This window comes from Aulonocara stuartgranti, assembly GCF_965226115.1.
Source record: "Aulonocara stuartgranti genome assembly, chromosome: 16".
NCBI classification, from domain to species: Eukaryota; Metazoa; Chordata; class Actinopteri; order Cichliformes; family Cichlidae; genus Aulonocara; species Aulonocara stuartgranti.
In genome coordinates, this window is record NC_138952.1 from 36,997,513 (window position 1) to 37,141,691 (window position 144,179).

The following is a 144,179-nucleotide window of genomic DNA, read 5'->3' on the forward strand; positions in this document are numbered from 1 at the left end:
ATACAGCACGTCAGAGTCACACTGCTAGCGATCGAAGATAGATGTAAATTAGACAAGCTGAACGCATTCTGTACTGTACAGGAGACACGGCACGAGACTGACAACGGCCTACAGCCGATCGGGACGCAGAACACATCGCGCTGATTAAAAAAAAAAAAAAGAGCTTAACAGACAGTTAAGTACAGACTGCAGCTCTGTGCCAAGAATTGATTTTATTACCGGAGCATAAGAGTCGATTTTGTAGTGTTAGTAGTATTACTTCATGTATTTTTTATGATGGCATTTAAATGTTTAATATTCTATGTACTCCTGGCAGCCTGAGATGAGCTGTGCAGGGTGCACCCAGTGACAGCTGGAACAGGCCCCATGACCCTCAGCTGGACAGGCCTTTAAAGAAATGGATAAATAGTCTGACAGACATAAAGGGTCAATCACCCTGTGAGCCAGATGACATCAGAGACACGTCTCACATGCTGATTTGGTGACAGTAAGTACTGTGGGTTTATCCTTGCTCTTAACACTTATCAGGTTATCTTCATGTTCTCCGGTTAGCTCTAATCCTGCCTTTTTGCAGTAATGTGCTACAGTTATATGGGTGAAGTGTGTTGGACTGGTGGAGGAAAGAAAGTGGTATCCTTGTTAGGTCTTGAATAGCAGCAGAGACATTATATGAGAGAGACACACCACATTAAGAAATCTGACCTGAAACTGATGAGATGGTTTTGGATCAGCACAGACGGTAGTAGATGTCCAACTTCCTGTCAGGATCTGGAGGTTTGACTGGAAAGTTCCATCAGGCACCTGAGTTCCTTGGTCTCCACCCCTGGGCGGAGCCATCATCCCTCCTGCAGTCCTGCACACCTGAGGCTGATTCTGTGTAATCAGGTTGAGGTTAAGCAATACGAAGGACCTCACCTGCCTGCCCTCCAGCCACCACTCACCACACAGGTCAGCCAGCCTTTGCCACTACTCACCTGGATCCTCACCGCCTCTCCCTCAAAGCCGAGTTCACCCCGACTATCCACGCACCCGCTCCGTCCCCGTCACTACCTGCCAATCCCCCGTTCAGCCCACTGACCCACGGCCACATCATTAGCAACACTTTGCCATGAATTCACCTGTTGACCTAATAAACAAACACTGTAAAACGTACGAGCCGTCTCTGTTGTGGTTATCTGCGTTTGAGTTTAGCTATCGGCCTGTGGCCATTGTGACAGTACAAACTGGCCAGACACTGTGGACTCAGCAGACCCAGTAGAGGCTGTGATTGCTAAGCAAGTGGCCATTGTGGGCACACATGAACAGGGTTTACAAGCTCTCAGAGCGCAGTGTCAGTCATTATATGCCACCCAAGAAAATTTTTTAGCCTCCTTACAGGAGATCCGGGCAGTGCTTCCAGCTGTGCAAGCCCCGTCAGCCACTCCGGCCACAACGGTCAACCCCCAGGCGGCATACCTCACCGTCCATCCTCTTCCAACCTGCTCTTATGATGATTTCCTGGGTGAGTTCAAAAGGACCTTTGCTCACGCGGTGGCCAAAGGCAGTGCGGAGGAGAGGTTGTTGGGACTCCAGAGCGTTGCTGAATTTATCGTTGATTTTCGCACAGCAGCAGCCGAGGCTAAATGGCCAGATCGTGCACTTCAAAGCATCTTTCGCTGTGCGTTAAGCGAGGACTTAAAGGATCAGTTAAGCTCCCGCGATGAACCAAGATCATTTGAGAACCTGGTTTCCCTCTCCCTAAGAATTGACAATCGTTTAAGGGAGAGAGAAGCAGAGAAGAAGCCCTCTGCGCGTAAGCACACTATCGCTTCTGCCTCCACCACTTTCGGCAACAACATCCGCCGGCGGTCCCGCAAATATGGATCCTACACCGGGGCCCATGTAAATCGGCCGCTCGCATCTCACTGCTGAGGAAAAAGAGCGACGTCGCCGCTCCGGTGCATGCTTTTACTGCGGCGCGCTTGATCACATGTTGGCTCAATGTACAGTGCGGCCAAAAGGTTTCGCCCGCCGGTAGATTCGGGGATACAGGTGGGCAGATCCATGTGCAGTGCTAAACCCTGTCTAGTGTTACCAGTCACGTTATGTTTTGGCCACGTTTCTCACTCCCTTCACGCTTTAGTCGATTCAGGGGCTGAACAGAATTTAACTGATGCCGCACTCGCAGAACGCCTCCACTTGCCACTCGAGGCAGTAGATCCTCCAATCCTCCTCTAAACAACCACGTGTTTTCTCAGATTACTCACCAAGCTGGTCCAGTTACTCTTCTCACCTCGGTTAATCACAGAGAAACCCTTACACTGTTCGCCTTCACCTCCCCGGATTCACCACTCATTTTAGGTTACCCCTCCAGAAACACAATCCCCATATAGACTGGTTAGGGAATAAAGTTGTGAGTTGGAGTTTGTTCTGTCGTGCCCACTGTCTCGTGTCTGCCGCCTGGAACCATGACGGAGAACGTCTCCCACATCGACACTCCAGACCTTACCTCTGTTCCTCTCGAGCATCACGACCTCCAAGAGGTGTTTAGTAAAGACAAAGCACCTTCACTTCCACCACACACCATATGACTGTGCCACTGACCTGGAGCTCCACTTCCCTCCCGCCGTCTGTTCAACATTTCCAAGCCAAAAGAGAGGCGATGGAGAAATACCTTCATAATTCTCTGGCAGCAGGAATTATCCGGCCTTCATCCTCTCCTGTAGGCGCGGGTTTCTTCTTTGTGGCTACGAAAGACAAAACCATCCAATGTATTGACTATAGAGGTCTCAACACCATCACCGTCAAAAACAAATACCCCCTGCCACTCATCAGCGCTGCCTTCGAGCCCCTTCAGGGGGCCACAATTTTCACTAAACTGGATCTCTGCAATGCTTACCATTTGGTCCGCATCAGAGAGGGTGACGAATGGAAAACAGCTTTCAACACCCCGCTAGGCCATTTTGAATACCTCGTCATGCCCTTTGGGTTAACCAACGCTCCAGCCGTGTTCCAGAGTTTAGTCAATGATGTGCTATGGGACTTTCTAAACCGCTTTGTCTACGTCTGCCTAGATGACATCCTAATCTTTTCCCCAGTGTTGATCCAACTCGACCTCAATAAGCCATTTATTGTAGAAGTAGACGCATCAGACATCGGTGTAGGAGCTGTCGTCTCCCAACGCACAGGCCCAGGAGCTAAACTACAGCCGTGTGCGTTCTTTTCACGGAGGCTGTCGCCAGCTGAACGTAACTACGATGTTGGGGACAGAGAACCATCAAACTTGCTCTGGAAGTAATAAAAAAACACTGTAAAACGTACGAGCCGTCTCTGTTGGGGTTATCTGCGTTTGAGTCCAGTTTAGCTCTCGGCCTGTGGCCATTGTGACACTACCAATACAATAAGCTTTTAAAACCTTATTATGTGCAGAATGAGCAAACCTTTAGATCAGCTGCAGGGCCGCGCTGAGATGTTTGAAGGGGTGGTGCTCAAAGTTAACAAGGGCCACCTAGAACCAGGCTGAATGACAACAACCCACATTCATAAAGAATCTAGTATTTCAGAAACAGTCTGTGTGCATGGATCTGTGTCCGGTTTGAAACACACAGTTTGCTGTGGCCAACGAAGACAGATGACCCACATATTTGTAAAAGAAAATGTGCTTCTACCTGATTGGTCAAAAACTGTTTAGAAGAGCTGCGGTTTAGACTTCAGCCCCCTTATTGGCACTCTCCTTCTCCTCCATCGGGTGCAGCTTCACCTAGGGATGGGCACACACAAACACACACACACGCACGCGCACACACACACACACACACACACACACTTCTCCCTGACCTGTTATCCAGTTTCATGCGTAGCAGCTCTCTGTGAGAGCTACTGTTTCTTGACCTTGCTGGTTCACTGCTGCAGTCCTGCACACAGCCTTCCACAAACAAGCCTCGGTCGTGGGAATCTGTAACTTTTCTTCTTTTTATTTGGAGAGCTCAGTATACAATTAACCATTAACGTGATCTAAAATTTCACTACAGTCGGTACCATTTGCCAGCACAGGTTTTGTAAACCAAACTTTTCTAGTCCTCACAAATCACATCATACTATATCATCATCATCATCATGTGGGGACAATGCAAAGCAAATGTAGTTTTACCTGATGGGTGCAATGTTGCTGCCGCTGCTGATGGTGCTGGAGGGCAGGGCTGTGCTGATCTCAGACTGGAGACATTAAGGAGTCCACAGGAGAGATGGGAGCTGATTAAACAAGTGTTATGAGATAATAATAAAATGCAAAGACTGGTGACAGAACTTGGAACCATAAGGAAACAAAACTGTGGGAACTAAACTCTGCCTGTGAATCACTCTTTGCCTCATCGATCACTCTCCACTTGCTGTCCATCTGAGAACAAAGCACACTTTACTATTGCATTAATCTGACAATGACAGACAATGTTATAGAAGCAGAACATTGTGTTTATTATTGTTTTTATACTTGAACACCTCTGCAATGCAACACCTGGTACAGCTGTTATTGTGACCTGAGCTCTTTGTAATCCAGCTGCTGAGGGATCCTCACACAGCGCCTTCTGTCACGGTTTCCTCCTCCTTTCCTTACAGGGCAAGTCTGGACAATGTTGTATCATGAGTAATAATTTAAAAATCTATATACATAAAAACACACAAACACGCACACAGTGACATCATTTTATAGCTTGCCCAGTATGCTGTATATACTGTGGCCACAAGTTTACATCATAGTGCTGATCCAGAATCCTTCCTTTATTATTTATTCCCAGTGCTTTAATAATAAAGTAATAATTTGTTTGACTATCCACTGTGCAGGCAAAACGCTTATTAAATGTTTAAACTGTAGACATAATATAACTTTGCTGCTGTAAAATCAGCATTTTGTCATATTTGAAATATAAATCTGATATAATCTGTTTCTTAATGCATTTTCTTTAAAATACAGTGTGTGAGTTTTTTAAAATATCATAATTATAATAACTGTAATTATGTGGATATGCATATTAGATAAATATAAGCCCTGCATAAAGGCAGGAAAAGCCCTGACTGTTGTCACGGGCCGGGTGAATGGCAGTATTTAGAGCTACGTGGCTCCTCCTTTGGGCGGAGCCAACCTCACTTCCTCCCTGGAGCTGCACCTGGAGCACAGTATGATTCTGTGTAAATAATCATTCTGTACAATACGATAATTTTTCATTCTACAACTGTTTAAAACCTGCATAGTTCATATTTCTGTGTAGTTTTCATATTTACATCCTGTTCATAGCCTGTACATACTTATAGTTAAAGCATATTCATAACATACTTCATGCCGTGTACATTATAACATACCATAATAGACCCATTTCTGTAATATACTCACATATCTATATTATTGCTAATATATATTTGTAATATTTCTATATCATGGCTAAAGCACTTCTGGAGGGATGCAAACTGCATTTCGTTGCCCTGTACCTGTGCATGTGCAATGACAATAAAGTTGAATTCCATTTTATTCTATTACCGTGGCTGTATTTAAGAGCAGATCGTCTGCTGACTAGCATCAGTTCTTGGCTCATTCATGTCACTTTGTTGCTCTGAGTTTGCACTTACCTTGTTGTCTCTCATTTTCACTCTTCTCCACGGACGATATCCACTAACCGCTCGCAGTAACCCACAGCCTGGCTGCTGGTCTCACTTGCCACCATCGCTGCCTCAGTTCCAGCACAGACTCCAACTTCTCGCCTGCCTGCCTGTCTCCCTGCCTCCCTGCCTTCTCACCCGGACCTCTGGATTGGATCATTTTGGATCACTCAAGCGGACCTCCACAGCTTTCCTCATGACTCACAGTACCATGTGTTTAGCTCTAATGTTGATAACTATTGTTGCTATGTATATATGTATATAGACATATGTATATAGATTCTGATACAAGCCAGATCCTTTTATTTAGCAAAATTGTGATTAATGGTTAAAAAATATTGCTGAGGGGCACAGACAGGACTGAAAAATAAAAGGACACTTGGTGCACCCAAGAGGAAAGGAGCAGGTGCACTTTGACCCCTGATTACTTACACATATGTAGAAACAAATTAAATTGAGGTTTGAAGGAATTCAGACTAAAGCACATGAAAGAGCACTTGACCAACAAAGCACATGTCTGTTTTTATTATTATGTCCAAGAGCAACTTGAGTGGCAACATCATGCTAAGCTTCACTGAGTCTGGACTGGTTTTATATTTGCTCCCCTACTATGTTCAATCACAGGCTCAGGGGAGGGAACTGACTCTCTTCTCTGCCTAGACATGATGGATGCAATCAGTCCTGATCATCAATCAGTCATACTGCAACCTTTACAGAAAAAAGCATGAAATAAACAAATGCTTATGGAGAGCCAGAGGGACAAATACTCAAACATCAAAGAACTGCTGATTCAAATCTTTCCGCAAGAAAGAAAAAATATGTCTGAAATCCTATTGTGTAGTCCTCCTCATTTAAAAACATACATATTGTATAGTCTTGCCAAATATGAATCTGTCCAACTCAATAAAAAAGGTGAGGATAAATAATAATAAACATCTGGTGTTTTCAAATCTGTTCACGGGTTCTGTAACCACAGTGCTCTGGTATCCTGACAACATTGAATTGGTCCAAACCTACAGTATACCAAAGATGTGTGATGTTTTCTGACATGTGTGACACAAGGCCATCTCGTCAGTTCTAACCACATCAGGTTGTGCTGTAACCAAACCACAGGGTCCATAATTCATTATTATCAGGAAGTTCTATAAACTCCCTGAAAAGCCTTCAGTTAATCCAAAATGCTGCAGCAAGAGTCCTGACAGGGACTAGAAAGAGAGAGCAGATTTCTCCTGTTTTGGCTTCCTGTTAAATCCAGAATTCAAAATCCTGCTCCTCACATACAAGGTCTTAAATAATCAGGCCCCATCTTATCTTAATGACCTTGTAGTACCATATCACCCTATTAGAGGGGTGATATGGTACATTTTAACCTCAAGACTTATTCGGCTTTTAGTCCGGCTTTATCCAGGTGGTGGTAGGAATTATGGATGTCAGCTACCTCCTCTATTTGCCGGTGGTACATACTGTGCAGGGGCCTGTCCTTCCATGGTGGTTTCTCCTCTTCTTTCTCTTTCTTGGGTTTCTGCTGCCTGAGGTATTCACTGAGCACTAGATCCTGTACTTGATGGTGATCTTGCCCATCCCTTTCTGTGTCCCACTCATGTATTGAGCCATGTGCCTGTTTATCATCTGAAGCCTCCCTTACTTATGCTGCTATAAATGGTAAATGGCCTGATTTATATAGCGCTTTACATATCCAGTCATCCACCCATTCACACACAATAGGTGTAGGCTTCTGGTGGATGCCCATGATGCACTGGCTGTTTCTTCTTCACTCACTATGTATTAACAGACCTCTCTGCGTTGAATCATACCTGTTATTAACCTCTGTCTCTCTTCCACAGCATGTCTTCATCCTGTCTTCCTTCTCTCACCCCAACCAATCACAGCAGATGGCCCCGCCTCCCTGAGCCTGGTTCTGCCGGTTTCTTCCTGTTAAAAGGGAGTTTTTCCTTCCCACTGTCGCCAAAGTGCTGCTCATAGGGGGGCATATGATTGGTGGGGTTTTCTCTGTATGTATTATTGTAGGGTCTGCCTTACAATATAAAGCACCTCGAGGCGACTGTTGCTGTGATTTGGCGCTCTGTAAATAAAACTGAATTGAACTAAAACAAGGACACACACTCGTCTCAAATGTGTCTGCTGTATTTGAAGGACAGAAATCAGTATCCAAGTCTGACTGTCACCTTGGAAAAAAGGTCATTTTGTGCTTTATAAACTCTTGATGCTTCAAATATTACAACACAGCAGCTAACAGGCAGTTTGGTCTCATTCATACACCTGTCACATGAGGATCCCGTGTCCACACTGTTGAACTCTGTGGGTTTGCTTAGGTTAATTCACATTGTGTGAACAAATTTAGACAGCAAGAAACAAACAAAATGTAAATGAAAACAAAAACTAAGAGTGCTGTTCTTCAGTGAACTGTTCTTTCAAATAGAAACATTTGCTCTCTAATGTTGCTGAGGCCTTTCCATTACACCTCCAGCATCAAGAGAATCTGTGACGTGTACAACCTGAACACATCAGACTTTTTCTATAATTGTAATGAGTACATAAAAGAGTGGGAGGATGAAAATTCCCCGGGGGACACAAAATAACCAAAATGTTTACTAACGCTCTCTATTATTGAAGGCTAATTTGTGTGACTATTTAAAAGAAGCCAAAACCATTCAGGGGAAAAGTGAAAAGCAAAGACATGTTAAGCAAGACAAAAATATGGTCAGTGATACAACAGGAAATGAAAACATTGTTCGAGTAGTTTTGCACAAAACAATTGTAGAAATGTCCTTCAGATACGGGATGTTTAACCCAAACATTTATACTACAGTTATTCTAAAGACGAGTCTATCAACAAAGAGCAAAACTGTTTTTCTACCAGGCAGCAGACAGGTTTATGTCCAAGTGTGGGAACGGACTTGCTTTCCCTTTACTGGGCATGTGAAGGAACTGCAGTTTCTGGGTTTTTTATTTTGGTCTCATTGATATTCTGAGAGCTACACTACATCCTACAGACCTCAGTGTGTAGAGAGCTGAATGGTTTCCATGGCTGAGCTGCATCCCACCACTGGTACACCAGTACACGACCACTGGACTCTAGAGCAGTGAAGATGTGTTCTCTGGAGCGAGGAATCACGCGTCTCCATCTGGCAGTCCGACGGACGAGTCTGGGTTTGGTTGCCAGAGTACTTGTCTGAGTGTCTGAGTTAAAAATTGGTGGAAGGGGTGTGGTTGTTTTTCAGGAATTAGGCTTGGCCCCTTAGTTCCACTGAAAGGAACTCTTAATGCTTCAACATACCAAGACATTTTGGATAATTTCCCAACTTTGTGGGAACGGTGGGTTTGGTTTCAACATGACTGTGCACCAGTGCACAAACACGGGCCATAAAGACATGGACGAGTAAGCTCGGTGTGGAAGAACGTGACAGAAGACTTTTAAATAAGCCAAACTTATCAGGCCTTTTCGTCCAACATCAGCGTCTGCCCCAGTCAAGAATTCCCATAAACACACTCCTAAACCTCGTGGGAATCCTTCCCAGAAGAGTTGAAGCTGTTACAGGTGTGAAGGATGGCCGACATCACAGAAACCTATGGATTAAAAACGGGATGTGCCTGTGAAGGCGGACAAGCAAATATTTTTGGCATTATAATGTAAATCACATTATTAGGGGAATTTAAAGCACTGGAGCTGCTTTTTTATTAGAAATCACTGTGTGATGTAAAACCTGCTGAGCAAAACTGTAGCTGAAGGATTAAACATGGATTCTGCTGTGATATTATTCAACAAAAATGAGATAGATAGAAAGATATATAGCATGAAATCACTGTGGGGGACATTTGCACTTTGAGCGAATGGCCTTCACAGACTGCCTCAGCTGCTCACTTAACCAGGAAACTGTGATGGATGTGTTTACGAAGTTTTCTAAGCATCGCCTACATGTAACTCTGCCCATGAACAGCAGACACATTTTCTCTGGCCCTGCAATACTCTATGTTTGGCTCTGCGTACCAATTTCTCCACGCATGTTCCAATACATATGGTACAGGAGGTAATTCAATATTATTTTTCCATGTTATCTATTGTTACAAAAATCTGAATATCTCTGTTATCATTGTAAGAAGGAAATTAAGTGCAGTCCCTGCGGCGTCACCAAAGAAACGCTTCTGTTTCCTCTCTCTGCGCTGCCTTCGTCATCGGCCTCCGGGGATGGTGATCCACGGGGAGTGGGATGTCCTGGTTATTTCCACAGGAATGCTGTGTGAGTAAATGAATTCCACTGTAACACTCCAGTCATGGCAGACATCGATCTCAAGAAGACTGAGCTGCTGCAAATACGTGCGTCGCCAACTTATTCAAAAAGCTCAGCCCTCTCTGTGAATAGCATTGTCTTTTCTTTATTTTTACATCCCATTAACAGAAAATGTGTTTTTAACAACAAACCCACGGTTCATTCTTATTCCTGATTTCTGTACTATTGTCAGTGGTTGCCGTGCGGGTGAGGAAAGGAGGACCCAGACGCCGCAGGTAGGTGAAGGCTGGTGTTTATCATCACGAGCAGGTGAACCAAACATAGGATGGCTGGCTGAACCGAACACACGTACAGAGTGGACCACACTAACATCAACAATGACACGATGCTGAACAGAGATACTGAGGGTTAAATACACTGGCTAATGATGATGATTAGGGACCCCCCCTCCTTTCAAAGGCCGGCACCTGATGGCCGAAAGAAAGAAAAGCTGGACCACGGTGGGACCGAGTCCAAAATGAAACAGTTCAGGAGGGCGGCTGCGTGGCCAGCGGCTGAGGCGAGTGAGCAAGTCCTGGCCGACCACCCAGAAGGCAGTGGCGGCGAGTGAGCAGGTCTGGAGGCCGACCACACCGGCAACAAAGTCCAGTCAGTGGCCTGGAAGGTGGCCGCTGACGCCAAATGCGACGTGGACGAGGAGATGGCGGCAGAGCAGCAGCTGCAGGCGACGGCGGTGATGGAGGAGCAGCTGCAGGGCCAGCAGGTGCGGAAACCTCTGGCTAAGGAGAGGGAGAGCTCACAGCCGGCTCTGAATGCTGTGGCTGCAGGTCAAGGAACTGAACAGGAGGATGAATGAGTGACTGGGCCAGAGACTGGATAGGAGATTGGGCAACAGGCGTTTGAGCTACGGGAGACTGGACTACAGACTGGACTGGCTGGAGGACAGGCGACTGGGGGACAGGAGACTGAGCTACAGATGACTGGAGAAACTGAGGGTTTAAATACACTGGCTAAAATGATGATTAGGGACCGGTGAGGACACAGTGAACATAATAGAACTAATAACACACAGGAAGCAAACATGAAAACAGGAAATGTGAACAGGTGAATAAACTGAACATGAAACAACTGAAAACACTGGGTGAACACCCAGAAACCCCGACAACTATATTAATCCAGTGCTGGTGTAAAACAAATAAACATGTAATAGCAGAGTGATTTTAATGTGAAGCACTTCCTGTTTACTTGCTGTGTTTATTAAGATTTGACTTCTCTTCTGAGAAGAATTGTTAGCATACAAGTCCAAGGTGCTACATTCACCATATTCTAAATATGAACGTTTCATAGTTTCACTGATTAAATGTTTTTAATCAGACTGAGCTCCTCTATTCTCTGAAGTTTTCCAGTTCCAAAGGTCAACACCTTCCTGCTCTTCATTAGAAGTCGAGTTCCGCTATGAGAACCATTTCTTTACCTAATCAAAGGAGCTTGCAAAGGAAAGCGTCTGGACTTCTTTAATTTACTTGAGGACGTTTCACCTCCCATCCGAGAAGCTTCTTCAGTTCTAAGGTCAAATGGTGGAGAGTCCCAGTTGGTTTATGACACCAACTCTCTGCCATCTATAATCCAGTTTTGAGATCCCTTCCCAGACGCCTTAACGCCCACTCACATCCTGGGCCATCTGACCTCAGGAATTCGCATGATAAGGTGGGGCCAGGTTTCACAATGAGCTCACCCGAAACTCTGGCTGATTGGGACCCACACCCAGTTTCACACCTTGGCTCAGGCGATTAGAGGATCATCAGGGGGTCCTTTTGTCCCTCTGTGGGGGGAAACTCCCACTAGGTTTATATCTGGGACTCTCCACCATTTGACCTTAGAACTGAAGAAGCTTCTCGGATGAGAGGTGAAACGTCTTCAAGCAACTTAAAGAAGTCCAGACGCTTTTCTTTGCAAGCTCCTTAGACTACGATGACCTGGATGACTGAGAACCTTCACAGACATACTTCTTTACCTAATGGACAGACGCAGGACACACTTACCTCTGATCAACCGGATGATTTATTGCTGTGTCAGCCAGACATGAATCAGCACCAATATGCAGCTTCACACTCTTCTACTGCGAAGACAGGCATCAATAGCTACAGTGGGGCAAAAAAGTATTTAGTCAGCCACCGATTGTGCAAGTTCCCCCACCTAAAATGATGACAGAGGTCAGTAATTTGCACCAGAGGTACACTTCAACTGTGAGAGACAGAATGTGAAAAAAAAAAATCCATGAATCCACATGGTAGGATTTGTAAAGAATTTATTCATAAATCAGGGTGGAAAATAAGTATTTGGTCAATAACAAAAATACAACTCAATACTTTGTAACATAACCTTTGTTGGCAATAACAGAGGTCAAACGTTTACTATAGGTCTTTACCAGGTTTGCACACACAGTAGCTGGTATTTTGGCCCATTCCTCCATGCAGATCTTCTCGAGAGCAGTGATGTTTTGGGGCTGTCGCCGAGCAACACGGACTTTCAACTCCTGCCACAGATTTTCTATGGGGTTGAGGTCTGGAGACTGGCTAGGCCACTCCAGGACTTTCAAATGCTTCTTACGGAGCCACTCCTTTGTTGCCCGGGCGGTGTGTTTTGGATCATTGTCATGTTGGAAGACCCAGCCTCGTTTCATCTTCAAAGTTCTCACTGATGGAAGGAGGTTTTGGCTCAAAATCTCACGATACATGGCCCCATTCATTCTGTCCTTAACACGGATCAGTCGTCCTGTCCCCTTGGCAGAAAAACAGCCCCATAGCATGATGTTTCCACCCCCATGCTTCACAGTAGGTATGGTGTTCTTGGGATGCAACTCAGTATTCTTCTTCCTCCAAACACCACGAGTTGAGTTTATACCAAAAAGTTCTACTTTGGTGTCATCTGACCACATGACATTCTCCCAATCCTCTGCTGTATCATCCATGTGCTCTCTGGCAAACTTCAGACGGGCCTGGACATGCACTGGCTTCAGCAGCGGAACACGTCTGGCACTGCGGGATTTGATTCCCTGCCGTTGTAGTGTGTTACTGATGGTGACCTTTGTTACTTTGGTCCCAGCTCTCTGCAGGTCATTCACCAGGTCCCCCCGTGTGGTTCTGGGATCTTTGCTCACCGTTCTCATGATCATTTTGACCCCACGGGATGAGATCTTGCGTGGAGCCCCAGATCGAGGGAGATTATCAGTGGTCTTGTATGTCTTCCATTTTCTGATGATTGCTCCCACAGTTGATTTTTTCACACCAAGCTGCTTGCCTATTGTAGATTCACTCTTCCCAGTCTGGTGCAGGTCTACAATACTTTTCCTGGTGTCCTTCGAAAGCTCTTTGGTCTTGGCCATGGCGGAGTTTGGAGTCTGACTGTTTGAGGCTGTGGACAGGTGTCTTTTATACAGATGATGAGTTCAAACAGGTGCCATTCATACAGGTAACGAGTGGGGGACAGAAAAGCTTCTTACAGAAGACGTTACAGGTCTGTGAGAGCCAGAGATTTTCCTTGTTTGAGGTGACCAAATACTTATTTTCCACCCTGATTTACCAATAAATTCTTTACAAATCCTACCATGTGGATTCATGGATTTTTTTTTTCACATTCTATCTCTCACAGTTGAAGTGTACCTCTGGTGCAAATTACTGACCTCTGTCATCATTTTAAGTGGGGGAACTTGCACAATCGGTGGCTGACTAAATACTTTTTTGCCCCACTGTATAAGCCAGACTTTCTGTGCCCACAGTCACCATGTAGTATAAGTATGCATGTATTGATCTCTTTGATTTCCTGTGGATTACACGTTCTTTGGCCAGAAAGGCTGTTTCACCTGTAAGGCCAAAGTCTGGGCTCAGTTTGTCTCCTTGTACGAATCACCAGGATGAGATTTGAACAACTCCAAACACTGACGTGTTTTTAACTGTTTACAGTCTGAACAATAAAAGATTTGTCAGAAAAATCCTTTTTGTTTTTGAAAATGGAGCGTTTAGTGCACCTACTGATGAATTCATTATTTTTGCATTTATTTGCAGTTTGTTTCATTTTTTTGTGGGAAAAATAATCTTGTTAAACAACAGCACCAACAAATGTTTTTGAGCACAAACTTCATTTTAGTCCCATTAAAACGAGGCGACTATTTCAGATAATGATGTTTTAATAAATGCAGACTGTTCCACAAAGTCAGCGCGGAAAAGCTTTGTCAACAGTCCCTCTGGCTTATTTTTAACACTTATTATTTTAATGTAATTGGCACATTAATCATGAAAGTTGTAACTTATCTACAGTGGGTATTGAGATGAGTGACCATAACCTGATGGTTGCTGGGGTGACCAGCTGAAACACTATACTGGAGATACTGGAGATCCATTGTGTAGCTGTAACATGCAATCCCAGCAGCTCTGCTCTCACATGGAGCAGGAGAAGCAGATCTTTGTACTCTTACAGAGGCGGACAGACCTGGTGGAGGGGATGTGGTGAAAGTTCTGGAGCCACTGAAGTAAGCCACACTGCTAATGTCTGCAGAAACGTTCTCAGCTCTGTCCATCATTGCACCTCTGCATGCACACCTGCCGGAGAACATGAGCTGTGTCCCTCAGGACTCTGCAGCGATTAAGGATCAGCCTGAATTTCAGGTATGATTGTGGAACATGTATGTGCTGTGCATGTGTGGAACCGTATGGATGCATACAGCCCAGTGCCCTGTCAACGCTAACTGAGAAAACCACTTCACCCGACCCTCACGCAGACTTTCTGTTTTATTTCTCAGACGTTTTATCTGATTTAGTGCTCAGCTCAGGTAAAAGAATCATTGTGGGTAATGCCATCGGCACGCCATTTAATCTATTATTAGACTCAGTTGGCTTCTCTCAAAATGTAATATAACCCATGCACCACTTTAATCTGGATCATGTTCTGAGATATGCTATAGAAACTGAACATCAAGCAGTATTTCCTGAAAACTCTAACTGATCCCTAATAGCAAGTAAATTTACAATAATAGATTACACAGGAGTGGGGAACACATTACAGTAGAGTTTTTCTGAAAGTCCTGTGACCACGTTTAAGATAAAATCCTCCACTGTTATCTTTTTCAGCGCCCTGTATCAGCATAGCACAATTAATTACCTTCATAGTACTACATCCTCTGTGTGTACGACTCTGGATACTGTAGCTCCTCTAAAAAAGAACACCTCAAATCATAAGCACATAACTTTCTTAAACGTGCACCTTAAAACAGATAACTCATAACCCGGAGAGACAATTGTGTCTTTCTAATTTAGAAGATCTTCATTTAGATTGAAAAATAATTTGTTCTTCTATAAAAAAGAAAAAAACTAAACAAAAAGCCCTCGCAAAGCCAGAACATCTTACTATTCATCACTGATTGAAGAAAATAAGAACAACCCCAGGTTTCTCTTCAGCTCTGTAGCCAGGCTGACAAACAGTCAGAGCTCTGTTGAGCCAACCATCCCTTTAACGTTAACTAGTAATGACTTCATGAACTTCTTCACAAATAAATTTTAATCATTAGAGAAAAAATGACCAGTAATCATCCCACAGATGTAATATTATCTACAGCTACTTTCAGTACCATTGATGTTAAGTTAGACTCTTTTTCTCCAATTGATCTTTCTGAGTTAACTTCAATAATTACTTCCTCCAAACCATCAACGTGTCTTTTAGACCCCATTCCTACAAAACTGCTCAAAGAAGTCCTTCCATTAATTAATGCTTCAATCTCTAATAATCGGCTATGTACCACAGGCCTTCAAGCTGGCTGTAGTTAAACCTTTACTCAAAAAGCATCTCTAGACCCAGCAGTCTTAGCTAATTATAGGCCAATCTCCAACCTTCCTTTATATCAAACATCCTTGAAAGAGTAGTTGTCAAACAGCTAACAGATCATCTGCAGAGGTTTATTTGAAGAGTTTCAGTCAGGTTTCAGAGCTCATCACAGCACAGAAACAGCTTTAGTGAAGGTTACAAATGATCTTCTTATGGCCTCTGACATTAGAGCGATTAGAACATGCTGTAGGTAATACAGGTACTGTGCTCCAGTGGTTTGTATCATATCTATCTAATAGACTCCAGTTTGTGCATGTAAATGGAGAGTCCTCTTCACACACTGAGGTTAATTATGGAGTTCCACAGGGTTCAGTGCTAGGACCAATTCTGTTTACATTATACATGCTTCCCTTAGGCAGCATCATTAGAAGACATAGCATACATTTACACTGCTATGCAGATGACACCCAGCTCTATCTGTCATTACCTTGGCCTCCACTAACTGCTCCCTTGATTGTTTCTTCTTGATTCACATTTTTTTTCACTCACTGTGTGTTTATACATCACTCTGGATTTAATCGTTAGTTATTGTTAATATCTGTCTCTTTTCCACAGTCTGTCTTTGTCCTGTCTTCCTCCCTCAACCCCAACCAATCAAGGCAAAGGTCCGCCCCTCCTTGAGCCTGGCTCTGCTAGATGTTTCTTCCTGTTTAAAGGGAAATATTTCTTCCCACTGGGGGTCATGTAATTGTTGTTGTTTTGTTTTTTTGTAATATTGTAGAGTCCTTAGTGTACAATATAAAGTGCCGTGAGGTGACTGTTGTTGTGGTTTGGTGATATATAAATAAAATTGAATTAAATATGAAAATTATGAAAAACCAGATATTATTATTTCTGTGCTTGTATGGGTGTATATAACTGTGCATGCATGTATATATCCAGTGTAAAAACTGTGATATAAATGTGTCAAATATTTCTTGAAGGTGTAACCTTGAATGACTGTGCATCGTGTCAGCATTAAATGGACTGGTTCTTATATAGCGCTTTTCTACTCATCGGAGCACTTTATACTGCTTGTGCATTCACATCTTTCTAAGTGCTTCATAACTAACATTCACACTCCGATGAATGCATCGGAGAGCAATTTGGGTTTAGTATCTTGCCCAAGGATATTTGGCATGCAGACTGGGGGAAGCCAGGAATCGAACCACCACCTTCGCGATCAGTAGATGACCTGCTCTACCGCCTGAGCTACAGCCACCCCAACACCTTCACTTTAAGGTCTTGCCATTCTTGCCCTAAAAAGTCTGTGTGAACATGTTCTCTCAGCAGATGATGGCAGCAGGTCTGGAGAAAGTGAATGCAACTATCATGAGTTATTGAAGTAGAAAAATAGCTCGCCCCATGTACAGCACCCTGAGACTATCCAGGAACAACAAAGATCCATGAGTACATCAGGAGGGTAGATAACAGCTGATCATATGCTAGTGAATACAGCAGAAACCAGAGAAAGGACAAGTGTAAAAACAGGAAGTAACGTGGACAGAAAGACCCCTGCACAGCATGTACCACTAGCAGATAGAAGAATTTAGATGTAGCAATATCAGGAGGAAGGAACACGAGAACCTGTGGAGGGTTCAGTGCACCTCTTGGAAAACAAGGACTTGGGGCAGTGACCCAAAACTGGATGAGTGATCTGATGTAGCTGTCAGAACATTAGGACACTCCAGCCTGGATTCATAACTCACATCATTTTTTTTCTTTAGTATTAGAATCAGAATAATATATTGACAACACTTCTCTTGACTCAGTCGCACTATCTTCAGCTGTGATGATAAGCATTTTTCCATCAGTGACTGATGACTGATCAGTGTTTTTATTTCTAAGCACTTAGATAAATAGAATTATAAATAAATGAAATATAGGAAAATAAATCATCTATGTAAACAGTGGTTACTACAGTAAGTTATTTAGTGCAGAGAAACTCCTTCACAGCCTCACAGTTAGAAAGCTGTTACAGTGTAAGAAAGATGATAGATTTTACTCTGAGTTTACAATAATGCCCAGTGATCTCAGTCTGACTTTACATTGACAACTGATTAATTATAATAGTCCCACTACATGCAGGAGGTGCTGTAGGGGTCACACACAATGTATACAGTGGGATTTTTGCCAATCGGTCAGAGGGTTGTTTTCTTGCACCTTCAGGTCCGGAAACATGTTCTGACTGCTGTTTGCGCTTATTCACCAAATGACAGGTCAGAGTACCCAGTACTGTGTGGTGTACTCATGGATCCTTCATCTGGTGACGCCATTGTGCTACTGGAAGACTTCAATTCTCACACTGACAACAGCAGGGCAACCTGGAGTGGCGTGACTGGGAGGAACTGCCTGCCCACGAGTGGTGTTCTGCTGGTGGACGCATGTGCAAATAACAGTTTATCCAAAACTGACACCATGTTTGAACACATGGCTGGTGGACGTGGCACCAGGACACCCTAGGTAGCAGGTCGATGATTGATTTTGGAATTGTATCATCGGATCTATGGACCCCAGTCACACCGTTCAAACTACTTCCATCAGGCAGGAGGTTCTGCAGCATCCGGTCCCGAACCAGCAGACTGAGGGACAGCTGTTTCCATCAGGCCACCAGACTGCTGAACACCACTAACACTGCACAGACACTTACTGTCACTTATTGAAACTTATGCACCCCATATTGTTAATAAATGCCATTTTTCTGCACAATATTCATAATGCTGATTTCTGTATATGTTATATATATATATATATATATATATATATATATATATATATATATATATATATATATATATACACACACACACACACACACACACACACACACACACACACACACACACAGATTCGGCATGAGCCCCCGCATCCTCAGGACCTTCTATCACTGTGCCATTGAGAGCATCCTCACTGGATGCATCACCACCTGGTATGGCAACAGCACCGCTTACAACTGCAAAGCTCTTCAGAGAGTAGTGCGGTGCTCTGAACGGATAATTGGAGGTGAGCTTCCCTCCCTCCAAGACATCTACAGGAAGCGGTGCCTGAGGAAAGCGGGGAGGATCATCAAGGACTCCAGTCACCCCAGCCATAAACTGTTCAGACTGCTTCCATCAGGAAGGAGGTTCTGCAGCATCCGGTCCCGAACCAGCAGACTGAGAGACAGCTTCTTCCATCAGGCCATCAGACTGCTGAACACGTCATAGACACCTCAGCTTCACTACTGGAACTTTAACATTATGCACTCCATACTGTACAGTAATGCCACTGTTTTGCACATGTCTCAACTCTGTATATTTTTTATATATTTTATTTATTGTTTACTCTATTTAATTTGCAAAATATGTAGACACACACACACACACACACACACACACACACACACACACACACGCAGAAAAACATATTTAGTATACACATCCAGAAATGCATATACTGTATGCATATATATATATTGTACATATATTTATTAGTTTCAGATGTAGCCATTCTTGTATTTTGCTTGTTTACGTTATTGTATTTTGCACAACTCTGTTGCTTGTGAAGCTCGCACACAAGAATTTCACTCACATGTGCTGTACCAATGTACCTGCACATGTGATGTGACAATAAAAGTGATTTGATTTGATTTGACACACACACACACACACATATATATTTGGTATACATATTTAGTCATGTGCATACATTCTTTATTCTTATAATTCTGATATTTCTTATTCTTACATTTTGCCTTGTTTTTTCATGTTTCTTGTATTTTGCACACCACTGTTGCTTGTGAAGCTTGCACACATATTGATTGGATGTATGTTGTGGATGTTGGGGTGAAGAGAGGTTCTGAGCTGCCAAACCTGATCACCACCTGGTGGTGAGTCAGATCAGGTAGATATATATGCCAGATTATTCACTTCACCGTTCGGTGGTCATATACTGTTTATCAGTAAATGTGCTTTGATGTCAACTGTAGCAATGATCCTCTTCAGAAGAGAAACCCAGTCAGGATTTGTTGAAGAAAAACTGACAGAGTTGGGACTCTTTTCAGAACAGAAACCAACACCTTAAAATATTACAAATTCACCAAACTGAGCTTTTGCCTGATTTGCTTTTTTAAATCCAGCCCTGGTTTAGTGATCTCAAACAACTGTCCAGATAACCATCTAAACTTGGTCTTGGTCCAAGACTGCCCTTTTGAGTCAAAGTACATTTTTAATCAACCCGTTCTCACTCCCAAAGCGTAACATTTTACGCTAGGTGACAAATCGTCACCATATTACGTTTTCGGCTACCCACCACGTTCCTAAATGACGACCTCGGAAAAAAGAGGAAATATGAGAACTGTCTGGACTGAATCTACACATGTTTGCTCTTTTTCTTCAAATCGCTTAGAAACACGCTATTTAACATCATTAAAGTCCTGGTTAAGGTCAGGAATAAGGTTATGGTCAGGGCTAGGGATAAGGTTAGGTTTAGGGCTGGAATACAGGGCTGGAACGTCTACTACCGCGGGAGCGTCATTGCACTGGATTCCAGCCATAGCTCGCCGCGTACCATAAGAACACCGAAGGTCTCCTTTCACGTTCCTCAGGAACGCCGCGGGACGTGACAAAACGTCGACATGTTACGCCTCGGGAGTGAGAACGGGCTGTTTTAATACATGAAAGTATTGCTGGTAATATTTGCAAACAGGTTTGGTTTTTGTCACAGCAGTCCTTTTTTTATATATATCACTGAGGACTAAAACATTTAAAAGTAAAAGTATAAATCCTATGTTGGCATTCAGTCTGTTTCCATGTGCCAAATGGTCTCTTAACAACAAATATCCTATTTCCTTTTTCCGCCTCACTTCCATATTTACTGACATTTTGAAGAAACAGCTTACAGATGGATGCTAAACATGAAGATGTTTCAAACAAAACAGCAAAGAGCACTTTCTTTTTAACGAGTGACTAAACGAAGCCGTAGAAAAATATTGCCAATTGTGGAAACTAGGCCAAAACTTATTGAGCCTCAGAACTTGAGCTATGATAAAGTGTTTCCAAATGACTTGGTTTGTTTTTCTGTTTTTCTGCCTGTGAAATTAACTTGTGATGATAGTGTCATCCAATTACCCACGAAGTTTACAAGCAGGGTATCCCGGCATATTTTTTTAATGAACTGAACTAATAATTAAGACCATTGGCTGTTTGGGTGCTCTGAGCTGGCCGTAATGTCATCCTGGTATCCACAGAGAGACAGTGCCTCTGTAATTAATTTACTACAGCTTCAAAAGGAGTTGTGGATCGGTATGCTTCCTCAGCTCTTTATCCCTCTGTGGGGCTATATCAGTGCAGTTTGTCTTTTCCAAGGAGTTAGTCATGGTTTGAATATGCTTGTCCCTTTGGGGCACATAATCGTCCCCTCTAGCATCATGCCATATACAACTGGAAGCTGTCATTGGATAACACTGGTCCCTCTCCTCTTCCCTGCTGTACATCTAACTTGTCTTTAGCTTATCTGCCTCTGGCAAAGATTGATGGTAAAAAAAAAAAAGAAATAGGGAGCTTTTAAGCTGCATGCTGACACCTTGCATTAGCTTGGTGGAAGAATGTGTTATGATAACGCTCTCCAGTCCAGGACACTATTGTTGGACTGTATGGTTAGACCTTATGTCCAGAATCAATAAAGAAAATTGTGTGTCAAAACCAAGCAAAAGAAAAGTGCTATCTCTAACTTCCTCGCTAAGCAAACGAGAGAAAACTGTGCAAACTGTACAAAACACTAAATCCAAAACCAAGACAAAACCAGGAAAACACAAAGTTAGCCAAAGGTTTGCAGGCCAAGGACAGGATTTGTGCTGTTGCTGTCAGCTGCTGGCAGAGGAAGGATTTCTGGAAGGGTTTTTGAAATGGCCAATGAACCAATCACTAGCTGCCACATCGCAGCCAGCCCAAAATGGCTAACCCTGTCAGACTTTCTGATCCTTACAGAAAAGTGATTCATAACCATACAAGGCACTCTGCTTTATAATAAAATATAACAAGAGCCGTAACAAATACACTACATCCAAATACATGTTAGAAATTCAGGTCTTTGCTGGATTGCTAATGTTCTCAACTGGCAATGAAGCTGACACGTTGGTGGTGGTCAGAGGGCCCGGTGGCGCCAGTGTCCGGCAGCCTCGCCTCTGTCAGTGCGCCCCAGGGCAGCTGTGGCTACAATGTAGCTGCCATCACCAGTGTGTGAATGGGTGAATGACTGGATGTAGTATAAAGCACTTTGGGTGCTATACAAATGCAGGCCATTTACCATTTACGTTGTCAGGATCTAGCGGCCAGATAAATGGAAAATGGCCTGTATTTGTATAGCACCCAAAGTGCTTTATACTACATCCAGTCATCCACACATTCACACACTGGTGATGGCAGCTACATTGTAGCCACAGCTGCCCTGGGGCGCACTGACAGAGGCGATAAAGCAGGAAGAGCTGCGGGTCGAGACCGAGCGCCACCTGGGGAGAACAGCAGAGCTGCTGACAATGCTCCAGGGGTATCCTGATGGCAGGGAAGCGGTGGAGGAGCACCTCGGCAGCTAGAGGTGGGAGACAAGGCATGCGGGAGTCTGCGCCTGCCAGAGGAGGCACGTGGGGGTCCACACCGACCGGAGGAAGAGGAGCCGCTCCGGGAAGGGCTGTTCCAGCCGGGAGTGGTGGAGGAGCCGCTCCAGCCGGGAGCGGCGGAGGTGATGGTGGAGCACCTGTGCGAGGAGACGGAGGTCCCTGGGCCAGGGCAGCCTACACGGCCGGAGTTGGAGGCAGAGAACCTGCTAAGCCGATTCTGCGCACCCAACGTCTGCCCAGCCGCAAGTGAGCAGGAGCTCACGGCCATGCCTGCGGGGCCGTGAGCTTACTACGCGGCCGACCTCCGGACCAGCTTCACCGTCGCCGCTGGATGCGCGGACAGCCACCAGAATGGACGCTTCCCCATCGCTTGGCCAGGTGCTGGGGGCGCCGATGGTTTGGGCCGAGTCTCGCTTCAGTTCGCAGGGGGTCGGGGAGTAGGTTCGGCCGGATGGGTCCCCGGCTTCAATCAGGGGGTGGGGGTATGTGGTGGGGCGTGGTCTGCGGTGCCGTGCGGACGCACCTGCACGGCATCCGCAATCACACCCGCCGTGTTAAAACACGGGGACTCAGGGGTTGTTAGGTGTTGTGGTGGTGTGTTGAATGTTGAATAAAGATGGCTCTGTAAGTGGACACTAGGTGTTAGGTTAAAACAGAAGGGAACCCCTTCTAACGGGAATGGAGGAGCCAAGAAAGTAGAAAATATAAACTCAGGTAGTTAAAACTATAATCTATTTACAAGAAAACATTAAAATACTCTGGCCAGGCAGAAGATGAAGTTAAAAACATCAACAACAATACAGCTAAAATCCAATGGCCTAAGCCTCGAACATTAAGTCCAATAAAAGTCCAAATGGCGCAGAGACCAGCAGCATCACATCGTAGGCAGCATCGTAGGCAGCATCACATCGTCGGCAGCATCACATCGTAGGCAGCATCACATCGTAGGCAGCATCACATCGTAGGCAGCATCGTGGTCGTGTCTGCCTCTGGTGTCGTTCTGGTGCCAACTAAAAAGGCGAGAGGGGCAGCAGCAGTCACCATCCTTTGATTCCGCCGGAGATTCGTCCTACACAGGATTAATCAGGACTTAACCCGGATGGGCAGAGCTCCTAACTCTGCCTGCCACTTTGCTGTGCTTCACATATGTAGCCATGGTCTCGCTGTCCCAGGGACATAAGGCGCCATCCCGGAAGAAAAAACCCTGAGTCGAAGCTCACATCAAGACAATAGCTCCTCGGTTCACAGTAGCATCGCTCTGCTAACATGCTAACAGCACATTTGAGCTACTCACCCCCTCCCTCCTGGCTCACAGCTTCTTCTTCTTCTTCTTCTTCTTGGTTGGCAACCAATGTTAAGGCGCATTACCGCCCCCTGGCTCACAGCTCAGAGGACATTTAGATGAGAAAATATATTTTTGACACATTTAAGGAAAATTAAAATAAACAAAATAAATGTTCCCTTTAGAATTTTTTTTGCTCTATAAAATAGTTGTTTTCTTTTAGAATCATTCATCTCAGCAGTGGGATTTACATGAAAAGAGAAACAAATTAAGTTTGTGTGAAAATGTACATTTTTTGCACTCCCTGGTCGACTGACTCAATGAATCAAATGACTCAAAATCCGATTCACTTTGGTGAGTGACTCATTAAAACTCGATTCAGTAAAAAGAATCCGTGAAACTCTGCGCAGCCGTCGCCAACCCTGGTTACCACGCCATGTCTCTCCTCCTGTTTCTCACGCTCTCTGTCCCTCTTATTGAATAGCTGTGGCGAACCCTGATTGGTCCCAGGTGTGTCAGGTTAATGGTCAGGAGGGGCGGTGGAATGGGCATCCCCCTGGAACAAATCACATATCAAAACAAAAAGCATGCAATAACCCCACAAAAATAAAACACTACACGCTAATAAAAGATAAAAAAATAAAACACAGCGCTACATGCAAGGAAATAAAAACACCAAGTTAAACTTGTCCATTCCACCCTGTGACAGCTCGAAACACAGATCCGTGGTCCCGCCGTGCCTTAATTCCACCACATTTCTCTTAGGCAGATAACGCATTGACCTGAAAACATCTGCATGGCAGCCACAACAGGAAGTGGCTGAATTCTCTAAATATTATTGAAAGATGCTTCACTGATTCCGTCATTACCTCCATAAAGAAACTGAGATATCAAACCAAAGTGCCATAAAAACAAATGATGACACAGATTATGTGAATATTCAAAGTCTTTTTCTTTTCATGCGATAATCTGACAGTGCTTTTAAATCAGCGGACCCCAGCCCCCGGGCCACGGGCCGGTACTGGTCCGTGAGTTGTTTGGTACGAGAGTTGAGGCTCGGGTGTGAAATTCATGGTTTTCGGGGTTTTTATCGTTAGCTTGGTTTCCCCGGGTCTTTTCCCGTGTTGTAGTTGTGTGTCTTATTTTGAAATAAAGATTTACGCGTTATCATAGTGACCAGAGAGCATTAAGGGGCAGAGAGGAGGATGTTGCTGTTTTTTTTGTTGTGTCAGTGTTTAATCTTGTTTCATATATCTTTTATTAGAAGCAAGTATCACAGTTGTTACAGGTTAATAGGACTTATGCCCCCTTTTTCTCTAAATAAATAATAAATAAATAAACTGACGAACAAAAAAGCAAAAACAATCCACCAATCGATGATTTAGATGGTCTCTAAAGTAGACTTCAATCCCGCTGAAGTGGAAAAAAAATAAAATAAATCAGGGTATCAGGGTGAGTACGAATTGTCTGTGCCAGGGGTTCCAGAGCCAGAGCGAACAGGACTAAGAACACATGCCTGACGTGTCCCTCTGCTGAGCTTAAACTCAGTGGATAATGTTGGGTTTGTAAGGATTCTGGCTGTGGGGTTCGTGTAGAGTAATTTTATCCAGGAGATTAAATCTTGTCCCAATTGAAATTTCTCTAAGACAGCAAAGAGATGGGGCCAACATGGGGCATCTAAGCTAAGTATAAGTAGGTCCTGTTGCACCTTAGAGGAGTAAATTATATTAAATAGACGCCTTAGATTATTAAAGGAACTCCTATCTGGTATAAAGCCTGTTTGATCTGAGTGTACCAGTTTGAGTCTACTCGATAGTGTTGTAGCCAGGACTTTTTGATCCGAATTTAATAAAGAGATAGGTCTATATGATCCCACTTCCTCCAAGACTTTACCTTTTTTTGGGAGTACAGTAATAACTGCTTCATTCAATGTTGGTGGTAAGGTGCCCACTTTGTATGCATGGTTGTACAGTTTAAATAGCTATGGAGTAAGTTTGATCTTAAACTGTCTGTAAAATTCATTCCCTAACCCATCTGGGCCTGGACTCCCACCATTTTTAATACACCGACAGATTTAGTAATTTCTTTAGTTGTAATCTCGGCATTCAGGATCTTGTGATCCACCTGATCCAACACAGGGAGGTCGCACTTATCTAAAAAGCCCTGAATATCTTTAGGCCCTGCAGTGGAATGAGAAGTAGAGAGAGATTCATAAAACTGTCTAAAGCAGGGGTGCCCAATCCCGGTCCTCGAGAGCTACCGTCCTGCAGCTTTTAGATGCATCCTTGTTCCCACACACCTGAATCAAATGAATGGCTTGTTATCAGGCCTTTGCCAAACATGATGGCATGCTGTAGAGATCAAACCATTTGATTCAGCTGTGTTGGAGTAGGGATGCATCTAAAAGCTGCAGGACGGTAGCTCTCGAGGACCGGGATTGGGCACCCCTGGTCTAAAGCTATCATTAATGCCTTTATGTGAAGTGACCAGGTTTCCATTGTGTGATCTCATTTTGTGAATCATTCGGTCATTTTCTAACTTCTTTAGCTGTCTAGCTAATAATTTATGCGGCTTGTCTCCAAATTCAAAGTACTTCTGTCTTACAAAGGTGAACGCCATGTTAATGTTGCTCGATAATATTTGATTTAATTTATATTTTAGTGTCGTATTTATCTAAACAGGGAGCCCTTGCATTGTTGGCATCCAAATCATGTATCATTTATTCTAATTTTAACTGTTCCAGTTTATTATTTTTATTCCCTGATATGATATTATTCACCCTCTAATATAGGCTTTAAATGTTTCCCAGAATATATCAGGTGAAATTTCAGCATTATCATTTATATTGAAAGATAAAGAGATCTGAGAGTTTATATACTGTTGACATTTTGAGTCATTCAATAGTTGTGGGTCAAATCTCCAGTTGTACTTTAGTGAAGTTGCCAAGTGCAAAGGAGCAGGTGACAGGACAGTGATCAGAAATAATAATATTGTGACAGGTTACATTACGAACAAAGGGGAGCGTTTTTCCATCTACCAGAAAATAGTCAATCCTTGAATAAACGTTATGTGCAGGACAGTGGAAAGAACACTCTCTGCCTGATGGATTTAAAGTTCTCCACACATCACAGATATTCATATTGTCCATATACGTTCTTATAAAGTTGCTACCTTTACACAGTGTGGTTTTCTGGAGAGGGATTTATCTAAGTAAGGGTCTAACACTAAATTAAAATCACCTCCAATTATTAAATTAGCATTAGGTATATCCGGACTCAAACTAAAACCCTTTTTATAAAACGCCATGGTTAGCCCCATAAACGTTCAGTAGAATAATCGGAGTGGCGTGCAGCTCCCCGTCACTAATACATATCTACCTTTCTTATCAGCTGTAGTGGAGGTGTGCCTGAACGGTATCCTTCTTAGTTACTATAGCTACCCCTCTGCTTTTAGCATCTGCACCTACGTTTATTATGAGCAGTTTCTAAGTTTCAGATGAGTTTCCTGTAAGAAGATAAGAGATTTCAAGCGTGATAACACTTTGCCTCTTTTAACAGGCTTGTTTACAGCTTTAACATTCCACGTACAAAAGGTCACATCCACTTTCTTTTCATTTACATTTACATTGTCGTGCATTCAAATAAGTTATGGCGGCTTAAATCTATTACTCTCCATACTTATACAGTCAGGTTATGGGCCCCAGCCCTGGGGAGGACGTTACTCTCAATGTTGTTGACCAGGAGGACGCTGCTAATGAAGTCACACAATTACACAGTGAATTTGCGTCTATTATTGTATTTACAAAACACCAGAGTTTTTGTCTTGGTCGTATCATTTTCTTTTGTTGTATTTATCCGCAGCATCTTAAAGTCCGTGAAAATATTGTCTGACATTAAACCGGTGCTTGGAGCACAAAAGGTTGGGGAGCGCTGCCTTTAAACTGTTGCTGTGTTAAAATCTGGGTCTTATTTAGCTGCTGCCTTTTCTGGAGAAGAATTCTTTTTAATGGGGCCAAATAAAGATTACAAGCTGTACTTTGAATGTTTAAATGTTTCTTGAAAAGAAACTGGTAGTCCGTTTATGAACGATACTCCTAACACAAGGCGAGAACACAGCGTTGTATCTTTTTCTCTTCTGTAATTTTAAGGATTGAAAAACTTCACGTTCACATTCTTCCCTGAGTAAGACGTGTTGCCAGGTCCATTTTCAGCCCCCTAATTTGGTGTGCCCACCTTCTTACCCTTTTTCATTTCTTTACAAACAGCTGACCGACACAAACCTTTCCACTGAAATCATTCCTGATGAGTCTTCAGTGAACAGTAGGAGATCAGCTGATGGGTGCATCTCTCTGGATTTATTTTCTTAAAGGACATGACTTTCAGATGCTGCTCATCTGCTTTGCCCCGCACCCTTTTTTTTTAGACCAGCCACTTCTTTTTCCTCCATTTTTTCCAGTTTCTTCAAATTTATTTAAGCAGACTTTGCAAACCTGCCGAGGCATGCAGCTTCACAGTGTGTCCTTTTGTTCATCAGCTGTTAGCGAAACACCTTCTTTGCACAAAATTATGATTTTATGCCTGTCAAGCTACGTTATCTTTGGCATTTGTAATAAATTCCACAAAAACAATTTCATTTTTATAACAGGCTGCAGCCATTTAAGCCTGGTTGTTTGCCAAGTTACCATTATGGACACAACACTGGTTAAAGCTTCATGACTGAAGGTTCATTTTTAAAGGTTTCATAGTCTCTGTTATGTGGCTTAACAATAAAGAGCATTTCTCAAACATGTGTCAGGTACACAGGCTAATAACTAAAAAATAAGATTTTCTCACAGTGCTGCATATACACATGTATCTATAAGATAACTACCTCATGGTTTATTCTATTTAATCCAGAGGGAAGTACTAGGTTAGCAGTTAATGCATATAGATGAAAAGAAATAAAAAACAAAAGTAAAAACATGAAGAATAAATATTAAAACAGAATTAGAACGTGCTTTTAGTCTACATGGAAGTTTGGTATGAGATCAGCAAGTACTTATATATGTTACATATGTTTTCAAGCAAGGTATGAAGTAAGCAACTACGAGAAAGAAAAGGGAGACTCAGTGAGCTAAAGCAAATAATTACTAAGTAACAGCGGTGACCTAATGTTCACCATAATGATGACAACAATAGAGTATCCATACTGGACTGGAAGCAGAAAGCTCCATCTGAGACCTTATTATAAGAATAAACCAAACAGAAAATCAGTTTCCATCCAGCTGCCCCACGAGAAAGCTGGAACACAACAAATTAGCTTCACAGCTCAGGTTTGCAGCACATCTTCTCCAACTATTCCTCAAGATTGCTTCAAAATCAGGTAAAAGTAGGCTCCTTGGAAGCAAAACACAAATAAATGAAAGGTGGTTCAAGACTCTTGCTCTACTGTATAACAGAAAAAAACAGGGAACAGCGTTAGATGCATGACATCAAAATCCCTGCAGCCCTTCCAGGAAACACGGGAGGTTATCTTTCTCACAAGCTTCTCAATGAAGAGGTGATGTTGATATTCTTAGATCCTTCCCAGCAGGGGGACAAAAGGTGGCACGTCTATCCAGGAGGTGAAGATACACGAGAAGCATCTACCCAGTGACACACACACACACACACACACACACACACACACACACACACACACACACACACACATATATATAGATAGATAGATAGATAGATAGATAGATAGATAGATAGATAGATAGATAGATAGATGTACCATGTAAGGAGAAAGCTCATGAGGTGTCCAAAATGAAAAGAGTCCATTCTCTGAGGAGCATCACTGTATTTAGCAGAGGCAATGTTTTGATGCACAAAGTTAAAACATTTTCCACAGTTGAGAGGAAAACAGAGAGGGGTGACTAAATGTAGTGCAGAAACGCTGACATCGACGATGTTGGTTAGACAAATTTTAAAGTACAGACCTGTGAAAATAGCAATTCAAGGGAAAAACAGGGTTTGCATTTGTAGGAGCAAAACTGAAAGTAATGATCCATAATACCCACATAAGTGCCTAAAAAGCAGAGCAGCAGTACTTTATTTGAAATGATAGAAAGTAGGAGCATCAATTAGAAATGCATCTGATTCTTCATATTGTAAACTGGGCTTTGAGAACTTGGACCCCAATACAACTAATAGCACAATGTCTTTGTAAAATACAGACGCACAAAGACAAACGAGACAAGAAGCCCTGGTGTCTGTCTACGGGAGGTGGCAGAATCGAGCCACAGTGTCTGACTGATGTCTAAATGAAAGGATCAGTGTCATGATGGAGGGAACAGTCGGTCTCAAAGAACACTTACAGAATGTCCAATAACACGCTGTTTGCTCTTGGGATTGAGAAAAACAGTCAAACGAGACGTAAACTGAGGCGTTTGTAAACTGACATGGTGGAAAAGTGATCCATCTTCATCAGTCTTCCTCCTCAATCTTTAACAGCAGGTCAAGTTTTTGAACTTAAATGTGTAATTTCTTGAATTCTTATACACGATAAATGTACTTTGTTTTTCAAAAATGTATCATCAAAAGCTGTCTTATATATAATCCGGTCGTTCAGTGATGACGTGACGAATCCTACTTCCGGGCCTAAAGTAGTCTGCGTTTAATATGGCTTTTGTGTTGTTAACATGTTTAATGTTTTGTATTTTCTTCTATTTAATCTCAAAAAGCTCCTAAAACAGTCAGTGATCACTGTTGACCTCCCTCTGCTTTTATTACCGCTAATCATTAATTTAAGTTCAGTTTTTAAAACCTTAGGATGTAACTACAGCCCAGCCCATGCAGCAGTATATGAATGACTAACCTCGTATTGTGGATGGATTATCTCAGTCGTTCTCCTGGCTGAAGTTTGGTCCTTTTACAGCATCCTGCCATGCGATTACATTTGTTCCTGACCACCGAGAACACTCACGTTAACTTTTATCGAGTGGAAAAAAAGTTAGCTTGTTTATATTATGCTAACATAGCTGTGTCGCTAGCGGTCACGTAGCACATCATTATATAGCAGCTAGCCCAACTTCAGTAACCCTACAAACGTCACTGCTGTTTAGTTTCCTGTCTTCATTTATGTTGGAAGTGATAACAGAGCTGTACGTTTTAATTTGTTTCCAAAACCCCGCAGTCAGGACATGCTATATTGTATTTAGATAGAAGCTAGCGAGCTAACTCCCTGCTAACTTCTAACTCCGTTTAATGTCATAAATTCCGTTTTCATGGATGCCTGGATGTTAAACTCAATTGTTACACCTGGTAGAGCAGAACGCTGATCATTTTATTAAAGATGAAAGACTTTAGACAGTTTTTCAACTCTCAGTAATGCCACAGTGATCGTTTGATATATGGACCTGCAGCGGAGTTTAGGCCCAGACACGGCTAGTGACGTCAGACTGAACAATCGGATTGTATGTGAGCATCGGCTGTATGAGTATAGCACCTTGGATCATTGTTTTTCTATCCACCCATCATGGATCTAATTGAAGAACTAAATACAAGTATTTAATCAATACCCATACTGCTGTTGCTTCATTTAGTAGAGACACATCTTATATTACTGCATTAGAGCAAAGTTTAGCATATATTACACCCAGCACTGCCCATCAGTTCAGCAGTTTTTTAAAGGTGCACTTGTGTTTGATGTGGAGGGACACATTTAGGCTCTCATTCACGCTCATGTTTGACTCATGAAAACAATTAGAAAAATAAATCTGTTTCTTTTATTCTCCATGCGAGTCTTCATCAGGAAGCTAATTACAGTTATTGAAGTGGTCCCATCAAAAAGAGGCTTTCACTTGTGGTGTTCCACCAATGGCAAGTTTTCATCTATGAGAAGTGAATCATTGCACAAATGCAGCAAAGCCCAGTATATTTGTTGACTTTTCTTCTTCAAAGCAGCTGAAATTAAATTGTGTTACTAATTGGAAAACATAATTTGTCATATTTGTTGATAGGTGAGAAGATCTTTAATATGCCATACCCACATGACTAAACACTGACCCCATGACTAAACACTACCTGGAGTTCCATAATTATAATTCATTACAAGCTTTTTATTAGGTTTGCTGGAGAATGTGAACCCTAACTGCAAACTCAAAGCAGGCAGGGATCAAGTGAGAGTGGACCAAACATGAAATTAACCAGGCAGCAGTAAAAATAACAAAGTATATGACATAACATAGAAATACAAGGGAAGCACTGGGAGCTTGAAGACAGAAGCCAGGGAACAATAACTACAGAAATGAGACACCTGACAAGGAACACAGGAGACGAGAAACTACACACAGCATGGCTAAATCTGATGATGGCACGTGACAAACCAAAGGACATGGCACAAGAACACACTACTAACAAAATAATATGGAGAATTAACTAAACACGGAGAATACAAGGAATGTGCTGAAAGAAGGAAACACAAACAGAACTGAAACATGTAGCTGAAAATACAATAAACAAAACAAACAGAACCAAAGACCCAAACAACAAAACTCGGAGTCAAAGATCCAGGACCGTGACACTTGTGGAGCTGACAACAGTTTTTTAAAATAAACTTTAATACATTTTAATTTTTCCAGGTGTATTCATATCACCTGCGGTTGATGCTGCAGTATGTTCCTGTGATCTAGATTCAGCTTTTGATATAAATGATAATCACTAGCAGTTATTTCAAATAAAACCTTACATCATATGATTACAATTAATACATTTCATGCAAAAACGTTTCCTTAGAAAACATGACTGTTGTAGTAATGAACTGACGAGTAAAGTAAGCAAGGAAATATAACCTAGGTCCTTCAGCTGGGAAGTATCTTAATGTCAGATGTAACTGGACACACTCCTGACACTCTCTTGTAAAATCGATTAACGAGGTCATCAATAATTTAAAAACATTGATTTGCAGCAGCAGCTTTGATACTTGTTAAAGGACTGAGTCGCAGTTCTTTAAACATTTGATGATTTCTCTGATGCACTGTCCATATTGTACAAAATGCCCTCAAATGAAAACATTACAGGAATAAAATGAAGAGCAGTGCTTGCTTGCTACTGTAAAGGATTCATCATGCAGTGGCTTACATCGCAGCCTTAGGGCTTTCCCCATTTGATGCAGGAAAGTGTCAGAAATGGTCCAATTGTGACATCATCATCATGAGAAGCCCTCCAGTTTACATGTGGTGATGGAGATGTAGCCCAGCTAGAAAAAAGAGCAGTGGAAACTCATTTTTGTATGATGTAAATAATGTAGTCATGCCATTCTGGTTTAAATAAAGACGTGTCAAGCTTGCTGTTGACCTTGATCACATGACTTTCTGCATTTGCCAGTGCGTTCATGTCCATATAGCTCCATGTGTTCGGCAAACTGGCGTTACCGAAGCCAAACTGCTGGGAGTTGGACGCGACTCAGAAATCCAAAAAGCTCAGCGGTGAGTAAGGAAAGCTGAAAAAAGTGGTTAGAGGAAAAATATCAGAGGTAGCGGGACGGAAAGTCCATTAGCCGCTAAGCTAACAGCTTTAGTAGAAAAAGGGTTCGTGGCTCAAGAGTTGAGAGTTCGCCTTGTAATCAGAAGCTTGCCGGTTCGAGCCCCGGCTCCGACAGTCTCGGTCGTTGTGTCCTTGGGCAAGACACTTCACCCGTTGCCTACTGGTGGTGGTCAGTGTCCGGCAGCCTCGCCTCTGTCAGTGCGCCCCAGGGTGGCTGTGGCTACAATGTAGCTGCCATCACCAGTGTGTGGATGTGTGTGTGAATGGGTGGATGACTGGATATGTAAAGCTTTGGGGTCCTTAGGGACTAGTGAAGCGGCCATATTTTACAGTTTTTAAAATGGCAGAGACCACGGTCGTTTTATATAAACCGTCCACGGCAATTTTATGTGTATTAAATGTTTTACTAACTGTTTTTACTGGGGTTTGGTGTGTGTGTGTGTGTAGCAGATTGTTGTATTTTTATTTATTTACTTTGAATTCTTTGTAACGTGAGAGCCCGGTGTCATGATCCTGGGTCTGTTGACCCAGCGTTTTGAGTTTTAGTTTATGTAAGCCCTTCAGGTTTCCTAAGTTCATTTGTTATCATGCCTAGGTGTTTCTAGTTCTTATTATTTCCCCCTCGTGTTTCCAACTATGTTAAATCTCCCCTGCTCTTCATGCGTTTCATGTCTGTGTCTTACGTTGTCAAGTTCGGGTTGTCATGTCTATGTCTCATTATGTTTCCTGTTTTATTGTGAAGAGGTCTGGTGTTTCTGTGTTCATCGTGTTCAGTTTTACTCTCCCACTGTGACGTCATTATGTTCATGTGTGCCAGCTGTTTCCCCATGTGTTCCCACTTCCCTCATCATCCTCCTGTGTGTATTTAGTCCGTGTGCTTTCAGTCATTTGTTGTCAGGTCGTCTGCTCACCCATGTCAGTTCACTATGGTTAAGGTTTTTCATGTTTTGTTATTAGTTCACCCAGTTTAGGTTATTGTTTAGTTTTCACCGATGCCCGATTATTTTTACCCTCATTGCTAGCCTCAATAAACGGCTTGTTTTGTTTATCCACACTACGTTTTGGTCTGCGTTTGAGTCCTCCTCTGCAGCACATACGGTCTGCCCCAGCCAGACCGTGACAGTACGACCTGACCAGTATGGACTCAGCAGACCGCGAGCTCTATGAGCGTCGGGAGGCAACCTTCGCCCAAATGGAGGAAGAGCTCCGTTGGAGGCCATGGCGTACCCCCGACTACGAGCGCATTTTCCACGGGACTCGGCTAGCTCTCGGAGGTCCCAAGAGCTGCCGAAAGTCCCCGCCTGTTGCGCTGCCTGCATCCAAGCCTCGCTCGCTTCAGGTGGGAGTCCTCCGTGTGGCTTCAGGCGCTCACGCTCCAGCCTCGGTGTCACCGTTCTGTGCACCAGGGGCTCAGTCGCTCGCTCCGCCAGCTTCCTCTGCTCGAAGGAAGCGGCGTGCCCACCTCCATAAACCGGACAATGCTGAGCACCTCACGGTGGTGAGTGACAATGACTCTTATTCTCACGTCCCGTCTGACTGTAAACATGCGGTTACAGGAAAATCTGTGAACACTTCTACCAGGTCTACAACACTCAGTTCAGGTTTTGTTAAGTCTGGTTCAGTCTTCCCCAAGTCAGCTCACTCTACAACTGTTAACCCAAGGATTTCAAAAACTATTAACACAAGGACTGCTAATACTAAGACTGCAAAACATGAAGTGGACGGCGGGTTCATTTTTGATGGATCTATTTTTGTCGACCCTGAGCCTGCTGTTTCTAAGACTGTTTTTTCTGAGCCTGCTCCTTTTCCTGCTCGTGTTTCTCCTCCCGGGGCAGCTCGGGCCCGGCGTACCTCTGCACCCGTACCAGTTCCTCGGGTGGGGGAGGCTGAGGCCCAGTTGGTCCCCGCTCTGATTTCCAGGCCGGCTGAGGCTCTGTCCCTTTCTGCACCCGTACCAGCTCCTCGGGTGGGAAGGGCAGTTGCCCAGCCGTTGCCGGTGCCTGTTCCGGTCCCCAGGGTGAGGTCAGCCAGGATACAGCCCGTCTCCGCACCCGTACCTACTCCTCGGGTGGGAGTGGCTAGTGTCCGGCATGTGCCTGCACCCGTCCCTGTCTCTACTGAGGGCTCAGGAGAATTCGGTCTGCAATCCACACCGCCATCGCTACTGCATGCCTTTCAGTCATTAGCTCAGTCGTTAGCTCTGTTAGCAGCCCGGTCCGTAGCTTACATTCCTGTGCTTCCGTTAGCCCAGCCCTTAACCCACTGTGCAGCTCAGTCATTTGCTCCATCACCTGCTCAGCCTTCTGTTCAGCCGGTCGTCTCTGCACCTACTGGTCATGCCACGTCAGCTGGAGGGCCCGAGGAGCCCGTCCAGCCTCATGCCACGTCAGCTGGAGGGCCCGAGGAGCCCGTCCAGCCTCATGCCACGTCAGCGTCAGCTGGAGGGCCCGAGGAGCCCGTCCAGCCTCATGCCACGTCAGCGTCAGCTGGAGGGCCCGAGGAGCCCGTCCAGCCTCATGCCACGTCAGCGTCAGCTGGAGGGCCCGAGGAGCCCGTCCAGCCTCATGCCACGTCAGCTGGAGGGCCCGAGGAGCCCGTCCAGCCTCATGCCACGTCAGCTGGAGGGCCCGAGGAGCCCGTCCAGCAGCCTTCCTCATCAGCTGGTGGTTCCGGAGAACCACACCAGCCTCATGCCTCGTCAGCTGGAGGGCCCGAGGGGCCCGTTCAGCCACCCGTCTCCGCTGGAGGGTCCGAGGGGCCCGTTCAGCCACCCGTCTCCGCTGGAGGGTCCAAGGGGCCCGTTCAGCCTCACGCTGCGTCAGCTGGAGGGCCCGAGGAGCCTGTCCAGCCACCACCTGCAGCCGCCTCGTCGTCACCTGGTCCAGCTTCATCCGAGTCTTCATCCTCGCCTGGTCCAGCTTCATCAGAGTCTTCATCCTCGCCTGGTCCAGCTTCAGCCTGTGCTTCGCCTGGTCCAGCTTCATCAGAGTCTTCATCCTCGCCTGGTCCAGCTTCAGCCTGTGCCTCGCCTGGTCCGGCTTCATCCGAGTCTTCGTCCTCGTCTGGTCCGGCCTCTGCTTCTGCTACGCCTGGTCCGGCCTCTGCTTCGGCTACATCGTCTACGCCTGGTCCGGCCTCTGGTCCGTCTGGTCCTGCCTCAGCCTCTGCAGCCCCGTCTGGTCCTGCCTCGTCTGGTCCTGTGCCCACCGGGCCTCGGCCAGTACGCTTGACACTGGAGCACCGCCGCTGCCTTCCGCGCGGCCGGCCACCTGAACTGCTCCGTCTCCTTCGTCGCCGCCGCTGCCTTCCGCGCGGTCGGCCACCTGAACTGCTCCGTCTCCTTCGTCGCCGCCGGTGCCTTCCGCGCGGTCGGCCCCCTGAACTGTTTCCATGTCGTCGCCGCCGTTGCCGTCCGCACGGTCGGCCCCCTGAACTGTTCGGACTCTGGTGCTGCTGCCCTTTGGGTTGGCCCGCTGGACTGATTTCTGGACTGTCCTCTGTGCTTCTGGTGGTAGTTTTTGTTTTGGCCCTCCGTCCTGGACCCCCGCCGCCCACCCGTGGGGGGGCTTTTTGTTTTCATGTCTTTGGGCGTCTGGGATCCGCCCTTAAAGGGGGGGCTCTGTCATGATCCTGGGTCTGTTGACCCAGCGTTTTGAGTTTTAGTTTATGTAAGCCCTTCAGGTTTCCTAAGTTCATTTGTTATCATGCCTAGGTGTTTCTAGTTCTTATTATTTCCCCCTCGTGTTTCCAACTATGTTAAATCTCCCCTGCTCTTCATGCGTTTCATGTCTGTGTCTTACGTTGTCAAGTTCGGGTTGTCATGTCTATGTCTCATTATGTTTCCTGTTTTATTGTGAAGAGGTCTGGTGTTTCTGTGTTCATCGTGTTCAGTTTTACTCTCCCACTGTGACGTCATTATGTTCATGTGTGCCAGCTGTTTCCCCATGTGTTCCCACTTCCCTCATCATCCTCCTGTGTGTATTTAGTCCGTGTGCTTTCAGTCATTTGTTGTCAGGTCGTCTGCTCATCCATGTCTCATCCCCAGGTACCCATGTCAGTTCACTATGGTTAAGGTTTTTCATGTTTTGTTATTAGTTCACCCAGTTTAGGTTATTGTTTAGTTTTCACCGATGCCCGATTATTTTTACCCTCATTGCTAGCCTCAATAAACGGCTTGTTTTGTTTATCCACACTACGTTTTGGTCTGCGTTTGAGTCCTCCTCTGCAACACATACGGTCTGCCCCAGCCAGACCGTGACACCCGGGGGGCTAAAGTGTTACATCTAGGATTTGTTTTTTTGTGAACATTCACAGCCCTTCAAGTTGAAGTAGACAACTGGATACTACAGTGATTTATTTAGTTGTATAACAGAGTTAGTTGAATTAAGATAATGGTTACTCTGGATGTTCTTCTTAATAATAAACCGTAACTAGGGCTACAAGATGGTGATGATAACAGTGAAGAGAAAGTCACCCCAGACACGCTTTAGATCACAAGTGGCACCTACAGGGCATTGAGGCTAAATTAAGCTGGGCAAGTATGTCTATAGTAAAACAGCCAGTCATTTAAACTCTGTAGATAGCAAACAACAAGTTAAATGTTGAAAAAGAAACATTGTATAAGCCAAAACCTCAGACTGCTTTAATTACTCAGTTGCAAAGATGCATAGAACGGAGGTAAGTCCAAAACCAGGAAAAATGTTTCGGTAATATCACCGTCCGCCAATTTATTCTTATAAAATTGGTATTTTTGTGTTACAGGTAAGACGTATAGAAAGGTTTCAGTGAAGTTCTTTATATCTCAATCTGGACTGGAAATGGGGACAAAGAAGTTTACTACATGCTAAATTTCTGCCAAGTGCCCATAAAGCCCCAGGTTGTTCATGCTGCACTTGAAGTTGTCAAACTATTACTGAGTTTGTGGTTTTTAAGGCGGAAGGTTTTTAACGGGGTTAATAAGACAAAGGAACCCAGTCCAAGCCACATGCAGCCTAACACCAGCCTAAAATATGTGTTCATATATTCCTAAAACTATATGCATCTAATATTTGATAGACTTTAAAACACTAGATGCATTACTGGTCCTGTGAATGACTGCAGGGTATTCATAGTGGTACACGGGGTGTTATGGGATCCACAGAGGCCCTCTCTGTGCCTGTAAGTGGATTTTCTATGTGCTCCATTTTTGTGAGGATTGTTTATTGGCAGCACTCACCGTCTCAGCAGTTCCAGCTGTGATAGATGAGCCAGGTGGCACACTCCATCCTCTAGTTGTGCAGAGAAACTCTTATAGAAGCAGAGAGAGAGAATTGCTGCTCTATCATTTCTCATGACCTTACATGCCTGATTATGCTGCTACAGATCCCTGCCTGCTATTACTCAAACAAAGCAGATTCATTTGCATAAATGCACTTAATGATCCAATTTTCTCATCAGCGTATGCTGAAGTATATTTCTTCTAGACGTTATTGACCAAAAGCCCGATCTTTGTGCTGCGCTACACTCGTGCACTAAATACCAACGAATGTGTGTGGAACTGTTAAAGCCCTATCAGAAACAAAATGCCAGCTACAAGATGTGATTAAGATGAAGAACTTGAGAGAGGCGTCTTGGATGACAAAGTGGTTGGGTTTTTGCCGCTGCTGCTGACTGGCTGTCGGCAGGAACCTGGCCTGTGAGATCAGATAACTGTGGGGAGGAGAGAGTGTGCCAATCAACAGCAGCCACAGGCAGCACTTTACTCAGCAAGGCTGTGATACTATAGAAGAGGAGACCGTACAGAGCATAGCAGCAATTCAGCCAGACAATACAGCTCGTCTTATAGAAGATATGCTTGGTAATAATGCTGCTCGCTTCTGTAATATTGGAATGACTCATAGACTGTATATGAACAATGGATGTTGCACAGAAACACAGCACCATATTGTTTGCATGGAAGTTGGACACCTATGACTGCCTTCTTTCATCAAAGAAATCATAATCAAACACAGTTAAATAGTACATGGTTGTTACGAAGCGAAGCGTTTAAGTGCCTCGTAAAAGCTCTTCCTCTGTAAGTGCTTCCTATCTGACATTCACACACAACCATACTCTTGGAGTTAGTATCCTACAGGGATCAAGGCACCAACCTTCCAATTAGTAGGTGGCCTGCTCCACCACCTTTGCTACAGCCACAGTGTTCATTTTCCCTTTGTTGGGTGGCACAGCTCACCTGTGTCTGTGGAAACGTGGACATTAATGGAGGCATGGCATCAACAAGCATCTAATACAATCATGATTTTTAATACAGTTTTTCCTGAATTGCAAATGAACTTTAGTTCAGCCCTAAAACAAACGGTGTCCCATATTTAAATTCTTGTGTTGGGTCATTGGCCCACTATTCATCATGTCCCTCGTGACGTGAGGCGTGAAGTAAAGGTGGTGGTCGTTCCCACTAGAGGTTTTGGGTGAAACCACTGTGAGACCTCACGTTATCATACGACCTATTGCGGTCATGTGATGCACAATATGATTGGAGGTTGAGGCACGTGGGAAGGGCTGCATTGTAGGTGGCTGACAGTTGGTGTTGTAAGCCATCCACTCAATGATGGCTTCCTTTACTCCTCTTTCCAACAGTCTGCGTTCTTGGTCCAAATGTGAACATTGGTATTCTCAAAAGAGTTAGCGGTAACCTTTAGGTGCAGCTGAGTATTGCCCCGTCGGTGTGACTCTTCTATGCCGTGTGTTTCTATAATGGCTGTTTGGTTTTTCAGTGCAGGGCTCTCCTCGGTGGGCTGTACTGCTTGTGTTTGGGAGTTTGTTCCTTTGAATGTCGTGCTGATAAAATATCAGCTGCCCTCAAAGGGCTCAATTCTCACCTTGAAGTTGAAGATGTCCATAACATCTTCATAACACCTACAAAGCACAGTGCTGCTGACACAAAACATAATTCTGTTGCTTACAAAGTCGTATTGGCTGTCAGAAAAAACCATGACAGCTCCTGTCCATGAACCCAAGCTGCTGTATATTTGTGATGATTTCTGTTTACTTTGAAACTGGGTTGAAACTTTGCTCAGCTGTGTAAGAAGCTACACACTTATAAAGTACTGTGCACAAGCCTTGAGCCACCAAGCATTCTTTCATTATTTGGCAGGAAAAAAGGAAACAGGTGAAATGTTTTCCATGTGAGTTTGCTTATTTCTCATGCCTTTGCAACCATACACGGAAAATAAAATCATAATATTTGATTAATCCCTGGGTCTGAGCCACCCAGGGTCCCTGAGCAGTTATGGACTTGAATGAAAATATATATATGTAGTGACTTGCAAAAGTATTCGGCCCCCTTGAACTTTTCCACATTTTGTCACATTACAGCCACAAACATGAATCAATGTTATTGGACTTCCAGGTGAAAGACCAACACAAAGTGGTGCACACGTGAGAAGTGGAACGGAAATCATACATGACTCCAAACATGTTTTACAAATAAATAACTGCAGAGTGGGGTGTGGTAATTATTCAGCCCCCTGAGTCAATACTGTGTAGAACCAGCTTTTGCTGCAGTTCCAGCTGCCAGTCTTTTAGGGTCTGTCTCTACCAGCTACAGACTGAAATCTTTGCCCATTCTTCTTTGCAAAACAGCTCCAGCTCAGTCAGATTAGATGGGCAGCGTTTGTGAACAGCAGTTTTCAGATCTTGCCACAGATTCTGGATTGGATTTAGATCTGGACTTTGACTGGGCCAGTCTAACACATGGATATGTTTTGTTTTAAACCGTTCCATTGTTGCCCGGGCTTTATGTTTAGGGTTGTTGATGCTGGAAGGTGAACCTCCGCCCCAGTCTCAAGTCTTTTGCCGACTCCAAGAGGTTTTCTTCCAAGACTGCCCTGTATTTGGCTCCATCCATCTTCCCATCAACTCTGATCAGCTTCCCTGTCCCTGCTGAAGAGAAGCCCCCCCAGAGCATGATGCTGCCACCACCATATCTGACAGTGGGGATGGTGTGTTCAGAGTGATGTGCAGTGTTAGTTTTCCACCACACATAGCTTTTTGCATTTTGGTCTCATCTGAGCAGAGCAGCTTCTTCCACATGTTTGCTGTGTCCCCACATGGCTTGTGGCAAACTGCAAACGGGACTTCTTCTGGTTTTCTGTTAACAATGGCTTTCTTCTTGCCACCATAAAATGGTAAATTACCATAAAGGCCAACTTTGTGCAGTGCACGACTAATAGTTGTCCTGTGGACAGATTCCCCCACCTGAGCTGTAGATCTCTGCAGCTCGTCCAGAGTCACCATGGGCCTCTTGGCTGCATTTCTGATCAGCGCTCTCCTTGTTCGGCCTGTGAGTTTAGGTGGACGGCCTTGTCTTGGTAGGTTTACAGTTGTGCTGTACTCCTTCCATTTCTGAATGATGGCTTGAACAGTGCTCCGTGGGATGTTCAAGGCTTGGGAAATCTTTGTGTAGCCTAAGCCTGCTTTGAATGTCTCAGTAACTTTATCCCTGACCTGTCTGGTGTGTTCTTTGGACTTCATGGTGTTGTTGCTCCCAATATTCTCTTAGACAACCTCTGAGGCCGTCACAGAGCAGCTGTATCTGTACTGACATTAGATTACACACAGGTGCACTCTGTTTAATCATTAGCACTCATCAGGCAAAGTCTATGTGCAACTGACTGCACTCAGACCAAAGGGGCTGAATAATTATGCACACCCCACTTTGCAGTTATTTATTTGTAAAAATGTTTTGAATCATGTCTGATTTTGGTTCCACTTCTCATGTGTGCACCACTTTGTGTTGGTCTTTCACGTGGAATTGCAATAACATTGATTCATGTTTGTGGCTGTAATGTGACAAAATGTGGGAAAGTTCAAGGGAGCCGAATACTTTTGCAAGACACTGTATTTATGGTATTGCTGCCCCTCATTCTCCCTGCTTGCAGATATATGTGTGTATGTGGGTGTGTGTGTGTGGATGCAGGTGTTTCTGAGAGCACCTGTTTACAGGCACCTTCAGGCCTGGTGAGTGTGGCCCTGGCAGGTGATTGGCCACACCTGAAGACCATGACACACCTGTAGGTGATCAAGCCTCATCGGAGGAGCTACTTGAGAGTGTGGTGGAGCTCTCTCTAGGGATGGGTACCCGTTATGGCACCGGTTCTGACATAAACGGTAGTAACCAGACCGAAAAGCAGCGCACATTTCGGTGCTTTTTTTTCCTGAGATGTCATATACTTTGGATTCCAGCCAATCATTTTACCTTTGCAAGCACAGTAGGCGGGCCCAGGTACGTACGTTCTTTTAGAGCAGAGCTACAGATTAAAAATGCCCAAGGCGAAGCGGTCAAAAGTCTGGCTGTACTTCACAGCAAAAGATGCAAACTCAGCAGCAACAAGTGCTTTAAGCTGATACTGTGATACTGTCAAAGGAGGTAACACCTCAAATCCGATGAAACACCTGGCGACGCATAGCGTTTTTTTAAAAGCCGAGAAATGCGCCGTATTTGATAGCTTGCTGCGAGACCTCACACCGAGCGCATCTACTGCGGGTGTGGTGCCTGTTATCGGACCCGGAGTTTGCAACATCCCCCAAAAACCCGAAGAGGAGAGTCCTGGCCCCTAGCCCTGCCAGTGTAGCAGAAATGATGAGGATGATGATGCAGCAGCAGCCGTTCTTCTCTGCGTGAGGAGCTTAATGTTGTTCGTGTGTAATTTACGTTGAGTAGGCTAACCACGTTATTACATTAATGCATGTAAGGTGAACTAGCAAACATCATCATAGCTACATGCGGCTGTCTTCTTGTTTGATGGCAGATACTCCCTTCACCCTGGCAAAAAGGCTAAAATGACCAAAGAAAAAGTGGAAATCAGTTTCAAAACTACCGGTTTGGTACTGGTATCGGATAAAACCTAAACGATACCCATCTCTAGCTCTCTCCAATGCTGGATCATTGCATGGCTTCATGTTAGTCTCTTGACTAGTTATCCAGTGCAGTCTGCTGCATTGTGGTGTGTCTGACTGCTGCCTCTCTGTTATTTCCCAGGAGAAGCGTGGAGACGAGAGGGCAGGGAGCACGGGGTGCTCAGACACTGAGGAGCGGAGACAGGAACACTAACACTGGGAAGAGGAGACGTCACGGGAGTCGGGAATGCACTGAGGATTTATTGTTATGTTTTTCCATTCACTGTAAATAAATGCACTGCTTATACACAGAGCTCCGCGCCTGGGTCCTCCTTCCTCACATCCCCACGGTTGACCATCGTCAACCGTGACACAAGGACTTGTGTCAGGCTTTGTTTCTCTCCTGTGTTCCACATGTCACGTCTAGTCACCCTTGTCTCTATGTTCATGCATCAGTCCTGCATTTGGGTTCACACCCATCCTGCCACAGCACTCTACATGACCATAGCTGGACTGGCCATTGGGCATACCGGGCATTTGCCCGGTGGGCCGCTGGCGATTTTTTGTTTTTATGGGCCGATGGATTTTCTTTTTTTTTAGGAAGGGTATATATAATGAAAGGTGTTGGATTGGCCAATTGGTCATGATCGAATCTGGGCTGGACCAATTACAGCCGAGGAGGCCGGATGCACCCTCCCCCTTGTTTAGCAATCAAGTGATTTTCGTGCATTGCATGCCGGGAACTCGTGGCAAAACAATCCAAGTACCGCATCAAATGCAAGCATTTCCAGCACCGCAAAACGTTCATTCTCCGGTTCCAATACCTTCTTGTTTTTTCTTTGCCGCACAAAAAAGGAATATACAAAACAAAAGGAGAACAATGCCAGTCCGTACAAAGACAGACTCGACGAAAAGACAAAGAAAAGATACGAGGAAAAAATCAAAGGAGTGAAAGGGTCAGACCCTTACGGGCACACAGAGTGGACAAAATACATTAGCGTGCTGCCCAACTTTCACCACGCTCAGATTTATAATCATACGGTTCTTGGAGTGAGTGCATACACTCGTGAAGTTTAGTAACTTCAGGTCACTGCAACAAGCCCAGGTACAGTTTACCGCCGGATGGGTACAGGACCTTGAAATGCACCGTGTAGAACGAAAGACCATCGTACGAACAAAGGTAAGTTTACCAGTCTCACAAATCGTTGTCATAAATACACATTCGTTAACCGTTTATTAATAGGACCTTTGAGCTCAACGGTAATTAATTAGTAGTGGAAATAATTTCTGGTTCGTTACAGAAATGTAGCAGTGACAATAATACTGTATGCTGTAATCGTACTGGACAATTAGTGATACAAAACAACTGTTTTATCCTGTGAATAAAAGTATATGTTTTTGTCAATGTACCATAATAACAGAAGCGAAACACAATATTGTGTCAGGACAATTCACTATTTATGCACAATAAACACAATAAATAAAGGAGCATAGCGCGACAATTTCTGTTCAGCGCCAGACTTGCTTGTAACCTATATCACCAGTTATGTTATGAAAATGACGTATTAACTACTACAAAACTCTGACCTTTGTGGGAATGCTTGGAGCAGACTAACATGTGAGCTGGAGTGTTCTGGGACGTTATATTTGGTATATCCAGACCATCCGTCGCCTCTTACTTCGGAAACATGGCTTAAAAAATTTCTCTTCAACGACGTAATCCGATAAAAAAAAAACGATCTCTTTACCCGTCGGCTTCCCGTGGCTGTCATGCGACCGGCTATTGCAGTTAATAATACAACAGCTTCTTGCCATTTTTGTGTTTCTTTTTATTGCTGTGTAACTGAGTTCAATTGAAAGCCTGCGTGCGCTAGTACCTCTTGCCACGAGTTCCCAGAATCCTTTGCGGTTTTACCCCTGAATGACGTCACATTTATCCTGGTGGGCCGGTCTCTAGTCAAAATGCCCGGGCCGATTTTTTCTCCCAGTCCAGCCTTGTACATGACACATAGATCTCTCTGGTCCTGTGACACACCCACACACAGGATGCCAAAGGAAAAGGTAGGAATAAAGAAAGAACTGACAGATGACAAGGCAGGGTAAGTAGAACTGAACCTAAGCACAAGAGACAGGAAGCTACCAAAATAAAACAGTAAATAACTAACATTGAACATATATGTACCAGAGGTGGAACACAACATTTCTATCTTACAACATCACATATCGAACGAGGGAAAGGTAAAACAGTGACAAACTGTATTTTTAGTATCGGTGCAGTATTCACTGTTCTGAATATCTAAATTAATGTTAATGGTGTAACATGTAAAAGCTTTACAAGATCACATTCAATGTTTATGTTTATGCTTTTCATGTAACATGTGGAAGAACATGGATTGTAAGTAAGGAGTCAAAATACAAAGTGCAAAACTAAACTATTGAGTTCTTCCCAAGCAAATGGAAAAATCATGAATATGATGAAAGACACACTGAAAACCCTACGAGGCTGGTGACTAAAATACTTTTTGGTTCATTTGACATAAACTGAAAAAAGTGATATTGGCTCCTTTTAGATACAGCATATTTTATTTTGGTATATCTTTTTAATTCAAATGAACAATTCCTGTCTACATATATAAGTCGAGTAACTCCAGAATACATTCCCTGCGTTATAATCCAATTAATTTTAGTTAACACATTGAACAGTCACAGCTTGCAAATAGACCAGTCAGTCATTGAAGAACTTGCATCTGCACTGTGTGCATCTAATCCTGTGTATACATCAGTAGGTAAAGGCTGTCCCCTAGCAACATCCTTTAAGCGCAAAAATTTCTACAAGGAACATTTTTTTTTCCAACAATATCTTTATTGCATTTCAAAATTACATACAGAAATTGGAGTACTTCCACAGCAAAGGAAACATCCAGGGCAGCTAAATTATTGTATAACAGTCAATCGCCCTCCCTTGCAAATCAGACACTTATAAGATGTTAGAGAGCAACAGTTAAGTGGAAGTACAAACTATATGACCTGTAAATAATAACTTAGTCAAACAAAGGAAAAGGAAAACACAACCCCCCCCCCAAAAAAAAAAAAAAAAAAAAAAAAAAAAAAAATATATATATATATATAATAACAATAAGCTTCTCTATTTCCAAGGGTTGCTCAACATCAACTCGGTTACACTATTGTGCATGGTTCAAAGTTACAAACTCAAATGTACAATTCACACAGCATTAAAGATCAAGTATAAAAGAGATTAATTTAGGAAACTGCAGAGGACCACCAACATTTACACCCCATCCGCCCCATCCACCATACTGCCAAGATCCATATTTCCCATATATTGCATAAAGGGACCCCAGATGTTTTGAAAAAGTGGTAGTTTCCCCTTGATAATGTAAGTAATTTTTTCCATAGGTAAAGTTGTGGACAATTCCTTAATCCAGTTAATGTATTTTGGTTAACTGGTCTTCCTCCATGAGAGTGCTATGACTCTTTTTGCCAGCAGTAGACATAAGTCCAGGGCGGTAATTACCTTTCTAGACATAAGATGTCCATCAGGATATAACCCTAAAATAAAAAGTTTAGGGTCAAGAGCTAGTTGTGTACCCAATATAATATCCAGAGCTTGTTTAATCTCTTTCCAAAACCGTTGTACTTTATTGCATTGCCAGACACAGTGGAAAAACGTCCCTTTCTCCTCTCCGCACCTGAAACACAAGTCTGGGATATCACCATTATACTTATTAAGCTTTTCTGGAGTCACATACATCCTCATTAGCCAATTATATTGCAATACTTTGAGACGAGTATTGGTAGTTTGTGTTTGTGCTTCAGCACATGCCTCCTCCCAGTCTTCGGAGGATAAGTCCTCCTGTAAATCTTCCCTCCAGGCATTAAGTTTTCCTAAAGAAGATTCAGGGGAACCCTCTACTAACATATTATATAATTTGGAGATTATTCCCTTTCCAAAGTAATCTCTTTTCATTTCTGTTTCCAAAGTGGAAAACGGAGGGATTGACAAACACTGATTTTGAGATGATCTAATAAAGTTTCTCACTTGTAGATATTTAAATCGGTGTTTGCATGGGATATCATACTTGGAAATCAACTCCTCAAATGACATCAAAATCTCACCCTCTGATCCCACGAGATCCCCTATTGTCTTTAAGCCTTTGTCAGCCCACTTCCCAAAACCAGGGTCTGCTCTGCCAGGAGGGAAAAATTGATTACCCCATATTGGGCTAAAGCGTGCGAAAGAGGTGGGTTCACCCAGGTACTTTTTAACCTGATACCAGATCATAATCATATTTCTGACTATAGGATTTTTTGTCTTTTTTTTCAACATTTTGACTTTTGCTGAGTATAGGTACTGGGGAAGGGGGAGAGGTACTGAACTGTTTTCCATATTTGTCCAAGGCGGGGGGGATTTATCTGTAAAATAATACATCATAGTCCTCAATTGGGCTGCCCAATAGTACCAAAGTGGATTGGGACATTTGAGGCCTCCTCTTTCATACGGTAAGTACAAGAGTGATAAACGGAGCCTTGGTCGTCTATCATTCCACAAAAAAGTACAAAAATTGTCTTCAGGTGTGAAAATAAGTTAGCAGGGGGTGACAATGGGATGTTCTGGAACAGGTACAAAAGTTTGGGCATTACGTTTAATTTAAGAACATTAATTCTCGCTATAAGTGACAAGGGCAAGGGCTTCCATCTATCTAGGGATGAGGTGATTGAGTCTACCATAGGGGTGTAGTTAGCTCCAACAATGTCTCTCAAACATGGCACTATCTTAATCCCCAGATAGGTAAAACAGTCTACCATTTTGAATTGGAAAGAATTTCCAGCACCCTCTCTCTCTTCTGAGTTAAGTATCATTAATGAAGATTTTTCTTTGTTCACTTTATATCCTGATATCCGTCCAAATATGTGTAGTAGATCCAACAAGGCTGGGATAGACTCCTTCAGCTTTTCCAAGAAAAGAATAACATCATCTGCAAATAAAGCAATTCTGTATTCCTGTTGGTTTACTGATAGACCAGTTATGCTCTTATGGGACCGCCTTGATACACCTATAACAAAGGAGGAGATATCTATAGCAATAGACCATTTGAAAACAGGTAAAGCCCCAGGCCCAGATGGGCTGCCGACAGAAATTTATAGGGAATGTAAAACTAAACTGCTGTCCCCTCTTTTTGACATGTTTTCGGATTCATTTGAAAAGGGAATCCTTCCGGTCTCATTAAGAGGAGCCCTGATAACTTTATTGCCCAAACCTGGTAAACCGTGCAATAAATGTGGTAACCTAAGACCAATAAGTCTTCTTAATGTGGATCTAAAGATACTTTGCAAAATTTTGGCTCGAAGACTGGAGAGATTTTTACCTGATCTAATTACCTGTGATCAGAATGGGTTTATTGCGGGTAGACAGGGATTTCATAATGTGAGAAGAGTGTTGGATATTCTTCATAGTCAGGAGGGAAAACCGGACACTGCTCTACTATCATTAGATGCCGAAAAGGCCTTTGATAGAGTTGAGTGGCCCTATTTATTTGAAATATTAAAAAGATTTGGCTGTGGGGATAATTTCTGTCGGTGGATTAGACTTTTATATAATGAGCCATATGCTGAAATACTGACAAATGGAATTATATCTAAACCGTTTGAAATTAAACGGGGCTGTAGGCAAGGGTGCCCTTTGTCCCCTTTATTGTTTATTTTAGCAATCGAACCGTTTGCCATTGCGGTGCGGTCCCACAAGGAACATTTTAAAGTTGTAGAGCCTGCAGAGTATGTGTTGGATGTTCCAGTTTTAAAGGTTTTACAGCAGCTTTTCAGTGATTGCCACGTTCTTGCTAAGGTTTTGGATGGTAGTCGCCTAACAGAACAAAGTGGGGAAGAAGTGATTTACAGGTCTTTTAGGGAGGGATTGTTTTGCAAAGAAAGCAGTTTTTTATCAGCAGGTGAATTGCGAGTGTTACTAAATTTGTATATTGACGATTTTGAGATTTGCAATCCACTTGGCACTTCCCGTAAAAAGCACAAAATCTGTGCCATATATTGGACTCTTAGCAATTTACCACCTGCTTGCCATTCATCACTGACTTCCATTTATCTGGCTTTACTCTGCAAGTCTGAGGATGTAAAGACATATGGATATGAAAAGATTCTAGAGCCGTTGTTGAGTGATCCTGTTACTTTGGAAAGTCAAGGGATTTTTATTGCACATCTTGGAGAATTTGTCAGGGGCACAATACAGTGAGTCATAGCAGATCATTTAGGAGCACACAGTATTTCTGGATTTATTGAGAGTTTTTCAGGTGAATACTTTTGCAGATTTTGTGAGGCCAAAAGATCTGATATTCAAGAAACAGAGGTTAGTTCAGGTGTGTTTACTCTGAGAAGCAAAGAGACACATGAAATGCATGTAAGTTCTGCACAGAGTTCTGCAAAACCATGTCACGGTGTTAAAAGACGGTGTGTTTTCTCCGCACATCTCTCCCATTTCAGTGTTAGCAGTGGATATCCTCCAGATATTACACATGACATTTTTGAGGGCATATTACCAGTTGAGTTGGGATACTGCCTGAATATCTTAATTTTGAAAAAATATTTTACACTTGACAGTGAGTCCATTCTGACATTTCCCTACAAATGGGCAGACAAGAGTAATCGCCCTCATGCTATTCCCAGGACTTTCATGCAGAACAAAAGCATTGGAGGAAATGCTCATGAAAACTGGAGTCTCTTACGATTCCTTCCATTGTTGGTGGGAGACTTGGTACCTCCAGATGAAACAGCTTGGCAGGTAATTTTGGACCTAAAGGACATTGTTGAACTAGTTGTTGCACCAGCACACACAGAACAATCAATTGCTTTCCTTAAGTCTCGAGTCTCCGACCACAGATGTAGGTTGAAAGAGCTGTTTCCAGGACTGAAGCTGTTACCAAACATCCTTTTGTGGAGCATTATCCACAGATGATTAAAGTCTTTGGGCCACTTGTTGGCATGTGGACCATGAGGTTCGAGGCAAAGCACAGTTTTTTCAAACAGGTTGTTCGTCACACACAAAATGTGCTACTGTCACTGAAACATCAGTTCATGATGGCATACCACTTGGAGTCTGTCACAGCGGTAACTCTCATGCTCCCTAATACAATTATCTATCCATCCATCCTTTTCAGGGTCGCGGGGGGCGCTGGAGCCTATCCCAGCTGTCATAGGGCGAGAGGCGGGGTACACCCCGGACAGGTCGCCAGTCTGTCGCAGGGCCAACACACAGGGACAGACAACCATTCGCACCTAGTGGCAATTTGGATTATCCAATTAACCTATCCCCACAAGCTGCATGTCTTTGGACGGTGGGAGGGAACCCACGCAAACACGGGGAGAACATGCAAACTCCACACAGAAAGACCCCGGCCTGATGGTGGAATTGGACTCAGGACCTTCTTGCTGTGAGGCAACGGTGCTAACCACCGTGCTACCGTGCTGCCTATAAAATTATAGGCAAAGTATTTTCATTTTTTTTCTCCTAATATCTTTAAAAATCAGATTGAAGAATGGCAGAGCAGCTGAAGCTGAGAGTCATCGTGGCAGATGATGATTTTAGGAGACTTGACGTTCCATCAGGGATGCCGAGAACTTTGACTGATGAGCACAATTCGCCAAGCATTTGGAATTGAAAGAGACTTTCGTATTCAATTCATGGAGCCTGACTTTAACAATGAGTTTATGAACATAATGCAAGACATCCAAGACCGAAGTACAATCAAACGCGTGTACATGGCAAATCTGGATACAAGTGCATCTTTGTCAAAGCAGTATCCCGCATGCTGTCTTGACTCATCTGCAAGTCCAGAAAGTATTCAAAGAAACTCCAGTCTCTCATCGTCTTCTTCCAACTCAGACAGCACCATAATTCTACCACAGTCAGACAGTGAGCTGAGATCATGTGCATGGCCTCGCGAGTTTACTATTCCTCGATTTTCATTCAATGTAGAGGTGCAACTTCAGCGTGGAAATGAGACCTTCAGAGAAACTGGAACTTGGCTCAAGATTACTCCAGGTGTTAAATCTGACATCTTAGAGAAGCTAGCTGAGGCGATTTTTCAGTTTACTGCTTATCCTCAAAATTACCAAATAGATGAAGTTGCAGGGGCACTGATCAAAACATGTCCTTGTCTGCGAGAGCCATCTGCCACAGGTTACTATGGCTGGATGATTAGCCTGAAATATAAGATGGCTAATTACAGGACAAAGATGCGCAACATCGGCTGTCCTGAAGTGACTATAAATGCTTTGAAAAACAAATCCAGTGATGATTGCCTCCCAGCCAAAAATGTTAAGAAACCTAAAAAGGTCAATTTTTGTCCAGCTGGCGAAACGGATGACAGTCTAGAAAACATCAGGGTTGAGCTTTTGACCGGCGTCAGACGAAGAAACAGTGCCTCAGATGTAAGACAGAAGATGTCACGAACATTTTCCTACCGTAGACAAGAGGTGGTGCTGGGGAGTTCAAAGCTAGGTGGCCTGCACTTTTCCAGATTAATGAGGTAAAGGCATGCTTTTGTTGCTGAGTGCTCTTTTCAGTAATTCCTTATGTTATACATTAACTAATCTGGGCCACTTGGATTAAGACGAGTCCAAATACAGGTATAAAGAGGCTGGCATTCATAGTGACTGTGTCGTTAAATTCTTGACCTGTGTACCGTACAGAGTATTTATTTGAGCAGCACTTAACATATGTGTATGAAAAACATAAGTGACATAAAGGGTAGAAACATGAATAAAATTAATTTTTGATTTTTCTTATAAATGCAAAAATATTTGATTATTTAAGTAAGTTTGCACTACATATAGGGCCCAAACTATTTTATAGTGAGTTTGATTATTGAAATGGTTGATTAATCATCTCAATAATTAATAGAGTGAGATTGAGTGTAATCAGATTATCAATTGTGAATGAACCTAAAACCTTTTTTTAGCTATTAGTTTTTAGTTAGCCTCAGATTGTTTAAAGCATGTGCTAAACAGATGTAAATTAAAAATGTGATGTGTGATGAACAGACTTTGTTGCTCATAAGATAAAAAATAAATGGTCAAGTTAAAACCCCTAAGACCTCTCATCTATTGTCATCACCATCATAGCCAACTCCTAAACTGTTTAAGACATCCAGGATAAAAGATAAAAAAAAACTTGTGAAAGTGAAATGAAAAACAGGAATTTAGTTGGTGTGAGTTAAGAGGATGCGGAGCGTAGGGTTAGATGGAGGTGGATCGTTCACTGTGGTGATCCCTGAAGGAAAGAGCCAAGAGAAAGAGGATTAGAGAGCAAACAAATTGAGGTTTGTGTGCATACATGAGTCTTTACGGTACCCACAGAACCTCCGAAGTACAACCACAGATGAGCTTTAACAGCAGGTATCACACGTATTTATAGTCTATGGTCACACATGGGTAATGTTCGTTTCTCAATTCTGTTACAGCTAAATTGTTGGTGTAAATTAAAAAGGTTTCAGAAAGTAGAAAATGAGAGCCTTTCAATTGGGGTACCATATGATACACTAGATACCAGAGTAAATGTACACTGTGTGACCATCAGCAGCTTAGAGTAGAGACAGTCACAATTTTGCAGAGCAATTTCAGAGATGTTTGGGGCTTACATGGCAAGCATGCTTTTAGTTGCACCTCTAAATTTTCTCTGCTCTCTGTTGCTGACGGCAGAGTTCTGCCCCGCTGACCCCACAGGTGAGACACTCCCACCAGTGGACAAAGAGCGCAGGAAAATGTGTTGCCAACCACCTGAAACAGACAAATATCTGCTTTTTAAAACCCTTTAAACCCGTTAAATGGACTGATGCCTTTCATTTCTTCTTTGATTAACAGTAGTAACATCCTTCGTGCACTGTATACTAACCCACATGCTAATCATGCTTTATGAAGTGATGGCAATTGCATTGTAGCATTTAATGAAGAAATAACAAAATAATCATACCAATGATTAAGCACCAGTCTTCTTTTTTTCTCTGTGTGTGTGGTGTGTGTGTGATGCAGGTAAATGCTGAATTCCAGCGTATCACTTCAACTGGAGATGACCTTCGCGGCACAGACAGAATTACACCTCGGCTGATGACAGTTTTCCAGAAGAAGGGCGGTGTTTCTGGGCAGAAACTTGCCCACCACTTGCACATCATGCAAGAGGTAAATGTGAATATTGTAAATTCTATTAGGATTTCTTTTGTCTTAAGCGGCAGGTCACTGGTGAGTCCAATAAGCCATTTTAGGTGACCGGCCAAGCAATCTAAATTTTGAAATTTCATATATAAATTTTATTTACTATGTTTGAACTGACATTATGATAAGATTTACTTATTGCGAATGTCAGACATTGTTTTTTTTCCAAATTGGTTTAATCAGCAACTCTCTTTAAACAGGCTGAAAGTGATGTTAACGTGAAAAGGGAAGCAGTTCTCAGGGCGCTTTGATCTGCCCTGGTGAAGAGGACGGAAGCCTTATTCGGGAGTACTTAGTAAGTCGTTTAAGTCATTGTAAGCAAGTCATCTATACACACGCTTTTTAGATAGATATTTGTGTGTGTGTGTGTGTTACACACACACACAAACGACTAGATTGGAATTTAATTGTAGAGTTAATTGTTTTTTCTTTTACCTTTTTATTAAACGTTTAGGACATTGAAGGAGATGATATCCAGAGAGACCTGAAGAAGCACACCATGGGCATTTATGTCATCAACAGGGAGGATGGACAAAATGGACATTATGATGACATATTTGTTGAAGGGGAGATAGTCATGGACAACATTGGATCTCCGGCCCAAGCTTGTGCATTGATGCTTGGAGTAATCTATGCACTAAACCTAACCTTCCCCAAGGAATTGAGGCACTATTATGAATTCATTCAGAAAGTGTTGATGGGATTGGATGGGGAAAAGCTCTCCCCCAAAGTCCTTGGGCTGAAGAACAAAATTGCTACTGGATAGGAAGATTTCTAAAACCACACATCCAGAGAATGCTGTTATGTAAATTACCGATGACTGGTGCTCTTGTGAATAGGAGTGAAACTCTTGTATAACCATCATTCGTTCTCACGTTCTGTGTTATGTTTTGATTGAACATTTGAAGAGCAACTTTGTAATTATTCAGTTTACCGAAGCAATTTTTCTTTATTCCAGTCCTTGATAGCTGCTGTCCTGCGTATAATCAGTGTTAACTCACCCGATTTAATAAAAACAAAACATGCATGATTACCACACTGCAGCACACTGGTAACACTTTAAAGACTATTAATTGTTTTGAAGCGAGTATGTTAGGTCAGAAAACATTCAGAATCCTCAAGGAAGGACTAGAATGGAAAGACAGTGGTCAATAAGCAGTAAGGAACAGGTTAGTCTGCTCCAAGCATTCCCACAAAGGTCAGTCTTCTGTTGTAGTTATTACGTAATTTATCATAACACAATTGTTGATGTAGGTTACAAGTAAGTCTTATATTGATTTGAATTGAATTCGTTGCTATGCTGCTTTGTTCACTGTGGCTTTGCGGGCTAATGTTTGTTGTGTTTTGTAGGAAAACCGGCCTACAAAATGTAGGAATGTGATCCAGACTGGGCCCCTCTATCAGCCTGGGTCATACTGAGTTTAAAGCTGCTACCACAGCCAGATTTGATCGGTTAAGAGAGAGAGCGAGATCAAAACAGCCATGAATCGTCCGCATATATGTGCCCAAGTGTTGTACTGAAGCAATCAAGTGATGAATAACTGTTTCAGTATGTTGTTTTGCAATGGTTTTTGTTGTTGTTGTTGTTGCATTGTTGATTTGTTTTTCACCAAAGCAGCGAATAAAGCACGATGGATTTTTACAATTTTGCCTCTTTCCTGTAAGATTCTATAATAGAATGAAACAATAATGCCAGTTATAAATAAAGACAATAATTGAATGAATTACGAAACACTCATTTTTTTCTGAGATCTGAAAATGTTGTGTTACACAATGTTGTGTAATACTACAACCTGAAACGACAAATAGATGCGTTGGCCTGTAACAACAGCTGTGAGATGGAATAGTCCAAATCACCAAAGTAAACTGGACCTGGGCTTGTTGCAGGGATCTGAAGTTACTAAACATGTTGTGAGTGTATGCACTCACACTTAGGACCATATGATAATAAATATGTGCGTGATGAAAGTCGGGCAGCAGGCTAACGTCCTTACTCCACTCTATGCTCGTGTGGGTCTGACCCTTTCACTCCTTGATTTTTTCCTCGTACTCTTTTCGTCACGTCTGTCTTCGTACGGAGCTGCCGTGTTCTCCGTCGTTTTGTACATCACTGTTTTTGGGGCAAATAAAATGCAAGTCGGGATTAAAACTGCAGAAGTAATGATTACCGGTGCTGGAAATGCTTGATGCAGTGTTTTGATTTTGCTGCCACTCTGCCACAGTGTCTATATTTGTGGAGCAACACTCGACACTGGTGCTCTGCTACCACTACAAACACAACTTAAGCAGTTGAACTGAAAATATAATGGAACATCTAAAGATCAGTTTGGTAGAGCAGAACATTAACTGTCAATGCTGGATGGAGAAATACAGACAACAGTAAATGCAGACAAAATAAACAGGTACTCTGAAAATTTACTACTCTGCGCTCACACGACCTATCAACTCAAAAGCAATCACTGGCACTGGGAAAAAAACTAAACATTTATCCTATTTGATTTATTTAATGACTTTCAAATTTCTTTGTTAATAGTGCACACAAACTGTAAACCTTAATGCTCAGTACTTAAATACATTATAATAAAGAAATCGTAAAAGATATCAGTCCTTAGTCTGATATAACAGCTGGATTGATTTAGATTCAGAGAAAAGACAATGGAATACAACTTATTAAGTGTCCTTTTCTTCTATCAGTTGTGGTTCTTGTACTAATATTATGCACAAAGTGTAACAAATTGTTTTTGTTCTTTGTCTTTTTGCGTTGTGTTTGCTTTTATGTCTTTTATTTAAAAAATAATAATTTGACTTCAAAATGATAAATTTTCTGCAGTAAAAAAAATCTACATAAACTTTAAAAAGCTTTAAAAACAGTCAACTGAACTTTTTCCTTTAGATTTTTCTTTCTTTTTCTAATAAACATCGTACTAGTAATAATCTTTATTACCAAATATGGTAATAACGATTACCATATTTGACAGGTAATTTCCATATTTGACAGGTAATTTCCTGTCAAATATGGAGGTCCATCCAACTGTCTGTTGTTGTGAGAGGGGGCGGGATTGAAGAGCCATTGAAAAGCCAGAAACACTGGTCATAAGGTGGCTCTGCATTAATCACTGTATCACATTAAGTGTTCTAATTTCCTTCAGATTTTTGTTTCTTCCAAGCGATTTTAGTAAAATGTGAGCAACATATTTCTCAATCAAAGGCACCATTAGCTAACAGTTAATAAACTAACAGCTAACACAGTCACTTCACCAAGTTAGCATACTGTCTGAGTTCACCGCAGCAGCTGAGACAGATTGCTAAGTTAATGATAATGTATTATTCTGATGTGTTTGATATTTTTCCTTTTTTCGATACAATTATAAAGTCTTTCAAATGTAGTTAAGTTAGTTAAGTTGACGAATATTTCAGAACTGATTAAAAATGCCAGGAGTAATTGCTAGATAAGTGACATGAGCTGGTAAAAGAAAAAAGTTAACCTTTAGTGATCTCACCATGTAACTTTTTGAGAGGAATATGCTGCTGTATGTCAGCCTTTTGAAAGTCAGAATTCTTGTTTCAGTCTCTTGCAGCAACATCTAATATTACCAGAAATCAAATGTGCTACCCACTACACTCGATTTGTTCTCACCATAGCAAAGATGCTGGCTGGTCAAAGCTTGGAGTATACCTTACACTTGTATGAACAAATATCATTGTATGGAGAAGTGCCATCAGTACTATTTCATCACAGTTTAATTAAATTTAAAGAGAGGTGCGATGAAAAAGGTGCCTAAGAAGTACAGCAAGCTGGAAACTGCCAAGCAACAACTCACAGCTATGGCCAGCCACTTGAAGAGGTACACCAGAGAGATCGAAGGCAGGAGAATAAACCAGCTGTTCTCCACAGAACCATCCAAGGTGTACTCTCAGTGGCAGGGGAACAATATGAGAACAGCACCACCAAGGCTGGAGACAGAGCAATACTGGAAGAGCATATGGGAGATGGACACAACCCATAACGGCAATGCTCAGGGGCTAGTGGATCTGAGGGCAGACCACAGCGACCTCCACAGGGTCCAATAACCATCACAGTGGCAGAAATCCAAAAAAGGGTCTCCAGTATGAGTTGGACAGCATCAGGCCCTGACATGGTTCATGCCTACTGGCTGAAGAAGCTGACTGCACTCCAGGAGCATCTAGCAGTACAAATGAACCAGGTGCTAGCTGAGAGACACCCAGAATGATGAACTGAAGGACGGACAGACCTGATCGCCAAGGGGTCCCAGAAGGGACCTGTCACGTCCAACTACCAGCCAATAACCTGCCTCAGCACATGGAAGCTTCTGTCCTGCATCATAACAGCCAAGATTCAATTCAATTCAGTTTTATTTATACAGTGCCACATCACAACAACACTCACCTCAAGGTGCTTTATATTGTAAGGTAGAGAGCCAACAATAATACAGTCAGAGAAAAAACCCAACAATCATATGACCCCCTATGAGCAAGCACTTTGGCGACAGTGGGAAGGAAAAACTCCCTTTTAACAGGAAGAAACCTCCGGCAGAACCAGGCTCAGGGAGGGGCGGGGCCATCTGCTGTGATTGGTTGGGGTGAGAGAAGGAAGACAGGATAAAGACATGCTGTGGAAGAGAGACAGAGGTTAATAACAGATATGATTCAATGCAGAGAGGTCTGTTAACACATGTTGAGTGAGAAAGGTGACTGGAAAGGAAGTACTAGGCTGATCAACCTGGAATGGTTACAAGAAGGCCTATGACTCCCCACACCTGGATCCTGGAATGCCTAGACCTATACGAGACCAACAGGACCCTAAGAGCCTTCATCAGGAACTCAATGGGGATGTGGCGTACAACACCAGAGGCCAACTTCAAGCCTTTAGCACAAGTCACCAACAAGTGCGGGATCTACCAAGCAGATGCTCTGTCCCCACTGCTGTTCTGCATAGGCCTGAACCCCCTCAGTGAGATCATTAACAAGACTGGCTACGGATACCGACTACGGAACGGAGCAGTTGTCAGCCACCTCCTGTACATGGAGGACATCAAGCTGTATGCCAAGAGTGAACGAGATTCACTGATCCACACTACCAGGCTATAGCCGATGTCATTGCTGTATACAGCAATGACATCGGGATGTCGTTCGGACTGGAGAAGTGTAGTCGGATGGTAACAAAGAGAGGGAAGGTAGTCAGAACTGAGGGGATTGAACTACCAGAAGGCAACATTGCAGACATAGAGGACAGTTACAAGTACCTCGGGATCCAGCAGGCGAATGGAAACCATGAAGAGGCCGCTAGGAAAGCTGCAACCACCAAGTACCTGCAGAGGGTCAGGCAAGTCCTGAGGAGTCAGCTGAACGGTAAGAACAAGATCCGGGCCATCAACACGTACGCCCTGCCCGTGATCAGGTACCCTGCTGGGGTAATAGGCTGGCCAAAGGAGGAGATAGAAGCCACTGACATAAAGACAAGAAAGCTCCTGACCATGCATGGAGGGTTTCACCCCAAGTCCAGCACCCTGCATACATGGAACGCCATAACCAAGTGGCTGGCATAGTGTACAGAATAATCTGTGCTGAATATGGCACAGATGTTGATGTTGCTTCAGATAAGTCCTGAAGTTAAAATTGGAGATGCCCACTAGGGTGGTGGCAAATGGAATTTCCAGATACAGACAGATAAAATGGTGGTGGCTAACCAACCGGACATAATGGTGGTAGACAAACAGGAAAAGACAGCTGTAGTGATAGATGTAGCGAATGGCAGCAGCATCAGGAAGAAGGAACACAAGAAGCTTGAGAAGTACCAAATACAAGAGACATGGTCCTAAATATAACGTAAGGAATAAAAAACAGGTTTTACTTACCTTGCAGTCCTACAGCATTAGCTATAATATGGGTTTGATTCAAACTGCTTTGTTATAATCCACAGGTTTATCTAATCATGGTTCTACGACGCAAGCCAAAAAGGAGGCAAATGGTCGCTAAACTTAGCAGTCGGTGCCCTACTTCTTCTTTGTCTTTATCCGGGGATGAAAAAAATTGCAGACTGCCAGTAGGCTGCATTTTGCCACCTACTGGCAGCCAGCTCTTTGCAGTCTGTTTCAATTTATGCTTATTACACAAAAACTACCACAGGTGTTTCCAGGTAATAACACACTTTTTAAGTTTGATTGTTTGCATTTAATAACATATTAGTTACCTATTAAAGCTGTTTGGCATTTTGCTGCGCTGTTTCCTGCTTATTGCACAGAAACTACCACAAGTAATTGAGTGGTAGTAACTTAGAAATTACCGCAATTTTACGTGTTTCTACCTTGTTACCCTACTATTACTATTTTATTACTGAGCTGTATTTTCACGTTATTACCCCCAGTTTTGAGGCCCTTACTATCCAATTACATACATTTCAGCAGAATATTACTCAATTGTAACCATTGTTGTTACCATGATATTACTTGGACATTACATGGTTATTACTTTGGTAATTGCATAGCAATAATTTAGAAATTACTACATTATTACACCCTTGTTCACCGTTCTTACTCTACTATTACGCCTTTATTAGAAAGTACTATCCTGTTAGCTGATTCTAATGTTTTTTTAGTCATTTGCTTGGCATGACTTAGCTGCTATCTGTGTTTGTGCATTGCACCCATACAATTCATGGATGCAACTTGTTAAACTCTGGTACTAAAAATTGGGTGTTGACCTACAAGGATAGTTTCCTTCGTATTCATAACTGTATGGTTGTTTGTTTTTTTAATAACTCTGAATACTGGATTTAGGGATGTGGCAACTTTGACTGTTCTTACGACATAGACAGCTGTAGCCAATAGCTGTCATGAATCCACTGAACTGGACTTCTCCATTGGACCTGTGCTGTTTATTCCTTTTGGAGTAAAACTTTGACTAATAGTATGACTTCCTGTGTGGCACAAACTGACTGATTTTATCAGAATGCTGTTTAGCAGTAGCAGACAGCTATGTATGTTGCATAAGCAGTGTATCCCATACGGTAAAAAAATATATTTCAAAATACATTTTGAAATATATTTCAAAATATACAAAAAATGGCCAAAAAATATATGTGCTAAAATACATTTTAAAATATATTTATATATTTAAAATGTATTTTAGCACATATATTTTTTGGCCATTTTTTGTATATTTTGAAATGTATTTCAAAATGTATTTTAAAATACATTTTGAAATATGTTTATGTATTTTGAAATGTTTTTTAGCACATATATTTTTTGGCCATTTTTTGTATATTTTGAAATATATTAATAAAATATATTTCAAAATACAATTTAAATTTATTTAAAATCATTCAAAAAAATATAAATTTAACCCTTCATATATTTCTAAGAAAACACATTCACATGTAACATCTGAAAGAAATCTTTATTTGATGTTTAAAACATACATATAGCATATCAATCAAGCAAGGAATATTCATTTTATAAGTTTATTCTCATTACATACTCAAACATTCTAAAAGAAACACACACACATATACATATATGTGTGTGTGTGTATATATATATATATATATATATATATACACACACACACACACATATGTGTGTGTATGTGTATATGTGTGTGTGATTGTATGAACATAAGTCAGCATACTTAAAATGTAATTTCTTTTCCTTTTCCAGCAGTCTCAGTTCCCCCAGCTTTCACGGCAATCCTCAAAGCCCTTCTGGACACGCTGGGAAACCCCTTCCTTACCGCCACTGTAACAAACAAAAGTCACAGTTCTATTACTTTTATCAGAGTTAAAATAAAAATGTGATTTATGTTAGCTGGCTTCATTTAGCAAACAGATATTTCTGTTTATATAGATACAGATATATTTTACGCATAATTTTACCTCTTTTTTTTCCTAGATGGGAAGTCTATCCAGTTCACATTACAGTAATGCTAACACCCCTTTTGGTCGTCTCTCCTTACCTTCCAGCATTCATAAATCTGTTGACCTTCTTTGTCTGAGACCAACCACTACAATGCATCATCACCTATTTGTATTGGTAACTTACTTTACAACCTATTTTAATGGTTGCAAAGTAAGTTACTTGTGCTGTATGCAATTTTAGATACACAGAAAGTCTTCACTTACTATATATGGCTGTCATAGTGTCCTTATCAAGGGCAGTTCTTCACTCTGCGCCGATGTCCGTTTTGCTCTGTCCTCCTATAAAAAGCATGAACATTTGAGTGTTTGACTAGTTTTAGATTTCCAAAAATTTGATATTTGTACAACTAAACATTTGAACTACAATATATGCTATTGAGCGATACTTTTATGGGTAATTTTTGGTAAAGAAACTGGTGACAGAGTTGTAGGCTTTTTAAAGTACTATTAGCTAACCATTTGAACTGACTTTCAAAGCTGATTACCTTTTAAATTGCTGTGGATCAAAACCTCCAGTGGGAAGGCGGCCATTAGAAGAACACGCACCATTGAACCTGAAAATAACAAAAACAAACAAAAAACAGAACAATATATAGATACGGTTTATATAGGGTAATAAATCTCTTCTGAAGCAATATAGTTCATTTTGGGTGGAAAACAAAACATTCCTCTAAAATATATATACTGACATCAGCAATCAACATCATGATTGTAATTATTTCCTTTTTAGTACATCTACTGCTGTTTGCATGTGTCAAGCACTACGACTGTATCTATGCATATAAATTCACCATATATATCCAGCAAAAATGTTTTGTTATAGTCAAAAGGAAAACAAACAAAGGCATTCAATCAGAGGTGAGAAATTAATTGGGAATATGAATTATAGGTGAACTATTCTTTACCTACTAGCAATCAAGCTTCTTTAACCAAGAAGCTTGAAATATTTGAATGTAAAATAAAATAAATAAATAAATAATAATAAAAATAACATGATGTAATTAAAATGCACAACTTACATTAAGGAAATCTGCATTTGTATCCACAGGCTAAAAGTAAAACAGTAAATGTGTTAGTAATAGTACAGGTATTTGTAAAAAAAAAAAAAAAAAGAGGCAGTAACTGTGACTCTTCTAGTGGGATGCTAAATGCAGAGATTTATATTTACAGTATAATACTGCATGTACGGGTAACTGTGTTGTGAACTGTAACTGAATATTAGAGAATCTCAGAGAAATTAAATGTATTTATTTTTTGAATTTATCAATCATAAAACCGTCTGTTTTGAAGGCCTGTTACGATAGCGACTTTTTGTTGGTCGGTATATTGCCCCATAAACAATTGCGACAAGTTATGTCATTGTCATTTTAAGACCATTTTATGTCTTTGAATGTATAATCATAATATAACACCATAATAATGCAAGATCTACACACTTTCAATTGACAAACCAACATCTAATTCTTAAAGTATTTAGATCATTGAAATTAGGAATCAAAATATTAGATACCTTAAAAACTTGAATAAATAGTAAATTTTCTAACAAATAGAAAACAATGTTATTTAATGTTATTGTTATGTTATCATTATATTTTATTTTTGTAAATATAATGGCGGATAAATTACATCATCAACAATTATTGAGGTCATGTACATGTATTGTGTGTTAAGTCGATATATCGATTATTGTGATAGGCCTACTGTTTTGGTATCATAACGAGCTTGTCAAACATGCATGACCACTAAACAATGTCTAAGCAGTAGTATTGGTCTGAATGACAACAAACATAACTAGTGTTTTGGAAAATCTGTTAGAAAACAGTTATTTCAATAATTATGATTAGCATGTGACACAGACACCGCATAAAAAACTACAACAACAAATACTTACTTTAGGAGGATGGGGGAGGGCAGCATGAGGTTGAGACTTTGACATCTGTAAAAAACAAATTCATGTATTACAAACAAGTCACTTAAAAATACATTAATGTGGCAGACTGTTCCCTGTTCAGATGCAGTGTATAAGTACAATCAGGGCTGTCACAACAATGGGGTGGGGCCAAGTGGCTGCAACCCTAGGTACAATGTGCAGGTATATATAATTACATATAATATATGTGAATAAAGCAAGAATCTGTTTAGGTTAGTCACTGTGCTGACTGATGCTTGCTAGGTTTATATGATTGCAAACTGCACAAAAACAACAACAGCAACAACATTAATGACAATGACAAACAAAATTACTTACATTTATGTAAATCTCACATTAGGAAGATCTGCATTCGATTTCATGGGCTGAAATAAATAGGCAGAAACATTACTGCTAAAAAAATAAAAAACAAAAACTCTAAAAAGCCTAAAAATGACTTAAAAAGCAAGGAAATGTGGAACATTGTAATTAGCGAACATTAATAAAGCATAACTGTTCTTTGTTTCTAACCTTGGTAAGTACTCTGTAGCCAGAAGGAGAGGTAGGATTTCTGTGAAAGCCAAATTAAATGTGAATAGGCTTTGATAGTTATTGAGAAGGCAGAATAATAAGAAAAGGCAAAAGTACGTCACAATATAATTAATTAAGTTACATATTTTGATTACCAAATTATGGAAGCGTGGAGCTACCACCCAGGCAAAAGAAAAATAGAGCTGTATCACGTTATGACGTGAAATGTTTATTGTTCTAACATTATGCTTTTCATGTTTGTATAATATAATATCACGTTATTATAATATACATAATTGTCACGTTCGCACAATATTGTACGGACGTGATAATTATGTACATTTTTCGTACAATGTTGTTCAAACATGTTGTTCAAACATGATAGTATATTGTTAGAACGATAAACTTTTCACGTTATAACGTGATATACTTATATTTCTCTTTTGCCTGGGTGGCAGCTCTACGCTTCCGTTCCAAATACACGAGAATAAAGTAATATTATATGGGAAAAGGCACCTGCTAGCTTGATGATGGAGGCTTCTTAGACTGGCCACCCGCCTTGGCTTCTTGTCGCCACTCCACGAAATAAAGGTCCGTTTCCTCCATGCCGGCTAATTATTCATCCTCATTAAAATCTCGTATATGTTCAGTTGGCAGAATTGAGAATTTTACATCTTCCAACCACTTAATTAACGCGAACATAATCGGCTTGTTTCTTCCCGTCTCCTGTATCCGGCCGTTCCTCTCGCTGTCAGATTTCGCGCCTCAGAGACGTCGTTATTTTTCAAAAAAAAAAAAAAAGAAGAAAGAAAGAAAGAAACAGCAACAACTACTAAAGAGAGTTTTTGCACGTTCATTGCACATTTGTGGGAATGTTTAAATATTTAATTTTTATTAATTACTTTTCATTATATCTTTATTTTTTAAACCACCGTGGCAATGCGCATGCGCATACACTCCTGCACGCAAAGGGCTTTGGAGTTGACGTAATGTCGCAATGCATTGTGGGAGCGCAGCACCATCTTGGCAGGTCACGAATCAAAACAAGATTGCTACGAACCATTCTGAAACGTAGCTCAAAAGAAAATGACGGTATAGAGACAGATTCTGTCCAGATGCAAAGAGACGGTACTTGATTGTTGAAATGTGGACCCGTATGAAATATAGCCGTGGAGTAGAAACCCTGAAGACCAAACCGCTATTGACTTAGCATGATCTACTCTCATACCTTGTCTGTGGAGTCAGAGCATACACGGCGCACCAATTTCGCAATTATAAATCTCTGGAGGCGCACATCCAATTCACCAAGGACTGGGTACAAGATTTGGCTATTTTTAAGCCTCCACGTTGTGAGTACGCCGTCATTCAAGCAAAGGTAAGTCAGCTTGAGTACTGCGAGTAAAATGCGTTTGATTCCCCCCAGCATTCAAATTAGTGCTAGCAAAAATTCATTCGTGAGGGGGAAATTACAGTGAGAACATGTAGAGGCTCTGTTAGAGGGATAACATAGTGAGTTCAGTGCATTGATGTGACATTGTCCTGAAGGATTTAGTTATTCTTTATGGTTAAAGAAATTGCCCAAATTAATTCATATTTATTATAAATAATCCTAATTACACATCTTGCTTCCTTGTTTGTGTCCTGTGTCACTAAAAATACATTCTGTTTTAGTTTTATACATTGATTAATGACCTGCAGAATCTGCTTGTCATATTAGGTGTCCATAGTTGTCACTTAAAGTCGAACTTTATGTTTTCTCCCTCTTGAAAGTGATTACATCCTTGCATTACATACTTTAGGTTCATTTTTTGCTGATAGGTTTCTAAAAAGAAACATGCAGATTTAGAATATAACATGCAGCGTTCTATAGATGGATACATAAAAACACTTTATTTGTTACATTTATGATAAATGGATTTGAAAGTAAATAAAACACATTTGTGTCGGACTTGGCTTATTAAAGTTCTTGTCTTTAAATGAACTTTGTCTGTGTGTGTTTTAGGTCCTGCACTCTTAAAGACTGAATTGCAGCATTGCAGCCACAGGTCATTGTGAGCATCACAGGGAAGGTTGAAGCCGCCCACTGCAGCTGTATGGCTAGAGTCGTGGAGACTTGCAGCCATGTCACTGCTCTTCTGTTTAATGTAGAAGCAACAGTGAGGATCTGTGGCACAAGGACTGTTACAGATGAACCTGCATACTGGGTTTTGCTGGGTAATATGACCAAGATACAGCCAGAGGTTGGCCATAAGATAGACTTCTCCTCTTCAGCTGCCCAAAAAAAAGGTTCTTGATCAAAACATAAACAGACCATTCGTTGTGACAGGTAAAAGAAGCCATCCTCAAAAAAGAAAAGTTCCACCTGCTACTGTGGAGGAGTTGGATCAACTGATGGGACAATATTTTTCCAAGCATAGTTCTGTTCTGAATAACCCATAATGTTTTAATTTAGGGGGCCATGTAAATACTTTGCATTTACTGAATATGTACTTACTAAATACCACTGTTCAAAAGTTGAATAAAGAAACAAAGAAATGTTTGCCTATTTTTAATTAAAAGCACTTTGTCGAACATCACATCAGTTACAATGTAGAAAAAATGTTATGTATAGTTTACAAATGACAAAATGTTCACATAAAATCATGACAGCATTTGTATAATATCACCCACTACTAGCATTCTGTAATTTACTGTCTCTTTTGAAAACTTATCACTACATAAACAGCACAAGACTTAAAAGTATTTAACAAGAGCATTTTTCCCTGGTTTTACTACCACACTGGGGCACATGTTCACCAAAACGCAGCAAACCTTTGCCATCTTATCCAGGAAGGTCACCTTTTTACCCTCACATGGAAGAAGTAATCTGATTGGCATGGTGGTATGTAGCATGTAGTTTGAAGCAGGGATTTCGTAGTGCCCCATGTGTAGTGTTGGAACCCAGTCAGGATTTGTTTCATTCATTTCATAGGCTGGTTTGTTGCAATAATGCCAAATAATTAGCAACTCTATAAATAGAAGGTAGTTCTGCATGTTTGTTCTAAGTTTGTGCTATTGAAAATAAAATTAACAGGCTATAAATAATAATATGAACTTATTTAGAACTTACCTGAATGAAAATACTGGAGCACACCAACAGATATCTGTGGCTGGTAGAGAACTGAATATCAGCTCGTCTCGCAGCTGCTATCCAGGCTAGACGCCTTCTTTTGGTAACATCCAACACATAAGCTCCCTCATGATGTTTCCAGGTGAGGAAACAATGAAAAGAGAGCCTGTTTTCAAGCTTATTCCTTTGTCGGTAGTGCAATCTAACATTACAACCGACCACACAGCAAGCATTTGTTTGGCCTGCTAATATGGCGCCTTGACCAAAAATCCTGGCTACGCCCCATCCCGTAAGATCACGCTCCGGAGCCCTATTAACGTACGGATCTAGAAAGAAGACGCTGCATTTTTAACTCTGAGGGAGATGGAGAATGAGCCTATTTCCAAAACAGTGGAGTGTGTTCCTTTAAGTACTAAATTGTATATATTGTCAAAAACTAAAGTGTACATAGCAGTTGTTGTATCTTGTTTACTGTATCACTGACAGATAATTTCAAAGTCAATGAACGCTACATTATAGTGAGATATTGTGTAATGTGAAATACTGTAAGCAAATGAATAAACAACCTAATTCGTGATAGACCTTTGACTCTGTTTTGTTTGAATCCAACTGTTTTTTGCAGATGTGCATAAAACATGTTACTTTTAGTATTGTTATCATTATCATCATTATTGCACTAAATATATTTTAAATAAAGGATACTTTGATATACATTCTACTGTAAGGTTGGAAATGTATTTTCTTCACCCTAAAATATGTTTTGAAATGTATTTTGGTTTGAAAGAAATATATTTTCAATTTCAAAAATATATTTTTTTGGAGCATCACAAATACAAAATATATTTACCATATATTTGAAATATATTTTGGCCAGGAAAAATGTATTTTTTTACCGTATGGGTATGTATGCTAATTGCTAAACAAGCTTGCTAGCTTGATCCTCTTATCCAATATGGCAGTCTGAATCCAAAAACTAACATGGAGGCTTTAAAAATGTTATTAATTAAATATTAATTAACAGGATGACAAATAACCTACAGGTGGAGCTCAAGCAGGGTGTGAAAAAAAAACAACGGAGGATGTAGAAGCCACGCGATGGCCTAAAATTAAAAATCTGAAAGGAAACAGAAAGCGAAACCAATAATAAAGAACGGGACCACAGGAGCCACAGAAAACAGTAAAAACTTGCTTAATTGCTTGCTTTAACTTCATGTGTGATGTTATTAATGCTCCTTCGACCTGAAATGCTGTGATGACCCTGTTTATATTTACTTTATGTGTCATTGCTGTACAAAATAGCAATTAGAGCGAGGAAGCTGGTGAAAGTGCTTTCAAGAAGAATTCCTGTTGTATGGAAATGTGATTGTTCAAAGCTCTCTGGGAAGTAATTGGAGATGTATACTAGCTGTTGAAGAGGTGTCAATGCAGCGGTCTCTCCAAGGTACGTATGTAATCATCTCACTTCCCAAGAGAAAATACAATGGGTTAGTCTGACGTGTGTGAAAATAGCCAACCAGTCCTCAGGGGAAGATATATTATTCTGAAATTAGCCATTGTTCTCTCCACTGCTGCAGGTGGGATACAGCCATTTTGATTCTTTACACAACTACTTCATTGGCATTTTGTGTCTATAGCTGTGTAGAACATTACAGTAAAACTGTGCACATAATATATGGGAGTGACTTGGATGCTTACATGCTGACGAGCCTGCTGAAAAGAAACTGAATCAGTTAATTGAAGCCTGAAACAGAGACAGTAAATGTGCTAGTGGTGCTTGCAACACAAACAGGTCATGCATTGGCATACAGAAGGGAATAGCTTACATTTTCCTCATCATTTGATAACGGTTTGTGCATTATCGTCTTTGTACCTTTTCAGGTGTGAAAACTGCCAATTTCATAGGCGCTGATCACCCTATACCATTAAAGATGAAAGCTTTTCAACTAAGCACTGATAATAAACTGAATGGTTCTTCCTCTCTTTATTTTGGAGCTTGGACGTTTTCTGGAAACAATTTCAAATGATGATTTTTCTGATCATAGCTCAGTTTTCCACCTCGTCTCACACCATTTTAAATGAATTTTGGCACAGAGAAGATGACGGTGTTTATGGACCAGGCACACATATGACTTCTTGTAAAATTGACCTTTGACCTGCAACTGTGTTCACCAAAAGGTGGTTTCTTTCTTACTCTGATAGAATCACAGAAATGCAATACAGTTGAAGGCCTGACAGTCATGGTCATCAAGTTTTAAATTCCACCAAATCAATAATAACAATGAACTTGTGCCCATTTTTATTTCTGGGAAACTCTGCCTTTAAAGTCGGTCATGTTACTGACTTGTTGCTAGGTAACCTAATTAGTTGCAAAATGTTCTTCTAGCTGTTTCGTTTTAGCACCAATTAATTTTCCATCCTTGTGCCGCCTGTGGCCCAACTTTTTTCAAGCTTTTTGTGCCCATTAAAGTCAAACTGACCTTATTTTTTCCCTTAAATTTATATATTTTTATATATACTTTTATTTTATTAATTATATTGATTTTTTTTCTATCATGAATGAAATATGGGTTTAGGAGCTTTGCAAATCATTGCATTTCCCCCAGGGATCAATAAAGTATTCTGATTCTGATTCTGATTCTGGTTTTATTTACATTTTACATAACATCCCAACCTTGTTGGAAATATGGTTTTATAACCTTCTTAATAAAGGAAAGTTTGTCTCATCTCAAAGGTAGAGAGGGTGTCAGTTCTGAGGCCAAACTGGTTCTACAAAAAAGTGACCTGATGGCTGAAGGCTCTGCCTCACATTTTATTTTGGAAACTCTAGGGAGGGGCCACATTGAGATACCATGGTGGCACGGGAGTAAAGGAAGTAACCTTCTCTCAATTTGACAAATTCAAATTTGATGTTTTGACTGGATCCTGAATCCTCCCTTAGTTATGCTGCAATAGGCTGCTGGGGACATCCCACGATGCACGAGTGTTTCTTCTTCAGTCGCTATGTGCTTATACATCACTCTGCATTTAATCATTAGTTATTAATCTGTGGCTCTTTTCCATAGCTTGTCTTTCTCGCCTCACACCCAGCTGATCACAGCAGAAGTGTGTGAAAAACTAAGTGCACTCTTACTGTTTCCATAGGAGTTGTAACAGTCAGGTGTTGATAATCAAATGCACTTGAATAACTGATCATCAGCAAGTGTGACGACCTCTGTAAAAGAAGTAGTTTTGTAGGTTTGGTGGTGTGAAGCATTCAAATGTGTGTTAACTAACTGCCAATAGGGGAAAGACAGAAGAGTCATCTCAGAGAAGCAACTGTTCCTACCTATCAGAAGGCTTATGAGTCCATATCAAAACAGTTTGAAGTGACTTATTTTATGGTGAGAAAGATTATTCACAAGTGGAAAACATTCATGGTAGCTGCCAGTCTCCCTGAGAATGGACATCCCAGCAGATTTACCCCAAGGTTAGTCCAGAGAAATCTCAAACCTAAAAGCGTCATCTCGGACTCAACAGGCCTCAATTAGTAAGTTCATGTTCAAAAGACACTGCAGCATAGCACACAGCGCCATGTTGCTCGAAATAAAAATCAGCCAATTCCAGGTCCATGTATTATCTGTCGACCATAATGTGCAGACCTCCGTCAGACTGAAATGCTTTGGCAGGACCTTAAAGGAGCTGTGTATTAAATGGATGCCTGCAAACCTGTCTGTGAAAAACAGCGTGCTGAAATGTCATGGTCTTCCAGTTTCCTGTCCTTCTCACCCACTTCTGTCTCTCCTCTTCACATTCTGTCTGTGTGTCCTTCCTCTGCTGACAGTACACCTGAGGTTAACAAACTCACCTGTTGGTAAACAGACGTAATCTGTCTCCTATTTAAGCTGGGAGAATTCCCTCATTCTTGGCTTATGTGTGAAGTTTTCATGCTCGGACTTTTTTCTCTTGTTTGAGTGTTACTGAGAGAGAGCTTCCCCCAGAAAGAAAAGTATCTTTGGATTTGTAAATATTGGAGGCCATGTCCTTCACACATCATTCTGTTGTCATTGTTGCTCTTTAACTACACTTTAAATAAATGCACTGCCACTCAATGATCGCGCACTGCTGGCACGGTCTGCGTTGTGCATATACACTCAACAAAAATATAAACGCAACACCTTTGTTACTGCTCCCATTCCCCATGGGATGGACGTAGAGACCTAAAATTCATTCCAGATACACAATATAACCATCCCTCCCAAACAGTGGTCACAAATCAGTCCAAATGTGTGGTAGTGGGCACATCTGCCATATTGAGATAATCCATCCCACCTCACAGGTGTGCCACATCAGGATGCTGATCTGACATCATGAGTAGTGCACAGGTGTACCTCAGACTGCCCACAACAAAAGGCCACCCTGGAATGTGCAGTTTTGTCTCACAGCAAAATGCCACAGATGCCACAAGCAATGAGGGAGCGTGCAATTGGCATGCTGACAGCAGGAATGTCAACCAGATCTGTCGCCCGTGCTTTGAATGTTCATTTCTCAACCATAAGCCGTCTCCACAGGCGTTTCAGAGAATATGGCAGCACATCCAACCGGCCTCACAACCGCAGACCTCGTGTAACCACACCAGCCCAGGACCTCCACATCCAGCAGGTTCACCTCCAAGATCGTCTGAGACCAGCCACCCAGACAGCTGCTGGAACAATTGGTTTGCACAACCAAACAATTTCTGCACAAACTGTCAGAAACCGTCTCAGGGACGCTCAACTGCATGCCCGTCGTCCTCATCGGGGTCTTGACCTGACTCCAGCTCGTCGCCGTAACAGACTTGTGTGGGCAAATGCTCACATTCGATGGCGTCTGGCACGTTGGAGAGGTGTGCGCTTCACGGATGAATCATGGTTCACATTGTTCAGGGCAGATGGCAGCTGAGAATGTCCCAGTTCTTGCATGGCCAGCATACTCACCGGACATGTCACCCATTGAGCATGTTCGGGATGTGCTTGACCGGCGTATACGACAGCATGTACCAGTTCCCACGAATATCCAACAACCTCGCACAGCCATTGAAGTGGAGTGGACCAACATTCCACAGGCCACAATTGACAATCTGATAGACTCCATGCGACGATGTGTTGCACTGCATGAGGCAAATGGTGGTCACACCAGATACTGACCGGTTCTGGGTCCCCAGACCCCCAATAGCGCAAAAAACTGCACATTCCAGGGTGGCCTTTTGTTGTGGGCAGTCTGAGGTACACCTGTGCACTACTCATGATGTCAGATCAGCATCCTGATGTGGCACACCTGTGAGGTGGGATGGATTATCTCAATATAGCAGATGTGCCCACTACCACACATTTGGACTGATTTGTGACCACTGTTTGGGAGGGATGGTTATATTGTGTATCTGGAATGAATTTTAGGTCTCTACGTCCATCCCATGGGGAATGGGAGCAAAAACAAAGGTGTTGCGTTTTGTCGAGGAGGGAAATTATTTTACTGCTATTGTTAAATAATTGTCATTGCATTAATAATATAATCTGCAGCATGGATATTGCATTCCAAGGTTTAAACAGTGTCTCTTTCAGAAAGACTGAGTTGCAGGCTGACAGGAAGTTGTATGTAGAAAGAAGCAGGAAGTTATTTTGAGCCGCAGGCTAAGACGAGGCTTTAACAATGTAACAGATAGCTTTAAGAAGGCCTTAAGCAGTTATGACTATTTTATACACAATGCATATCTGTGCTTATTAAAGAGTTGGAGCTCGGTCAATTAATTGGGGGTCGGAAGCTTTGTTCGGCGCGATGTTCGGACAATCTATTGTGCAAGTGACTTGGAGCCATAGAAGGAATCGCAATACATGCTTACAAAACACTTATATCAGGTCATTTTATATTAAGGTTTTAGTAGAGGTTCTTGATTAAAACATTTATTTAGTAGAAGACATACACATAGTCTCAGTGAGCTTCTGGTCTGGTAAAAGGTCAGAAGTGCAACAGGTAAATTGAGAAAGAGCATTTGAGGACGAGACACAGACAGTAGGTGAAGAGGTGACACAAAGAGCATGTGAGGTCAACACACACACACACACACACACTTTAAGTTAGATTTATTTAGAGGAGAGGTTAGTTATGTTTGGCTGTAACTGCAAAATTGTCTTGGTAAAAGAGGAACCGTTTCTTGGTGTCTCGGCAAGAAAGAGGAACAAGACAAGAACTGAAAGGTAGACAGGAAGGGCTAGCCATGAAAATAGAAGATGATTTTCTAGGTGAAAAGTCATGATGATGTTGATCTGATCTATGTATAAAATGTGTCTGTGACGCATGAAGGGGCGTCAGTAAACAAACCCTGATGCTATAAAATATCTGTTCATGCTTTGATTAAGTCGAAGACTACTTCCTGTCTGCGTACAGAGTTGTCTTCCCACGCGTGTATACATTAAAATCTTCGTTTGACTTCACCCGGCCGGATCGGTGTGGTTATTCTTCGATCACCTCTTGTACCCTTCCTCAATATTGAATCTTAACATTTGGGGGCTTCGTCCGGTTATTGAGGAGGGAGAGTTGGAGGTTTGGACGGAGAAATCCGGGGTCTTGGGTGGTCTGACGGGCAGACATGAATTCCAGTGGTCTAAGTGAGTGGGCATAAGCCGGCTTATCCAAAAGGTAAGGCACTACCTGTTGAATTATTTCCAAAGTGTGCCAAATTGGACATGATAAAATTTAAGTCTACTCACTGAAGTTACTGGTGGATGTCTGTTTTGATTTTGATGAAAATCTCATGAGTTGAAGCAGTTAGAGTTCTGCTAAGAAGAAATGAAAGTAGTTAAGAGTCTGATAAGAAAAGTTTAAATACTGGGTTGAAGTCCCAAAGAAATTGAGTTAGAGTCTCAAGTAGTTTGGTAGGGAATTGGTTATTGTGTTGGTTAGAGTCCAAATTTGGTCATAAGAGTGGACCTGAGCGGTCATTTTGTGAGTTGGAGTCTCCATTTGACCACTAGGTTGCACCTGCTTCAGTTATACACTTGTTTCGGGTGTTGATTGTTGTTTCAAAGTATTATAAATTATTCTAGAACGGCAGTTCGAGTCTGCTAGGAAGCGCAGAGCCCGGAGGTTACGCTCCCTCCTTGTCGTGGACGCGCGACATTGACCTTTCGGCGAAGAGGGTTAGTTCAGTGTGGTTTAGCTGTGGGGTACAGGGCATCCCGGAATTAAGCTAGGAGTTAGAGTCTCCTTACCGTTTGCAACGGTATCTGCGCTTTTTTGGCCAGCAGAAGTGGTCTTCGGGCGTGTAACTTTAACTTAACACTTCGGGGTAAGCCTTGGCTGTGAAATGCCAAAAATAGAGCTTCAGGCAAAGTTTGGGTTGGTTGACGCTTTTAAATTGAGTTAGGGATTTTAGAAATGAGGCCAGAAACAGTTAAAGTCTTGATACTGGTTAATTGATCGCAAAAAACGGTTATGTTAAATTTGTCGAAATTCGATAGGTGTTAAAAGGTTTAAAATCTGTGCAGTTGTAAATATAAGACGTCTCTGTATTAAAAAAGATCTCTGTGGGTCGAGTCAGCAATGCACTGACTGCCTGCTGCTATTCTTAGATGAAGAGTGTGTGTGCATGCAAATGAGGCAGCTGATGCAGAGCGCATGAGAGGACTATGCTTTCGGTTTTGTGTGTCATTCAGCTCTATAACTATTGTTTGCAAATGTGGATAAATGTCTGCAGTTAAAATGCTGGCTTAGTAAATAACAACATTGTAAATATATGAATGGTGACAGCGTTTCAAAATAGAATATAAGAATTGTTTGTGTTTAAAACCAACGTTTAGGTAAAGAAGATTTAAGGTGGATTTGAAGGCATAAACAAAAAATAAAAGGGTTACAGTCTGCAAGGGTTGTTAATTCATGAGCTGACTGGATGCAGAGTAAGTGGAGTGGTCATCCTGAGAGGATTGAATGATGCTCTAACTCTGTGGTCAAGTCAGACATAGGCTTTAAGCAACCATGAGCCACTAATAAGCGTGACAAATTAATGAGTATGTGTAAATTGAACTTGTTAAATAGCTTTGATAGGAGTAACTCAATGAGCACGCAATAAAGTGGACTTTTTAGGGGCAGTTTATCACTGACACCATAAAAAGCAACTTAATTAGTAGTTCAATAACAAATTGTAAAGATAACCTTGGTTATTTGATAAGAGAGAGAAAATTCAGGTTACATATAGTGAATAAATAAGGAAATGTTAATCTCTGCGTCATTCCACACTGAAATTTCAATTGTAGGGGATCATTTGGAGGTGAATTGTGTAGGACACGGGGAGACAGAAGAATCTCCCCATGAGTTTTCAGTGTGCATAGAAATTGAGGAGGCTGAACTGGAAGCCTGCCTGGGTCGTTGTTTTTGTTTATTTGAGGGTCTGCTGGAAGTTTGTGAAAACGACCACCTTGATATGTGGGAGCCTTCTCGGGCAGCGATTTTTTTGTTAAACCTGTGGCAGGCTGTGCAACATGGAGAAAGCTTTGACATAATGTCATAAAGGTGATTTCTTGGTTTTAGACTTATTAGTACGGGACAAGTTGAGGGACCCTTGAGGGTGTGTTGCTGTAAAGTATATAAGGGACGCGCAGTGCCGTTAATGGGTTTAAAATAAATGAAAAAACACTAATCCGAGGAACTATTGGAGAGGTAAGTATACGGAGGTGAGCGCGTTGCGCATAAGGGTTGCTGGTGTCATATATTAACACTTTGAGGGCGAATAATTTTGATTGAGTGTCAACGCTTGAGAACGCGAGGGCAGCGTCTAAAGTGCTGGGTTAAACTTTGTGTATCACCGAGCAGGGGAAGAGGAGCCAGTGGTTGCGAGAACAGCGAGACGAAGACTGAAACCGAAAGTTAAGCGTGTCTGGGTGACCTAGACCAAGAAGGTGGAGTCGACCAACGCCATTGGAAGAGGTAAGTCTGTGTTTCAGAGAATGGCTGACAGCTCGGGTGCGACACCTAGTAGGAAAAGGGGATGCAAACCTCTGAAGGATCAGCTCGAACAGCTTAAGAAAGCTGTTCGCTTGGCTTCCCCTGGAGTATTAAAATCAGCAGAGAAAGAGTGCCAAGCGATGGAGGTTGGGGTAAGTAAACCTATTACATCCCAACAGAAAGGGCTGGGTGATAAAATACCTCTGAGCTTGGTGTTAAAAACTGAAGGAGAAGTGTATGGACAAATGCATGAGGCCCTACGTGCGTCCATAGAGGCATTAACGGCATTGGAGGTTATAAAGCAGAGAGTAATGCAGGGAGGGCCAGAAGAGGAGAATGAAGACCGTGCGACGTCATCAGAAGAAGAAGACGATGAGGAGGACGAAGATGGAGGAGCTGAACCCCAACCAAGTACAAGCCTAATTTTGAGGAAAAGAAGTGTGAAGAGAGACCAAGCACAGAGACAGCCCATATTTAAGAGCTCAAAGGGGAAAGGAAAGTTGAGGAAGAGTAGAAGAGTGAGTTTTGAACAAGGAGCTCCTGACCCTGGTTTAAGTCTGCCTCTAATAGCAGGTCCAAAGAACGAACCAGTTTATCGCGCCTATAAGGTGAGAGATTTGGAAGCATTGGTTAAACAACTTCCACCAATAACCAAGGGAGAACATTGGGAAGGAGAAGAATTAGCGCTGGGCGACTTTCGCGCTTTGGCCGGACGTTGTATGCTGGGTGGTGGGTTAGCAGATGTAGAGCAGATAGCTCAAACAACCAGATATGCAAATGACCTGAAATATCATGAGGTGCAGAGTGACTTAGCAGATGCAGTCCGGGAGAAGGACCCAACTCCTAACTCTGGAGCCATTCCAAAAATTATTTGGGATCCCAAAAACACACCCAGAGAGTGTTTAGCTAAAGCAAAGGAACAATGGTTGTTAGGAACAGGAATACATCCGGGGAAGGAGGGTGAAAGTAGAGCGTGGTGTCGTTCGGCAGTGCTGGCAGGGCTGCCCAATCAGGTTGCAGTTGACTTGGAAAAGAACCCAGATTTTGCCGTTGCAGACTCGGTGCAGTGGGAGAGACATGTGACCCACAGACTTCAGCAGGAACAGGATTTGACGAACAAACAAAAGAAAGAGTTAGATGAAGCACAGGCGCAGCTGCTTAGGCTGCAGCTGGGTGAGGCTCGCGAAAAATATAATGCGAAGAAAAAAGAACCGAAAGAACTAAATAAGACTATAATGGTGGCAAGGCCTCAGCCCGATCCTGTGCCTGACTGGCCAGATCAGGATCCGGGTCTCTACCCTGATGACCGTTGGCCCGCCAATGCACCAAGGCAGCGTCAACCCGTAGGGAATTGGGGGACCGGTGGACCGCAGAGAGGGCGTGGTGGATCCGTGAGGGGAGGACAAAGGGCTCGGAATCCGGGGAATCCTGGCAGTGTGTCTTGGACTGGCTGTTACAGCTGTGGAGCAGAAGGACACTGGTCCCGAGAATGCCCTGAATCGCAGCGAAATTATCAGAGGCGAGGCTATCAACCCCAGGCACGAGGAGGCCCAAGACAAAGAGTTGCATACAGGGGAGCACATCAAGCTCCAAACCCGAATGCAGCACCAGCCCCCAGTACCCAGTAGCCGACTGGGGCTGGGAGGGGGAGCAATACTGATGGAGCCCGGAGAAACTGAACAGCGTGGGGACGGCAGAACCTATGCTGTCAATGATGATGATCCAGCATTGACACAGCTGGGAAAACAGACTTTGAAGCACCAATATGTGGTGTCCTGACAGGTGCCTGGAAAATCTCATGGGCAGGGACCTGCTTGTGAAACTGGGATCACCTTCAAAGACTCAATATCTAGTCCAGAACTCTGAACAACCCACTGCCGAAATCTACTGGGGGAGGCTAGTGGAAGAAGGCATTTTGAGACATTATCAGCTATGGAAACCCTGGGTAATGAGCCTGGCCGTCTATTCCCCCCGCGAGATCCTTTCCACGTTACACTCTTTTATGATAGGGAAGATAATGATATCTATCGGGAACAGTTCCAGTCTGATCTTGAGGGACAGACATGGAATGTGCAAACACATAACATTTATGTTGGACCAGAAGGTGTGGCCGCGGCTGTGAAATTTACTGATGAACAACTGCCTTGGTACAATGTGGGAGAGGATTCAGCCCCTCACATTACATTGGCGGTCCACGAGGGTCATGGGCCAAGAGATCTGGGACCAATGGTCAAGCGGGCGCTGGACAACGCATGCTGGCAAGGCACCCAAATTCCAAATGTCTGGTATGCACCAAAATGTAAAATATATCGCATAACTTGTTTGTCCAACGATGCAGTGATCTTAGAACATAAAGAAATCTCCAGAATACATGGCAGGGAAAGAATGGATCATCCTGATGCAGTAGCTGAGCTCTCAAAATTGCCTGGTACTTTGTGGTCCGCAGGGCCCACAGATGTAGGTCTAGCTAACTGTTCGCCTGTCCTGTTCCGGCTGAAGTCTGACATACCATTTAACAGACCATAATAGAAGCACAAAACTGAAGACCAAAAGTGGTTCACATGTATTGACCTAGCGAATGCATTCTTTTGTCTCCCACTGCACGAGTCACTCAGAGACATTTTCTCATTCACATACAGAGGCCGCAAATTTAGGTACACACGCCTACCACAAGGCTTTGCACTCTCACCAGGAATTTTTAATCAGGTGTTGAAAGAGACATTGTCCCCATGTCAACTGCCAGGGGGCTGTACATTAATAGAGTATGTTGATGATCTTCTTATTGCAGCCCCGTCAGCAGCGGCCTGTACGGCAGCATCGCTCGTGGTGTTGAACAGATTGGCGGAGTGTGGCTTCAAAGTGAGCAAAGAAAAACTGCAGTTGGTCCGGCCAGAGGTAACATTCCTGGGCCGGGTGATCGCACACAGATCAGTGGGGTTAATGAACACACACAGAGACCAAATTCTGACACATCCAAAACCAAGAACTGTGAAGGAGTTGCTTTCCTTTCTTGGCTTGACAGGTTACAGCAGGCAGTTCATTCCGAACTATGCGGGTAAAACGGCCCCTTTAAGGGACCTGATCAAGAAAGTTGGTGTTCGAAATCTGAAGGCTGAATTGCCTTGGACGCCGGACACAGAGACAGCGTTCATTTCACTAAAACAGGATTTGTCAAGAGCCACAGATCTGGCCACACCTAACTATGATGAGGCATTTTATCTTGATGTTTCAGAAACAAAGGGAGTTGTGAATGGTGTGTTGTTTCAGAAAAAAGGGGGAGGTAGGGATGTACTTATGTATGTCAGCATAAGATTAAATTCAACAGAAGCAAGGCATCCCACATGCACACAATACGCAGCAGGAGTAGCAAAGATAATTCAGAAAACAGCACATATAGTGAGGGAACACCCACTGAAAGTGCTTACTACACACAGTGTAGTGGCCTATGTGAACTCACAGGCATTCACAATGACTCCACTGACGCAACAAAGGTTCAGCAAAATTTTAGAGGCGCCAAATCTGATATTCACACATGAAGGAATAAATATGGCAGACCTAATGGGGTCAGGAGAACCACATGACTGTATTAAGAAAGCCCAGGTTGAAGGAAAAATCGAGGGACAACAGTCGGCCCAGAGAGCTGAAGTGATAGCCCTAACTCGAGCCCTGAGGTTGGCTAAAAACATGAGAGTGAACATCTACACTGACTCAGCATATGCGTTTGGAGCAGCTCATGTGGAACTGGCTCAGTGGAAGGGAGCCGGGTTCAGAACGGCCACTAATGCACCCATCTGTCACAAAAAGGCCCTGGAGGACCCAGACGAGGTAAGTATTATAAAATGCAAAGGCCACTCACAAGCAGACAGTATGGTGGCAAGAGGAAATCAGAAAGCTGACGAAGCCGCAAAGGAAGCAGCGGGCTACAAAGGACAGAGACAACTGGTGCAGGTAACCCCAGAAGAGGAGGTTAGCACTAACAGCATGGAAGAAGTTAGACAGGCTCAGGAGGAGACATCCCCAGAGGAAAAGGGGGTGTGGGAAAACAAAGGAGCCTGGCAAGATGGCGGTTTGTGGAGGGGGCCAGATGGGCGTCCCGCTTTAACGGCCAAAATGGCGGAACAAAAGGTGAATGAGGCTCACGGGCTTGGTCACGTGGGAGTGAAACAGATGGAGAGAAATTTGTGCCGATGGTGGCATCCTAATTTGAGAAGGATGATACTGGAAAAGGCCAGAACGTGCCTAATTTGTGGGGCACACAACCCAAAGCCAGCAGTAAAACCTGAAGCTGGTAAGTTTCTCATGCCAGGAAGGCCAGGAGAAGAGGTCGTGATTGATTATACCGACATGATTGATACAGGCCCAGGTGGGGTGAGGTATTTGTTGGTGTGTGTGGATGCTCTGACTGGATGGCCCGAAGCATAGAGAGGATGAACCTAAATTTGAAAAACAAGTTGGCTAAAATTTGTGCGCAGACAGGGCTAAATTGGGTCGCAGCCCTGCCCATTGCTTTGATGACCATAAGATGTTTATGATGATGTTAACTTTGTATTTCAGGTGCAGTTATAACTATTTTATACATATTGCATTTTGTGCTTTTAAAGGAGTTGTGGCTCAAATTTGTCTCTGGAGGGTCACGAGCCTTTGGCTAGCGCTATGATTAGCCAATCTACTGTGAGGATAATATGAGTTCATGAAGGATTGCACACGCTTACAGACACAGAGTTAAGAAACACACATGACAGTATTGATTCCAGGCAAAAGGCCCTAAATTCATTTAGCTTTTAACTGAACTTAAAGAAGGACCAAAGAGGAAGGAAAGCATATATTTTGGTTAAGTCTGATACATTAGAATTAGAAGGTATTGTTACATTAAAGGGAGCAAAATGAAATAAAAAGGTTATACCAAAACAGGTGATAACATAGGAAATGTGAGGTTTTAAAATGAAGTTAGTGTTAACACATAGGAGTTGTTTCAAGGCAGCATTTAGCTATGATGAAATGTATACAGGAGTAATTGCTTATATGCTTAAACTTAATTGATTAAAGTGGTTGTTTTCTTTTGGAGTAGATTAACTTGCAGCAGCGACAACTTGTGCACAGGATGTTGATGATCAGATAAGGGAAAGTAGAGCGAGCAACTGGACGTGAAACCAGCGCTTAAAAGAATTTTAAAGTGATGAGTAACGTTGAAGAGTATACATAAATACAAGTCAATAAGTTAAGAAGATAATTAGGATCAGGCTTTTGATTAAAGAGTCCCAGATAGGATAAGTTAGGGAGATGCAGGAAAGGTGTTTTGTTTCCTTTGCAGAAGATCGATCTCGGCGACCACAGGAGGGGCGAGGATCCTGGAGATCTCGAGGTTCGAGACCACCAGAGAAGGGTCTGCGTGAGGACACAATGTATTGTGACCTCTGGTGTTCCAGAGGTCAAAAGGGGGAGTGTCGAGAAGGGAAATTATTTTACTGCTATTGTTAAATAATTGTCATTGCATTAATAATATAATCTGCAGCATGGATATTGCATTCCAAGGTTTAAACAGTGTCTCTTTCAGAAAGACTGAGTTGCAGGCTGACAGGAAGTTGTATGTAGAAAGAAGCAGGAAGTTATTTTGAGCCGCAGGCTAAGACGAGGCTTTAACAATGTAACAGATAGCTTTAAGAAGGCCTTAAGCAGTTATGACTATTTTATACACAATGCATATCTGTGCTTATTAAAGAGTTGGAGCTCGGTCAATTAATTGGGGGTCGGAAGCTTTGTTCGGCGCAATGTTCGGACAATCTATTGTGCAAGTGACTTGGAGCCATAGAAGGAATCGCAATACATGCTTACAAAACACTTATATCAGGTCATTTTATATTAAGGTTTTAGTAGAGGTTCTTGATTAAAACATTTATTTAGTAGAAGACATACACATAGTCTCAGTGAGCTTCTGGTCTGGTAAAAGGTCAGAAGTGCAACAGGTAAATTGAGAAAGAGCATTTGAGGACGAGACACAGACAGTAGGTGAAGAGGTGACACAAAGAGCATGTGAGGTCAACACACACACACACACACACACTTTAAGTTAGATTTATTTAGAGGAGAGGTTAGTTATGTTTGGCTGTAACTGCAAAATTGTCTTGGTAAAAGAGGAACCGTTTCTTGGTGTCTCGGCAAGAAAGAGGAACAAGACAAGAACTGAAAGGTAGACAGGAAGGGCTAGCCATGAAAATAGAAGATGATTTTCTGGGTGAAAAGTCATGATGATGTTGATCTGATCTATGTATAAAATGTGTCTGTGACGCATGAAGGGGCGTCAGTAAACAAACCCTGATGCTATAAAATATCTGTTCATGCTTTGATTAAGTCGAAGACTACTTCCTGTCTGCGTACAGAGTTGTCTTCCCACGCGTGTATACATTAAAATCTTCGTTTGACTTCACCCGGCCGGATCGGTGTGGTTATTCTTCGATCACCTCTTGTACCCTTCCTCAATATTGAATCTTAACAGTTTATATTTTTGTTGAGTGTAAAAAAAAGCAAACCTGAATTGACATTAAAATAAAAATGTTAAAATTCATTCTGTTTTGCAGTGTGTATCAGTAAGTGACTGGCTGCTCCAGCCAATGAATGATTCACATTCGTATACACGCAGCTAATCAACGTCGTTGACAGACTATGACAGCGTCCTTAGTCGTGTCCAAATTCATCGGCTGCATCCTCCTGAGGACCCGGCCTTCGCGCTCTACGTGGGCCGGATCCCCAGAAGGTCGGGTAGGCTGGAAGTAAATGGCTGTAAAATTGGACGGTCTAGCCTTCAGATTAGCATCACCGCTGTCTCGGTGGAGTTTAATAAACTCGGCCGTCTGCTCCTTGCTATCTAAAATATAACAGGACACTGGCGTAAATTCTCGACCATCTCACACTTCTGTTTAATCAGTTTTCTGTTTGACGTTTATTCAACTGTGTGAAAACCACCCGGGGGTTTGATAAAGTTTTATCTAATCTAATCTAATCTAATCTAATCTAATCTAACAACTTTAATCTCATGAAGAAATAAAACACTGAAAAAAGCCAAACTAACATTTTTAAGTTATCCAAGTGACTTATCTATCATGTTTAACCTGAGTAGCGAAAGACCGCGGTGATCTGAAAACGATGTGCCTGGAGTTTGCCGTTCTTGGCGGCTCTCAGCTAGCTATCGAGCTGATGGGTAACAGATGTCTCCAAAAACATCGGACCACTTTTGTAAATATGCGATATCTTGATAAACCGAGCAGATAGAAGTTTCCACAGCTATATTCTCGCCTGAAAATATGTTAAAAGTTTATTTTGTGACCGAGAAAGATTAATAAGAGTAATATTAAAACTTAGTAGCGGCCGCCATTGTTGGAAACTGGAATTGGCTGGGCCACGCTATGAATTCTGGGATACGGTGGGCCATGAAGGACACAACCGACCCGGGTCTGACATCATCACGTAGAAGTCAGTGCCACAGGTCTGTAAACCTGGGTCCACTGGGATGTGCAAAGGTGCCACGTCCCAGTGGACCCATGTGGAGAAAGAAGGAGAAAGAGTGGCGTGGATAGCAGGCTGACTACAGTTAAGCCAACATGGGGGTTAGCATTCACTGCAGTGTCGAAGAACAAATTTAGCTCACGGGGTGTCCTTACTGCCCTCCACTCCTCTGCTGTTGGATGCCCTGAATCCAGTCTTCTTGCCACTCCACACCTCTCTCGTGCTGTTCTGCTGGAGTTTCTACTCCAGCTTCCTGTAACTGTCCTTAGCCTCTCTGATCTAACCCCCCAGTAACACCTGAACCTTTCTCACTTCCTCTCTATAGCTCTGAAGGCCCTCCTCTTGTCGTTGAGGATGGCTTTGATGCCTTTAGTCACCCATGGCTTGTTATTTGGGTAATAATAGACAGTCTGAGATGGGACAATGGAGTCAGTGCAGGTTATGTAACCACTAAGGCCTCCTTGACCACCAACTAAATGGCCTGGCCTGCATTTGTATAGCGCTTTTCTAGTCCCTAAGGACCCCAAAGCGCTTCACACTACATTCAGTCATCCACCCATTCACACACACATTCACACACTGGCGATGGCAAGCTACATTGTAGCCACAGCTGCCCTGGGGCACACTGACAGAGGCGAGGCTGCCGGACACTGGCACCCCATGTTTGCCTACTGGCACCACGAGTAGGCAAACATGGGGTTAGTATCTTGCCCAAGGATATTTGGCATGCAGCCAGGAGGCAGCCTGGGATCGAACCACCGACCTTCTGATTAGTGGCTGACCTGCTCTGCCACCTGAGCTACAGCCACCCACATACATAACTAATACTAATAGTGGTCAAAGGCTCCCTCTTCACAATAGGCCCACAGCAGGGGGTGAGGTGAATCAGTGGTGTGAGGAAGGAGGAACTGTATGCAACCCTGAAATTAACATACCGAAGGTCAAAAATTCTCTCCCCCCTGGTGGGACAAACCACATACTGTGTTGGCAGTGTAATGTCCAAGTTGACATAGTTGATGTCATTCGAGATAGCAATGAAGGCACGCAGGTGCTGAGTCTGTGACTGGGCTATGGCAGAGAGAATAGTATCAGATGCAGCTGTTGGGATAGCAGAGAGAGGAACATAGACACCAAGACCACATGGGTAAATTCCCAGGGAAAGTCCAACAGCACACAGTTCAATGTGAGGGCCACAAATTCACTCTTTGATTGTTATGTGAGCAGGGTTACACCACCGGTAGTTAACACGAATAGTTAAACCCTCTCCTTTCTCCTTTCTGCTTACCGCCCGTGACACTGTACCTGTTGGCCCGAACAGCGTGGAAGCCATCCACAGATGTGTTGTCATCTTAATAATATCCTGGTGCTTCTATGCATTGGTGAAGCACATCAAGCTACACTCCGAAAGTTCCCGTTGACTCCAGGCTAGCATTGTTAACTCATACGTCTTGTTTGCTAGCCACTGGATATTCCCGATTATAATACATGACAGATATGAATTATAGCTCCTCCTCCTTTAGGCCTCAGGTGTCTCGCCGTCCCCCTCCTTGTCCTCTTCTGTCCCCACTTCTGAATCCACAGTGTATGTCTGTGGGTCTGGTCAACAAGCCGGCTGGCATCAGGGCGATCAGCTGATCTATGGAGACAAAGCATGGAGTGTGTAGCTGCTGCACCGCAGTCCCATTCGGTAATGAAAGCAATAGTTTTGTGGAAACAAGGAGAACAAAAACTCTCTTATCCCACCTATTTGAAAGACAACTGTATAAACAAATAAACAATAATGCTCTAAATAATAAATAATTAGTAAAAGACAAAGAAAAAAGTTAGGAAAGGTTAAAGTATAGGAAAAAAAGAGCAAATGAAACAGGTTGCATGCTGGTTGTTGCAAGCGCACTGACATTGAAGGTCAAGTTACAATACTTAACTAGGGACTCCTGTCCCCCATGGTTGGGTATATTTTTGTGAAGTATGAAGACGATCCATAAAAAAATTGTTGGTAATGTAAAATTTTCACATTTGCAGTGACCTTGATGTTGACTAACACAAAGTTTGAAAGTTATATATTGAAAACTGTAAATGTCAATGCTAGTTAAAGCTAGCTCAAATTGATCATCCGTCTGATCATCCGTGTTTCCACCAAAGATTTGCCTTTGGTTTCCTCAATCTGTTTGTGACGCTTCATGTGGGTCGGTCTTGCAATTAATTTTGGAACCTTGCTCCAAACTGTGGAGGACCACAAGAGCCACGTGCATCCAAATATAGCATTCTGTGCTTAAATAATGAATTGTAGAATAAATTCTGCATTTGTAAATTCATTTTTGAATTCCAATTTAGTAAACTGATTTTTAAAATGCTTTTAAAAAACTTCATTTCCCTTTCCTGTTCGCCCTGGATTTTTTAGCTCATAGCTTCGCCTTGCTAAGCTAAGAAGCGTGTGTGCTCGTACAAAGGCCGTTCAGCCTCAGGATTTACACTCGGCTCGACACAGTTATGTGAAGAATGAAGGGACCCTGCAGCAAAACGGAGAGCGCAACCTCTGACTGAGTGCCTGTTTACTCAGTCTGATCACCTGTTGAAGGTAACGTGCTAGCATGGCTAACGCTAGCATCAACGCACGTAGCCCCGTTATCTTAGCTTATGAAAATATTACCTCCCAGCTGTATGAGCTCGCTACGTGTTTTGTAAGCTGCTGTGCTCTTCACAAATAAAGCTGGAAGCAGCTCAGACTATTAGAACCAGCACTGAGGCCTGTTACATTTATACAGTGTTAGAGCAACGGCTGCAGCCTACAGCCTTTAAACTAGCGATTAAAATGCTGACAGTAAACTCATCAGTCCAGATGTTACCACATTACTTTGCGATACTTAGAGATAAAACAACTCATCATCATCCCACGGTGTGGCTAATTTCAATAGCAGCAGGATTTTTAAAATGAAGGTGTTAATCCAACTCCTAATCCAACTGCTAATCCAACTGCTAATCCAACTGCTAATCCAAATGTTAATCCCTGAGCAAACAGGAAAGGGAAGTGGATTTTGACATGAGAAGTGGAATCACCATTTCATTTTATAAAACTTTTTGAAAATCACTTTATTAAAGTGGAATTCGAAAAAGGTTTTTTAAAATCACTTTATTAAATTGGAATTCAAAAATTAATTTACAAATGCAGAATTTATTCTACAATTCATTATTTAAGCACTGAATGCTTTATTTCGATGTGTGTGGCTCTTGTGGTCCTCCGTACCAAACAGTTGAGGTTTCCAGTTCAAATTAGCACCTCCAGATTCTGATTCTGATTGGTGTCTCCACTGATCATGAGTGAGGTCTATGAGGCACACATAAATAAATGACTGCAGCTACTGAAACAGAAAACAAAAGTAGAGTAAAAGTAGCGAGATCACTCATTGCACTTGCACACTGCTTCTGGTTGAACATTTATCAGAGGATTAAAAAAAAAGACATAAGCATAACCGATTGCACTGAACTACTTGGATAGGACTATCTTTATCTTCTGGATTTGTGGGGTCTGGCTAACTAACTATAATCTATATGTCTTCTTCTCAGTGTGCTGAAAATCTGCTGACTAAAATCCTTTCTCCACTGAGCAATGGGGTAATTCTAGCTGTAACATCATAACTGTAACTGTCCTTCATCTAAGTGGAGACTTTCTGGACATTCTCCTTTATCATTTGATTAGCTTTTCTTAGTTGCTCATGAAGTCTCTTGAGCAACTACCCAGCTATTCAGAGCTCTTTGTGTATCTATGGACATTTCAACCAATAGACTATATTGGTCGATAGGAAACTCTATAGTCGATTGTATTGTAATCTATAGATACACGGACAGTTATTATAGACCTGAAGTAGTTCTTTTATGTCTGAAATACAAGCAGCAGAAATGGACTTCCTCCAAAGGGTGGCTGTGCTCAGAGATAGGGTGAAGAGCTTTGCCATTTGGGAGGAGTTTGGTGTAGAGCCACTATATCTACATCAAAAGCAGCCAGTTAAAGTGGTTCAAACATGTGATGAGAATATCTCTGAGGGGCCTCCCAGGTGAGGTGTTTTGGGCATCTGTTTACAGGAGGAGGACCCAGGGTAGACCCATGATAGAGTGGAGAGATTACATCTCTTGCTTGGCTTGGGAATGGTTTGGTGTCCCCCCCCAGAAGACCTGAAGGAGGTGACTAATGAGAGGTTGGTTTGGGTCTCTACCTCTACCTCCCATTCCATTTTAAATAACCTAGGAACCAAAGTAAGCCTGCATTCTGAAGTCCTCTAATGGAGTTGTTACTCCCCTCGAGTCGTAATAAAGCTCAACTTGTTCCTTGTGTTTTAACTGACATTTATTTCGGACAGGAGGATTCTTCGACATGCCTTAACATGTAATGATGTCCAACCACAGCCGATACAATGCCGTCAGAACTAAAAAGAAATACAAACTTAAATGAATATTCTTAATAAAGCCCCTAAGCATTATATATGGCGAAACATTCCAACAAAACAATCAATAAAATACACATTACACCTCACACTGCGGTAATTGCACTAGAATATCACGCAACACTAGCATATTTACATACAACGAAAATAAACAAAAGAAAACATTTACCTCATTGGCCTCACTCAAAGGGAATAAAACTTTAATCCTTACATCGTGGGGAGGTCCAAAAAAGGCACTCTTTTATTTATCTTACTATTTACTATCTTACTGTGGACGTGCAAACCTCGTGGCTCGTCTCAATTAGCTTGCTGAGTGTGCCAGCCAAAAATACCCTCTTAGCAACAACAGACGGAACTATAGAAAAGGTTCCTATCTAATTGCACAATTAGTAAAAATAACACATTTAAACATATAAATCCAATGAACAAAACATGAATTACTATTGATTTATTTCTTAATATTTCAACTACTAATTGTTTCAACCTTACATATCTAATAAAATGAACTTAAATGCGAGAGTTGCCTATGACGGCAGCTACAGGAGTGATACGAAACTATAAGGTCATTAAGATAAGATGAAACCTGATTATTCAAAACCTTGTATGTGATGATAGTTGTATGATGATTGTATGTGATGAGGATTTTAAAGGAAATTCTAGATTTAACAGGGAGCCAATGTAAAGAAGCCAATTTTGGAGAAATATATTCTTCCTTTCTAGTCCCTGTAAGTATTCTTACTGCAACATTTTGCATTTACTGAAGGGTTTTCAGGTTGTTTTTTTATGAAATCCTTATAATATTGAATTACAGTTGTTCAGCCTAGAAGTAATAAACTAGAAGTAAAAATCTGTGTTATCTGGCATCATGGACAGATAGAGCTGGGTGTCATCTGCATAGCAGTGAAAATGTATGCTATGTCTTCTAATGATGCTGCCTAAGGGAAGCATGTATAATGTAAACAGAATTGGTCCTAGCACTGAACCCTGTGGAACTCCATAATTAACCTGAAGAGGACTCTCCATTTACATGCACAAACTGGAGTCTATTAGATAGATATGATACAAACCACTGCAGTGCAGTACCTGTAATACCTACAGCATGTTCTAATCGTTCTAATAGGATATTATGGTCGACAGTATCGAACGCTGCACTGAGGTCTAGCAGGACAAGCACAGAGATGAGTCCACTGTCAGAGGCCATAAGAAGATCATTTGTAACCTTCACTAAAGCTGTTTCTGTGCTGTGATGAGCTCTGAAACCTGACTGAAACTCTTCAAATAAACCATTCCTCTGCAGATGATCTGTTAGCTGTTTGACAACTACTCTTTCAAGGATGTTTGATATGAAAGGAAGGTTGGAGACCCAGCCAAGAGCGCTGGGTCTAAAGATGGCTCTTTAAGTAAAGGCCGAGTGGGGAAAAACAGTTAAACACATGAACAGGTTGGTGGTGTACCTGGGGCTTCTGTTTGGGACTATGCTTCCTCCTCACCATCATTTCTGACATCATCATCTAGTATTTTGAAACCAGATATGATGAGTGAACAGAAGACTTGTCTAAGAAACTGACAAATGCTGCCTATCAGTCACACAAAGCATACCATGCATTAGTGTTCTTACGGACATAAATTAGTACAATTGTTTACAATTGTACTCCGGCTTCCTCCCACCGTCCAAAGACATCCAGCTTGTGGGGATAGGTTAATTGGATAATCCAAATTGTCACTAGGTGTGAATGTGCGAATGAATGTGAGTATGAATGGTTGTCTGTCCCTGTGTGTTGGCCCTGCGACAGACTGGCGACCTGTCCAGGGTGTACCCCGCCTCTCGCCCTATGACAGCTGGGATAGGCTCCAGCGCCCCCCGCGACCCTGAAAAGGACAAGCGGAAGCGAATGGATGGATGGATGGATGTTTACAAAATTAGCATCAAGTTATAAAAGGTAACATCTGAAAATAGGCTATTATTAGCTAAGACTGCTGGGTCTAGAGATGCTTTTTAAATAGTGGTTTAGTTACCAGAGATGGGCAGCTTTAATCCGATTACTTTTTTCAAGTAACGAGTAAAGTAAGGGATTACTATTGCAAAAACGGGTAATTAGATTACCGTTACTTTCCCGTAGGAACGCTGCCTTACTGCGTTACTCAAACTGTGATTTTTTTGCGAGAATGTCTCATGACAGTGACGTAAGCGAGTGCAACGTTAGTGACAACAGCTGTGTGCAGATCAACAATGGATCACATATCGAGTGCAGGAGAGAGTATGAGCGTGCAGCGTTTAAAGCGTGGAAGTACTGACCTTACTTTGAGTTTTATTCCATAAAAAGTGACAAAAACATTAGCGTCCATCGTGTGTGGGAAGAAAACTTCTTTTTACAGCGAAAAAAACCCCTAAACTTCCAACAAGCACCGAGTAGCTACGACGTGATGGGAAACTCACAGAGAAACTCGCGGATTCTTCCACTGACCGCGGCACACCTGCACCAGGGTAAACCTCCGCCTGCCCCACTCCTGCTTTACAGGTGAAAATAGAGCAACAGGACCGCTGAGTCTTTGACTTTATTTATTTTCTGCTGTGTTTTACTTGCATCTGAAAGACTGAGTGTAAACACAAAAAATATATATATATTTATATTTTATGTGCTGGAATGTGCAGAAAATAAGTTTAAATGTTAAACTAATTTCTTCCAGTCAGAGAATGTTGCATATAATTTAATTTTTGCTTGATGCATGAAGTTAAAAGATTAAAACTAATAAAACAAGTTTTAAAAAGAGACTTTTCCATTTGATTACATTTATATGATGGATTATGCAGAAAAAGTAGAATTAGGCTGAAAGATCTATCGCTTTATCACCTCTTCAGGTTGTAAATCGTGTTTTTAAAAGTAACTAAGTAATTAATTACTTTTGAAATTAAGTACTCAGTAAAGTAACGGGATTACTTTTTTGGGGAAGTAATCAGTAATTAATTACTGATTACTTTTTTCAAGTAACTTGACCAACAGTGTTAGTTACTGCCACCTGTGGTACATAGCTGATCAACCTAAAGCCTGACCTGTTGCTGGCAGATGTTTTGCAATGTTTATTCAACATCTGTAACTCCCGTAAGTCCTGAATCATTTGATGAATTGAAAGAAGTTTGTCTTTTCAGTGATAATAGGGTCCTTATAGTAACTCCAGGCAGCAGCACCGTGAAGACTGCGATTGGCTGAGAGAAGAAAACAGACATTTTATTGGGCATTTGGATCATTTTTACAGTGTTTTTTTCATTGTTTTGTTTTGCTTACCACTGAAAAAGCACAGACCTAATGCTTCCAGGAACCACTGGAATTTTTCGATTGTGCCAATGGTCCACGAGTTATGGTAGTTTGACCTAAAACCATTGGTTTTAATGGGTTAATAGAGGTTGATTGACCGTATTTAAGATTGAAATATTACTCAATGGTAGGCTTTCCTTGAGCTAAATAAATATCAATGGTATTGGAAGTTAGAATAGAATTAGAATAGAATTCAACTTTATTGTCATTGCACATGTCACAGGTACAAGGTGTCAGCCGGTGATCAGCTGTGATCAGCTGATCACGGGGCCGGGGTTAAAAGAGAGACGCCACCCACCTGTTCGCCGCTCAGACATCATTCTCTTCGTGTCAGGAGCTCCGAAACTCTGCCGACGTCAGTCTCCGCCTGATTCAGCAACCGTGAGTGTTTTTCCCTTCAATCCTTTTTCTCTTCCCGGCTCCGCTCGCTCTCTGTCTGTAACGACAGTTCCGAAGCCACGCTTCGTGCACTGATCGTTACTAGAATAACTGCGTGTCTGCTCCAAACCCACCGCTAGCCGTAGCCGCGCTTGGGTCTAGTCAGCACGCTACACAGGCACGCCGAGCTACTGTGCGTAGCTCGCCCCGCCGTGACAGGATGTCTGAGCCCGCTATAGACCCAGCGGAATTCGAACGGCTGAAAGCCGAAGTTCTATATCTTCACGGTGTGGTAGATCCGATGTGCACAAAAGTGGAGTCCCTCACCGAAACTGCCCTCCAACTTTCCACTTCCGTCACCTCGCTGCAACGTCAGCCAGCGCCGGTGAGCGCGGAACCCCGGATCGGACTACCAGACAAGTGGAACGGAGTTGATGGCCGGCCTGATGGGTTGCTTGCCACTTTAGACATGCTGTTCGAGTGTCAGCCCACTAAATACGCCACCGCCCGTGCAAAGGTTGCACTGCTAACCTCTCTCTTGTCTGGCCAGGCTCAGGAATGGGCCGCGGCTCTCTACTACAATAAATCGGCAGCTTGCAATGACTATGCCCTGTTTGTGGAGGAATTAAAGAAGACGTTTGTTCCCCCGAGCAGCGAAGTGGAAGTGGAGTCACAGCTGCTTCATCTACGCCAGGGCAGCTGACCCGTCTGTCACTTTGCCTCTCAATTCCGCACCCTGGCCGCTAAGCTACAGTGGGGAGACGCTTCTCTGCGCTCTATTTTTCTGGAGGGACTGGCTGACTACATCCGAGACGAGATGACCGGCCGTGAGGCCCCTAAAACCCTGGATGAGGCCGTGGACCTCGCGCTGAAGATTGACCAACGTGTGATGTCGCGGCCTCGCCATACCCCTCGGGCCTTCAAACCCTTCCAGCCTCAGAGGACCACGTCTTCGCGACCTCCTCCCCCCTCTGATGGAGCCACGGCTAGCCCAAGCAGCACATCCAGCGAGGAGCCCATGCAGCTGGGTGGACTCCCCAAAGAGGAGAAAGAGAGACGCTGGCGTGAGGGCCTCTGCGCCTACTGTGGATCAGCTCGACACCGTCGTCCCCAGTGCCCGCTACGGCCGGGAAACGACGACGCCAGGTAGACTGCGGGGATGTCCCGCCTGGCCCTTCCCACTCCTCTGACCCCTCTCGTTTTTTGTTACTGGTAACTTTTCACCTGAAACACCAACGGCTCTCATCTGAAGCCCCTGGACACCGGAGCCGCTGAGAACTTCATCGATCAAAAACTGGCCTCTCGGCTTCGCATTCCGTTGACTTCCGTCGACCGATTCCTCCCGGTGACCTCAGTAGACGGGCGACCACTCCAACCCTACCCGATCCAGTTCCAGACCCAGCCAATCCACATGTCTGTCGGGGATCATCAGGAGGAGATCCGGTTTTTAGTAGTCACTTCCTCTCCTCTCATCCTCGGATACCCCTGGTTCCGTCAACATGACCCCCACGTCTCCTGGTCTTCCTGCCAGATCCTGGACTGGGGTCCCCAGTGTTCACGCCGCTGCCTTCTCTTCCGGACTGGAAAGGACTCAAAGTCAGAAGAGGCGTCACCCCGGAGCCCATTGATCTGGATAAGATCCCTCCGGCTTACCATGACCTATCTGAGGTCTTCAGTAAGAGGCAAGCCTCTGCTCTCCCTCCTCATCGCTCCTACGACATGGCCATCGAGCTCCTCCCGGGAGCGGTCCCTCCTCGTGGTCGCCTGTTCTCGCTGTCACCCGCAGAGAACAAAGTCATGGAGGAGTACGTCGCTGAGGCTCTCCAACAGGGCTTCATTCGCCCTTCTACCTCCCCGGCAGCTGCGGGATTCTTCTTTGTCAAGAAGAAAGACGGCGGGCTTCGCCCCTGTATAGACTACTGGGGCTTGAATAAAATCACTGTTAAGAACCGCCATCCTCTTCCTCTGCTATCCACCGCACTCGATTCCCTCTCCCAGGCCTGCATCTTCACCAAACTAGACCTACGCAGCGCCTACAATTTGGTGCGGATTAGGGAAGGGGACGAATGGAAGACGGCCTTCATCACCCCTAACGGACACTGGGAGTATCTGGTGATGCCCTTCGGCCTCTGCAACAGCCCTGCTGTCTTCCAACATCTGATCAACGATGTCTTGCGGGACATGCTGGGCCAGTGGGTGTTTGCCTATCTGGATGACATCTTGATCTACTCCCGCACCGAAGTGGACCATATTCGCCATGTGCGGGCCGTGCTGAGCAGGCTGCTCGAGTACCAGCTGTTCTGCAAACTGGAGAAGTGTGCCTTCCATTAGCGGTCCACCACCTTCCTGGGCTTCACCATCTCCTCCAATGGCCTGACCATGGACCCGCAAAAGGTCCAAGCCATGACCCAGTGGCCTCAGCCCTCCAGCCTTAAGCAGCTACAGAGCTTCCTGGGCTTTGCCAATTTCTATCTGCGCTTTATCCGCAATTTCAGCACCATTGTCGCCCCACTGACATCCCTCACCAAACCAGCTAACCTGCCCAAGCCCTTCTGCCTCCCCCCTGGTGCGAAACAGGCATTCCGAGACCTTATCCGCCGGTTTGCTACGGCTCCCGTCCTGCTCCACCCTGATCCTGCCGGAGATTTTGTGGTGGAGGTGGATGCCTCCGATGTTGGCGCTGGTGCCGTCCTCTCTCAACACGGCCCGGATGGGAAACTTCACCCGTGCTGCTATTTCTCGAGGAAATTCTATGACACGCAGCGACAGTACGGTGTCGGCGACCGGGAACTCCTGGCCATCAAGTGGGCCTTGGAAGAGTGGCGGCATTGGCTCCTGGGAGCGAAAGAACCGTTTCTGATCTGGGCTGATCACCAGAACCTGATCCATATTCGTTCTGCCAAGCAGCTCAACCCAAGGCAGGCCCGTTGGGCCTTGTTCTTCGAGCCTTACAACTTCCACCTCGCCTACCGCCCTGGCTCCAAGAACACCAAGGCGGACGCTCTCTCCAGGCAGCTCGCCCAGGACGGCCTCACGTCAGACCCTGGACCTATCCTACCGTCTCATTGTTTCGCTGCCCCCCTTCGATGGCCCTTGGAGGACTATCCGGGATGCCCTGACCGCCGAACCGCCTCCGCCTGACACCCCGGCTGGGAGGCTCTATGTACCATCCCGGTGCCGTCAGGAGGCGTTGCTCTGGGCTCACTCCTCCCCGCTCTCTGGTCACCCAGGGCCCGACAGGACCCTCCAGCTCCTCCATCGTGCCTTCTGGTGGCCCTCCATGACTCGGGACGTCCATGACTTCGTTTCCGCCTGTGACACCTGTGCTCGGGCCAAGTCCTCCACCCAGCCGCCCGCTGGCGACCTTCGCCCTCTCCCTATGCCGAGACGTCCCTGGTCCCATGTCGGTCTTGACTTTGTTACCGGCCTCCCATCTGTGGACGGTCTTGACACCATCCTCACCTTTGTGGACCGGTTTTCTAAGGCGGTGCACCTGGTCGCCCTGGCCGGCCTCCCCTCCACCAAACGGACGGCCGAGCTCCTCCTGGACCATGTCGTCCGGCTTCACGGATTCCCCAAGGACATAGTCTCCGATCGGGGGCCCCAGTTCACCGCCAGGTTCTGGAAAGCCTTTTGCCGCCTGATTGGAGCGTCTCCCAGCCTCTCGTCCGGCTATCACCCTCAGACCAATGGGCAGGTTGAACGGACCAATCAACAGTTGGGGCGCTTCTTACGGTGCTTCGTCTCCGCCCAACCGTCGCTTTGGCCTCGTTACCTGGTGTGGGCTGAGTTGTCTCATAACCTTCACGTCTCTTCCGCCACCGGTCTCTCGCCCTTTGAGGTCTGTCATGGTTTTCATCCTCCTATCTTCAGCCATCAGGAAGCGGGGGTCGACGTGCCTGCTGCTGAACGGATGGTCCGCCGCTGTCGTCAGGCCTGGATCAAGGCGCGGGCTGCCATTACCCGGGCCAACGCTCTGTACACCCGGCAGCATCATCGCCGCCACCGCCCGGGTCACCCCTTCCAGCCGGGGGACCGCGTCTGGCTCTCCACAAAGCACCTGCGGCTGCGCGGTGAGTCCAAAAAGCTCACTCCCCGGTTCATCGGCCCGTACGAAGTCACTGCCCGGCTCAACCCCGTGGCTTACCGTCTCCGGCTTCCGCCCGCCATGAAGGTCCATCCGGTTTTCCACGTCTCGCAGCTTAAGCGGCGCGTCACTTCCTCGCTGGCGCCCCCCTCCCGGGCCCCGCCCCCGCCCGGGATCGTCGATGGGGGTCCTGTCTACACTGTCCGACGGATCTTGGACTCCCGTCCCCGGGGCCGGGGGGTCCAGTATTTGGTGGACTGGGCTGGCTACGGCCCTGATGAGCGCTCCTGGGTGCCGTCCCGCTTCATCTTGGATCCTTCCCTCATCTCGGATTTCCGTCGCCGCCGTCCTGGCCCGTCGGGTGCCGGTCCTCGGGGGGTGGGGGGGGGGGGGTCCTGTCAGCCGGTGATCAGCTGTGATCAGCTGATCACGGGGCCGGGGTTAAAAGAGAGACGCCACCCACCTGTTCGCCGCTCAGACATCATTCACTTCGTGTCAGGAGCTCCGAAACTCTGCTGACGTCAGTCTCCGCCTGATTCAGCAACCGTGAGTGTTTTTCCCTTCAATCCTTTTTCTCTTCCCGGCTCCGCTCGCTCTCTGTCTGTAACGACAGTTCCGAAGCCATGCTTCGTGCACTGATCGTTACTAGAATAACTGCGTGTCTGCTCCAAACCCACCGCTAGCCGTAGCCGCGCTTGGGTCTAGTCAGCACGCTACACAGGCACGCCGAACTACTGTGCGTAGCTCGCTCCGCCGTGACACAAGGCAATGAAATGCAGTTCGAAATGCAAGTTACTGTACATAATGTTACATCTGCGAGATGGTTGTGAGTAAATCATACTAATTCAGTCAAACAGGTGCACTTGGGCTTTGTTGTTACTTTGCTGATGCTGGAGCCTGTTGGGTTATTAATTGTGAATTTATTTCCCACTTTGCTGTCTGCTCTTGTTGTTCCTCCTCCCTCTTCTCTGCTCTTTGAACACCAGAGAAACCTTGAATTGAATAAGTGGAAGAAAATGTATGAATGAATGGAGTCAGCTCCTCAGTCAGTCTGCTGTGTTGTGTGCTTAGACTTGCATGTAATTCTACAGTTTGTTGCTGGTGTGACTGAGTCTGATTGAGTCACTGCAGCTTGGTGCTCTATTTGAGCTTCATCATATTTTCTGGACAAACGGATTACTCCCAGTATGAGCAACGACAGCTCATACTGGTTAGACCAGCTCAGTGTTTTTAGTACTTGCCTTGTTATTGTATTGTTAGTAAATAGTGACTTACAGTAATACATAAATTCTGTACACCGTATAAGCCACAAAAACATCAGAGTAACACAAAGAGGTCCTGCATCGCCTCATCACAAACCCCAAACTGTATTCATGTTAACAGTGTTTAAGCCAAACTATTAAAATGATGTCTTTTCAGAAACAAACGAACAAAAGGCCGACATCATGACTCTGGGAAGATGTTTTTTACTTAGTGATACAATGTTATTATTCTTCTTATATTGTTGTGTGTTTATCGTGTTTTATGAACCAGAGAAACAGTTTTGCTCGCTGTAATATTTAATGCATCTTAGTCTATGAGTCACTCATGTTTATGTACATCACCGTATTACACTTTATATTTACACTGTATAATCTGGTGTGAACATCTGTCTGTACAGCTCTATTGGATCCAGGTGGTGTACATAAGGAACAGACACTTAATCACACATTTCATTTTAATTAAAGAAACACAGCCAGACATGGAAAGACTCGTTAAGCTAACGTTCATGTTTTGGGACCTGGAGGACAGCTTCCTGGTTCTGCTGGCTTCCTCTTGGTTTCTCTTGCTCAGAGGGGATTTTCTGATCATGTCTGGTTCTGGTTTTGTCTGGTACTCCAGAGTCTTTGTGAAAAAATATAAAGAGCGTTCAGTTGGCTGTTATCATGGAGGGCTCCATATAAAAAAATCAGACTTTTTTGAATATTGTCTACAGGTAAGAATGCTTGTTTTAAAATGTAGGTCAGCCGTAGTGACATTGGTCTTAGATTAGATAACTTATAGGTTTTATTAAATCCATCGAGAAAGAAAGAAAGTAAAGATCATTTTATTTATTTTACTATTTTTCATTAAATTCTTGTGACTCATCCTTTCACAGCAGCGTTAGCAGAACTACCAACTTCGATTTTTTTGACACAGTAAGTTCATAATATTTGAGAAGTTACAAATATTCAGCCTAAGCTGTTTAGTTTTGGTTAAACCACTAACAGGTTCAATCACTGTGCATAATGATTTACATCAGAGCACATGGCTACAGTGGGTCGTGTAGTATTTTGAAAATCTCCAGTGTTTTAAAATAAGTTTGTCTTAGCTTCAAAGTGGATCTGGATACATTTAAAGCCGCTCCACCAGGTGCTCTCATTCTTCCTCCCACTGTTCCACACAGAAGTTTTGTCTTTTGAAAAATTTTAGCCAGTCTGGGCTCCCCGCAGCTTCAGTGCGTGTGAATCTGCACCAGAGCGCAGCAGGCTCCAGGATTCTGAGTCACATAACCAGACACGTTTACCTGGGCCTCACCTGGAGAGGCAGCGGTTTCCCACTGAGCCCAGCAGAGCAGGAGCACACATCAAAACTCAAGTTCATCACTGAGTATATAGTTAATGCCACTGCTTACATATGAGCCAGCAAGGTGTCTTATGCCCAAACTATTACACTAAGCCAGAACTGTGTGTGTTTGATGCTGAGTGTATGTAACAACATTGTGTGTTTACCTGTATGAAAAGTGTGTAACCAAAGGCTAGTTTTCAGCTTCTGACAGAAAACAGTCCCAAACGAATTTATGCATTTTAGAGTTTTGTTTGCCCTCTTTCAGTTTGTAGTAGAGATGGACCGATCCGATATTACGTATCGGTATCGGTCCGATACTGACCTAAATTACTGGATCGGATATCGGAGAAAAATTAAAAATGTAATCCGATCCATTAAATATCTCGAAAGCACCTCACAAAACTTGCAACACGCCGTAACTCGCCTCAGCACGTTAGCACGTCGGAGCAGTATGCATCACGTGATAGAGCGGCTGTGGCATGCGGGACCTGTCGGTGGTCTGGATAGCATGTGGAGCTTCGCTAGCAACCCGGCATTTCATCTCCGACAAAGTTATCCCCGAGAGAAGTAAAGCAAGTTTGTAAGTCCATCTCTGAATGTAAAGCATTCCTGCGTTAAGCTTAACAAACGATATATGGAGCGACTGTCTCTTCTTGCTGCTACTTCAATCATGAAACTGCTTAATGATCAGCTGATCGGCTTTTCTGTCGCGACTCCGTCTCTCTGGTTTGTTTTTGGCCCACTTTGCACCAGAAAGAGGAAACCAGCGGCTGAACAACAGCAGAATGTTTAAGCTTGATCAGCTGTTGTTAGAATTTATTTATTATTACTTTCTACACCAGGATCTTTTTCTACGTAGCTGACGCTGGTAACTGTGCAGGGGCGGATCTAGCAAAGTTTAGCCAGGGGGGCCGATAGGGCATGAACAGGGAAAAGGGGGCACAAAGACATACTTTTCTTTCTTATTCTCATTTAAAATGTCGAGCTTTTAATAAATAATTATCTGACACCCAAAGTTTTAATTTGATGTAAAATGAATAGAAGTCCATTACTGTATATAGTGACTATTAAGTCTAATATATATACCCTAGTAAGCTATAGTACTTTTTCCTTTGGGAAGGTACCATCTGTGCAGTCTGCAATTTTGTTGAAGAAAGATGTTGAATCTATTTAATATTTCTTGAAAAATAATTGATTTCTGTGCATTTTTTTTCACACTGCATCAAATTAAGGTTGGTTACGTCAATTAAGCATCATGAGGTGGAGCGTGAGGGGTGGTTCCCTATTTTTTATTTATTTATTTTTGTTGTTGCTGGGAGTTGGAACCCTATTAGTTAGGTTGCTTAATATTTACGCTAAGTACTCTTTAAAATACCAGAATAGGGAGGATGGTGTAGGTTTAAGTTTATTAGATTGATCAGTATTGCTGAACTATGAAATATTTTTTTTTGCATACAGGTATAACAGAATAGCTTTAGTGTAGTTGTTGTTTTAAACTTGAGTATGAACTTATACAAAATGCAGCAAGATATTTAAAAACAGTTTTGTTGATTAAAACACACTATATCGGATTCATATCGGTATCGGCAGATATCCAAATTTATGATATCGGTATCGGACATAAAAAAGTGGTAAGTAGTAGCCAGTGGCAATGCTGGGACACGTCAGAGAAACCATGTTTGAACTGCGACAGGCTGGTTCTTGGTATGTCTTCTTGGCAGTGTGCAGAACTAAATGTCTGCATTGTTTCATACGTACAATGTATTTCTGGGAGGTTTTTTAGCTAAAAATACAAAAGCAGTAGAGTGAGGAGGATAGAAGTGCGCAAACTGATTTACTAACATCTGTGACACACGATTTACCTCCATGCTGAAAAAATGCACGTCACTGGTGCACTGCTGTGTTTTTTCTTTGCACACTGGATGTTACTGTGAAACCTTTGAGCAGCAGTCTTGCTAACATAGCACAGAGTTATGTCCTCCATATTAACTCAGTTTCTAAAGGTTGAACATGATGATTCATATTTTGAACTGTGGCACCAGCTGGAATAATCATGGGCTTTCTTTACAATTACACCATTGCAGAGAAAGTTAGACACAGTTTGCTCATCTTACAGTGAAAAACGTCGTCTCCCTGCTGCAGAAGGTGGAGGCCATGGTGAAGGACTCTTTTCTTGGCCGAGAAGGTGGAAGCTAAGACAAAGCAGCATTTAATGACCCGTGATTTCAGGGACGCATTGTCTCTGCAGCCACTGTTCCACAACACAAACGCACTATTCTGCTGTTAGTAATGCACAAAATGTGTCCTGTTGTCTGATAAATGGTTCCAACATGATCAGGTGATTGAAATCATGTAAACCGAGACATATTTTATGTTTTCGATGATCTTTGTCAAAGATAATAAGCGTGCAGGTTTTTGCCATGAATCACTAGCTGTCAGCTGCTGCTATCTGATTGTGTGCTGTTGCAAAAACAGTATCATGTTGTTCGCAGCTGCAATGTGGCCAGATTTGGCCACTATGTTTGAAAAGCATGATGATAAAGCGGGGTGATGTATCACAGCTGGTTCCTGTGTGTCAAGTGACAAAGATAACAGCAGCCACATCCTCTCAGAAGACAATGTCCTCACGCTCACTGATAACAAAGGAATGCTGTCTTTAGCTTCCCCATTATAGCAACCTGATCTGAGCATCTGCGGCTCAGGGAGCTGTGCTGGCTCCTCGCACAACTTTTAAAGCATCTCGCCTCGAGATAACAGCGAGTGCACAGGGACACCGAATAATTGCATGAATTCTGCAAATGCTCCATTAGGCTGCCAGATAACATGCTTCACACCCTCAAATAGTAAACAATCTTCAGTGGCTGGCCATCAGCAGCCTGAAAACGGATGATAAAGGACATAAAATAAGCATTCTTATTAAATCTTTACTGAGCTCCACTGTGGATTTGGAAAAGGCTTTTCCAACTGAGAGTGACTTCATGGCTGGGAAATGCTGCTTTAAAGAGAAGCAGTGGGAGGCCTCATCACAAATCCCAGATGGAAAAAAAAAATCAGCAGTAGTGTTACTAATGCGTCCGCATTCTGGCAGCTGATAGAGCTGATGGATGCATCGTTATCAAGCTGGATTCAGAAAAAGAAAAAGCATGCAAGCTAATTATTAACAGCTCATTTACTGAACAGAAATATCACATTGTCCATGGTGTGTCTTATGTGGGATAGAGGTTTGGTATCATATCACACTGGAGAGAGCTTTTTCCTGGTGTGCAAAGAGCACTGTTGTGTCAATTTAAAGTTCCTGCACATGTATGCTAATGTTGTCTTTCTATGAATTTGGAAGACAGCAGTAAGCCTGGAAATCGGTGATGGATTCATCACAGAGTAGATGAGGCAGAACTTCACACCAGGAGACCAGAAATTCATCCTGAGAAGTAATTCCCAGTCTGTGTGTGTGGCTTTCTGCCATTATTGGAACAGGTTTTGCCAGGAAACCATGTGCAGTTTCTCCATCTGTCTGTCTTCAGCTCCATAAAGCCTTACTTACTGTCTTTCACAGGCGCTGGGACTATATTTAGTCACAATTATCAGAAAAAAAGCTCCATGAAACATCATGAGAAGAAAAGTCTTTAGACACAAATGAGAAGAAATGTACACACACACACACACACACACACACACACACACACACACACACACAGTGTAGTTTACTCATGCAGCTTGCTAACCAGGCTTGGTAGTGGTAGCTTCTAGCTCCTCGTTCAAACACAGTAACTTTGGGCTCCAAGAAAGCAGCATGGTGGCATGTTGAAGGCTTAAAACATGAATTACATTGGGTTATAATGGTAATCATCGTGTCCACCACCATTGTGCGAACACATGGGAAACCTGTCATACTGCCTGTCTGAATGTGTATTGTAATCTCTGTGCACGGTGGAAACTTAAGGCATTTAGGGGTAAAACTGCAGGTTATGTTTTAAAAAAAGTAAGTAAGTAAGTAAGTAAGTAAGTAAAATTTTATTTATATAGCACATTTCTAGATAGAGATCACAAAGTGCTTTACAAGATATAACAGATTAAAAAGACAAAATACAAACAAGGTTAGCAAAAGGCAGTTTTAAAAAGATGTGTTTTTAGCTGTTTTTTAAAAGTAATCAATGAATCAGCGGATCGTAAGTCCTGAGGAAGGGAATTCCACAGTCTGGCGGCCACAGTAGCAAAAGCTCTATCACCCCTAGTTTTCAGTCTCGTATACTGAATGACAAGTAGGCCCTGACTACTCGACCTCAGAGACCTACTAGGGGCATAGGGCTGTAAAAGTTCAATGATATATGGTGGTGCTTGTTGTTGAAGAGCCTTGAAAGTTAAAACCAAAATCTTAAACTGGACTCTAAATTCAACAGGAAGCCAATGTAACTGCATGAGCAACGGTGTTATATGTGAAAATTTAGAAGCTTTCGTCAAAAGTCTTGCTGCAGCATTCTGAACGATCTGCAGACGCTCCAAAGAACCTTTATTTAAACAAGTAAACAGGGAATTGCAATAGTCCAGTCGTGAAGAGATAAAAGCATGAATAACAATCTCCAGTTCGGTATAGGATATAATAGAGCTCAATTTAGAAATATTTCTTAAATGATAAAAGCAAGACCGAACAAGAGATTTAACATGACTATCTAACGTAAGAGCAGGATCAAGGATAATCCCTAAGTTCCTGACAGATGGTTTTACAAACGTTGAAAGAGGACCAAGAGCATTTATTATACTGGGTCTATGTCTATCTGGGGCGCATAAGAGGACTTCGGTTTTACTTTCATTTAGTTGGAGGAAGTTTTCAGCCATCCAGCCTTTAATGGTTTCCAAGCACACATTTAAAAGCCGCAGCTTAGAAGCCTCTTCCGGTTTAAAAGATATATAGAGTTGGATATCGTCTGCATAACAATGGTAACAAATATCCTCAAAAGGGCTCAAAATGTGCTGAAGAGGGAGTAAATAAACTAAAAACAGTAATGGCCCTAGCACAGAGCCTTGTGGCACACCAAAAGACAGGGACGCAGAAGATGATCTATACTTAGAAACTGCCACAGAAGAATATCGTTCAGAGAGATACGAGGAGAACCATTTCAATGCAGTCCCAGAGACACCGACCCAGTGTTTCAGCCTGTTAAGTAAAATATAGTGGTCAACAGTATCAAAGGCCGACGTAAGATCCAACATTAAGAGAACAGAACATTTACCTGCATCGCTTTGTAACAAAATGTCATTAGAAACTCTAAGAAGGGCTGTTTCAGTGGAATGAACTTTACGAAAGCCAGATTGAAATTTGTCGAAAATACTATATTTATCTAAAACTGCTGTAAGCTGCTTAGCCACGATCTTCTCTAGAATCTTAGCAATTAACGGAATTTTTGAGATCGGTCTATAATTGCTAGTGAGAGATGGGTCCAGCATAGGCTTTTTTAACAAGGGATGTATAACAGCAGTTTTAAAATAGGCAGGGACTATGCCCGAGGCCAAGGAGGTATTAATTATAGTACGAATACAGGGACCAGTAGAGTAAAAGGCATTTTTAAATAATGATGCAGGTAACACATCAAGAGAGCAAGCGGATAATTTTGTTGCACTAACTATTTTTCCCAGCTCTGGTAGTGAAACAGGTGAAAAACCTTCTAAAACAACAGGCCGAGCTGGCGTGGGAACAGACAGCGCAGACGCTGAAAAAGACAAGTTTTTCCTTATGTTGCTAATTTTTTCTAAAAAGAAAGCAAGAAAAGTTTCACAATCTTCAACAGAAGAAATAATAGCAGCAGGTGGAGCAGGAGTAATAATATTAGTAATAGTATCAAATAAAACTTTAGGATTACCTCTGCTCCTTGCAACCAACTGAGAAAAGTAAGCAGCCCTCGCAACTCTAATAGCATTGTTAAAGGAGGCTAAAAGATCCTTTAAATAGAGGAGATGAACATTTAAGTGAGTTTTCCTCCATAACCGCTCAGTTTTACGACAATTACGTTTTATAAGACGAATGTTGTCATTTAACCAGGGTACAGACTTGGAAACAGGCACAGGTCTCATTTTAATCGGACAGATTTCATCTAAGATCGAAAGACAATGATAATTGAATAGATCTATAGAAAAATCAACATCGTTTTGTGGGGATAATGTTAAATTAAAAACATCAGAGAACTTCTGTGCTGTGGAGGAGTCTAAAGTGCGGGAAATAACTGTCCGATGAACAGGAGACATAGGCTCATAAAAAGACATATTAAAATAGACACAATAATGGTCAGAAATAAAAATGTCCTTAGAACAGATATAATCAATATTCAGACCCAAAGAAAAAACAAGGTCCAGTGTATGGCCTTTGTTATGTGTGGGGCCAGATACATGTTGGATAAAATGAAAAGAGTCCATGATACTGGTAAAACTCCTAGCAAAGAGGTCGGACTCATCATCAATATGTATATTAAAATCTCCCACAAGAAGCAATTTAGACAACCTCATAGTAGAGGACAGAAAATCACTAAACTCGGCTAAAAACGAGTTGTTTGGGCCAGGAGGGCGATAGACCAACGCACAGTAAAAAGGATCCTTCTTTCCAATTTTGATGAGCTGCAGTTCAAAAGACAGAAAGTGTCCAACTTTCACTGAACGGCAGTTAAAACGGCTCCGATATGCCACCGCGAGGCCTCCTCCACGACCAGATCCTCGAGGCTGGCTAATGACAGAGAAGCCATTTGGGCACATTTCAATAGTAGACGAATAATCCGACCCCCGTTGCCAGGTCTCAGTCAAGAACAGGAAGTCCAGATTTTTAGAAACAATAAAATCGTTAAGCACAAACGATTTATTCGTCAAAGATCGGGCATTAAAGAGCGCCATAGACAGCGGGGTGAAAACATTGTTGTTGGAAGAAGCTAGAGTTTCTCGAATTAAAGGGCGTAAATTCTCGGGATCAGAGCCTTCACGTTCATATATTCCACTCACCGAGGGGATGAAAAGCCAGTCGGCAGGAGAGTCTGGATGAACCCTTCTGAGATAACACGGCCTTGGAGAGCCGGGCCCCCTATATCCAAGTAGGGCCTTGGGAGACAGATTCCTCTCCATATAGCTGTCATGTGCGTAGGCAACGGAAAACGCCCGACATCGCTTTCCAATTCGTCCCCGCCGCCAGAGGAGCCTAAGCTTCACCTGGATGCCCGATCTCTTTCCTCTTCTTCTCCGTAGTCTACGGGGAACGCTGAAAGCGCTGGCCGAAGATCCAGTCACAGGCAGAGGGTGGAAGGTACCAAAGGAGTGCAGAGAAAAGTGTGGAGAATGGAAAGTCCCACAAAAGGAAGGAGAAAAAACATCTTTGGCCGTCATTGACGAACGGATGGATAACAGCGTCAGACGATCGTAGACCAAGGCAGCCAGTACATCATTAAAACAGTTAAAAAACAGCAGAGTAGAAAGAAAAAACACGACAATAGAGCGAGACCAACTACACCCGGCAGCGGCGAAGCCAAACACAGGCGCCATCATGCCGGAAGTGTGGGTGAGAGAAATAAGAGCCGTAAGATCATGGTTTGGGTGTCCACACGTGTTTAAAGGTTGTATTTCTAGCTGCCTATGTGCAGGATCCATCCATCCATTTTCTTCATTCTTCATTTGCTGATTGCCGGGTGGCTGGAGCCTATTCCAGCTACCATGGAGCAAGAGGCAGGATACACTTGGGACAGGTCGCAGTGAGAGCCAGCCAACCGCACTGCCATTTCACCAATTAGCCCCTCCCACTGTCTGTCTTTGTTTCATTTTCTCTCAACACTGCTTTAAATGATTTTTTAATGTTTGAACTGCTATGAGTCAAGCTGAAAGCCCAATACCAGAAAGAAGTTACAGGGATGTTTTCACATATCACTGGTTAATTAGCAGAAGGAGCTTTCATTGTTCTGTGGGCTCAAGCTCTCACTGTTTAACACTGTTGGAAAAAAACAACCTTTACCTTTAGACTGTTGCTGATGTCCTTATGCACAGGTACATGAACTTCCTACAGCAGAGGCGAAAACCCTTTTCACTATACTTCATCTAAACTCTTTCTTTAAAGAGCAGACATTTATATGCACTCGGTGCACACAGACTTAATTACAAGTTCACAAAGTGCAAACCTACAAAAACAACATTGAATAATAAATACTTGCACACATGGCTAATTGGTATTCTCTTGTTTGCTGAACAACTTCGCTTTTAACTATCTACAGTATATATATATTGACTGCCCACTTTATTAGGTACACCTTGTTAGTAGCAGGTTGGAGCCCATTTAGCTTCAGAACTGCCTGAAACAAGCAGACAAACATGTTGCAGTTATATTGGCTACTGGGATACATGCCAGTAACATAACTGGGAATGAAAAGACTCGGGAGTACGGAAAAGTTCAACAATCCCCAGAGAACCACATTTACAAATTGTGGAACAATTTCAGAATGATGTTCCTCACAGACTACCTCTTTATCTCCTGTACATGTCAAAATGTTCCATGAATCTGGAAAGATTTCTGCCACTAGGGACAAGATCAAAGCTCTTGGATGCTCAGGATCTTCAGGCTCTTAGTTGCATCACAAACAGCCATGACATGGAAATGTAAAACAAATCTGTGGTTGGATGAATCTAAACTTCTCTTAGAAAACATGGACTCTACATCCCTCAGACTAAAGTGGAGTACAGCCATGTGGCTCGTTAGGTTAGTGATTTACATGTTTGCCTAACAAGTGAAAGATCCTGGGAGGAGACACAAATCCCTGTGGGGTTGCATCACAAAGAGCACCTGTTGGAAAAACTCTGCAAACACATGGAGCCACACTTTGTGAAAAGGAGAGAGGCTGAAAGTAACCATCAGCGTGGTTTAAGAGCAACATGCTCCCATCAAAGTAAATATTTTTGTTAACACGAGATGTTGCATATTTCAGCGAGACTGTGAAATTATAACCGTATAGCTTCGTAATAGGAGAGTCTGGTTGCTGAACTGGCTTGCCTGACCTTTCACCTATTGACAAGATTTGGCACAAAAAAGATGATAACAACACAAAGAGTACACAGGACTTTACTTCAAGGTCACCTGACTCTTCTCCTGCATGAAAATGAGTGTGTTTACTCCAGTCAGACATGCTGTCAGATGATGATGATGGTTGTATAAACCTGTAAAGGACGTAAATATATAATGTCAAATGCAACAATGTGGCAAGTGAGAGAACAGATTAATGCTGCAGTAACAGTTGTTGTTGAGACGTCGCACACAGAGGACTTAAAAAAGCACACTGCTGTGTGCTGCTGTGTATTTCTGAGGTCGTGGCTGCACATTCGTGCTTTAAACTTAAACATGGAGACTTTTAAACATCACATGTGTGAATTGCTTTAGTTTGTTGGCAGATCACAGTATTTATATTCTGTTTACACGACTGCCATATTACATTATTTTATAAAATATGATGCATCGGAGAGTCTAAAATATATGAGCTTAGCTCAACCTTAAGCATCTGCAGCACTAATATTAATCTCCATAACTTTTTTGGAAGAATAGTTATTTCACTTTTGATTCGTCACAATTCATCAATAATACAGTTTTCACGGTGCGGTATTACATACTGGTCCTTTCAGGAATCCTCCGGCATGTTTCATGGCGCTAATGGCAAAGATATTGCCATTGGTTAGAATCACCAAAGTTATAAAATATGACAATCAGCCAGTAATGTGTGCATGAAGGTGAAGATGTCCACAGAGACAGATGCACAATGCTGTCAGCCTACATGAAAGAGTCGAAGAAACACAAACAGCGGACGGACACGAACACTGTCACCTGCCTGTGACAGTGACGGCTCCCTCCCAGATGCGCTGAACAACTTCTACGCTCAGTTCAACAGGCAGAACGACGTGGCGGCGAGGAAGACCACCCCTCCTCCGAACGACCAGGTCCTGTGTCTCACTACAGCTGAGGTGAGGAAAACTCTACGCAGAGTCAACCCACGTAAAGCTGCTGGACCAGACAACATCCCAGGCAGAGTGCTCAGAGAATGTGCTGATCAGCTGGCAGATGTTCTCACCGACATCTTCAACATCTCTCTGAGCAGTGCCGTCGTTCCCACGTGCTTCAAGGCCACCACCATCGTCCCCGTGCCCAAGAAGTCTTCTGTGTCCTGTCTCAACGACTACCGTCCTGTTGCACTTACACCCACCATCATGAAGTGCTTCGAGCGGCTCGTCATGAGATACATCAAGACCCTGCTGCCCCCTCACTGGACCCACTGCAATTTGCGTACCGCCATAACCGCTCAATGGACAACGCCATCTCCACTGCACTCCATCTTGCCCTCACACACTTGGACAAGAAGGACTCACACGTTCGAATGCTGTACATAGATTTCAGCTCAGCATTCAACACGATCATCCCCCAACAACTGATCGGAAAGCTGAGCCTGTTGGGCCTGAACACCTCCCTCTGCAACTGGATCCTGGACTTTCTGACCGGAAGGCCTCAGTCAGTACGGATTGGGAACTGCACCTCCAGCACCACCACACTGAGCACTGGGGCCCCACAAGGCTGTGTGCTCAGTCCTCTGCTGTTCACACTGCTGACTCATGACTGTGTAGCAACACACAGTTCGAATCACATCATTAAGTTGGCTGATGACACGACCGTGGTGGGTCTCATTAGCAAGAATGACGAGTCAGCGTACAGAGAGGAAGTGAAGAGGCTAACGGGCTGGTGTAAAGACAACAACCTGTCTCTGAAGGTTGACAAGACAAAAGAGATGGTTGTTGACTTTAGGAGGACACGAGGCGACCACTCACCGCTGAGCATCAACGGCTCCTCTGTGGAGATCGTTGACAGCACCAAATTCCTGGGCGTCCACCTGGAGAAGGACCTCGGCTGGTCCCTCAACACCAGCTCCCTGCACAGGAAAGCCCAACAGCGTCTCTTCTTTCTGAGAAGACTGAGAAAGGCCCGGCTTCCACCACCGATCCTGACCACCTTCTATAGAGGAACTATCGAGAGCATCCTGAGCGGCTGCATCACTGTCTGGTTTGGGAACTGTGCCATATCGGACCGCAAGACCCTACAGCGGATAGTGGGAACAGCAGAGAAGATCATCGGGGTCTCTCTCCCCTCTATTGAGGACATCTACACCACACGCTGCATTCGCAAAGCCACCAGCATTGTGGCTGATCGGACACACCCCTCTCACACACTCTTCACACTCCTGCCATCTGGAAAAAGGTACCGAAGCATTCGGGCACGCACATCCAGACTGTGCAACACAGTTTCCACAAGCCACCCGTCTCCTCAGCAAAAAGGGACTGACTGATAAACACGCACACACACACACACACACACACACACACACACACACACACACACACACACACACACACACACACACACATAATCACTCAGCTTAACTCAACTACCTCAAAACATTGAGACTGGACTGACTAATCAACACAAGCGCAAACACACTGACCTACACCACCAAACCATCGTACACACCAACCTGTAAATGCTCTTTTGCACAATATTATTACTGGACTTTCTGCACTAACTTCTGCACTTCCTAATTTTTTGCTGCTACACTAAGGAATGTTTACTGTTCCTCCACTACCTCAACTCATCATCACAAAACCTTATTATTATGTTACGTTGTGTTTTTTTTGTCACACTGTCACTTGCTGCTCTTGTTTGCACATCTGCACGTGCACTTTGTTGTCTGCTGTCTGAAAACAAAAAAAAAAGTCTTCCTTAGATAGTTAGATAGTTTTTTGTTAATTTATGTTGTAATTTGTGTTAGGTCAGTCTGTCTTGTCTCTGCTAGCCAGCTAACTAGGCCTCTTAGTTAGCTAGTTTAGTGTTTTCTGTTAATTTATGTTGTAAATTTATGTTGCATGTAGCACCTTGGTTCCTGGAGGAACGTTGTTTTGCCTCACTGTGTACTGTTAAACTGTATATGGTTGAAGTAACAATAAAGCCAACTTGACTTGACTTGACAAACTCTTTAACTGTGTTGCTGGAGTTCAGAGATCTCTGCTGTTAACCTCGTTTGTGATGTAAGAGAGTCATGGAAAGAAAAAACTCAAGGATAATAACATCGGAAGACCATGAAGGACATGATGAGTCAAACTGCACTAAACTCCAGGATAAAAAAAAGCGATCAGGCAGTTGAAGAAAGGAAAGGCTGTCAGCTTCCGTTTCATCTGCCATATTTACCACATAATCCACTGAGGCCACTCTGAGAGGTTATTAGTAGTGTCGTACTAATGCAATCATGTACTTTCTCTGGTAGAGTGAAAGTTGCAATTACTAATCCAATTTAGTGGCAAAGGAGTCATGAGTGTTAATCTGGATGTGGCAGCTGTTTACTCTCATTCCCCGTGAAAGAGATGCATCAAAAACAGCACGCACCCCCAGTAATACCTGATGGTACTAACCTTGTAGATAAGGCCAGCAGCTGAGATGATTTTTCTTTTGTTGTCATTACTGAAAAATAATATTTGAAGCACTTGACAGCAACCTGTTTCTCAAGATAATCCTCAAACCACAAACAGCCACTGGCTTAAAATAAAACAGAGTCAGAGTTGTGGTCAGAAGTTTCCACACACACACCATGAACTGTGGTAACTGTGGGCTTTGAAGGGTGTCTTTGAACCGTTCTTGTTGTACATGTTTACTACATGAAAACTAGAATGAATCATAAGATGATCATGGGTGTTTTCCATTATTCGGAATATCAGCAGATCCATTTAGTGCTTTTAAGCATAAGAATAACTTTATTTATCCCGAGGGAAATTCTTTTGTCATGTACATGCTCAAAGCAGCAGGAGAGTCAGAGGAACAGATGAATAAGATATACAATATATACAATAAGAATAGTAGTGTATAGTAATATACAGTAGGATAGTGCAAGGCATAGTATCAAATAACTCTAACGAAGTAATATACATAACTATATCCTGGTGAATAAATAACTGAACTATCAGTGCAGGCGATTCTAGAAAGTGACAGTATTGTGCAATAGAATAAAGGGAGTAGCAGCGTATGATGGGGGGATGAAACAAATATTCAATGAGGTACTGTTGGGTAATATTGCACGGTCTGAGAGGGAACAGAGTAACATTGGTGACAGTCTCAGGAAAATCACCTACAGAGTGAGGAAGAGTGATACCGGCACAGAGGATTTCCTGTGGCGGTCAGTTCTGCATTTCGGGGCAATGAGTCTTCTGCTGCGTGTGCTCCGATGGTCCACCATGGGGGCGTGCATGGGGTGGGAGGGGTTGTCCATGATACAAAGAGGTGTTTTTAGCATTCTCCTCTCAGACACCTCCTCTAGGTTCTCCAGTCTGACACCCAGGACAGAACCAGCCTGTTTAATCGGTTTGTTCAGCCTGTTGGCATCGGCTGTCTTCACCCCACTGCCCCAGCACACTGCTGCAAAGAACACGACGCTCTCCACCACCGAGTGATAGACCATGGTCAGCATTTTCCCACCAACATTGAAGGACCTGAGTCGCCTCAGTAGGAAAAGCCGACTCTGCTCTTTTTTGAAGGCAGCATTGGTGTTCTTGGTCCAGTCCAGTTTACAGTCCAAGTGTACCCCCAGGTACCGGCAGTCCTGGATGATCTCCACATCAGCTCCTCTGATGGTGACAGGGTTATACTGACAAAGTCAAACTACCAATGGTGGTCTGATCACCAGTGTTGGGTAAGTAACTTTAAAAAAGTAATTAATTACTAATTACTTAGTCAATATCTGTGCCTGAAAAGTAACTTAATTACTAAATAAGTGATTTAACTAAATGCTTCTTAAAATCCCTCTAAGCCTTGAGTGGACAAACAATAGAAATTAAACTCTTTAAATAATAAATACATTTTTAAAGACGGAGACTACAGTACGCAGCGGCAGCATCTCTTCCACAGTGTAGCCTGCAATCATTTTTAAGCTCACCTTCAGACGCTTTCTGTGATGCTGAAGTAAAATCACGTTTTGCTGCTTAGCAGGAGCTGCCGCGGTGTTATCCATGGATGATGAACAAGGATCACTCAGAAGTGTTCGTCTATGCTCTGTATCAGGCACTTCAGTAGATTACTCGTGCTATTAACAGCAGCCGATAGTTTTTACATATTACTGTAATGTTCTTGTCTGCTTGTTTCAGAAAAGTGAAGAGGGAATATGTCCATGTCATAAAACAGCCACTCGCTTCAGCCGAGTCCGACAGCTTTTGCTTTAGAATACGACTGTGCAGCAAACTGCCGCAAAATGACGCGCAGCTGCACTACAGCGATGTTAAAGAAGCAGAGTTTACTTCTACGTTTAGAAGACAAATTATTGAAATTAAATAATGATATTCAGCGAGTTTAATTATTTTACAATGTAACGCAAGCACATTGTAAGTAACTGTAATTAAAATACCTAAAAATGAACAGTAATCAGTTACTCTACTTTTTCAGTGGAAAAGTAATTTAATTACAGTAACGCGTTACTCAGTAACACATTATACCCAACACTGCCAATCACAGTAAGGTATCTGCTGCCATCGACTGTGATCAAACACCTGTTTTTATGAACTGGCAGGTTTTACTGTTGCACACCAAGGGTGAGGCTAAGTTCATGCAACATCCATGCAGCTGTGGGCGTGGACATTCATTCCTTTCCTTTTCAGTCATTTTTATCTTCATTTCTATATTTTACAATTAAAGAGACCCTTCTAACTTTGGATGCTGTTGTGAAGGTGTCTGTTGTTTCCTTCTTAATGAAACCCTGCTCAAAATCATATTTAGTAGAATTAAGTAATAATTAAGTTAGGGTAGATCAGCATTTATGAATTACATAAAAGACAACAATCAACATGTGTGTTGTAACATACAGGATGGGGTGGTTGCCATGTTTTACTATAAATTAAACATTTCTATTCTTATTAATTAAAGAAGCATTCTCAGTTGAAATGACAGCAAGTGTCAATGGACTTGTTGAGGTTTAAATTTATCATCTTAAATGTTTATATGCTGATTATATTGCTTCATATGAGAAAGGCCTAACTCTGAGTACACTCTGTGCCAACAAGTGCAGACAGGAAACTGCATGCTTTTGCAGAGCGTGCTTTTGTAGCCAGAATGAAGTGAAAGTGAAACCAACTAGGCTGTTTGATCAAAACTTAAAGTGTGGTAGTATATAAATAACTAGGCTTCCATTTGTGCTTCAGACCTGGGGTTGTGTGTTTTGTGCTGAGGTCTCCATATTCCGGGAATATGTAAATTAAAGATCATTTTTAAAGTAAAAAGACTACCTTTGAGCCGTGTTTTCTTGGCCCTGAAGAATCCAAAAGGACGGTTTTTAACACTTGGTGCCAGTGACCCGAGATTCTTGTGCGTCTGAGGGGACTAATTTGGACCTTAAGGTACGATCTGATATGAGGTGGACAACAGACCGGTCTAAAAGAGTGTAAGTAAGCGCAAGCCTGTTGAAAATTGTGCACATTGGATGAATTCTAAATTAGTTGTCCACTGAATTGATGATTGTTACCATTAAATTGGCTCAGTAGTGGAAATTAAACTAAATTATAAAATCTGTTGAGTAGATTTCAGGTGACATGTCCATGACAATTTTGGGTAATTTGGGATAAATACAGGTAAAGTTTGGGGTTATTTGATGAAAGCTCATTGTTGTTAATACTGGGGTGGATTTTTAATTGTTGTGACGTATGTTTGAAGTTGGTGTGTTATGTGTGTGTGTGTTACGTCAGCCAAGAAAAGAGATATTAGGTTAGGATATTTGGTTAACCCTTTAAAGCCGAGTGGGCACGCCCTGTTTTGCATAACTATTTTTAAATCCCGGTAGCACTGCAACCACGTAAGCTAGCGCAATAATTTGTTTTGCATATGAAACCGGAGGAGTTGTACTTACATCTTATGCCATCAGCTTGTCCTCGGTCACGGTTTCCTTTCACATATAGCTTTGCAAAAACTGAATAAAAAGCACTTGCAGCAACAACAACATAATATTCTAGAAACACGCTTTGCCGATCCGATCAGCTGTTTGTAACACTTCCTACGTCCATCAGCACGAACTATCGCATGTCCGCCATGTCCTGCCCGAAACCGGAAGTGATGTCATTTTGCGGAAATGTAGTTTTTTTTTCTTTTTACCATCAGGGCCTTATGAGCCTATACTGGTGTTTTTAAAAGTTATGTTTGACTTTATGACTTTCTGTGTTGTTTCTGGGATGCTTAGAAGTCAAATTGCACTGCTGGAAAAAGTTTATTTTGATGCAAATGCTGTTTTTTTTCTTTTTTTTTTTGCAAATTTGCAGTATAGTATTTATTTTCGTTTTTCCTGCAGTATATAAAAATTGGTGTATTTCAAAAATAAAACTGTGATTTCCTGTGGTGGGAAACTATTTTGTGCAACTTTTTTGTATTTACAGTTTTGAGGGATAAGCCTCTTAAATTTCTCTAACTAGAAATATATGTTAAAAAAAACAAAAACGATTTTAAATTTTTTTGTAGTTTATTGCACTTTTTTGCAATGTATGTAATTACTATGCACTTAATGCAGACATATTATTAAAATTTGGGCTATAATGGTTGTATTGATGTATATCATCTTGAAATGCTCCCAAAAATGGCTCCACAGCATGTAAAAATATAATATAAGCTCTGGTGGACTTGGTTCTATGGTAGGTCTTAAAGGGTTAAGGGATATATTCCTGTATTGATAAGTGGTAGAGTTGGACTCGGGCACCAGATAATTCAGCAGTTGAATCCCCACAGTGGTGCTTTTAAATGTATTTAAATAAATTTTAGGACAGAAGTTGGACTTCTAGAGGTGCAAAATGTTCTGAGTGTGATGGCTCCGTCTTGCGGTGGACGCGCTGCAATTTCCTGTGACGACAGGCTCATCCGTGTGATACCCACAACAGATAGGGACAGTCGTTAATAATCAGTGGTCAAGCACCACTTTTCTTGCACCGTTTGACTGACAAGGTTGGACCCGGGTGGTCCCGTTTGAACGTGATTGACAGGCAAACCTTAAGTAATGCTTAATGGCGCAGACGGGATTCGAAAGCGCCCACGAGTGGGGTTTCCGGTCAACTCACGGGGACCACTTTTAAATTAACATAGGGCCTAGAAATTTGATTTTTTTTTTTAAATTTGATCGGCAAGGTTGGACCTGGGCTTAGAGGCTTTTAAATTAATCAAGGAAAACGTTAGGTGTACCGGTACTGAGGTTTGGAAACTGTGATATGGAAATGATGAATAATATCGGTTTTGAAGAGTTAATATGGTAATGGAAATAATTTATCTTGGCAGTTACTGGCAGTCTTTTGTGATATATAAATGTGTGAATGTATAAATGAAGTGTGAAATTGTTATTTGGATGAATGATTAAAGGTGCACATTGTGTTGAGAAAAAAGAGGGCATGGTGCGTGTATGAGACGATTTATTTTATTTTATTTTTTTAAGGAAGTTTAGGGAGGAGTGTAAAATGTTGATGAAAGTATTGCGTGAATGATGCTACAAAACTGAGCTGAAAGAATGGTGATATGTGTGGAAAATTGTTAATTGTCCTGATGTCTGAAGACTGTGATGTGAATGCTTTCAAAACCAAAGAACTTAGTATATTTAAAAGTGTGTGTGCATGAAATAAGCATTCATGTTCTACTTTATTTACAACATGAAGGCAAAACAACATTTCAAACACAAGATCAGCATCAGTGAAGGTCCCAGTTTGTCCAGAGGTCGCAGTTTGTCCAAATGTCCCAGTTTGTCCAAATGTCCCAGTTCGATCAAAGGTCCCAGTTTGTCCAGAGGTCGCAGTTTGTCCAAATGTCCCAGTTCAATCAAAGGTTGCAGTTTGCGTAAAAGGTCCCAGTTTGTCCAAATGTCCCAGTTCGATCAAAGGTTGCAGTTTGTCCAGAGGTCACAGTTTGTCCAAATGTCTCAGTTTGTCCAAATGTCCCAGTTCGATCAAAGGTCTCAGTTTGTCCAGAAGTCCCAGTTTGTCCAAAGGTCCCAGTTCGTCCAAAGGTCATAGTTTGATCAAAGGTCCCAGTTCGTCCAAAGGTCATAGTTTGATCAAAGGTCCCAGTTTGCTCAAAGGTGGCAGTTTGTCCAGAGGTCGCAGTTTGTCCAAAGGTCCCTATATCAGGTGTGCATAATTATTAGGCAACGTCCTTTCCGTTGGCAAAATGGGTCAAAAGAAGGACTTGACAGGCTCAGAAAAGTCAAAAATAGTGAGATATCTTGCAGAGGGATGCAGCAGTCTCAAAATTGCAAAGCTTCTGAAGCGTGATCATCGAACAATCAAGCGTTTCATTCAAAATAGTCAACAGGGTCGCAAGAAGCGTGTGGAAAAACCAAGGCGCAAAATAACTGCCCATGAACTGAGAAAAGTCAAGCATGCAGCTGCCAAGATGCCACTTGCCACCAGTTTGGCCATATTTCAGAGCTGCAACATCACTGGAGTGCCCAAAAGCACAAGGTGTGCAATACTCAGAGACATGGCCAAGGTAAGAAAGGCTGAAAGACGACCACCACTGAACAAGACACACAAGCTGAAACGTCAAGACTGGGCCAAGAAATATCTCAAGACTAAGGCTTTATGGACTGATGAAATGAGAGTGAGTCTTGATGGGCCAGATGGATGGGCCCGTGGCTGGATTGGTAAAGGGCAGAGAGCTCCAGTCCGACTCAGACGCCAGCAAGGTGGAGGTGGAGTACTGGTTTGGGCTGGTATCATCAAAGATGAGCTTGTGGGGCCTTTTCGGGTTGAGGATGGAGTCAAGCTCAACTCCCAGTCCTACTGCCAGTTTCTGGAAGACACCTTCTTCAAGCAGTGGTACAGGAAGAAGTCTGCATCCTTCAAGAAAAACATGATTTTCATGCAGGACAATGCTCCATCACACGCGTCCAAGTACTCCACAGCGTGGCTGGCAAGAAAGGGTATAAAAGAAGAAAAACTAATGACATGGCCTCCTTGTTCACCTGATCTGAACCCCATTGAGAACCTGTGGTCCATCATCAAATGTGAGATTTACAAGGAGGGAAAACAGTACACCTCTCTGAACAGTGTCTGGGAGGCTGTGGTTGCTGCTGCACACAATGTTGATGGTGAACAGATCAAAACACTGACAGAATCCATGGATGGCAGGCTTTTGAGTGTCCTTGCAAAGAAAGGTGGCTATATTGGTCGCTGATTTGTTTTTGTTTTGTTTTTGAATGTCAGAAATGTATATTTGTGAATAGGGATGGGTACCGGTGTCTGGTGCCATGATGGCACCGGCTCTGACATAAACGGTAGTAACCAGACCGAAAAGCAGCGCACATTTCGGTGCTTTATTTCGCTGTGATACACTTCTAGCCAATCATTTTACGTTTCCGAGGATAGTAGGCGGGTCCAGGTACGTACGTTCTTTTAGAGCAGAGCTACAGATTAAAAATGCCCAAGGCGAAGCGGTCAAAAGTCTGGCTGTACTTCACAGCAAAAGATGCAAACTCAGCAGCAACAAGTGCTTTAAGCTGATACTGTGATACTGTCAAAGGAGGTAACACCTCGAATCCGATGAAACACCTGGCGACGCATAGCGTTTTTTTTAAAAGCCGAAAAAATGCGCCGTATTTGATAGCTTGCTGCGAGACCTCACACCGAGCACATCTACTGCGGGTGTGGTGCCTGTTATCTGACCCGGAGTTAGCAACATCCCCCAAAAACACGAAGAGGAGAGTCCTGGCCCCTAGCCCTGCCAGTGTAGCAGAAATGATGAGGATGATGATGCAGCAGCAGCCGTTCTTCTCTGCGTGAGTAGCTTAATGTTGTTCGTGTGTAATTTACGTTGAGTAGGCTAACCACGTTATTACATTAATGCATGTAAGGTGAACTAGCAAACATCATCATAGCTACATGCGGCTGTCTTCTTGTTTGATGGCAGATGCTCCCTTCACCCTGGCCAAAAAGGCTAAAATGACCAAAGAAAAAGTGGAAAACAGGTAAACATGAGAGGTTTTTGGACAAAGTTTGTGTTTTTTCCATTGTTTACAGTTTTTTACAGACGCTAGGACACATGTCTCAATACTTAGGTCACGTTTGCAAAACTCCTCACACAGTGAGCACAACAGAAGTCTATGTGGGCTAAACTGAGGACCAGTTATCATTGTTTTGGCACAAAATGCATTCAATGACTACATCTCTCAAATTTCATGAATTATCTTCTCACTCAGACGCAACAACTGCCAAAAAGCTTTGTACGTACAGGACATTTTGCATGTGCTTACATACTGTTTTCAAAACTGTTAAACCTATGGCCAAAACAATAACACAATGCAAAACTTGAAAAGAGCAAAATCCAACAGCAATATTTTATTGAAACATATTTTAAATCTAAAAATGCAGTTTAACCAGCCACAGCTGATTCTCATTGTAGATGAACATCTACACAGGTGTTACTCCTTCAATCTTTCAACTCCTTCAATTCTGGCAGCCAGAAGATTCTTTCCTAGGTGTGTTGCCCTAGATGACATAAGATGTGATGTGGATGAGAACCTGTGGCCAAATGGAGAAGACCGAGTAGATTAGCATTACTATTGTATGTGTATCAGTGGATGGTGTGTATACAAATTCTTGTATTTTGGGATTACTTAGTGCAAAAAAATAAAAATACAGAAACAAATATTAACGAATTCTGCATGATGTCTGATTCATTCCAGTAACATATATTGAAATTATAAACAGAGATGTGTCCTTGTTTTACACAAGAAAACACTGTGTAATGCTACATGTTGTTAGTGTTTTTGGGGCGATCGTGGCTCAAGAGTTAGGAGTTCGCCTTGTAATTGGAAGGTTGCCGGTTCGAGCCCCGGCTCGGACAGTCTCGGTCGTTGTGTCCTTGGGCAAGACACTTCACCCGTTGCCTGCTGGTGGTGGTCAGAGGGCCCGGTGGCGCCAGTGTCCGGCAGCCTCGCCTCTGTCAGTGCGCCCCAGGGTGGCTGTGGCTACAATGTAGCTTGCCATCACCAGTGTGTGAATGGGTGGATGACTGGATATGTAAAGCGCTTTGGGGTCCTTAGGGACTAGTAAAAGCGCTATATAAATACAGGCCATTTACCATTTTAGGTCATTGTTTTGTGGGTGACAAAGTGTGTTTGTCGGCTGTCAACCTTTGCTAGTGTTCTGGAAGAATGAGTTTATTTGAGACCTGAATGAAGTGTTTTGGTAGTTGTAGTGCATTTTGAATGTGAAATGAACTGCTTTGCCAAGCTGATGGTCAGTTACGAGGATTGTGTGAAGTGTTTTGCAAAAGTGACCTAAGTATTGGGAAATGTGTCCTAGCGGCTGTAAAAAACTGTAAGCACTGCTTCCAGCCAAGAGTGATACCATATATGCCCTATAGCTGCAGAAAAGGCTACCATTGTTATCTTTTTACAAAAAACCAGCTGAACATGAGAGGTTTTTGGACCAATTTTGTGTTCTCCATTCTTTAAGCACCGGTTTGAGCACCGGCACCGTTTCAAAAGTACCGATTTGGCACCGGTATCGGATAAAACCTAAACGATACCCATCCCTATTTGTGAATGTGGAGATGTTATATTGGTGTCACTGGTAAAAATAAATAATTGAAATGGGTATATATTTGTTTTTTGTTGAGTTGCCTAATAATTATGCACAGTAATAGTCACCTGCACACACAGATATCCCCCTAAAATAGCTAAAACTAAAAACAAACTAAAAACTACTTCCAAAAACATTCAGCTTTGATATTAATGAGTTTTTTGGGTTCATTGAGAACATGGTTGTTGTTCAATAATAAAATTATTCCTCAAAAATACAACTTGCCTAATAATTCTGCACTCCCTGTAGGCATGAAAACCTACTTTGTTATTTTTAAACCAGTAAAATCTAACTGGTTGGGTTAAACACACACAGACTGTTCCTCTGTTCCTGTGTTTGCCTTGGGCTAACACAGTCAGACTGGATTGATTTGACAGTTCTGTCTGATATCAAGCTTTTTGTCTGTCTGGTCTTTGGGGAACTAACCTGTCAGGTACTCACATTAATGATCATTCATTTCGGATATTAAAACTGGAGTTTATTAGCTCTCAGTGAGGTTTCTGCTGATTTTCTCAACTCTCTTAAAATCCAAACATTGAAATGTGAAACACATTCTAAGATCAGTCTGTTATTTCCTCAGTGCATCACAGTCAGAACTTACTGTGAGAATACAGTGTGTGGAGTGTGATGTGCACCTGTAACTAAGGCCCCTGTTTTGTTTACCTGAGGTTATTTATAATCTATCTCTCCTTTCCTCCTCCTTGTTCCCTACAGCCTTGTTTCCTTCTGCTGTACCTATGTTTAAGTACTCGTAGACAGTAAACAGGTGAGTATTTCATTAGTACCTGATTCGTGCTGTCAAAAATAGCCCCATTGGAAACATGGAAAATATTGATACTCCAAAGGAGCAATTTATTAATTAAGTCATAATCTCAACTCAGTAAATGTAAATGAAAGGGTTAGACGGACCTCACCTGCACATGTATCTCGACAGGGACCTTCTTTAGGTGGTTAATGGGTGCCTGTGTACATTTTTAGATAAACTGCACAAACTGTTGTGGGACTACACCAGTAAATGTTGCTGGTGCAGACTTGTAAACTGGCAGCAGCTGCCCCCGGCACAACAGAATGTATGAGATGAGAAATTAGGCGTGAGGTTTTGGGATCATGCTTTAATTTGCATCTGCAGGGCTTGCATTAAGTAAGGAACCAACTCCAAGAGTTGTGCATCCCACACCTCTAATAAATAATAAATGACAGAGGTCACTGTGAAGTCAAACAGCTTACAGCAGGCCTGTCCATACCACTGAATAACTAACAGTTGCTTGTTTATTTTGGATGTCGTGAGATTTAACTTTTTACCTGAGGATTCCTGCAGTTTCTGTTGCCTGGCAACGGCAATGAGTCTGTTGCTCCTGGTGCATTTTGTTGGTTTTGTTTTTGATTGGTGTAACATGATAATAAAACAGGACAAAACAGTGCACGGACACAAAATGGACATCACAGAGCTGGCAGGGGACTGCATGTGACGCTGTAATATTAAATCATCACAAATATCACAGGACAAAGCGGTGCTGTTATGTTTGCATTCAAACCACCCACCCACGCTCCAACTCACTCAGTGTTTTATTGTATGAAATTTAAGCGCAATACTTAGCATCATGTCACAGCAGCAGCTCCACCTGCCCTCCTGTTTACTCGAATGGAGCTTTGGTCGCAGGGCAGCCTTCCTGCTCAGGTGCTTTGTTTTTGGCATTCTAGCTTGTCGTTGTGGTTAAGTTCAGCTCGAGTTTCATAATCTTGACATTTTTAGTTCCCGTTGTTTCTCATCTGTTTCTCATCGTCTGCTTCACTTTGTGGGGAAGTCTGTAAAAAAGAAGAGCTGGGTGCAGAAGCTTGAGCTCGTTTTGGTTACTCATTAATCTACACATGAGTCAAAAATATGTATACAGCTCCACTAATATTTGGTTAAATGTCTGTGATCAGAAGCTTTTGGTGGCCATCAACAAGCTACTGACACAACTGTGTTGGGATTCTCGAGCACTTCTTTAAATGATCTGATTTTTAAACATAGTCCACACATTTTGATTAAGGCTGAGCCCTGACATCATCTCTTTGTACACAGGTGTGAAGTTATAGTGATGTGTGATGAGATCAAACCTGAAAACCTGAGAGTATTAAAGCGAATCACACAGGTGCTGTGCAGCTGAATGTGAGTGCGGCTGTGATCGCTGCTCACTAACAGCCAATTTATTCAAAAAGCACAATTAACAAGGATTGCCAATAGTTTTAAGTGCAGTGCCAAAGCTTTGGTCTTCTCTCCTACAGCAGTTTTTACTGACCTTAGTAATCATCCAACCACATATTTCTGGCATATTTCTTTAGAGTGAAACACACACACACACAGACACACGCACACACACACACGCACACACACACAGACACACACAGACACAGACACACACACAGACACACACACACACACAGACACACACACACACACACACACACGCCCACACACACAGACACAGACACACACACAGACACACACACACACACACACACAGACGCACAGACACACACAGACACACACACACAGACACACACACACAAACAGACACACACACAGACACAGACACACACACAGACACACACACACACACAGACACAAACAGACACACACACACACACAGACACACACACAGACACAGACACACACACACAGACACAGACGCACAGACACACACACACACACACACACACGCACACACACGCACACACACACAGACACACACACACACACACACACACACACACACACACACAGACACACACACACACACAGACACACACACACACACGCACACAGACGCACACACACACAGACACACACAGACACACACACATTATTGTTGTGCAGTCAGAGTGCCTGACAGATTACACGGACTCGTCCTCCGCTGGTTTCTTCTTTTTCTTGTTGTCTGTTATTCTTTTTTATTTCACCTTTGATTCCTTTTTATTTGAACGGCAGGAAGTCCTGGTGAAATTCAGTGCTCTCAAGTCTGGCTTTTTATTTATTTATTTATAAATGTTATCACTCCTGTGGAAATCACCACTTTCTCTGCTTCTGAAACACGTTTCCTCTCATAGAATAATGAGGCAGGCCCAGCATACACATACTATACAAACTGAATGGGGATCCTAAATGCAAACAAAGCAACATGTTTCATAAATTCGATGGTCTCTCTGGCAAACCTGCTCGAATTCAAAAGCTTGAATAACATTTCTGATAAAAAGCTTTTCATTATTCCTGCCTCCGGACACTGTGCCTGTCTTTGTCATTGGAAATACTTCGTCTACTGTTTAAATTCAACACTGTTGGGACTGCACTCACTTTATAAGCTACTGATAACCATTATTCATAAACAGTACATTTAAGGCCCTCAGCCAGCAAAAAGCCACCACATAATAACAGCTGTGATGCTTCTGATTAGGGGTACGTAAAGGTATGCGATGCAGACTCTCTAAATTACAGTTTTCTTGCAATTTGATGTACAACAGTCTACATCATGAGTTACCTTGGTGATTGTACATCAGCACACACTGCTTCTTTCTGTTTCTTATTTACAGACCAACAACACTGAGTGTTGTATTCATTGGTAGTGTGAGTGTTACGCCCCTAGTCTAGGCGTGTAGGGACGCACATAAGGTTGGAGGAGAGAGAGACAAATCCCCGCCCTGGTTCCCAAGCCAAACATCCAAACCAGTTGTGAGTAGAAAGGTGATTTTATTTAAGGAAAAGAAGCATAGCTCCAGGGTGAGCCCAGGCCAAAATAATAAACAAAACCAACTAAGTCCCACCAGAGAAAAACTAACTAAACCCTAGGAAAGAAACAGAACAAACAAATGACAGAGCTATCCCTTGCTCCCTACCCGGAAAACAGGAGAAAACGGTTCCAAAAGAAAAGGCGGCTCACCCCTTCCGCTTCAGCCCAAGAGTGCCTACGCTCTCAGCTAATGCACTAGGAGCGGCTTTCACAATTCACGCTCACACAAATACACAATAAAAATACAGGCTGGGAAAACCAGGGTCAGGGCCACGTCGGCTGTCAAGCTACTCGCTCGCTACTCACTCGCTCCACTCTCTCTCCCCCTCTCTGTGGATCTGTCAGAGCGGCTTTTTGAAGGTAGTCACCTGCTCCATGGTCCAATCAGCCGCTCACTACTCTTCATTAGGGGAGGGACCTGGAAAGAGTCTTAAGCACAGTACAGAAACACAGAAAGAAAACAGCCCACACAGGGTCCTCATGGCCACAGCCGTAACACCCCCCTTCCCAAAATCAAAGACATCTCCTTGATAGATGTTTTGAACAGTTAAAGGAAAAAACGGGATAAGGCGTCCGCTAGCACGTTCTCAGTGCCCTTTTTATGACGGATTTCCAAATCGAAGTCCTGCACCAGGAGAGACCACCTCATCAGCCTTTGGTTCGAGTTCTGCATCCGCATGAGGAATACCAAGGGATTGTGGTCGGTATAAACAATCACTGCCACCGACATACACCTCGAAATGTTGCAATGCAAACAGCAGAGAGAGAGCCTCTTTCTCAATCGTACTGTAGCCCCGCTGATGGACATTAAATTTCTTTGAGAAATAGCCGATCGGGTGATCCACACCATGACGGTCTTCCTGCAGCAACACGGCACCTGCCCCGTTCGCACTGGCGTCAACCTCCAATTTAAAAGGGCGTGCAAAATCTGGGGCAGCCAGCACTGGCGCACTGCACAGGAGAGTCTTAACAGCTAGAAACGCACTCTGACACACAGGGGACCACACAAAGGGTTTCAACACACTAGTGAGGCTAGTGAGGGGTGCGACCAACAACCGGTATGACGAACGCGGCCGTGACTCTGGCAGACGAGCTGAACACTTTCTATGCTCGCTTCGAGGCTGCAGCTAAGGTCTCCAACAATGCTAGTGTTAGCGGCGCTAACGGCTGCAGACAGGAAGATACTGCCAGCACCGGAAACGTGCTCGTCATCTCCGAGCATGAAGTAAGGAGAGCCTTCAAAAGAGTGAACACCAGGAAAGCAGCAGGACCAGACGGCATCCCAGGTCGTATCCTAAGAGACTGCGCATACCAGCTAGCTCCTGTGTTCACTGAGATATTCAACATCTCTTTATCTCAGTCGGTGATCCCCACATGCTTCAAAGAGTCCATCATTGTTCCTGTCCCGAAGAAACCCCACCCTGCTTCTCTCAATGACTATCACCCTGTAGCCCTCACCTCAGTAGTGATGAAGTGTTTTGAACGCCTGGTCAGAGACTTCATCATTTCTTCACTACCAGACACACTGGACCCACTACAGTTCGCTTACCGTCCAAATCGTTCCACAGACGATGCCATCTCTCATCTCCTCCACACATCACTCACTCACTTGGACACTAGAAGGGGGAATTATGTTAAAATGCTCTTCATAGACTACAGCTCTGCATTTAACACCATAATTCCCTCCACACTCACCACCAAGCTGGAGCATCTGGGACTCAGCTCATCTATGTGTCAGTGGATCTCCAACTTCCTAACTGGCAGACCACAGGCAGTAAGGATGGGCGGACATGTCTCAGCCTCCACCACTCTCAGCACTGGAGCCCCCCAGGGGTGTGTTCTGAGCCCCCTGCTGTACTCTTTGTACACATATGACTGTGTGGCCACTACCAGCTCCACCACCATCATCAAGTTTGCTGACGACACCGTCGTGGTGGGCCTGATCTCTGATAACAACGAGACGGCCTACGTGAAGGAGATTAGGAATCTGGAGAACTGGTGCCAGAGGAACAACCTCCTTCTAAACGTCAGTAAGACAAAGGAGCTGATAGTGGACTTCAGCACTAAGCAGGAGAGGAACTACCAGACCCCCGTCATCAACGAGTGCCCAGTAGAGAGAGTGGACAGCTTCAAATACCTCAGAGTTCACATCACGCAGGACCTGTCATGGTCCTGTCACATCAACACCGTGGTGAAAAAGGCCCGTCAGCGTCTCCAAGGTGCTCAGGAACTTTTACTCGTGCACCATAGAGAGCATCCTGGCGGGAAACATCTTAACCTGGTTCGCGAACAGCACCATGCAGGACAGACGAGCTCTACAGAGGGTTGTGCGGTCAGCTGAGCGCACCATCCGCTCCGAGCTCCCTGACCTGCACTCAATCTACAGCAGGCGGTGCTGGACCAAGGCCAGGAAGATCGTGAAGGACCTCAGCCATCCCAACAACAGACTGTTCTCTCTGTTGAGGTCAGGAAAGCGATTCCGCTCCCTGAAGACCAACACAGAGAGACTGAGGAGGAGCTTCTTCCCGCAGGCGATACGGTCTCTCAATCACACCACCACACAGTACTGACCCACACATACAGTTCTTACACACACACTGGACTTTCTGGACTTTGGTTTTGCACAACACTGGTCACTATATTCTTCATTTCCGGTTAATACTTGTACAGCTGCTGTTATTGTGTATATATTTATTTATATTTAGATTTCTTCATACATTCTTATATAGTTCTATATTGTGTATTTTGTTGTACAGTTATTTTATTTTCAACTTTAATTTATATATTTTATCTTATTCTCCCAGTTAAATTTACCCTTCATTCTAATTTGTGTTGTACAGTTATTTCATTTTTAACCTTAATTTATATTTTATTCCTTCCTAGTTAAATTTACCCTTTTTAATTTTTCATATTTATTTCCTATCTTATTCATAGCCTTTTCCTTTTTTGTTTTCTTTAGGTCACGAGCAGTTGTCCAAGCATTTCACTACATATCGTACTGTGTATGACTGTGTACGTGACAAATAAAATTTGAATTTGACCACTTCCGCGAAGTTCTGACAGAAACCCCGGTAGTAGCCCACCATGCCGAGGAAACGGCGAAGCTCACGCCTAGTCTGAGGGGCAGGAAAGTCCAGTATGGCCTGGATTTTGGCCAAAATAGGGCGCACTTGCCCCTGACCCACAGGGGCAAACCATGGCTTTACCAAAATCACACTTGGCGAGGTTGAGGGTGAGGGATGCCCTTTCCAAGCGATGGAACACATCAGTGAGTGTCTCCATATGCTCTGACCAGGTGTCTGAATAGACGACAATATCATCTAAATACACTTCACACTTGCGGACGCCGCCCAGCACGATATTCATGAGCCGTTGGAATGTGGCGGGAGCGTTGCGCAACCCGAAAGGCATGACAGTGTACTGGAGAAAATGGTCAGGAGTAACAAAGGCAGAGATCTCGGCCGCACGTGATGTTAGAGGAACTTGCCAATAGCCCTTTAACAAGTCCAGCTTAGTAACGAACGTTGCAGAACCGACCCTATCGACACAATCCTCCATTCTGGGAAGAGGATAGGAGTCAGGTTTGGTCACGCTGTTCACCTTCCGAAAATCTGTACAAAACCGTGGGGTCTTATCCGCTTTAGGTACTAGGAGACACGGGGAACTCCACGCACTAGAGCTAGGGACAGCAAGACAATTCTCCAACAGATAAGAGACTTCTGTCTGGAAAAGGGCACGCTTAGTGGGATTCACCCGGTAGGCATGTTGTTTGATTGGAGGATGGTCCCCCACATCAATATCATGCTCCAACACGGTGGTACAGGATGGAGTGTCCGAGAAAAGATTAGGATGTTTCTCAATCAACCGACCCACGTCATTTCGGACATCATCATCTACCTCAGTTAAATGTGACCTTAAATCACGTAGAATTTCAGAATTCCTAAGTCGTGATTTAAGGTCACATTTAACTGAGGTTGATGATGATGTCCGAAATGACGTGTGTCGGTTGCCCACAGCACAACCGAAAACCAAATCATCACCTACTGGGTCATACCGGGCTTCGGAACCTGGCACCCCCACAGTCGCAACTGTTGACACACCACCAGCAAAGTAGGGCTTCATCATATTAATATGACACACACGACACTTTTTCCTTCGCTCTGGGGTGTCGATGACATAATCCGTGTCACTCAATTTCGCCTACACCGTATACTGACCACTGAACTTTGCCTGGAGGGAAGATCCAGGGGCCGGTAGAAGTGTTAAAACTTGATCACCAACCTCAAATTTCCTCTGCACAGCTTTCACATCAAACTTCCTCTTCATCTTACCCTGCGCTGCAACGAGAGCATCGCGTGCGATTGCACATACCTTATGGAAACGCTCTCTAAAAGAACTCACATAATCTAACACATTTTCCTTAGGAGCATCTGTGTCAGACAGTAAGTTCTACTTGAGCAGTCGCAACGGGCCACGCACTGTGTGACCGAACACCAGCTCAGCAGGGCTAAATCCTAGCGACTCCTGCACGCTTTCCCTCACAGCTAAAAGGAGCAGCAGCAACCCCTCATCCCACTCCTTTTCAGACTCAAGGCAAAATTTCCGCATCATAGATTTCAGCGTCTGATGAAACCGCTCAAGCGCACCTTGTGACTCCGGATGATAGGCACTAGATTTCTGATGTTTAATGCCAAGTGACTGAAAAACTTGAGCAAAAATCTTAGACATGAAATTAGAGCCTTGGTTGGTTTGGACAGCTTTTGGTAACCCGAAAGTAGAAAAGAAGTTCACCAACGCCTTAACAACTGGTTTAACCTTAAGGGTGCGCAATGGAATTGCCTCGGGAAAACGGGTAGCAACACACATCAGAGTCAAGAGGTACTGGTGACCCGATTTTGTTTTAGGAAGTGGACCAACGCAGTCGATGAGTATGTGTTCAAAAGGTTCCCCTAAAACTGGAATAGGGTGTAATGGAGTGGGTGGAATGACTTGGTTAGGCTTACCACTAATCTGACAGGTGTGACAAGAACGACAATACTTAGCAACGTCATCCTTCAATCCTGGCCAAAAGAAATGACGCAGAATGCGGTGGTAGGTTTTTCTAATACCTAAATGTCCAGAAAAACTGTCATGGGCAAGACTAAGAACGTTGGGTCGGTACTGTTAAGGCACCAGAACCTGTTTAAACACATTCCAACCCAAATCACCAGCTGTAGGTGGATACCAAGTACGCATCAACACATCATCCTCGACACTATAAACACGAGGGTACTGGTCGCTAGAGTTGGCAGCGGAAAAACAACTCACAAGAGTCGGGTCACTCTGCTGTGCCAAAACCAATTCCTTTTTGTTGATTTCCAAAGACAGTTGAGGTGTCACTGATGGGCTAACAGGCAGCATCGCCTCAGAGTCGCCCGTCAGCGGGACACGGGTTTCAGATTCAGACTCCGGCTCACCACCCGCACAGAGAAAAGAATCAGATAAATCCACGTCACCGTACTTGCGCCTATGCGCACGAGTTACTGCGCAAGCAGGAAAAACAGAGGAGGAACGCTCCTCAGCGACAGAGTTAGATAATGAAGTATCAGGCACCGGCATCTCAACCACTCTCGGGGTAGAAAACATTTTTCCGTTAGCCAAATCATTCCCCCGAATCATCGCAACTCCGGGGACTGGCAACTGGTCGCACACGCCAACCGGTACCGAACCCGAAACGAGTGGTGATTGAAGAAACACATTGTGCAGTGGCACACGCAGTACATCCATTTTTACACCCCAGACAAGAGCATCCGAACCACAAAAAGAGTCATCAGAAAAAGGTAGAATACCCTTCAAAATAAGAGTCTGCGCGGCTCCAGTGTCACGCAGAATCATGATCGGTACCCAATCCTCCTCTTTTTCATTCAACGAAACAAACCCCTCCGACACAAAAGGACGGTAGCTCTCATCAAAGCCTTCACTTCCCACTCCATTGCTAGGTGAAGTGGAAGCTGACATAGAACGAACGAAACCCACACTTTTCGGCTTCCTCACCGTGTTGGCCTGCTCCCTGCGCTGTAGTGATGGGCAAACAGCAACGAGGTGCCCGATTTCATGACAATAAAAACATTTGCGATCCGACACAGGAATAGCAGCAGAATGTATCTGGCGCTTAGGGGAAACCCTATAACTTCTGGCAGGACGAGTTGAGGAAGTGTACTCACGGCGCTCTGTCGAAAGTGCAGCACGATGAGTTAACACAAACTCGTCGGCAAGGACCGCGGCTTTAGACAGTAACCCCACCTTCTGCTCATTAAGATACACCACAATGTTTTCAGGGAGACATGTCTTGAACTCTTCCAGCAGGATCAACTCCTTTAGCTGAGTAAAGTCCTCCGCGTGACTGGCATCCAACCACTTGTCAAATAAGACAGTTTTCTCACGTGCAAATTCCACAAACGTTTGACTGTCAAACTTGCGACAGGCACGGAACTTCTGTCGATACGCCTCCGGGACTAGTTCATAAGCCCGCAAAATAGTGGATTTGACAACCTCATAATCCAAGCTGTCAGCAATAGAAAGACTCGCACAAACCTCCTGCGCTCTTCCTATTAATTTGCATTGCAGCAACAGACTCCAGACGTCCTTTGGCCATTTTAAAGTGGTTGCGATGCGCTCAAAAGCAGTGAAATATGAGTCAACCTCTCCCTCCCTAAAAGGAGGCACCAAAACAATCTGCTTGCTAGCGTTAAACTGATCTATGGTGGGAGGGTCGGGGAGTGTACTTACAGGAACGGGAGCAGCGTCTCTCGCTCGAGAATGATCAAGCTCCATAGCACGTATGCGGAGATGCATGAGCTCGACTTCCGTAGCCTTAGCCGCCAGCTCCACCTCCTTCAAGCGAAGGGCAAGCTTGAGATCTTCCGTCACCAAACCCGCCCCAACCTGGCCAGCCGGGTCAAATTCAGGAGACTGAACGGCGACAGGAGCTTCCGCCCCCGATGGCATCCGCCCCTTGGAAGGCTTCGGGACGGCCCCAGCAGCTTCCGCCCCCCCACCACAAACGCAAAAAGGAAACGAACCAATCACTAACGAAAAGGGACGAGCCCCCATTTATGTTACGCCCCTAGTCTAGGCGTGTAGGGACGCACATAAGGTTGGAGGAGAGAGAGACAAATCCCCGCCCTGGTTCCCAAGCCAAACATCCAAACCAGTTGTGAGTTGAAAGGTGATTTTATTTAAGGAAAAGAAGCATAGCTCCAGGGTGAGCCCAGGCCAAAATAATAAACAAAACCAACTAAGTCCCACCAGAGAAAAACTAACTAAACCCTAGGAAAGAAACAGAACAAACAAATGACAGAGCTATCCCTCGCTCCCTACCCGGAAAACAGGAGAAAACGGTTCCAAAAGAAAAGGCGGCTCACCCCTTCCGCTTCAGCCCAAGAGTGCCTACGCTCTCAGCTAATGCACCAGGAGCGGCTTTCACAATTCACGCTCACACAAATACACAATAAAAATACAGGCTGGGAAAACCAGGGTCAGGGCCACGTCGGCTGTCAAGCTACTCGCTCGCTACTCACTCGCTCCACTCTCTCTCCCCCTCTCTGTGGATCTGTCAGAGCGGCTTTTTGAAGGTAGTCACCTGCTCCATGGTCCAATCAGCCGCTCACTACTCTTCATTAGGGGAGGGACCTGGAAAGAGTCTTAAGCACAGTACAGAAACACAGAAAGAAAACAGCCCACACAGGGTCCTCATGGCCACAGCCGTAACAGTGAGTTACCCTTCCCTCCTGGCAGTTAAAGAACAAAGTGTGATTCAGGAAGGTTTTTAAAAACCACTTTCTGAAACATCACCCAATGAGAACGGAGTTCATAACCACAGGGATCCAATCAAATGTAGCTGACGCTTACAGAAAGCAAAGCTTACTGTAGACGAACTGAAACTGAAATCAACATGTTTTATGTTTTAGTTGGTGCCCTTATTGCATTTAAATACATATCATAATGTAAAGAATATCAAACCATCGATGTGAGGAGGGAACTCTTCCTGTTTAGTGCATATAGCTCTGGGCTTGGTAGGATTAATCGTAAAAACACATGACATTAAACTGATAGTAGAAACAGGTGAAACTTGCTAAAAATAACTAAAAACTGATGGCAGAGTGTGTCGATGGCTTAGTGCCACATGCATGATATGGAGATTGCTTCTCTTTCCAGGTTATTTGAAAGCATCATATGTAAGATGTACGAGCTCTTGGGAATGAAAAGACTGACTGTAGTGGTTTCAGCTGGATAGTTTCAATCATGGTAAATGGATTTTCTAAATGCCAAAGTAGCTGCTTTATAGATTTGGCTTCCCTGAGAGAAGAGCAAACTAATTTAGCTGGAATATTGCAAACTGCCGAGATGCTCCCTTGCATTCAGAAAGCAAACCGAGAAGTCAGGTGGATTGCACCGTGTCCCTTTGTGCTACACACACTCCCATATCCAGTCTCTGACAGATCACTTACAGAGCCATTTTGATGCATCTCAATTACTGTCAGAGTCACTATTTACTGCTGAATGGTGCCCGGGGTGCTGACAACCTCTCATGTTTTCTTTCATTTGGATTTTAGCTCCATTTTGCTGTCAGTTAAGTGTGGAGGTGCTAAATGTGCATTAGCCTTACACATTAAGCGCGCTTCCTTTGAAAGAAATCTAATAAAAAGTCTTTGTAACTATATACATGCTCCTGTTTGTTTTATTAAATTAACATGCAGCTCAACACATTCAGGTCAAAGGGATCAGGGAACCTCTGCAGGCAGACAGATGGAGATGGCATCATGGTGCATTTATATGAAAGCAGCTAAAACCTAGAAAATAAGTGTGGATACAAGAAAACATGATGCAATGATATCAAAGTCTAATAATTGAACATGAAAAAAGAAGATGAAGAAAACTCTGGCCCATGCACTCCCAGAAACCAAATATGTGACTGCTTTAGAAACTGCTGTTCATGATTCCAGTGTGGAAACTACACTGAACATCAGGGCTTAACATGTGCAATTCAAATAACACATATCTATAGTATCTGTGTTTTTACAGAGATTTGTTTATGAAAAGATAAACAAACTGTCAAAACACAATTTCTATCATCAAAAACTGCGATTACATGAACTACATTTGATTATCCTGATACCCAGCGGCAGCTGAGGTGCCATGGCCTAGCCTGCAGCCATCTCTGTACATACAACTGACCCCCAACCATTACTGACCCACCACCAAAGCTTTCATTCACAATGGTATTACTGGCAGCGCAATGTTCTCCGTGGCGTTTCCACACCCTTTCACACCTGTCACATGTGTGCAGGTTGAAACAGTGAGAAGGAAAAACTCTAACAGAAGCAAACGTGGAGAGAAGAGCTGCTGGTCTCCTCAATCCAAATCCGGAGCAGAGTCAGAGCGTTATGGAAGCTGAAGGCTGTTAGGTTTATACATCACTTTTCATTCAATCATTAATTATTATTAATGTCTGTTTCTCTGCTCACAGGCTGGCTCTGCCCGAGGATTCATTTTTTTGTTTCTTTTTTTTCAGTTTTTCTGTGCCATGATTTGGCACCAAATATAAATAAAATTGAAATGAATCACTTTATGAATGATTTGAAAATCCCAACAGTTCATGCTGCAGATTTAGTTTGTTAAATGCAGACCTCAGGATCATGCGTGACTTCTGCAGAGAGACTGAAACTAGTCTCAATTAGAGAATGAATTTAATGTCATTTGTCCACGCCCTCTGCAATCCACCATAGAACCACTTCACATATGATTCACTCTCAGGAAACAAATTCAATTCAATTCAATTCAATTTTATTTATATAGCACCAAATCACAACAAAAGTCGCCTCAAGGCGCTTCATAGATACAGAGAAAAACCCAACAATCATATGACCCCCTATGAGCAGCACTTTGGCGACAGTGGGAAGGAAAAACTCCCTTTTAACAGGAAGAAACCTCCAGCAGAACCAGGCTCAGGGAGGGGCGGGGCCATCTGCTGTGATTGGCTGGGGTGAGAGAAATAAATCCATGTCACAGCATGACAGTGTTATGGTTAAGTTTGGTTAAGGCTACCCCCAAATCACACGTCCATCCTTCCCTCACAAAGTAAAATTTGACCGTTCAAGCTCAGATATGTCAAACATGTTCAGAGAGAGATGGACCTTCTCATCATTCATCAGTGATTCCAGAACAAAGTCATTCAGCCTGGAGTACCCAAAGGTTCTAATGAGCGTGAACCCTGTGTGGTTTGGGACTGGTGATTTCACAGTACAATCCATGAAGGAACTGGATTCCTTTTTATGTATTTTAATGAACATGGTGATAATGACAGACTGTTGACTGATGCACAAAACGTTCTGGTTTAAACATGTTTGCCTAAGAAGTCCTCAGACCCTGACAGACTTTCAGCATTTCTCTTAAACACCTGTGGAGAGGAGCTGACACCATAATCAGACCGCCACCAGTCTTTGGAAAACCTCAGATATCATTCCTGTTCCAAAGACAATCATCCAATGGAAAATGATAACAGTAGCATTATATCTGTTGTTATGAAATGTGGATGATGGGACACAATTAGGTGTTCCATCAGGATAAAGATCCAGGGCTTTGGGAAGCTCATCTTGTAACCAGAAGGTTGCTGGTCATCGTGTCCTTGGGCAGCCTCTCTTCTGTCAGTCTGTCCCAGGGCAGCTGTGGCTACAACTGTAGATTGCCTCCACCAGTGTGTGAATGTGAGAGTGAATGAATGGTTATATAAATGCAATCCATTATCATTATTAAAAACTGGGTCTATAACAGGTAAAGCAGACTAACATTTAGCCTGAAGAATGTCCTTCCCAAATCCCTGACGTCAACCTTTGAAGGAAAATCCTGCAGACAGCCGGCCCTGGAGACTGTCGTTGTGCAGCTGCCTAGGTGGGAAGATTGATAAGGAGCTGGCTGGGCTGTTGTAGAGGAGGCTTGGTTGCAGGGCTGATTCTTACTTCCTTCTTTCCTACTTGAGAAATACAGAGGATGCAGGTGGCCACATGTGGGTGGCTACTAGGTGAAAGTGGGGCACTTGTATGAGCTGGTGTTATTAAAGATGAGCTGGTTGGATTTTGGGGGGTTAAAGATAGCCTTACCCATTCAGCCTTGTGTGAAAGAACAGAGCGTTTGTCATTTATCGGAACAATTACACTAATTGTTGCCCAGTCATTGTGCACACATAGATATTCTCCTGTGAGAGCAAAAACCACACTTTTACTTTCTTTAATATACAGGTTTGACTTTAATCAGCATTTTGGAGTAACAAATAGAACTGCTGTTCAATTATAAAACGAATCCTAAAAATAGAGTTTGCCTAATAATCGTGCATACAGTGTGTATGCCATCTTTATGCCGTGTTTCTTTTATATAGGATAAAAGGATATTTAATTGCATATCACACTTCCTTTGTTGTCTCCAAACAAGCTTTAGTAACATGTCTCCTGCTGTGTGCTCAGTGAGTTTGTGTTGGTAGCAGAGCATAAGAAACCTTACCTAATAGTCCCAGCTAATGCTCCAAAATAATAATAATAATAGTAATAATAATAATAATGGATTGCATTTGTAACGATGTAAAAGAATGGATATGGTTTTGTTGTTGTTAAATTCCTGTTAAACTTGGGATCGCAACCATGGGTTTATTTTGGAACTTTTATTTTGAAAATCCGCAGCGGAAGTCTGCTACTGGTAAACGGGCTACCCCCTAAGCCTATCGTTAGTAGCAATGAAGCTTTCGCTGTGGTAAGTTCCTCTCCGTCCGCTCTCACAGAGCATGAGTTTAAAACATATTTGAAAATCCTCATTGAAGCTAATATGACAGTGCACTAACTGCATGAACTGCCCATACGGTAGTATTTGAGTAGATTTCAGGTTTATGACCGTGTTTTGCAGTTAATAGATTAGACGGTAAGAAAAATGGACACGTGGAGCTAGCGGCTAACAGCTAGAGGAGGCTGTCGTGTCTAATAATTTTGAAACTTCTCTCAATAGTTTGGGCGGAATCCTGTTGCTGAAACCCATGGTTATTCATGTCCCATGTTATTGCAGGTATGTGTACTTTGAAACATGTATATGGTTGAGCTGCAGGCTAATTCTGTTTAAGACATATTGCTTATTAAGTTTGCCCAGTAGATGGCAGCATTGTTCCATTTACTATTGTACGTAAAAGGGAATTTTGGCTTTGGTTTATTTATATTTACATGAATGTGCATTTAAGTGAATTAATTTTTCTTTTGTTATCTAAACCACAACGCAGTAATGTTTCTATTTTATTTTCCGTGATAAGTATTGTTGCCATTTTATTTTTCAATCAATATTTGTTTTTATTTATTTGGGAAAACTAAGAGTTCCACTATACGATCATAAGCCTATAGTTAGTAGCAATGAAGCTTTCGCTGTGTTTGGGCGGAATCCTGTTGCTGAAACCCATGGTTATTCATGTCCCATGTTATTGCAGGGGAATAAATCACGCCTGAGCTCTACCCACTTCGAATCCAGAGAGTTTTATTCACACAGCGCTGGAAAGAGAAGCTGACCAGGGGTTACACATTGCGCTTTTCGAGGCCCTCAAAGTGCTTTACAATTCCACTATTGATTCACTCTCACATTCACAAAAGCGCGCGTTCTACTGAATGCACAGTGATCAAACTTTTCGTCATGTACTGTACATCATATGCATGATATGTAATAAGCACACAGTTATGGTTATATTACTGCCATGCTTAAAAAATGGAAAAATGTTTTGTTGAGCCATCCATCCGCCCTGACCTCCTCTCCCTGTATTGATAATTTGACACAACCATTTTTCACTTGAGCATAAACATGCTTTATTAGATAATGGTGCTTTGTGAGGTGTAGACGGACACATCAGTCCATTACAGAGAACCACATTTGGTTCTGGTAGCAGAGCTCTGTGTTTCATCACCCTTTCCATGGCAACATCACTGGTGCTCAGGTGTTCAAACAGTGCAGGAGCATGCGATGGGAAAAGCACTGAATGATAGTGATTATGTGCAGATGCTTGTCGGGGACAACATTCTTCCAAAGGGCATTGCTCTTTTGTTGACCACAGCTATTTTGTGTTTCAAGAAGCAACTCTGATTTTCTATTTCTACCTCCGTTTTATGAGGAACAAGTAAATGCGAGATTTTCCGACTCTTACACAGAATGACCTTGTTCTTCTGTATGAAGTCCTTTCAGGGAAAAATATTTCTGTGTAAACTATGGCTGAATGCTTTATGGACATGAATGGCAAGACATTTCAATTTAGACCAAATTGGGAGTATGGATCAAAACAAGCATTCCGGCTCACTATTTTCATCTGTTCAAAGGGGTATTGAGTGCTGCTTCATTGGGGAATTTTCCTCTCTGATGATTGGGAACAAGCTGCCAGCGCACATGTATCCCTCAGCTTGAAATAACACCATTCTGCATGAACGGGCCTCCCTCTATTAAAAATGCTACCAGAATCTAGCCTTGTTGCAGAAAGCAAACTATCCTCCAGTACTCTGAGGATAAACTCAGATATTGTGGTGGGGGATGCAGCCATTTCTCAAAAGGCAATTTCCTCACAATGGAGTCAGCCATTCTGATTTCTGGGGAAAGGCTAATATCATTTGAGGATAGCTGAGCTACACTTGATTAATTGTTATGGGAACAGGTAGTGATATGGCAATCTCATATTCACAGTACGGGAGCAAGCGGGGTCTATTTTTAGAGCAGGCAGTCGCCAGGAGTCACATTTAACGAACCTTCCTGAACAGCAGGCAGAAGTCAGAGCTGTTGGTTATTTCTGATTAGAGTGAAGTTATTCTCTAATCTTCCCCAGTTTAACCACCCTCAGTGGTCTTATGAACACAGAGAGACGAGGTTTGAATTAGCTATGGTACTCTAATTGATGGATGAGTTACTATAACTAAAAAACTGTTTCCACACATTCAGTATTATGGCCGAGCTCTGATCAAAGTCAACAGCAGATTTAATGACTTATCAAAGTAATATAAATGGCTTCTTTAACATGTTTCCTGCACTGCTCTTCAGCTCATGTAACTCAAACAAGAAAGCTTCTTCTTTTTTTACAGTAAACACAACTGTACAGGTCAGATAACTCTGACAGCTTTTCAACAACATGAACATTTCTTGACCTTGAAACTCAGCGTTCACGTCTGTGAGGTTTCACGGTATAGCCGAGTGCACTGATCTATATATTTGTACGAGCGATTCTCGTACAGAGACCTGCTTTAAAAAAGATGAAACATGTCAGATCTTTAAATCCCTGCACCTGTCTGAAAGGAACGGTGCACAGATGTTGATAAATCTGTATCTACCGATGGAGAAGCAATGCTATTACACACCACCGCCCACAGTGTTTACCTTCATGTGCAAATGACACAAGGCAGCTCCAAAGTAAGCTCAATCAATATGCCGCCCATCAGGCTGGCCTGTTACTGATTCAGTATTCTGCTGTTTGGCTATTGGAGATGGCAGATTACACTGGGTTATCAATCCTCTGCACCAGTCCCTTTAAAAAAATGTTTGCATGACACTGCAATGCCGAGTGTAAAGAAAATTAAGATGTAGGACATTGTTACACACTGATTGTGTTAGATGAAACATCAGGGGACTTCTACGGTTCACAAAGAGTATTAAGAGTAGATCTTAATGGCAATCCATCCAAATGTTGGTGCTGAAGCCAGTTTATTATGTGTTGGAAGTAAAGGAGTCGGGGATCACCAAAGATATTACAAGAATATGTCATGGATGTATTTACAAAACTGTAAGTAAAAGATTAATCACCAGATATTACATTAGATTACTCAGTGTATATACCAATCATCTCTATATCAAAGTATTGGGCCAAAACTCGTAATCTGTGAATTCAGGTGTTTTCAGCCCCGTTGCCACAGTTCCTTCTTAGGTATTGCACCATCAGCTGTATGTGGTATTAGTGTAAGTGTTTAGAAAAACAGCAACTAAGCAACACCACAGACCATGTAATGTAACTAAGATTTATTTATATAGCACGTTTCACAGATAAATATCACAAAGTGATTCACAATAAAACCAGAAATATAAAGAAAATAAAAATATGAAACAATGTAGCCGTGTATCGCATGCCTGAGAGCAGCCGATCCGGGTTTGAGAAGGACCTGTGGACTTTTTCAAACAAAACACGCAATAAGGGGCTCTAAAGTAGTGTCCTGCTAATGTTGGTGGCATCACAATGGACCCAGAGCCAGCAGTGCACGGGCATTTCCGACACCACTTCAAAAGAAGATGTGCTATTGCTGTGTGATTTTTATTACTATTGATGAAGGCTACTCGCCACCGAGCTAACATTGTTAGCTGGTGTTAGCTGAGGTTAGTTCACAGACTCTAGACTGTTAAGCTGTTTCCAAATACTCAAGTACGCGAGTCCTCGCAAGTCCGGACTTCGTAAGTTCACAGTCTGGACCTCCTGAGAACGCAACGCGATCGTTCTACAATTGGAGCAACAGTGTACATGATGACATCACATCACAGTGATTAATATTTGTAATGGAAATTACACATGACATAAAAATTAAACATGATGTAGTAGATTTCATTAAGAAAAGAAAAACATCATTTAAAAAAGTATGTTAAGCACTTTGGCAAACTTTGGTATATAATGATGTGCTACGTGGTGGCTAGCATGCATGGTATGCTTTGTGTGACTGATAGGCAGCATTCGTCAGTTTCTTAGACAAGTCTTCTGTTCACTCATCATATCTGGTTTCAAAATACTAGATGATGATGTCAGAAATGATGGTGAGGAGGAATCATAGTCCCAAACAGAAGCCCCAGGTACACCACCAACCTGTCCATGTGTTTAACTGTTTTTCCCCACTCGGCCTTTACTTAAAGAGCCGTCTTTAGACCCAGCGCTCTTGGCTGGGTCTCCAACCTTCCTTTCATATCAAACATCCTTGAAAGAGTAGTTGTCAAACAGTAAACAGATCATGGATAGAGTTGTGTGTCATATGAAACCTGACTGAAACTTTTCAAATAAGCCAGATAACACACACCAATGAGTTACACTGCAGGAATGTCTTAAAGACATAAAGACCTGGATGGCCGCTAATTTTCTGCTTCTTAATTCAGATCAAACTGAGGTTATTGTACTCGGCCCTGAAAAGCTTAGAAATAGGGTATCTAAGCAGATTCTTACTCTGGATGGCATTACCTTGGCCTCCAGTAACACTGTGAGGAACCTTGGAGTCATTTTTGACCAGGACATGTCCTTCAATGCACATATTAAACAAATATGTAAGACTGCGTTCTTCCATTTGTGCAACATCTCTAAAATTAGAAATATCCTGTCTCAGAGTGACGCTGAAAAACTAGTTCATGCATTTATTACTTCCAGGCTGGACGACTGTAATTCATTATTATCAGGAAGTCCTAAAAACTCCCTGAAAAGCCTTCAGCTAATCCAAAATGCTGCAGCAAGAGTCCTGACAGGGACTAGAAAGAGAGAGCAGATTTCTCCTGTTTTGGCTTCCCTTCTTTGGCTTAAATAATCAGACCCCATCTTATCTTAATGACCTTGTAGTACCATATCACCCTATTAGAGCACTTCGCTCTCGCTCTGCAGGCCTACTTGTTGTTCCTAGAGTATTTAAAAGTAGAATGGGAGGCAAAGCCTTCAGTTTTCAGGCCCCTCTTCTGTGGAACCAGCTTCCAGTTTGGATTCAGGAGACAGACACTATCTCTCTTCCAAAGCATGTCTTTTGTCCTTTCTTCACTGGTGTATTATTGTAGGGTCTAGCTCACAATATACAGAGTTTGTTGTTGTGGTTTGGCACTTTATAAATAAAATTGAATTGATTGTTGGATTCCACACAATCATAGTACAGAAACTGGCTACTTAAGGATTAGTAATGACCTTCTGATGGCAGCTGATTCTGGTCTTTTTAATCATTCTCATCCTTCTCGGGCGATCGTGGCTCAAGAGTTGGGAGTTCGCCTTGTAATCGGAAGGTTGCCGGTTTGAGCCCTGGCTTGGACAGTCTCGGTCATTCTGTCCTTGGGCAAGACACTTCACCCGTGTTTGTCTACTGGTGGTGGTCAGAGGGCCCGGTGGCGCCAGTGTCCGGCAGCCTCGCCTCTGTCAGTGTGCCCCAGGGTGGCTGTGGCTACAATGTAGCTTGCCATCACCAGTGTGTGAATGGGTGAATGACTGGATATGTAAAGCGCTTTGGGGTCCTTAGGGACTAGAAAAGCGCTATATAAATACAGGCCATTTACCATTTACCCTCCTTGCCTGGTTCACCTCATATCTCTCAGGCCGCAATCTAGGTCCAATTTAAATCCCACTCTTCAAGTTTCTTCTTTCTTTTTCTCCTCTTCCTTATCTTCCCTGCTTAGCCTCTTATGTCCTTGTCTAGTCTCGTGTTTTGTATTACTTTTCCCTGGAACACTCTCTCACAGTCTGTTCTCTAAAACCTAAAAGAGGAATTATGGATTGGATCAACTGGTCCCTAAATGCAATTGACACCCTTTCTTAACGAGAAGTTTGGGCTCGGGTGAGCCTGAGTGCTGAAGATATCTACCTATTCGGAACCATGGTAACAGGGTTCTTGCTGATCGGAGCTGGCTTGGCCCTGACTTATCGAAGAATTAAGAAAGCGGAACCGGCTGTTCAAACCCCCACAAGGCTGCCCGCTGGGATTGGAACGATGGGAGAGGCGTGAGTTTCTCAAAATGGGCTCATTGAGTCAGCACGGATAAGATCTTGGAGAGGCTACGGCTGCTGTGAATACTCAGAATAAGATCTCTGACAGCAGACTGGATACATCTCGGAAGGGCTAGCTCGGAATAACATCTCTGGGTGCAAATTGGATGACATCTCGGGGAGGCACACTGCCGTGAGTTCTCAGAATCGGCTCCTTGAGCACAAGAAATGACAACATCACAGAACGACGAAGCTCACGGCTCTCCAACGGGAGATTGAGAGACCAGTGTTGGACTGTAGAACTGCTTTGAAATTCATATGAGTTGTTCGCACTAAAGTAAAAAATACCATCACTTCATGCGGAGACCCCTTTGGCGCCAGCTGCGGTCTCAAGGCTGGAGCTGAACAACAACACCCTGATCCCTGGGCAGGGATAGCTCAGTAGGTAGAGTGGCGGCCCCATGATCGGAAGGTCGGGGGTTCGATTCCCCTGAACAGCTACCCTGAGGTACCCCTGAGCAAGGTACCGTCCCCACACACTGCTCCCCGGGCGCCCAATGGCTGCCCACTGCTTCACTGAGTGAATGGGTTAAATGCAGAGAGGGATTTTCCCCACGGGGACCAATAAAGTACACTTTCTTCTTCTTCATAACGACTGTGTTTAGTCTGTTCCTTCCCATTCCCTGCAAGGCCACCTGGGTTGGCTGGAAGACTGTTTACTTAGCCTGGCAGGGTGAAGGACACTGTCTCAGCTGAACTATGGACACGCACACACATACATATACTGATACTCATAAGCACTCACCGACCCATCACCCTCCCTACCCCGGATCCAACGCCACCTCCAACGCTTACCTCCCCCATGATGTGGACATCGGGTCAGCTGGAGGCGCAGTCGAAAGATTGCAGCGGTCCCAGATCAGATGTACACACTGGAACTCTTTACCATGTTGCTGTCTGTGTTTGTTGTGCTGTGGTGTGTTGATATCTGTGCATTCCTGTATTATCCTTTTGTGTTGCACATTTCAATGTTTTTTTTTCCTCGCTACCTAGCCTGACCTGTCTCCCCAGTGTGATGTTTGTATTGTATGTACGGTCGGCAAGGTCTGTCATCTCGGTTGTGGGCAAAAGACCTGCAACTGACACATAAAGGCTATCTCATCTCATATCACCCCAATTCTTCAACAGCTTCACTGGTTGCCCATAGAAACCAGGATAAACTTTAAAATCTTAGTTCTCAAGTTTAAGTGCATCCATAACCTTGTCCCCCCTTATCTCTGTGATCTTCTTCATATCACCACTGTTTCCTGCTCTCTCAGATCTTCATCTGCCACTCATCTTGTTCTTCCTCCTGCTCGTCTCATCACTGTGGGGAAGAGAGCTCTCAGTCGCTCTGCTCCTCGGCTCTGCAACTCACTTCCTCCAGTCTTAAGAAATATAGATTCCCTTATTTAAGTCACCACTCAAAACCTACTTGTTTAAACTGGCTTACTCGCTTTAATACACATTTTACTTTCTGTCAAATCTTTTTAATTTGGTGTTTATTTGTTTTTATTTGTTTATTTGTATTTTAATCTATTTTAATCTGTTTTACTGATATCTTTTTCTCTTTGTAAGGTGACCATGGTTTTTAGAAAGGCGTCTTCAAATAAAATATATCATTATTATTATTATTATCATTATTATTATTATGTTACCAGGAATTGTTGGAAACTAATTAAGACGGTCTGGTTTCAAAAAAAAAGATAACAAAAGGTAAAATAATGAAGTCAGGACCCTCAAAAGCTGTAGACATAAGCAAGGCTCCGCCCATCTTCCAAAGACAACCTGTAAGTATTTGTGAGGATGTCTGTCAGAGTCAGCACAAACCCTCGCAGACACTCAGACGTTACGTCCCGACTCACTGATTTCTATTTTTTGTTAGTGACTGGTCACATGACCTGCTTAGTAATTTCCTTTATGCAGTCTACATTTGTAAATGGGTGAAAAGCAAGTGGCTCAGTGAGATATTTTTATGATTATGTACACCTTGGAAACTGGTAATGTAATTAAGAGTCAGACACTGATGTTAATTAACTTTGGTAGAGGTGAAGGAGCTAGGAGCTGCTGCTGTTCCAGCTAGTGTGAACTGGTGTGTCTAAGCAGTGATTAATCATCCGAGGCCTCTGGTCTGTCAGTAAACGGGAAAAGGACACCTTGGGTTTGAGCTGATAGTAGTAAGGTAAAGGCTGGTGGGAAAAAATGCCCCCAATTTTTTATTATTCATTTATTTATCTATTTTAGAGAGGGAGCCTATTGGGGTTCCTGCTTCCACACAGAAATGTCAAGCAGAGGGCATCTGAGAAATAATTTAAACACAAGTGTAAGGTGCATCCCAGAGAACCTAGGTGATGTAATTACATGTTTTCCCATTATTCATATGCAGACATATGGTATTCCTCACAGCGAGGTTTGTGACAGTGGGCAGCTGTGAAATGGTCCCTCGCTGTTGATGCCATAAATAGAACCCACAGAGGCTTTCTGTGTTTAAAGAGAAGCAAATAAATGCATTGTGGCTCCTGCTATTCTCCTGTCACTTTGGGAGTTGGAATGCATTAGCCTGAAGCACATCTCCAACAGCTGTCTTTAACCATATTGCATTCCACTGCTTGTTTCTGCACTCATCAGTTATCGGGTGGTGGCCTAAATTCTTATGCAGATGTTGCTTCTTGAAACAATCACTGATCAATGTCTGCAGGTGTCAGTCAGTCATATATGAATGTGGAAATGCACAAATTTGCTTTTCAGAAAATCAGTGCTGCACTGCGCTTGACAGCATCGAACGATGAGTTATTTCGTCATTGTAACAGGTGTTTGACACAAACAACCATGCACTACTATCAGTTTGCCTTCAGAAAAACACAGTGAAGGCCAGCTCTGCTTATCAGGGAAAACAAACATCATACTGCAGTCAATAAAAAGCTGATGGGAGGGGAAAGTGTGGAGCTGATCCAGTGGTAACACACACATAGCATGTTACCTGTTGCTGCACAGACACCCTGTCACGGCCGGGCCGATCACACACAGTAATTCGGCGTGCCCATG

At 43.1% G+C, this 144,179-nt stretch overlaps 1 protein-coding gene and 5 long non-coding RNA genes across 6 annotated transcripts; 5 read left to right on the forward strand and 1 right to left on the reverse strand.

Moving 5' to 3' along the window:
• Positions 1-51,378: 51,378 nt before the first annotated feature.
• Positions 51,379-54,081, forward strand: LOC309690715. The gene is made up of 4 exons (XR_014271799.1): positions 51,379-51,554; positions 53,056-53,202; positions 53,436-53,530; positions 53,690-54,081. It is a non-coding gene; the product is annotated as an uncharacterized lncRNA (long non-coding RNA).
• Positions 54,082-60,652: 6,571 nt separating this feature from the next.
• On the reverse strand, positions 60,653-64,211 carry LOC309691195. The gene is made up of 8 exons (XR_014271911.1): positions 64,125-64,211; positions 63,609-63,648; positions 63,417-63,463; positions 63,060-63,104; positions 62,188-62,217; positions 61,654-61,722; positions 61,373-61,447; positions 60,653-60,989 (listed from the first exon to the last, which is right to left on the reverse strand). It is a non-coding gene; the product is annotated as an uncharacterized lncRNA (long non-coding RNA).
• A 664-nt stretch (positions 64,212-64,875) lies between these two features.
• LOC309691196 lies at positions 64,876-65,835 on the forward strand. The gene is made up of 2 exons (XR_014271912.1): positions 64,876-64,983; positions 65,611-65,835. It is a non-coding gene; the product is annotated as an uncharacterized lncRNA (long non-coding RNA).
• Positions 65,836-72,188: 6,353 nt separating this feature from the next.
• LOC309690354 lies at positions 72,189-75,806 on the forward strand. The gene is made up of 3 exons (XR_014271715.1): positions 72,189-72,702; positions 72,754-72,769; positions 75,538-75,806. It is a non-coding gene; the product is annotated as an uncharacterized lncRNA (long non-coding RNA).
• A 56-nt stretch (positions 75,807-75,862) lies between these two features.
• On the forward strand, positions 75,863-80,091 carry LOC309690420 (uncharacterized protein; the record flags this gene model as incomplete). The annotated part of the gene is made up of 2 exons (XM_082507453.1): positions 75,863-77,207; positions 79,474-80,091. Exons 1-2 carry the CDS (start codon positions 75,915-75,917, stop codon positions 80,089-80,091), a joined length of 1,911 nt encoding a protein of 636 aa, XP_082363579.1. The 5' UTR covers positions 75,863-75,914.
• Positions 80,092-80,098: 7 nt separating this feature from the next.
• On the forward strand, positions 80,099-82,093 carry LOC309690355. Its single transcript, XR_014271716.1, has 2 exons — positions 80,099-81,632; positions 81,684-82,093. It is a non-coding gene; the product is annotated as an uncharacterized lncRNA (long non-coding RNA).
• Positions 82,094-144,179: the final 62,086 nt, after the last annotated feature.